Raw genomic sequence first — 144179 nt, 5'->3', positions numbered from 1 at the left:
AAGTCTTGTACCTACTTGGCTAGATTTATTCCCAAGTGTTTTATTCTCTTTGATTCTATACAATTGTTCTCTTCAATCCCTTATCAGATCGTTCATTTCTGGTGTATAGAAATACAAATGATTTTTGTATGTTGGTCTTGTATTTTGCGACATTGCTGAATTCATTTACTAGCTCTAGAAATTTTTTTTTGTGATTTAGAATTTTCTATGTATAAGATCATGCCATCTGTGAATAGAGATAGTTTTATTTTATCCTTTTTTAATTTTGATGCCTTTTATTTATTTTTCTTAACTAATTGCTCTGGTAAGATCTTTAGCACAGTGTTCAATAGAAGTAGTGAGAGTGCACATACTTGTGTTGTTCCCGATCCCCAGGGGGAAACCTGCCGATCTTTCACCATTGAGTATAATGTAAGTTGTGAGTCTTCCATACATGATCTTTATCAGGTTGAGGGATTTCCCTTCTATTTTTAGTTGAGTGTTTAAAACAACCTTACATTCATGCAATAAATCCCATTTGGTCATAGTATATAATTCTTTTTATATGTTGATGCATTCATATTGCTAGTACTTTTCTGAGTGTTTTGTTTTTATATTTATAGGGAATATTCATCTTTAGTTTTGTTTTGTTGCTGTTTTTGTTGTTGTTATGTCTTTGGGTTTAGTATCAAGGTTATACCTCATAACATGTGTTAGGAAGTTTTCCTTCCTTTCTGTTTTTTTTTTTTTTTCAGAGGAGTTTGTGAAGGATAGGTGTTCATTTTTCTTTAAACATTTGGTGGAATTCACCATTGGAGCCATCTGGTCCGGGGTTTTCCTTTGTGAGATATGTTCTATGTTCAATCTCTTGTGGGAAGTGTTCAATCTTTTTACTTGTTACAAGTCTATACAGATTTTCTATTTCTTCTTAAATCAGTTTCAGTAGCTTTTGTGTTTCTAGGAATTTGTCCATTTCACCCGGGTTGTCGAATTTGCCAGCATACAATTGTTCATAGTATTCCCTTGCAATATTTCTTATCTTTATACGGGTTGCTAGCAATGGACTTTCTTTCATTCCAATTGCAGTAATTTCAGCCTTTTCTTTTTTTTTTTAACTGGTCAGTCTAGCTAAAGGTTTGTCAACTTTGTTTATCTATTCAAAGACCAAATTTCAGTTTCATTGATTTTTCCCTACCAATTTCTATTTTCTGTGTTATTTATTTCTCTTTTAATCTTTAATATTGCCTTCCCTCTATTTGCCCTGGGTTTAGTTTGCTCTTTTGTTGTTGTTGTTTCTTAAGGTAGAAAGTAAGATTTTTTTTTTATTTGAGATCCTCTTTTTTATTGTATTTACAGCTATAAATTTCCCTCTGAGCACTGGGTTAGTTCCATCTCCTATGTTTTTGAATGTCGTGTTTTAATTTTCATTCATCTCAACAGATGTTCTTATTTGCTTTGTGATTCTATTTTGATCCAGTGGTTAAGAATATATTGTTTAATTTCCACATTTTTGTGAATTTTCCAGATTTCCTTTAGTTATTGATTGACTTCTAATTTCATTCCCTTATGATCTGAAAACATATTTTATATGATGTAAAAGCTCTTAAATTTATCAAGATTTGTTTTATGGCCTAACATATCTTCTTTCCTGAAGTATGTCTCATGTACAGCGGAGAATGTGTATTCTCCTGTTATTGGGTGGAATATTGTTTAGATATTTGTCATGTCTTTTTGGTTAATAGTGTTGTACGAGTCTATTTCCTTGCTGCTCTTTTGTATAATTGTTCTATCCCTTATCGATATGTTAAAGTATCCAACTATTACTGTTGAACTGTCTATTTTCCTCTTCAATTCTGCCTGTATTTGCTTCAAGTATTTTTTTTATTAATGATTTTTTATTATATTATGTTAGTCACCATACAGTACATCCCTGGTTTCCGATGTAAAGCTCGATGATACATTAGTTGCATATAACACCCAGTGCACCATGCAATACGTGCCCTCCTTACTACCCATCACTGGTCTATCCCATTCCCCCACCCCCCTCCCCTCTGAGGCCCTCAGTTTGTTTATCATAGTCCATAGTCTCTCATGCTTCATTCCCCTTTCTGATTACCCCCCCTTTCTTTATCCCTTTCTTCCCTTACTGATCTTCCTAGTTCTTATGTTCCATAGATGAGAGAAATCATATGATAGTTGTCTTTCTCTGCTTGACTTATTTCACTTAGCATTATCTCCTCCAGTGCCGTCCATGTTGCAGCAAATGTTGAGAATTCGTTCTTTCTGATAGCTGAGTAATATTCCATTGTATATATGGACCACAACTTCTTAATCCAGTCATCTGTTGAAGGGCATCTCGGCTCCTTCCACGATTTAGCTATTGTGGACATTGCTGCTATGAACATTGGGGTGCATATGGCCCTTCTCTTCACTACGTCTGTATCTTTGGGGTAAACACCCAGTAGTGCAATGGCTGGATCATAGGGTAGCTCAATTTTTAACTTTTTAAGGGACCTACACACTGTTTTCCAGAGTGGCTGTACCAACTTGCATTCCCACCAACAATGTAGGAGGGATCCCCTTTCTCCACATCCTCTCCAACAATTGTTTCTTGCCTTGTCTATTTTTGCCATTCTAACTGGCCTAAGGTGGTATCTCAGTGTGGTTTTGATTTGAATTTCCCTGATGGCTAATGATTTTGAACATTTTTTCATGTGTCTGTTAGCCATTTGTATGTCTTCATTGGAAAAGTGTCTGCTCATATCTTCTGCCCATTTTTTGATTTGTTTATTTGTTTCTCGTGTATTGAGTTTGAGAAGTTCTTTGTAGATCTTGGATACCAGTCCTTTATCTGTAGTGTCATTTGCAAATATATTCTCCCATTCCGTGGGCTTCCTCTTAGTTTTTTTGACTGTTTCCTTGGCTGTGCAGAAGCTTTTTATCTTGATGAAGTCCCATAAGTTCATTTTATCTTTTGTTTCTCTTGCCTTTGGGGATGTGTCATGAAAAAGGTTGCTTTGGCCAATGTCATAGAGGTTGCTGCCTATGTTCTCCTCTAGAATTTTGATGGATTCCTGTCTCACATCGAGGTCTTTCATCCGTTTGGAGTTTATTTTTGTGTATGGTGTGAGATAGTGGTCAAGTTTCATTCTTTTGCATGTAGCTGTCCAATTTTCCCAGCACCATTTATTGAAGAGACTGTCTTTTTCCCACCGGATGTTTTTTCCTGCTTTATCAAATATTAGTTGCCCAAAGAGCCGAGGGTCCATTTCTGGGCTCTCTATTCTGTTCCATTGGTCTATGTGTCTGTTTTTGTGCCAGTACCATGCTGTCTTTGTGATCACAGCTTTGTAGTACAGCTCGAAATCCGACATTGTGATGCCCCCAGCTTTGTTTTTCCTTTTCAACAGTTCCTTGGAGATTCGGGGCCTTTTCTGTTTCCATACAAATTTAAGGACTGTTTGTTCCAGTTCTTTGAAAAATGTCCTCGGTATTTTGATCGGGATAGCATTGAAAGTGTAGATTGCTCTGGGTAGCATGGACATTTTAACTATGTTAATTCTTCTGATCCATGAGCATGGAATATCTTTCCATCTTTTTATGTCTTCCTCAATGTCTTTTAAGAGTGATTTACAGTTCCTAGAATATAGGTCCTTTACGTCTCTGGTTAAGTTATTTCCAAGGTAACGTATGGTTTTTTGTGCTATTGTAAATGGGATGGATTCCCTAATTTCTCTTTCTTTGGTCTCATTATTCGTGTACAGAAATGCAACTGATTTCTGAGCATTGATTTTGTATCCCGCCACGTTACTGAATTGCTCTATAACTTCTAATAGTTTGGGAGTGGCTTCTTTTGGGTTTTCCATATAGAGTATCATGTCATCTGAGAAGAGAGACATTTTGACTTCTTCTCTGACGATTTGGATACCTTTGATCCCTTTTTGTTGTCTGATTGCTGTTGCAAGGACTTCTAGTACTATGTTGAATAATAGTGGCGAGAGTGGGCATCCTTGTTGTGTTCCTGATCTTAAGGGAAAGGCTTCCAGCTTTTCCCCATTGAGAATAATATTTGCTGTAGGCTTTTCATAGATGGCTTTTATGAGATTGAGAAATGTACCCTCTATTCCTACACTCTGAAGGGTTTTAATCAGGAAAGGATGCTGTATTTTGTCAAATGCTTTTTCTGCATCAATTGAGAAGATCATATGGTTCCTGAGTCTTTTCTTGTTGATATGATGTATCACACTGATCGATTTGTGAATGTTGAACCACGCTTGCATCCCAGGTATGAATCCCACTTGGTCATGATGGATAATCCTTTTAATGTACTGTTGGATTCTATTAGCAAGGATCTTGTTGAGGATTTTGGCGTCCATATTCATTAGGGAAATCAGTCTGTAATTCTCCTTTTTGATGGGGTCTTTGCATGGTTTGGGGATCAAGGTAATATTGGCCTCATAGAATGAGTTTGGTAGCTTTCCTTCTGTTTCTATTTTTGAAATAGCTTTAGGAGAATAGGTATTATTTCTTCTTTGAATGTTTGGTAGAATTCCCCAGGAAAACCGTCCGGGCCTGGAGTTTTGTTATTTGGAAGGTTGTTTATCACTGACTCAATCTCTTCATAATTAATTGGCCTGTTTAAGAAATCAATTTCTTCCTGTTTCAGTCTTGGTAGTTTATAGGTTTCCAGGAAGGCCTCCATCTCTTCCAGATTGCTCAGTTTTTTGGCATATAGCTGTTGATAATAGTTTCTAATAATCCTTCCAATTTCCTTGGTGTTGGTCATGACCTCTCCTATTTCATTCATAATTTTAATAATTTGGGTCCTTTCTCTTTTCTCTTGGATAAGTCTTGCCAGTGGTCTGTCAATTTTATTGATTCTATCAAAGAACCAGCTTCTAGTCCTGTTGATTTGCTCTACTGTGCTTCTGGTTTCTAATTCATTGATTTCTGCTCTCATCTTGGTCAACTGCTTCCTCGTGAGTGGATTAGGCCTGTCCCTCTGTTGCTGTTCCAGCTTCTTGAGGTGAGAATATAAAAACTGCATTTTAGATTTTTCTATTCTTTTGAGTGAGGCTTGGATGGCTATGTATTTTCCCCTTAGGACTGCCTTTGCAGTATCCCATAGGTTTTGGACCATTGTGTTTTCATTCTCATTGGTCTCCATAAATTGTTTAATTTGATTTTTGATTTCCTGGTTCATCGAGTCATTCCTGAGCACGATGGTTCTTAGTCTCCAAGTGTTTGAGTTTCTTCCAAAATTTTCCTTGTGGTTGAGTTCCAATTTCACAGCGTTGTGGTCTGAGAATATGCAGGGGATAATTTCAATCTTTTGGTATCGGTTGAGACCTGTTTTGTGTCCCAGAACATGGTCTATTCTTGAGAATGTTCCATGGGCATTAGAATAGAATGAGTATTCTTTGGTTCTGGGGTGTAGTGTTCTATATATATCTATGAGGTCCAACTTGTCGAGTATGGCATTCAAAGCCTTTGATTCTTTGCTTAGTCTTTGCCAGGGTGTTCTGTCTATTTCTGATAGTGGAATGTTGAGGTCCCCTACTATTAATGTATTTTTATCTGTATGTCTTTTTATTCTGGTTAAGAGTTGGCTTGTGTATCTTGCTTCTCCCCTGTTGGGGGCATATATATTTATAATTGTCATATCCACTTGTTGAATACTTCCCTTAAGAATAATATAGTGTCCTTCTGCATCTCTAACTATAGTCTCTAATTTAAAATCCAATCTATCTGATATGAGAATTGCTACCCCAGCTTTCTTTTGAGGTCCATTTGCGTGAAAGATGGCACTCCATCCCCTTACTCTCAGTCTGAATGCATCTTTGGGTTCGAAATGAGTCTCTTGTAGACAGCAAATGGATGGGTCATTTCTTTTTATCCAATCTGCAACCCTGTGGCGTATTACGGGAGCATTTAAGCCATTAACATTAAGACTGAGTACTGAGAGATAGGATTTTAATGATGCCATGTTGCCAGTAAAGTCTTTGTTTGTATTGGCTGTGACTTTCTGTTCTGTATCACTCTTGGGGCCTTTTTACCTTTATAGAACCCCCCTTAATATCTCCTGTAGGGCTGTTTTCATGGTTACGAAATTGGTTAATGACTGGCGATTCTGAAATGTCTTTATTTCTCCATCAATTCTGAATGACAGCCTTGCTGGATAAAGGATCCTTGGCTGCATGTTTTTCTCTGAAAGAGCTTTAAAAATGCCCCCCCCCCAATCCTTTCTCTCATTCCATGTCTGTGTAGACAGGTCTAACGTAATTCTGATGCCTTTGCCTTGGTACGTGAGAAATTTCTTTGCCCTGGCCGCTTTCAATACTGTATCCTTGGATCTAATATTTGCGAAATGCACTATGACGTGACGTGGCGTAGGTTTGTCGTGGTTGAGCTTGGGAGGGGTCCTCTCTGCCTCTTGGACATGAATGTTTGTTTCCCTCACTAGATTAGGGAAGTTTTCAGCTACAATTTGTTCAAATATCTCTTCTAGACCTCCGTTTTTCTCCACCCCCTCGGGGATGCCAATGATTCTGACATTGGATTGTTTCATTGAGTCAGTAATCTCCCGTAACCTACATTCGTGGGCGTGGATTTTTTTAAGACCAGCTTCTATTTTCGTTTTTTCCTCTATTAACCCATCCTCCAATTCACTAACCCGTTCCTCTGCTTTGGTGACCTTGGCCGTCAGGGCCTCTTGTTTTGCCTGCATTTGGCTCATAGAATTTTTAATTTCTGTCAGATTCGCTCTCATTTCTGTCCTTAGGGATTCTATATTCTCAGTAACCTTTTCGTTAATAGTTTTTTCAATTCTACTCATCATTTTGACCATCGTTACTCTGAATTCCATTTCTGATACTTTGGTTACATCCATATCCATTATTTCTGTGGCAGAGGCCACAGACTCACTGTCTTTTCTTTGCTGGGGGGGGCTTCTCCTTCTTGTCATTCTGATGAGGAGAGGTTGCGGGGTTGTCCAGAGCCCAAATTATTGACTGGGTCCCAGGCCGTGCCCCTTGTTTTATAGGGATCTTAGGGATGTGGGCTTCTTCTTTAAAGATTTTATTTATTTATTTATGTGGCAGCCAACCAATGAGAGAGGGAACAGAAGCAGGGGAGTGGGAGAGGAAGAAGCAGGCTCCCAGCGGAGGAGCCCGATGAGGGACTCCTTTCCGGAACGCTGGGATCACGCCCTAAGCCGAAGACAGGCGCTCAATGACTGCGCCACCCAGGCACCCGGGTTGTGGGCTTCTTGATTTTTCAGCCTGCCTTCTGTGTTCTGGGGGAGGGGCCTGCCACGCCGATACTCAGGCAACCCTGTTTGGGTAGAGTCTCCGTGTCCCCTGCGAGGGGGGATGGGGATGGGCACTCTCTGAGCCGGTATTTCCAGGCTTTTGTTCTCTCGCGGCTTTCCCTGGCGGTTTGCTGTGCCTCTTCTGAGAGTCAGAGAAGCAGCGGCTGAATTTCAGCCTCTGTCACGGAACAGAAGGATTACGGCCCGTTCTCTACTAATGTTCTGGTCACTTTAACTCTGTTACTGTTGGTGCTGCTCAACCCTGCAGCGTCCCGGGATGTGCGCCCCACACCCGGCGTCCCAGCCCTCACTTCCAGGGCCGGCGCGTCTCTGTCCTTTGTGTTTCTAACGACGCCAGCCGCCCCGCGTGCGCTCCGGAAGCTCCCGGTCTCAGTCTGGATCCAGTGAGCGCACCGGGATTCCGGTGTTCCGCGAGATGCCTGGTGGCGCGCGCACCCGGCTCACGGTCTCAGTCTGCTGTTTTGCGGGTGCCGTCCCGAGCCCCGCCCGCTCTCCCGGGCAGGTGGCTACCGCTTCCCGGCGCCCGAACGCGACGGCTCCCTCCCCCTTCCGTTTATCTTCCGATATCTGTGCACGGTTTCATGGCTCCCTGCTTCGTACCTCAATACTCAGCGCTGGAGATGTTCATTTGTAGAGATCCAGATGCATCTTCCTGTGTCTCAGGCTGGTTCCGTGGTTGTTTAGGCTGGTCTGGTACCTATCCAGCTTGACTCGGGGGACCGGCTGAAAAAGGTGTCTCCTACTCCTCCGCCATCTTAACTCCTTGCTTCAAGTATTTTGGATCTCTGTTGTTAGGCACATATATGTTTGTAATTGTTATATCTTCTTTCTGGATCAATCATTTAAATCTTTTTTTAACATTTTATTTTATTTTTTTATCATGATAAGTGTACTTTTTAATCCCTATTCCCCACTTCCCCCATCCCTGATGATCATTTGAGTCTTATAAAATGTTCTACTTTGTCTCTCTAAACATTTTTTTTCTTCATGTCTATTTGTATATCACTAGTCTAGACACTTTACCAATCCTTTGGTTACTGTTTGCATGATATATCTTTTTCCATACTTTCAACAGATTTATATCTTCGCATTCTAAAATGAGTCTCTTAAAAACACCATAGAGTTGGACTTTGATTTTTATCTATTCTGTCAATCTGTACCTCTTGATTGTGAGTTTAATCCATTTACATTTTTTAAAAGATTTTATTTATTTACTTGACAGGGAGAGAGCACAAGCAGGGAGAGCTGCAGGCAGAGGGAGAGGGAGAAGCAGGCTCCCCACTGAACAGGGAGTCCAATGCAGCTCTCCATCCGAGGTCCCTGAGATCATGACCGGAGCCAAAGGCAGGTGCTTAACCAACTGAGCCACCCAGACGACCCAATCCATTTACATTTAATGTAATAACTGGTAAGATAGGATTTATACCTTCCACTTAGCTATTTTTTCCATGTGCCATATGCCTTTTTGTTTTACTAATCCTCAATTACTGCATTGTTTCATATTAAATAGATATTTTCTAGGGTACCATTTTAATTTGTTGTCTTTTGTTTTTACTATATATTTTTGAGTATTTTCTTTGTGATTGCTCTAGGAAGTATAATTAACATCTTAATTTATAACAATTTAAATTGTTATAATATAATTATTGTTAATTTAATTTAGATTAAAACCAATGGACTTTTAATAGTATAAAAAACATTGCTCCTATATTGCTTTTTCTACCCCTCCTTTATCCATATAATTTTCACGAATTACATCTTTCTGTATTGTATCCATCAACATAGAGTTATAATTATTGCTTTATGAAGTTGTCTTTTAAATCAGATATTAGAAAATGGTGCTACATACAAAAATACATTTGCACTATTATATCTTCCTATGTAGTTACCTTTGCTAGTGCTTTTTATTTCTTCATGTTGATTCAAGTTAACATCTTATGTCCTTTTATTTCAGCCTGAAAAACTCCCTTTAGTATTCTTGGAGAATACCTCTGCTAGAGATTAACTCCATCAGTTCTTGTTTATCTGTGAGTGTCTTAGTTTCTCCTTCATTTTGAATGCAATTTTGCCAGATAGAGAATACTGGTTGACCTTTAAAAGTTTTTTTTTTCTTTTAGCACTTTAAATATGTTGCCCCTGTGCTTCCTGGCTGCCACAGTTTCTGAGGAGAAATCAGCTGCTAATCTTACTGAGGAGGACTTCTGCATGCTTAGCCACTTCTCTCTTGCTGCCTTCAAAATTTTTGTCTTTTGACTGTTTGATTATGTGTCCCAAGGTGGATCTCTTCGTTTGTCCTCCTTTGACTTTATTGAGCCTTTTATGTGTAATGTTTTTCATCAAATTTGGGACGTTTTTCAGTCATAGTTCTTCAAATATTCTTTCTGCTTCCTTTTATTTCTCTTTTCCTTCTGGGGTTGACTGTATATATATATATTCGTATAATTCATGATATCCCACAGGTTTCTGAGGTTCTGTTCACTTTTTTGTTATTATTTTTTCTTGCTGTTTCTCAGACTTGATAATTTCAATAGATCTATCATTATGTTCATAACTCTTCTGTTCAAATATGCTGTTGAGCCCCTCTAGTGAAATTGTCATTTCATTTTTGTACTCTTCAACTCCAGTATTTCTATCTGGTTCATTTATTTTAGAGACACAGAGAGAGAGCAAGCATGAGTGGGGGGCAGGGGGGAAAGGGAGAGGGAGAGAGAGAATCTCAAGCAGACTCCCCACTGAGCATGGAGCCCAATGCAGCGTTTGATCTCACAACCTTGAGATCATGCCCTGAACTGAAATCAGGAGTCAGAGGCTTAACTGATTCAGCCACACAGGCACCCTTCCTTTAGTTTTTTAGACATAGTTTCCTTTAGGTCTTTGAGCATATTTACAATAGATGATTAAAACTATGTCTAATAATTTTGATGTCTGAGCTTCCTTATGGATGGGTTCTATTGCTTGGTGTTTTTCCTGTGTTATGGCCATAGTTTTTTTCCCCCTTTTTTTCATTTCTCATAATTTTTCATGAAATAAAGGATATTTTATTTTATTTTAAAGATTTTATTTATTTATTTGACCGAGAGAGAGACAGCCAGTGAGAGAGGGAACACAAGCAGGAGGAGTGGGAGAGGAAGAAGCAGGCTCCCAGCAGAGGAGGGAGCCCAGAACTCTGGGATCATGCCCTGAGCTGAAGGCAGATGCTTAATGACTGAGCCACCCAGGTGCCCCCAAATAAAGGATATTTTAAATAATGTAATTTGACAATCCTGGAAATTATGTCATTCCTTCTCCCCAGGGTTTGTTGTTGTTGTTGCTGGTTTTTGTTGTTTGCTTGTTCTGTAAATTTTCTGAACTAATTCAGTAAATTCTGCCTTCTTTGTCATATGTAGCCAATAAAGTCTCTGCTCAGTTGAGAGGGAAGCTAATTATTAGCAATTTCTTTAAATGCCTAGAACTAATTATCTCCCAGTCTTTGCCAAGGGGCTCTGTAAGCATGTTGGGCATACCTTCAACTCCCGGACAGTTTACAACTATGCATTAACCTGCACTCCCTGCTTGCACAGAACCTCAAAGTCAGCCAGAGTTGAAAGCTTAGGTCTTTTCTGAGTGTGTGCACAGCCCTACACATGTGCCTGGTCTTGTAGATTACGAGGAATATATAGTAGCTTTTCAAAGTCTCTATGGACAACTCATTTTCAGTGTATTCCTTTTAAGCTTTTTAGGTAATCTATTGTTTACCCCAACTATTATCCATTACATCAGGCATCTGTGCCATTAAAACACAAGCTGAAGTCTTCACAAAATTAATATCTCAATACTTTGAAGCAACAAACCATTTTGTTTACATTATTTCCTATAAAATCAATGAAAGATAAATTTTAGCTCAGTTCTAGTCAAGCTATTTCAAAACAATACAATTTTCTAAGCACTTCAAATGTAACGGAGGATCAGGTTAGCAAGCCTTTCCAGAGTCTTATTGCTCAATCATTCTAGGCTTAAAAAAAGAAAGAATATTTAGAACAAGCAGTAAGTGGGAGAATGCTAGCACAGTTAATGAGAGAAAGTGACAATGATGCCTTGCCATAACAAGATTCAGAGGTAGAAGTAACTTTAAAGCTGTGGAATAGTAAAGGTACAGTGGTCATGATGGAAATAGAGTCACAATTCAGTCCTAGGTCTTCCTGACTGTAGATGCTATGCTCTTTAATTACCAGGTTATATATTGCCTTTCCTCTCTGTATCATGTCAATTATCTGATAAAAATCTGGATTTACTGGATCAAGACTAAACTCCTCTGCTGATTTTCAAGGTCCTCTCTAATTTTTACTCCACCTACCTCGCCAGATTTATTCTCTGCTAATCCCTAAAGCAATCATCCAATTTAGTCAGATTAGTTTCCATACTGAACTTCAAATTTGTCATATTCATTTCTTATTCTGGGCTTTCACTTACCTGGAGTATCCAAATCTCAACCATCCTCCAAAAGCCAGGTCAAGATCTGTCTCTTGTATGGTGCTTTCCCTGATCTCCTAGTCCTCTAAAAATCTACAGAATTTATCATCTGTAGCAAATAATTTTTTCATGATTTTTAAATTGACTTATAATTTACATACCATAAAATTCGCCCTTTTAAAGTGTACAATTCAGTGATTTTAGTGTATTCACAAAGATGTGCAGTCATATTTTGATTGCCTGCTCTACACCCCATTGGTGAGAGATGGAGTCCCACTTTAAGGTTATAGGGATGGCCAAGCACATAACACCTGACACTGAACAGATGAGATTGACAGCAGTTTGTTAATCACCTATACTCAAATCCTGGTGGTAGTACACAGCATGCCGCACAGGGTCACATAGGAATTACACTTGGGAGCAGAGTGAATAAGCAGGGGCTCTAGGAGGCAGGCTTTGTAGTGTCAGGAGGGTGGAGTAATCATTGGTTCCCACAAGAGGTTGTGATTGATTTGTTTGAATAATTGCACAAACTGGCAGGGAACTAAAATCTTTTACTTAAGGATAAGCAGGAATTTTGCCTGGTCCCCATTATAAAGAGAGTTGTTTGACTAGGGGACCTTACCCACAGGAGTAGATTTGGGAGGATGACTTACAGTTAGGCCACTAGAGCCACACCCTCCCCCTCATTTCAGATGTCAAAGCAGCACATAATATTGAACCATCATAATATTGAACCACAAACCGTCACTACTTTCTATTTCTAAAAGAGTTGTGTCACCACAAAAAGTGGGGACATGACCATTAGCCCATTCCTCCATATTTGCTTTTCCCCAGATGTAGGCTACTACAAATCTGCTTTCTATCTCTGTGTATTTGCCTATTCTAAAACATTCTTGGTTATGATACCTTTACAGTAAGTTTTAAAATTGGAAATTGTGAGTTCTCCAACTGTTCTTCAAGATTCTTTGGGCTATTCTGGGTCCCTAAATTTTAGAATCAGTTTGCCAATTTCTACAAATGAGCCACCTGGGATTTTAATAAGGCTTGCATTGAATCTAATAGATTAATTTGGGGAAATATTACCATCTTAACAATATTAAGTCTTTCAATCCACAGCCATGTGATGTCTTTCTACCTTTTAAGGTCTTCTTTAACTCCTTTCAACAATATTTTATAGTTTTCTTTGTACAAGTCTTACAATTCTTTTTATTATTGCTCTGTATTTTATTATTTTGGATGCTAATGGAATTGTTTTCTTTAATTCATTTTCAGAAATACAACTGATTTTTTTATGTTGATTTTGTTTCCTACAGCTTTGATAAACTCAATTTTAGCTCTCAGAGGTTTCTTTAATGGCTCTTTGGGTTTTTCTATATGCAGAAATCTGTAGATTTTTTTAAATATAAAAAATCTTGTTATCTGAGAATAGCGTTAGTCTTATTTCTTTCTAATCTGGATGATTTTTATTTCTTTTTTCTTACCTAATTTACCTGGCCAGAACCTCCAGTAAAATGTTGAATAGAGGTGGTAAGAGCAGACTTCCTTGTCTTATTCCTGATCTTAGGGGGAAAGCTTTCTGCCTTTCACCATTAAGTGTGTTAGTTTTAGATTTTTCATAGATGCCTTTATTAGAGGGAAGAAATTTCCTTCTATTACTAATTTGTTAAGTACTTTTGTCATGAAGGTATTTAATTTTGTTAAATTTTTTTCTGTATCTATTGAGATGATCATGTGGTTTTTGTCTTTTATTCTATTAATATGCAGTGTTACATTTATTGCTTTTCATATGTTGAACCCACTTTCAATTCCTGGGATAAATACTACTTAATCACAGTGCATAATTTTTTCTATATTGCTGGATTTAGTTTGCTACTATTTTGTTGAGGATTTTTACATTTATATTCATAAAGAATATTGGCCTTAGTCTTGTTTTTTTGTGATGTTTTTGTCTTATTTAGGTGTTGTAATGCTGGGCATGGAAGTTTGAAAGAATTCTGTATTAGAGTTCTCTGGTGAAACAGAACCAATAGGAAATATATCTCTTTATATATAATATATATTTATATATATAATACACTATACATAATTATATATATTTAGATATATTATATATAATATATTTAGATATAAAATTACAATATACCTATTTATTTATATATACAATATATAAAATATAGATATTGTAAGGAATTGGCTCATACAATTATGGAGCTGAGAAGTCCTGTGATCTGCCATCTGTAAGCTAGAGACCAGGAAAGCCAGTGGTATAATTTAGTATGAGTCTGAATGCTTGAAAACCAAGAGAGCCAAGATGTAGCTTCCAGTCTGGGTCTGAAGGCCAGAACCAAGAGCATCAGGGGCAAGAGGAGATCAATGTTCTGCCTCAAGCAATCAGGCAGGAAGGGCCAAATTCTTCCTTCATCTTCTTGTTCTATTTATGTTCTCAAGAGATTGGATGACGCCCACCCACAATGCGAAGGGCAAACTGCTTGACTGAGTTCACAGATTCAAATGGTAATTTCATCCAGAAACACTTTCACAGACACACCCAGAAATCATGTTTAACCAAATATCTGGACACTTTGTGACTGAGTCAAATTGACACATAAAATTAACATCACAAGCTCCAATCTCATTTTGCTCCCTCCAGTGGTTTCCAGGCTGCTTGATTTCATCATGATTGTGGCCCACTAGTTTTCAAAATGACTACAGAGCTGGGGAGAGGCTAGAGGTGGGAATAAGGTAAGTTAAAATGACACAAATCTTGCTCTTTTTATTCACATTCAGCCCTTATACTTGAATAAACACTCCCTGAATTCTTGCAAGCTTTTGGTTAATTTTCAGAGGTCTTAGAAAGTTAATTCTTAAGAGTTTTTGCTAGTTTTATCATTGCTTTTATGGAGAAGAGGGTTTCCGGTTGTTCTTACTCCACCATTTTTGTTAATATCCTGTGGTACACAATTTAACAATTATAAGCCATCTTATTTGTTTGCTTTTGTATTGTATGTTACTCATGTTTCCCAAACTATAGGTTTTTTTACTGTATATTTCTGTATACCACCTCCACAGTGTCTAGCAAAGAAGTTCATTAATCAACCTTATTAGAATTGAGATTAAACTCATTATTTATGTCTTTATGTTGAACAGGTTGTATTTGGGAAATAAAACCAGCTGTCACCCACAAAAAGATTCCCTGCTTAATGGAGTATATGCAGCAAAATATGAAACACACCACAAGTGAGCATGGTAAAAACTAAAGAGAGTTCCAGGCTGCAAAAAAAGAGTAGTGATGTTATGATCATAATCCTGTAGCTTTCTCCTCCAACTTTTTTTTAAGATTTATTTATTTGAGAGAGAGAGAGCATGGAGGAAGAGGGGCAGAAGGAGAAGGAGAATCTTAAGCAGACTCTGCACTGAGTGCAGAGCCTTATGTGGGGCTTGATCCTACAACCTTGAGATGATGACCTGAGCTGAAACTCAGAGTCAGTTGCCTAACCAACTGCACCACCCAGGTGCCACCCAGGTGCCCCACTTCTCCAACTTTTTAAAGCAAACTTTCAATTTTAAAATAAATTTTAGACTCACCAGAAGTGACAACATTTGCGTAGCATTCTCATAGCTCACCCAGCTTCCCCTAATGTTAATATCTTGCATAACCATGTCGGTGATCAAAACTGAGAAATCTACTAACCAAACTAGAGATTTTATTTGGATTCCTCAACTAACTTTTCAAGTCTGTAGTGCATTTTTCTGTAGGAAAAAATGGAGGATACAGAGAAAGACTGCCTGAAGTTGTGTAGGGCCAAAGGTATCTGAGCAAGAGGGAGCAAGTTGAGGCTAAAATTCAGCATAGGCACTGTTTAGTGCCTCTTCCTAGTTGGCCTCTGAGGGGTGTGCCTTTTTGTGTTGGTTTCTTTGTAGAAGGTGCCTTTTGGGGGCTTTTTTGTCAATGTGTGGTGGAGGAAATCTTTTTCTTACTTGCAGAAAGATTCATTGTTAACCTTGGGCTTGCCTTTCCCTGTACTCTTAGTTATCCACAAGGTAAAGTTTGGAAACAAAAAAATTACTTTTGCTCTTACAACCCATCTGTTTAATACTCCCCTCCTGAATGTGGGAATATTCAGACAGCATATTTAGATAAAAACATTGCTTAGGTTGAAAGATGATACCGTCTTTTTCTGCATGGAGTAAGAAGCAAACAAGCAAAAATAAAACAGATTGGCAGGATGAGGAAAACAGGTTGCTTTCCAGCTCATCTCTAGTTGGATGATCATAAGAGGGTTCTTAAATCTGCACTGGTATAAATTCAGTGTAAGACCTATTCATATATATATGAAACGTATTTTAAAGTCAAATAGAAACATTTACAAATTATCTTGTCAGAAGAGTTGACTAAAAGTGCATGGCACTCAAATTCTGTTACTTTATAATATATTACAAATCATCAACTGCTCTTCTAACAGTATAATTTATGGATGATTTCATGGTTAAAATTAAATGGAAGAAGTCAGAGTGTGACAGTGAATGTTTTAAATGTATTTTATAATGCTCAAGTCTAGTATTAGGAAGCTAAAAATTAATTGTTCTAAAATAAGCTCCAGATGGATACAGTTAAAAGTAGAAGATGAAGCCTTAAAACTACCAAAAATAAAAATAAGTGGATAATCTGTCTACAAACATACTACATAAAAATAAAAACTTCCTCTTAAAAATACTATAAACAAAATTAAAAGGTAAAGAACATCCTGGGGAAAATATTTGTAAAATATATTACAGATAACCAAATTTGATATTCTTAATATGTAAGTAGCTTTTACAAATCAATAAGAAAAAGTTAAATATTCTAATACAAAAATGATCAAAAGAAAAAAACAGTCCTCAAAACAAGAATATAAATGACTAATTAATATATAAGAAATTGTTCAACCTCAGTAGTATGTCTGTAGTGTAAGTACTGACAATTAGCTTTTTTGGTTGTTAGTGCCTAACATTAAACTTTTGATTGCTAAGACATCCATTTCAAAGATATCATCTCAAATAAACACATTACAAGCTACACAAGTAGACAAAGAGACAGGCCACTCCCACCTACAAAGTTCCCCTTTTATTTTATTGGGTTTTTTTAGAGAGGGAGGGGGGGAGGGGGAGAGGGAGAGAGAATCCCAAGCAGACTCCACATCCAACACAGAGCCCAACACGGGGCTCCATCTCACAACCCCGAGATCATAACCGGAGCTGAAATCAAGAGTCAGATGCTTAATTGACTGTAGCCACCCAGGTGCCCCAACGATGTTCCCCTTTCAGAAAACCCTGGGTGACCTAGGTAACTGACTGCTTTTCCCTTCCTGTGCTTTGATTCCCACTTTTATGTTGTAAATTTACCAATGAAGAGTGAACCAGGACACTCTAGGCACCTCACCCTCTACCCAATAAAAGTAGAACACAAACTTTACCTGTGACATCTCTGTGTGGCCCTGGCATGCTGTGCACCTTCCTGAATATGTAAGTAATCATCCTTGTTTTTCCAAAATTCCCCACTGCTTGTTGTGGAGAAATGTCTTACAATCATGGTAAGAACCATGAGGGCCAGTCCAGCCACACATTGGCTCTGGTTGGGAAAATGTGTGTGTGGCCCCAGGCATTCCTAGCTGTTAGTATTAGTATGGATAGGCTGAGACCAACACAAAACAAGGTCAAAGAAGGTAGTTTGTAAAAATGATATGATGCTATTTCTCTTTATGAAATTGGAAATGAAAAAGGATGATGATATTTGGGATTTCTTAGAGTGCAGAGAAATAAGTACTCACATAATTTTAGGGGAAGTATATACAAGTATAAGCTTTTTAATAGGCAAATTGGCTAAATCTATCAAAATATTTAAAAATGCATTTATCTAGCAATTTTACTTCTAGAAAGAGCACTCTCCCATACACTCTTGCCTTACTTGGAGACTGATTTCTGGGAAATTCAATCTATAATTATGTTAAAGAATATTTATTAACATGGGGAAATATTCAAAATATTTTGCTAAGTTAAGAAAGCAGACTGACCATTTCCAAAAATATGGCCAACTAAATTAACTGAAAAACCTTTTGATACAAACCTCTGTAAGTGCAAGATAAAATATACGAACATTCATTTAATTGTACAAATGAAATAAATTGCATAACTGAGCTCACAAGAAATAAAGGAAAACCCCTGGATTCCAGAAACGAAGAGGAAACTGAAAATCAAAGTTGTAATCTTGTGAGTGGAGGTTGTGGTTGCCCTGAGAAGGAAGTTTCAACTTTTAGGGGGAGAGTAGAGGGAGATGGTGGAGTAAGAGGACCCTGGCTCACTTCACCCCATGAATACAACTAGATAACTATCAACTCAACCTAAATACCCCAGAAATCGAACTGAAGACTGGCAGAACACTCTACAACTAAAAGTAGAGGACAGGTGACATTGAAGAAAGTAGGAAGTGCAGAGACATAGTTTGGGAGAGAAGTGGATTGTGGCCACTGTGGTGGCAAGGGAGCCATGGTTGCAGAGAAGGGTGAGAAACAGACTAGCACACAGAGGAGTGCATGGGGAGAACAAATCTCCATAGCAATTGCCTTGGAAAGCAAGAGGGGCTGAATTTTGTGAGTTCGTGCAGCCAGTGGGGCTAAAAGCTGGAGCTTTAAAGATCCGAGGGCTTAGCTCAGATAGAGCCCAGAGGGCATTGGAGCTACTCTTGGAGAGAAGACGGGGCAAACAGTCTGTGGAACATACAGTGTGGAAACAGTGATCTGAAGAGCGTCTGGGGCACACAGTGGGGTGGTTAGTTGCTCCTTTCATAGTGTGTTCCAGAGTGCAGGATTCATGGAGAGACCCCTCTGGGAACAAAGGAACTGGCAGGCACCATTTCCCTCCCTTGCCCCTTAGCATAAACATAGTGCCACCTGCAGGAACCAGCCCAGTGCTGACACTTGTTACCTAAATTGCTTACAGCAAGCCCTGCCCCCCTGCACTCCAGTGAAACCACCCTTCCCAGTCATGTTTGTCTCAGTCCCAGCACAGCGGGCCCCCTCTTCCAGAAGACTGGCCTAAACCTCTGCCAATACCATGTCTCCTAACCCAGGAGTTTTGCAGGGCCTTAGTTCTGATGGAGGTGGCAATAGGTCTCATTTCACAAGCAGACCAGAGCACACCTAGTTAAAATGAGTCACATTCAGACCAGGGGCCAAACACTGCCCACAACAGGCAAAGAGAGCCTCTGCAGATGACTGGCCTGAAGAATAAAGCAGCCAGCAGAAAACAGCACAGCACATGCAGCACATGTTGGAGACACTCCCAGCAGTGCCAGGCCCTGGGGAAGAAGGAACACTGTATGGCAGGGAACTATAGGTCCTCTTCTTCATAAGGCCATTACCTTCAAGAACAGGACACGTGGGGTGCCTGGGTGGATCTGTCGGTTAAGCGTCTGACTCTTGATTTCAGCTCAGGTCATGAACTCAGAGTCGTGGGATCGAGCTCTATATTGGGCTCTGTGCTTAGTGGGGAGTCAGCTTGGGGATTCTCTCCCTCTTCCTCTCCCCCTCCCCCACTGGTGTACTTTCTTTCCCTCTCAAATAAATAAATAAATCTTTTTGGAAAATTTCTGCTAAAAAACATCCTCTGATAGTCTTATGGGGTTTCCCTTGTATCTTACTGTCTTCTTTTGTCTCACTGCTTTTACAATTTTTTCTTCATCACTATATTTTGCCAATTTAGTTACAGTATGTCTTGGTGTGGATCTGCTTTTGTTGGTTTTGTTGGGGGTTCTCTGTGCCTCCTGGATTTGGATATCTGTTTCCTTCCCCAGATTAGGGAAGTATTGAGGTATTATTTCTTCAAGTGACTTTTCTGCTCTTTTTTTCTCTCTTCTTCTAGGACTCCTATAATATGAATTTTATTATATTTTCCAAGTCTGGAGGGAGGAGCATGATATATTCAAAGTGCTGAATGGGAAAAACCTACAGCAAAGAATACTCCATCCAGCAAGGCTATCATTTGGAATAGAAGGAGAGATAAAGAGTTTCACAGACAAAATCTAAAGGAGTTCATAACCACAAAGCCAGCCCAGCAAGAAATATTAAAGGGTACACTTTGCGTGGAAAGGAAAGACCCAAAGTGACAATATGAAGGTAAGAAACACAAAAGCAGTAAAAATGAATATTTCTGTAAAAAATCAGTCAAGGAACTCACAAAATAAAAGGATGTAAAACATGACAACATATACCTAAAACACAGGAAGGAAAGGAGAAACAGTGGATTCAAACTTAAATGATCATTAACTTAATATAGACTGCTATATGCAGAAGATGTTATATACAAGCGTAATCATAACCAAAAACCAAAACCCACTAATAAATATGTAAAGAATAAAGAGAAAGAAATCCAAATATATCACTAAAGAAAAGCAGCAAACCATGAAAGAAAGACAAGAAAGGATCAGATAAAACCTTCAGAAACAACCATGAAACAAGTAATAAAATGGCAATAAATACATAGCTATCAATAATTGTTTGAATGCAAATGGACTAAATGCTCCAACAAAAAGACATAGGGTGACAGAATGGATAAAAAACAAGACCTATCTAAATGCTGCCTACAAGGGACTCATTTTTAGACCTGGAGACACCTGCAGATTGAAAGTGAGGGGATGGAGAAACATCTATCATGCAAATGGATGTCAAAAGAAAGCTGAAGTAGCAATACTTATATCGGAAAAAATCGACTCTAAAACAAAGACTGTAACAAGAGACAAAGAAGAGTACTATATCATAATAAAGGGAACAATCCAACAAGAAGATATAACAATTGTAAATATTTATGCACCCAACATTGGAGCACCCAAATACATAAAACAGTTAATAACAAACATAAAGAAACTAATTGATAATAACACAATAATAAAGGGGACGTTAACACCCCACTTACATCAAAGGACAGATTGTGTAAACAGAAATTCAACAAGGAAACAATGGCTTTGAATGACACACAGGAACAGATGGATTTAACAGATATATGCAGAACATTCCATGCTAAAACAGCAGAATACAGATTCTTTTCAAGTGCATATGGAACGTTCTCCAGAACAGATCATGTATTAGGTCACAAAACAAATTAAAAAAAAAAAGAACTACCCTATGACCCAGCAATTACACTACTAGGTATTTACCCAAAGGTTACAAAAGTACAGATTCAAAGGGGGGCACATGCACCCTGATGTTTATAGCAGCATTATCAACAATAGCCAAACTATGGAAAGAGCCCAAATGTCCATCGACTGATGAATGGATAAAGATGTGGTATACACACACACACACACACACACACACACACACACACACACACACTGGAATATTCTTCAGCCATCAAAAAGAATGAAATCTTGCCATTTGCAACAATGTGGATGGAGCTAGAAAGTATTATGCTAAGCAAAAGAAGTCAGAGAAAGACAAATACCATACGATTTCACTCATATGTGGAATTTCAGAAATAAAACAAATGAGCAATGGAAAAAAGAGAGAGAGAGAGACAAACCAAGAAACAAACTCTTAACCATAGAGAACAAACTAATGGTCACCAGAGGGGAGGGGGATAGGGGGTGGTGGGTTAAACAGGTGATGGGTTTTAAGGAGTGTGCTTGTTGTGATGAGCACTGTGTGTTGTATGGAAGTGTTGAATCACTCTATTGTACACCTGAAACTAATATAACATTGTATGTTAACTAACTGGAATGAAAATTAAAAGTTAACCAAAAAGAACCACAGGGACAGGAGATGAGGTCTTGAGCCCAATGGTCCCATCATTAAGTTCCCCTGGAAGGGCTGTATTCTCCATAAAAGGTTGAACTAGAAAAAAATCTCCATCTTTAACAGAGGGAAACTACAAGGAAGTTTATCTGTCTGTGTCTAAGTCCGAGATGGAAGAAAAAACATCTATGAATTAAAGCACAGACCTGAAACTCATGTGGGTTTTAGATTTTTAATTTATACTATCTGTATTACCAGGAACATTTACCCTTATGCTTTTGACAGAAGCAAAAATAGAACTGCTTTGAATGGATGTTCCCACAACACAGACCACAAAAGTTTTCACAGAATTTTTTTTACAAACCCCATTAAAGGAGACATCGTAATAAAATACTACAAGAATAAATTATCTAACATGAGTGAGAACCAGTGGACACAAACACCGGCAAGCTTAGACTCCTGAGAACAACTGGGCTGGAAGGGGGCTTAGATTTGAGAAAATTACCCAGTATGAAGAGCAAATAGAGATGGAAAATATAACGGAGAGGCAAAATGACAAGGAAGAGAATGAAGGGTGAAACATTAATCTAAGATGCATTACAGAAGGGAAATAGAATCAGAGAAAGGCAACATTCAAGGGGATAATGGCTGAGCATTCTCCAGGATTGATAAAAGACTTAAGAAGTGCAAGTGCCAGATAAAATAAATAAAATTACATTGGGGTTAAGATGGCGGAGGAGTAGGAGACACCGTTTTCAGCCGGTCCCCCGAGTCGAGCTGGATAGGTACCAGACCAGCCTAAACAACCACGGAACCAGCCTGAGACGCAGGAAGATGCATCTGGATCTCTACAAATGAACATCTCCAGCGCTGAGTATTGAGGTACGAAGCGGGGAGCCATGAAACTGTGCACAGATATCGGAAGATAAATGGAAGGGGGAGGGAGCCGCCGCGTTTGGGCGCCGGGAAGCGGTAGCCACTTGCACCGGGGAAGGGGCGGGGCTCGGGACGGCACCCGCAAAACAGCAGACTGAGACCGTGAGCCGGGTGCGCGCGCCACCAGGCATCTCGCGGAACACCGGAATCCCGGTGCGCTCACTGGATCCAGACTGAGACCGGGAGCTCCCGGAGCGCGCGCGGGGCGGCTGGCGGCTGGCGGCGTTAGAAACACAAAGGACAGAGACGCGCCGGCCCTGGAAGTGAGGGCTGGGACGCCGGGTGTGGGGCGCACATCCCAGGATGCTGCAGGGTTGAGCAGCACCAACAGTAACAGAGTTAAAGTGGCCAGAACATCAGTGGAGAACGGGCCGTAATCCCTCTGTTCTGTGACAGAGGCTGAAATTCAGCCGCTGCTTCTCTGACTCTCAGAAGAGGCACAGCAAACCGCCAGGGAAAGCCGCCAGAGAACAAAAGCCTGGAAATACCGGCTCACGGCGTGCCCATCCCCATCCCCCCTCGCAGGGGACACGGAGACTCTACCCAAACAGGGTTGCCTGAGTATCGGCGCGGCAGGCCCCTCCCCCAGAACACAGAAGGCAGGCTGAAAAATCAAGAAGCCCACAACCCGGGCGCCGGGGTGGCGCAGTCATTGAGCGCCTGTCTTTGGCTTAGGGCGTGATCCCGGCGTTCCGGAAAGGAGTCCCTCATCGGGCTCCTCCGCTGGGAGCCTGCTTCTTCCTCTCCCACTCCCTTGCTTCTGTTTCCTCTCTTGCTGGTTGGCTGCCACATAAATAAATAAATAAATAAAATCTTTAAAGAAGAAGCCCACATCCCTAAGATCCCTATAAAACAAGAGGCACGGCCTGGGACCCAGTCAATAATTTGGGCTCTGGACAACCCCGCAACCTCTCCTCATCAGAATGACAAGAAGGAGAAGCCCCCCCCAGCAAAGAAAAGACAGTGAGTCTGTGGCCTCTGCCACAGAAATAATGGATATGGATGTAACCAAAGTATCAGAAATGGAATTCAGAGTAACGATGGTCAAAATGATGAGTAGAATTGAAAAAACTATTAACGAAAAGGTTACTGAGAATATAGAATCCCTAAGGACAGAAATGAGAGCGAATCTGACAGAAATTAAAAATTCTATGAGCCAAATGCAGGCAAAACTAGAGGCTCTGAAGGCCAGGGTCGCAGAAGCAGAAGGACGGGTTAGTGAATTGGAGGATGGGTTAATAGAGGAAAAAATGAAAATAGAAGATGGTCTTAAAAAAATCCACACCCACGAATGTAGGTTACGGGAGATTACTGACTCAATGAAACGATCCAATGTTAGAATCATCGGCATCCCCGAGGGGGTGGAGAAAAACGGAGGTCTAGAAGAGATATTTGAACAAATTGTAGCTGAAAACTTCCCTAATCTAGTGAGGGAAACAAACCTTCGTGTCCAAGAGGCAGAGAGGACCCCTCCCAAGCTCAACCACGACAAATCTACGCCACGTCACGTCATAGTGCAATTCGCAAATATTAGATGCAAAGATACAGTATTGAAAGCGGCCAGGGCAAAGAAATTTCTCACGTACCAAGGCAAAGGCATCAGAATTACGTCAGACCTGTCTACACAGACATGGAATGAGAGAAAGGATTGGGGGGGGGGGCATTTTTAAAGCTCTTTCAGAGAAAAACATGCAGCCAAGGATCCTTTATCCAGCAAGGCTGTCATTCAGAATTGATGGAGAAATAAAGACATTTCAGAATCGCCAGTCACTAACCAATTTTGTAACCATGAAACCAGCCCTACAGGAGATATTACAGGGGGTTCTATAGAAGTAAAAAGGCCCCAAGAGTGATACAGAACAGAAAGTCACAGCCAATACAAACAAAGACTTTACTGGCAACATGGCATTATTAAAATCATATCTCTCAGTAATCAGTCTTAATGTAAATGGTTTGAACCATCCCATAAACGCCACAGGGTTGCAGATTGGATAAAAAGAAATGACCCATCCATTTGCTGTCTACAAGAGACTCATTTCGAACCCAAAGATGCATTCAGACTGAGAGTAAGGGGATGGAGTGCCATCTTTCACGCAAATGGACCTCAAAAGAAAGCTGGGGTAGCAATTCTCATATCAGATAAATTGGATTTTAAACTACAGACTATAGTTAGAGATGCAGAAGGGCACTATATTATTCTTAAGGGAAGTATTCAACAAGTGGATATGACAATTATAAATATATATGCCCCCAACAGGGGAGCAGCAAGATACACAAGCCAACTCTTAACCAGAATAAAGAGACATATAGATAAAAATACATTAATAGTAGGGGACCTCAACACTCCACTATCAGAAATAGAACGCCCTGGCAAAAACTAAGCAAAGAATCAAAGGCTTTGAATGCCATACTCGATGAGTTGGACCTCTTAGATATATATAGAACACTACACCCCAGAACCAAAGAATACTCATTCTATTCTAATGCCCATGGAACATTCTCAAGAATAGACCATGTTCTGGGACACAAAACAGGTCTCAACCGATACCAAAAGATTGAAATTATCCCCTGCATATTCTCAGACCACAACGCTCTGAAATTGGATCTCAACCACAAGGAAAAATTTGGAAGAAACTCAAACACTTGGAGACTAAGAACCATCCTGCTCAGGAATGACTCGATAAACCAGGAAATCAAAAATCAAATTAAACAATTTATGGAGACCAATGAGAATGAAAATACAACACTCCAAAACCTATGGGATACTGCAAAGGCAGTCCTAAGGGGGAAATACATAGCCATCCAAGCCTCACTCAAAAGAATAGAAAAATCTAAAACGCAGTTTTTATATTCTCACCTCAAGAAGCTGGAACAGCAACAGAGGGACAGGCCTAATCCACGCACGAGGAAGCAGTTGACCAAAATTAGAGCTGAAATCAATCAAGAAGAAACCAGAAGTACAGTAGAGCAGATCAACAGGACTAGAAGCTGGTTCTTTGAGAGAATCAATAAAATTGACAGACCACTGGCAAGACTTATCCAAAAGAAAAGAGAAAGGACCCAGATTATTAAAATTATGAATGAAAAAGGAGAGGTCACGACGAACACCATTGAAATTGGAAGGATTATTAGAAATTTTTATCAACAGCTATATGCCAATAAACTAAGCAATCTGGAAGAGATGGAATCCCTCCTGGAAACCTATAAACTACCAAGATTGAAACAGGAAGAAATTGATTCCTTAAACAGGCCGATTAATTATGAAGAAATTGAGTCAGTGATAAACAACCTTCCAAATAACAAAACTCCAGGCCCGGACGGTTTTCCTGAGGAATTCTACCAAACATTCAAAGAAGAAATAATACCTATTCTCCTAAAGCTATTTCAAAAATAGAAACAGAAGGAAAGCTACCAAGCTCATTCTATGAGGCCAATATTACCTTGATCCCCAAACCAAGCAAAGACCCCCTCAAAAAGGAGAATTACAGACCGATTTCCCTAATGAATATGGATGCCAAAATCCTCAACAAGATACTTGCTAATAGAATCCAACAGTACATTAAAAGGATTATCCATCACGATCAAGTGGGATTCATACCTGGGATGCAAGCATGGTTCAATATTCGCAAATCGATCAGCGTGATACAGCATATCAACAAGAAAAGACTCAGGAACCATATGATCCTCTCAATCGATGCCGAAAAAGCATTTGACAAAATACAGCATCCTTTCCTGATTAAAACGCTTCAGAGTGTAGGAATAGAAGGTACATTTCTCAATCTCATAAAAGCCATCTATGAAAAGCCTACTGCAAATATTATTCTCAATGGGGAAAAGCTGGAAGCCTTTCCCTTAAGATCAGGAACACGACAAGGATGCCCACTCTCGCCACTATTATTCAACATAGTACTAGAAGTTCTTGCAACAGCAATCAGACGACAAAAAGGGATCAAAGGCATTCAAATCGGCAAAGAAGAAGTCAAAATGTCTCTCTTTGCAGATGACATGATACTCTATATGGAAAACCCAAAAGAAGCCACTCCCAAACTATTAGAAGTTATAGAGCAATTCAGTAATGTGGCGGGATACAAAATCAATGCTCAGAAATCAGTTGCATTTCTATACACGAATAACGAGACCGAAGAAAGAGAAATTAGGGAATCCATCCCATTTACAATAGCACCAAAAACCATACGTTACCTTGGAATTAACTTAACCAGAGACGTAAAGGACCTATATTCTAGAAACTATAAATCACTCTTGAAAGACATTGAAGAAGACATAAAAAGATGGAAAGATATTCCATGCTCATGGATCAGAAGAATTAACATAGTTAAAATGTCCATGCTACCCAGAGCAATCTACACTTTCAATGCTATCCCGATCAAAATACCGAGGACATTTTTCAAAGAACTGGAACAAACAGTCCTTAAATTTGTATGGAAACAGAAAAGGCCCCGAATCTCCAAGGAACTGTTGAAAAGGAAAAACAAAGCTGGGGGCATCACAATGCCGGATTTCGAGCTGTACTACAAAGCTGTGATCACAAAGACAGCATGGTACTGGCACAAAAACAGACACGTAGACCAATGGAACAGAATAGAGAGCCCAGAAATGGACCCTCGGCTCTTTGGGCAACTAATATTTGATAAAGCAGGAAAAAACATCCGGTGGGAAAAAGACAGTCTCTTCAATAAATGGTGCTGGGAAAATTGGACAGCTACATGCAAGAGAATGAAACTTGACCACTATCTCACACCATACACAAAAATAAACTCCAAATGGATGAAAGACCTCTATGTGAGACAGGAATCCATCAAAATTCTAGAGGAGAACATAGGCAACAACCTCTACGACATCGGCCAAAGCAACCTTTTTCATGACACATCCCCAAAGGCAAGAGAAACAAAAGATAAAATGAATTTATGGGACTTCATCAAGATTAAAAGTGTCTGCACAGCCAAGGAAACAGTCAGAAAAACTAAGAGGCAGCCCATGGAATGGGAGAATATATTTGCAAATGACACTACAGATAAAGGACTGGTATCCAAGATCTACAAAGAACTTCTCAACCTCAATACACGAGAAACAAATAAACAAATCAAAAAATGGGCAGAAGATATGAGCAGACACTTTTCCAATGAAGACATACAAATGGCTAACAGACACATGAAACAATGTTCAAAATCATTAGCCATCAAGGAAATTCAAATCAAAACCACACTGCGATACCACCTTAGGCCAGTTAGAATGGCAAAAATAGACAAGGCAAGAAACAATAATTGTTGGAGAGGATGTGGAGAAAGGGGATCCCTCCTACATTGTTGGTGGGAATGCAAGTTGGTACAGCCACTCTGGAAAACAGTGTGGAGGTCCCTTAAAAAGTTAAAAATTGAGCTACCCTATGATCCAGCCATTGCACTACTGGGTATTTACCCCAAAGATACAGACGTAGTGAAGAGAAGGGCCATATGCACCCCAATGTTCATAGCAGCAATGTCCACAATAGCTAAATCGTGGAAGGAGCCGAGATGCCCTTCAATAGATGACTGGATTAAGAAGTTGTGGTCCATATATACAATGGAATATTACTCAGCTATCAGAAAGAACGAGTTCTCAACATTTGCTACAACATGGACGGCACTGGAGGAGATAATGCTAAGTGAAATAAGTCAAGCAGAGAAAGACAACTATCATATGATTTCTCTCATCTATGGAACATAAGAACTAAGATGATCAGTAGGGGAAGAAAGGGATAAAGAAAGGGGGGGTAATCAGAAGGGGGAATGAAACATGAGAGACTATGGACTATGAGAAACAAACTGAGGACTTCAGAGGGGAGGGGGGTGGGGGAATGAGATAGGCTGGTGATGGGTAGTAAGGAGGGCACGTATTGCATGGTGCACTGGGTGTTATACACAACTAACGAATCATCGAGCCTTACATCGGAAACCGGGGATGTACTGTATGGTGACTAACATAATATAATAAAAAATCATTAAAAATAAATAAATAAATAAATAAATAAATAAATAAAATTAAATCTATATCCAGACATGTTAGAGTCAAACTGCAGAACACCAAAAACAAAGAGAAAATTCTTGAAAACTATGAGAGACAGCAGACTTCAAAATTACAAAATATAGGCCAGAACACAGGTAAACCACATCTTCAAAGTTCTGAGGGAGAATATCTGTCAACCTAGATTTTATTTTTTATTATATTTTGTTTTATTTATTTGACAGAGAGAGAGAGAGAGAGAGAGAGACAGCGAGAGAGGGAACACAAGCAGGGGGAGTGGGAGAGGAAGAAGCAGGCTCCCAGTGGAGCAGGGAGCCCAATGCGGTGCTGGATCCCAGAACACTGGGATCACGCCCTGAGCCGAAGGCAGATGCTTAACGACTGAGCACACAGGCGCCCCTCAACCTAGACTTTAAAACCCAGCTTAATTATTTTTTTAAAGGTTTTATTTTTAAGTCATCTCCACACCCAATATGGGGCTCGAACTCACAACCCCAAGATCAAGAGTCACATGCTCTACCAACTGAGCCAGCAAGGCAACCCCCCAGCTAAATTATTATTCAAGAGTGAGGGCAGTAAAAACATTTCCAGAAAAGAACTGAGAGGATCAAGAATTCATAAATCCTTGCTGAAGGTAATATTGAAGTGTTTGCTTCTGAAAGGAAGCACTAATGTGGGAAACGGAATTGTGAGCAAAAATATCGGTGAACATATAGGTAGATCTAAATAGGCGTTGGCTGTAACAAACAATAATGATGATGATGAATAATTTGGGGCTATAAGAACAAAGTTGGAGAGGGACGATTTGGTTAAAATTGTCAAGTCCTTGAATTGTTTTAAGGGAGGGCAGAACTATTGAGAAACTTTGGACATTTTAAGTAAAAGGAAAAGAAAAAACCAAAATGTATAACTTCCAAACAACTAGGAGGAAAAAAAAAAGCATTTTAAAAAATTGACTAATGGAAAAAAAGGCATGAAGGGAGGGGGAAAAAGTGTAGAAAAAAGCAGAATAGGAAAGAAATCCTATGAGGTGATATAAATAAATAAATCCAAATGTATCATTAATCACAATAAATGTGGCTGGACTAAAACTGAAACTTGTGAGTTTAAAGACAAAATCTTGCTTGCATTTAAAAATCCGAAATTTAGGGGCGCCTGGGTGTCTCAGTTGATTAAGTCTGCTTCTCCCTCTCCCTCTGCTCCCCCCCCCCCGGCACTTGTGCTTTCTCTCAAATAAATAAAATCTTTGAATTTTTTTTGAAATCCAAAATTTAGTTAAATTCTTTTCATAAAAGTCACCTAAAACATAAGGGCATAAGAAATGATGGAAAAAGATAGGCCAGACAAATACTTACCAAATTGATGTAGCTATGTTAAAGTTAAACATACAAAACATATGAAGCATATAAAACATAGAAAGTGACAAATACTATTAAGGTTAAAGAGTGTCATAGTATATTTATAAAAAAGAATTCACCAGGAAGATATAACAGTTCTAAATCTGTCTGCACCTAAATACATTGCCTCAAAATATGCAAGAGAAAACCTGAGGGAATTACAAGGAGATACCAACAAATCTAACATTGAAGGTACATTTTATACACCTCTCCATGTTGATTGAGAAAGCAGACCAAAAATTAACAAGAATGTAGAAGACTTGAACAGCCCAATTTAAGAAAAAAACAAAACATTTCAGTTGATGTATATGGAATTCTATACCAAATAATTACAAAAAACTCATTCTTTTAAAATACACATAGATCTTTTATCACATTGCAATAAAATTAGAATTCCAAGTAAGAAAAATGAAAAAAGAATTTACTTCGAAATTAAAAGAAAGTAGGTTATAAAAACAGTTTGTGCAATATTATCCCATCTGGAGAAAAAGAATATCTATGTTATGCATTGAGAAAAAGGTCAGAAAGAGGCACTAAAAATGGTTAAGAGTGGTTATTTATGGTTTGTTGGCTTACAGGTGATTTTTAGCTTTGCTTTATTTATTTTTTTAGCTTCTCTTTATTTTCAAAGAGCTTTTCTGTGTTGTTAAATTTTCCTGCTTGGAGCATGTAAGCATATATATATATATATGTATGTATATATATTTTTTTCTAATTAGAAAAAAATCAACAATGAATCATACTTAGGGTCACATGTAGAATAATTACTTGCCTGATTTTGGCCATAGCCTCATAACTGGTCTCCCCTTCTCCATGCTGGCCTAATCGAGTCTCTTTTCCAAAGCATTAAGGATAAAATCCAATTTCCTAACCTCGGCCTGCAAGGTTTTGCATGACATTGCTCCAGCCTACATTTCCGACCTTACCTGTGGGCATACACCCCAGGTTCTCTCTAATCCAACAACACGGTCTTTCATTTCCTTGAACTCTCTGGTCTTTCCATTTGCTACCCCTTGAACCTGGAAGCCCTGCTGTTCTCCTTCCTCCAACACTCTCTTCACTTGTCCAAGTCCTAAGTATCCTTCATGTCTCAGCTGAAGTGTTAAATCCTTAGGGAAACGGTTTCTTCTCTCACTCCCCACACCGTTTGGTTTCTCTGATCGATATTTTCAAAGCACCCATTCTTTTCCCTCATAGCAGTAAAAAGAAATTTGAAAATACGTGTTTATGTGTTTACTTGGTTATTGTTTGTGTCCCTTGATAAACCGTTTGCTCCGTAAGGATGGGGCCCACAGATGGTTTGCTCATTGCTGTATCCCCAGCACCTAATATAGCGCCAGGCATGTGGTAAGTGCTCAGTGGATATTAGTTGAAAGGATGCATAAACAAGGGAATGAATGTACGATTGCATCCTCATGAGTGCTCCTGGAGATTATGGAACCAAAAAATGAAGTCAAGAAGTTCATAAAGGAGAAGGCTAATGATAGCCACAATTGTGGTTTTAACTTCCAGTTCTCCTGGTTATGGCTAAGATTTGTTGAAAAATGCTGACAACATAAATTTCCTTTTGTATTCTCTTTTTCCATCTACTTTGCTGGTCTATTCCCCTTTAAAGGAAGAAAGTCCTATGAATTAGCTTTAAAACAAAACAACAACGACAACAAAGTTGTTACTTCTAAGGCCAAGGACAGCGAAGAATGATCATGTGCAGATGGGTATAAATGACTGAATCACATTTCATTGTCTTGCAGCTCTGTTTCATTATATAATTGATACAGTACCACATAACCAAAGCCCAATTCAAGTTGGCCTGGATATGCTCTATCTTCTCTTCCAGGGACAACTTGTACACAGTCAGCTTGAATAATAATGGTCTTTGTAATTAGGGCCAGTACGTAGGAAAAGGAGATACATTTTCCACTGACTCACTGTTGCTCTCGAGAAGAAAAAATTGGTTACTGCTTAGGTTTGCTCCCGAGTTTACACTTTAGTGTGTAATCTTAAATTCTTAAAATACAGCCTTTAAAAAAGATGCTGAGGAAGCAAAGTAGGACACTCGTTTGTTCCTGCAACATCGTGGACTTAAATTCACAGGCACTAACTCCTTTTAGTCAATCCCACCCTCAACTCTTGCCCCCACAGAGGAAAGTCATGGTGCTAATTTCAATGGCAAATTCTCTACAAGAGTTCAAGGTTTTAAAACAACTGGTTTGGACCAAATCTCAGTCTTTTCCTTCTATTAGATCTAGTCACAAACTAGATGCTTGGTAGTTATCTACAAAAGTAAGTCTAGAAAACATCTGCTTGAGTATTTAGTCCCCTAATAGTTCATATAGAAGTGATAAACATCTTTCAATTTTTCATCTCTTCTCAAAATTTCACTCCCATTTACCTTCCAGCTCTACAGTAAAGTGTGAGGCCTAGTTACATGAGTTTTAAAATGTGATTTATTCATAAATAATTCTGAAATAAACAGGCAATACAGTCCAGAAGAGGCAGGGGACATTGACATAATTCATAAAAATAGGTATGGCCAATTACAAATAAAAATAGGAAATGAGAAAGAATAGGTTTTGTAAGTGCACTACGCTTTTCTTTATATTCCTTTTAAATGTCAAGGATTTCAATACTAAATATACACACAGTACCCCGAAAGGCATTGTTAGTAATTATTGGTGCACAAAAGGAAGACTATTTTTAACCTAACTAGATCCAAACATCGAGAGCAGGACTGGGGAAGCTAAATAATGCTGTGTGCTCGGGAATATTTCTTTTTCAAGTAAAACATGTTGTTAGTATGGTGCACCAAACTATTTATAATCCTTTGTTATTTGTATCTTCCAGAATTGTGAGAGCCGAACCAGAGAACACTGTAAATCATTTGATCAAATCAATGAAAAGGCAACCAAATAAACTTGTCTGGTGATAATAATGACCAACTGCAATGCGACTGATTGTATCATAGTATACTTAATTGGCTTAAGTTCTTCAGACTCCTGAAATAAGTGGACCAACAATTTCATGGTCATACTTCAGTTTTAATTGACCATGCAGTAATCTAACTGGATAACCCGTCAGTTCTATCCAGCTATTGCTTTAAAAATGGAATAGCTTTTGAATATGAGAAAACAATATTTCCCACCAGAGTAATAGAAATGACTGTCAATGATCAGGATGTCACTAGAATTGAATTTAGACCCTTTCTGAAATATGTCAGAGTAATGAAGAAGATAGAAAACATTAACCAATTTTTTCCAAAGTTTTCTTTCATTTTTAATCAATCCAATGTACCCCTTTTCCTCCTTATTCATGAAGTTTTAGAAGAAATTGATGAAATCAAACTCTCTTTTCAAAGTTATGGTGACTTCAAGAGTCTCGGTCTCCAGGACATAGAAAGCTTTGGCACTGTTGCATTCCACAGGATGGGGAAGGGTTATCAACAGCTTCCTAAAAATCAAAACAAAACAAGATAAAAACCTAGAATCAGCTTCCTAAAGTGATATCAAGAAAATATCACAACTAATGAATCATTGAATATTATATCAAAACTAATGATGTACTATATTTTGGCTAATTGACTTTAAATAAAAAAAAGATATCACTTTTAATAAGGTAACGGAAAGCAATACATAGCATCAGAAGATTAGAAACCAAATATAGACAGTTTAAGTATTGGATCAAAAATATGCCTAAATAACACAAATAATATACCAGTTTTTTGGCCTTAAAAATCCAAGTGGGGGTTTTGATCCCCCACTCTTTTTTTTTCAAAATCGACCCCATTTTGCATTATAGACACATAGTCTCAGGCTTGGTTTATAGGCAGAGGAATAGAGCCATTGCAACTTCAAGTTGGTTGGATAGATCTGTTGCCAGCCATGCTCACCTGTAGAGGGAATGTGACTGACTGATACAAATCTGAATGTTGGAATGGTTCTATAATAATTCTGCTAGCACGACCTCAGGCTGAGTCTCTACTACAGGTATAGTTATTGAAATTCAGGCCTGGAATGATTTTAATACCAGATCAATGAAAGTGCTTCTCTGTGCTTGCTTCTGGTTCTTTCTACTATACATTGACAAAAAGCCCTGTGAGAAATTGCTGGGTTTATTTTGCAGTTGTGGCTCGGTTACTGGAGAGCTGTATGCTTTAGACACATTGCTGGGATGAGACATCCGTAATTCTGTCATAGTGGTATGAATCGGAATTATGCTTTGGGTCGGCACATGCTGCTATCTGAAGAAAATTAAATGCACGATACTCTTGTTACCTCATATTCTCCATAGAGAAGGTTTGAGTATCTCTATAAAAAGTGGACCAAAAAGCTCTTTAAGAAGATATAGGATCCAAACCAGTAAAGGAATCTGGTATTTTTTAGGGCTACTTATTGAACACCTGTAAAAATAGTATTTGAAAACAAACTCTTGAAAACCAATCGCCTCTTTACTCATTTGCAAAGACCTAAGTTCAGGAAACTGGGCTCATTAAAAGTATTTATCACACATCTCTGGAACCAAAAGGAGAAATTTTCTGTGACTCTTGTTCCATTCCAGATATTTGGGGTAGGAAAAACAGCTCTCGCCACCAGAAGTAATGATATCGTGATGTATTTTAATATAGCCTGTAATATTTGGCATTTCAAGAAAGCGGGTACAAAAAATGCTTAGAATCCATCTTTTTAAAATTGTTTATAATATAGGTTGAGCTGGACTTAGATTTGCTTTATCCCTTATTCTGTAAATGATAATATATTCGCTTTAAAAATAAAGCAAAGCTCAGTGGTGGTAGCTTCATTGAACTAAAAGACAACTATAAATCAACTGAAGAAGGATTTCCAATGATAATCTGCACCTCTCTGTCCAGAGAGAAATAAATTCAGAAGAGACAGGTAGTGGCCATAGGAATGATCCATCTATCCCTGCATTTCTGTCTAGTGCTTAGTAGTATGGCTTCACATGCTAAAATTTTGAACAGAAATTGTGCAACTTATTTAGGCTCTTAGGCGAAGGGAAGTATTTTTGTCCAGTCTGTTTTACTGCCTGATATCTGAATTAAGATTTATATTTAAATAAAATAAAATTCTACAAATACTTATCCATGTACAATTCATTGAAGGACGGGACTATATCTTATCTTCATGTCCCCCCACTGTCTAGCAGAAGACTTTATAAATGTTTGTTGAATGAATAAATAAATGAATGAAAAGCAAATAGGTCACTACAAAATAATATTTGAATACCTACTATAGATTAGTATGATCACGTATGAATAAATATTTAAACCCAATCCCTCGGCCTTTACATTGATAGTATACTTGCTTTTAAGAAGGTACAGTTTGGGCACTGATCAAATGTTTATCCAGTGTTAATTTTCATTAGCAATTATTTAAAAGTGAACTATAATATATGAAAGTAAGACAAAAAAACTATAAAGTGAACTCTAATTTAGAGACTTACATACTTACATTTATATTAGCAAAGTCAAGGTGATGTTCCTTGCAAGAGATTTAAATATAGGACAACCTTGTTCTGTGCATATTCACACAATGCAGTTTTTATTTTATGTAGTTAATAAATTATTTTATCTAAATATCTGGGTTAAAAATAAACATGACTTTTTAAAGGTTTTCTTTTTTTTATTATGTTCAGTTAGCCACTGTGTAGTACATCATTAGTTTTTGATGTAGTGTTCAATGATTCATTAGTTGTGTATAACACCCAGTGCTCATCATAACGGTTTTCTATTGGAGCCATAACTATTTTCAAAGAAAGTGCAAAAATAGCTACTGAGCTGAACTTCACCATTTCATTTTGAAAACATTTTTTTTTAGTTTGAACATCAGTCAATTCTCAATCAATCTGAATTAAAGGAGCACAGCAACGGTGAGAATAATCTAAATAACATTCAACCAAAAATTAACTCATACTTGTATTTATAATTTGTTCCTATTATCCCATTCAAGGAATTCATTTATGACATTCTTAGGATTCACTTCAAAAAATAATGAAACCTCATCTGAAGATAAAAGTCCTTGGGAAATTATCCAATTTCCCCTATCTTTCCTCTTTTCTATCTACTCCATGTTGGGAATCAACATGCCAAAACAACCAGTTTTTTTAAAAATGAAGAATTTAAGAAATTGCTTTATTTCTTTAGGTTGTATAATTCCAAAAATCTGGATTTTATTGATAATCCTAATGCGATTGACTATCATTTGACTGATATTACTAGTCCGTTCAGTTAAAATAGATTCACTTATTTTGCCTTATACATACACGAACAGGATATTTTCGCTTAACCTTTCTTGGGGAAGTAAACAGTGTAGAAGATGTCAAAATTAGAAACTAAAGAAAGTTAATGTGAATATCAATAAACTCAAAAACAAGACACATTTCCAATAACACAATTTCAGATAATAGCATGGCTCCAAAGAATGCTCCAGTGTTTAGGAAAAATGGTAAAAATGATAAAAGCCTGTCTTTAGTCTTCTACCATAATTCGTGATTTTTTTTTCTTAAGAGACAGCACCTCCAGGCGCAGAGCATTTAATATATAAGAACAGTATGATCCAAAAATTCTAGTGTAGCCCACATTCTGTGTGGACAGGTATCTCTGTGTGAGTCTTTCATTTAGTGAGCTCTGATAGATATCTGGAATGACAGCGTAGCCAGAGCAGCTGCCTAAAGATTGATGGAGAACTGCTAGGGGAACGGAAATTAACTCCATGGTGTGTAGATATGTATGTGCTTTTAACAAGCACACAAATATCATGGAAGATTAACTGTTCACGTAAGCAACTTTCCTTGCAGAGGCTGTGTGGAAGAGTCAAAGTATATATAATATGAATTTAAAAAGTAAAATACTCCTTAAAGTGAATGGTAGGAATAGTGGATGTAATTTTTATAACATGAGACAATTTCTTGTGAGAATATAGTTTTGAAATGATATAAGTGATGAGAAAATATTTGACATGTATTCATCTGTAGACCAGTTTGGGTTAAACGCATCTACTGTAGAAATCAAGATTAAGCTATGTATGTACACTGGGTTGTTTACACATAGGAGTCTTTTGTATGAAGGATCTACTTTTTATTTTTGTGACGTTCTAAGATCAACAGGGGAGAAGTATTGATACTGGTAATGGAAGAAAGAAAAGGTGCCAGAAGTTGACTGCTCGCCACACCCAGTTTGAAATGGTCGTGAGTTACAGAGAATGAACCACTGCTGTCAACTGAAGTATGCTCGCTGCTATACATTCAGATGGAAAGTGAACAAAGCAGTGAGATATTTAGATATTTTATCTAGCACGCACAAGGTTCCGTGGATTCTCTCTTTACGGAGTTGGCGTTGGGAGACAGGACTAATCGATTGGTCCAGGTTTCAGGATAAACATTTACATCAGACTCTTTATGTGTTGAGTTTGGGGAAGATAATTTGAACCTGTGTAATAAGAAGACTATTTTGAAAATATCAAAATGTTTAATTGAGTTATTCCACTACTACCTGTATTCTTTTTCAATGGGTTGAAGAGTTAGTGATAAATTGTCAGAATTTTTGTTTTAAGTGATTGATGACAAGAATTTTCTGTTAATTTTTAGATGAATATAATCAAATTTAACCTTAGAGCCCCACAATAACCAAAAAGTTTAAAGATACTGCTTCTTTTATGCCATCACTGTACAAAAAAACCACATGAAAGACTTAAAACTTAAGAGATTTTCACCTCTAGTTGTTTTTCCTCGCAGATAAGCAAAGTGTATCGGAATGTCAAGGACTGTGTTTGGTGGTATCAAACTACTCCAAATGTATGGGTGCAAAGCAGAAAAAAATCAGGTGTTTCCAAATATATTTATATTTATATTATGCAGATCAAACATCTGAATGACTTTTTCACTTTTCTTCAGACTTTAGGGGTGATGCAAAATAACTAGGCACACTCTAAGAATATTGACTAAAGTTTTGTTAATATTATAATACATTACTCTACTTCTAAGTTTTACTCACTTATTAGGAGTACGAAGGTCAAGGACCATTTCTTGGATGTCAATTTTAATTTCAGAAGGATTCGTATTTGGCAGTTTGATTTTAACCTGAAAGAGAAAACGAGAAGAAAAATACTGCTATCTTGAAGAACAGTTCATGTGAAGAGTGTAGGGAAATATGGGGAAATGAGAACTAATATTTATTAAGTTCCAGCTATGTGCAAGCCTAGGCCCTCTCCTCATAACAATTTTGAGAGGCAGGATTACCACCATTTTACAGATAATGAAACAGATACAGAGAAATTTAATGAGGACCTGAGGGCAACTGTGTGTAATTGAAGGTCTGTCTGACTGGAAACATGTTGGTTACTTGCTTGTAACTTTCATTGTCTGAAGGTGCATACTAGTAAATAGAGTTTTAGAGGTCCTACTATCCAAATATATCTTATGGCTAATATTTTCATTAAACAAAGAATTACCTCCTAATTTATATTTTGAAAATTCAGATTTATAATTACAGACGTTTCAAGTGAGAGAAATAGAGCATTTCTTAAAGAGGTAGTTATAAGTGCTCTACCTCAAAGTAAATGAGCATTCTATTGGACAAAGAAAGACCCATTTTTATTATAATAACTTGCAGATCTGATAGTTGAGATGTTCTTCAGTTGCAGGATGACTCATATCACCTGGACCAAGGCATATAAATATTTATTTCCTTAGTCTGAAATGTTTAGATCTTTCAAGGTAAAAGATTATTTCCCCAAGGTTGAAATGACATTTGAGGAAGGAAAAAAATTATAACTTATGTGAAATTTAGATACGACTTCTGGGTAGAATGTCAAAGTGTTTCTTAAAATCACTTGCAACTCCAGTGAAGGGTAATTTAGAAACAACTCACTAATTTTTCCTCTTGAGAAAATTAAAATTGTGTACTAAAATGTTTTCAGAGGAGGGACAGGAAGGAACAAATTAAGTGGAATCGTACACATTAATATCTCATAAGATAGAAGGTTCAATAGGAATCTTAACAGAAAAACTCCTGAAACATGAATCAGACTTCTTTAGAAATACTTTCAATGAATTCCCGGAAAATAGACATGGTTATTTATTGACTTCTAACTGATTGTACCCAAGATCTAACTAGTCCAACATTATAAGTACAGTACATCACTGACCAAGCAATGAAAGGAATTGATGCTCCTCTCTTTACATAGGATGCAAATTGATTTAGTTCAAAGAATTACTTACTTTAATAGGTAAACTAAGGAAAACTAAAAATTTCATTGGAAAACTTTCAACCTTTTGGGAGCTCAACCTTTGGAGTCAAACTTGGGTTTGAATTCTGTTTTTTGTCACTTATCAGTTATCTATTGCTTATAGTTATCTATTGTTTTATAACCAAAACCAATTACACCCCCCCCAATTTATGGCTCAAAACAACACACATTTTATTATCTCACACATTTTTTGTGGGTTAGGAATTTGGGAGTGGCTTAGCTAGGTTGTTCTGGCTTAGGGTCTAAAATGAAGTTGTAATCAAGATATTGACTAGGGCTGCATACATCTGAAGGCTTTATTTGGGCTAAAGGTTCTGCATCCAAGATGGCCCACTCACATGGCTGTTGGCAGGAGGCTTCAGTTCTTCACCACATGGACTTCTCCATAGGGCTTAGGGCTGCTTGATTGTCCTTATGACACAATAGCTGTCTTGTCCCCAGAGTGAATGATCCAAAAGAGCAACGCAAAAGCAATGCCTTCCCCCCCCCCCCACATAGCCTCAGAAATGGTACTTTTTTATTTCTGTGATATCCTAATGGTTACACAGGGCAGCCCTATTCCAGTGTGAGAGGGGACCACATGAAGGGAAGAATATCAGTAAGTGAAAATCATTAGGGGCCATCTTGTAGGCTGGCTACCACAGTACCCATCACTAAGTTCAGTTCAAACCTCTGTCTTCTGGCCTTCTGAATAAAAAGTAGCAGGAAAAGGTCCACTACTTTAAGGTTTGTGTGAGCCTGTCTTTCCACTTTCAGCTTGTCTTCAGGCAAGTAGGCAAAACTACTTGCTTAGTCTGTCTCTGGGAATTCACTTTGGAGCTTTCCTGGAGATAGGTAAAGGTTGGTCAAATGGCTTTCACGGTCCTCTATTCTCCTCTATGTGTTGTAACAGAGCTGGCTTAATATACCAAAGCGTTTGGGAGGGGAGGTCATTAATGTAGGATTATCATTTTGAGTTTTAAATCTCCTCTTTATTGTTTTGTTCTTACAACAGATTTATATGACAAGATGGTTCCTGAAGAGATAATATTCCTATAATCTGTAAATGATTAATACAGGATCCTCAGACAAGTGTTTGTGATCATATTATAAGATGCTGGAAAATTGAAATGAGAAGGCCAAATGGCAAATGTTCCATGGAGGTCATCCATTCTATGTTTCCTCTTGAGCTGTCACTTCCTGACAACCAGAACAGAAGAATAAATGAAATATATCTTATATATAACTTGGCCAGTTTCTGTATGCTATTTACTGAAATTCTATTGAAGCTCAAAATATACAGAAAGGTTTGGGCTGAAAATTCAAAAGATACTCCTATTTAATTTATGGATTCAGGATATTATAAAAATATTTTTGATTTGACAGAAATACAGGAACCACCTCCAATATATTTGATTCCTAGAGAAGAAGTTAAGACTATTTGAGTTTCAATTTGAAACTTAATGTTAGGAAATTTTGATTAACAGAAGAAGTTTGGATAGGTCTCATTCCTAATTGCTTTGGTAATTTAACTTCCTATTGTTTAATTATGGAAACCCATGTTTATCTATGGAGATATTCTTCCCATTGCAGCCATCTAAGTATTTTATACAAATTCTCATGAGTAATAATGATCTATAGGAAAATGAAAAAAATTAAATGTGATGGATCCCTACTTTGAAATAATATATTTACCTGTGAAGAATAAAAGTATAGATGTAAGTGTTCTCCAAAACCAGGACACAAAACCAATAGATATCTTTTTAAATTAATGGATAAATTTTCTATGATGTTACCACTTTGACTTTTTTTAACTTTATTTATTTATTTGAGAGAGAGAGAGAGCACAAGCAGGGGGAGGGGCAGAGGGAGAAGCAGGTTCCCCACTGAGCAGGGAGCCTGACGTGGGACTCAATCCCAGGACCCCCAGATCATGACCAGAGCCAAAGGCAGATGCAAAACCGACTGAGCCACCCAGGCACCCCTGAAGTTACCACTTTGAAACATCCCAGTACTATACTGTCATGCCTGTCTTAGGAGATCATGGAAGCATAGTACCTCTTCTTTCATAGGAATCAAGGTTAAGCTCAGCTCCTTCTGGAATAAGAAGTCTCATCTACAGGACCTCCATGTCTCTATTGGCCCCCACAATCACCTCCAAACACTCATAGTCTCACTACCACTAGCTGTCTTGAGACTACCAGAACAAAATCCATTATACTTTTATCTCTATTTGTCAAGAACACAAAAAGCCTCAGACTCCCAAGTCCTTGCTTATCACCTAGTAATTACCAACTGTATCTTCATGCCCTCTATTTTGTTTCCATTTCCTATCCCTCATCAACTCATGAAACCCTTCCATAGTTCCTCTGGAACACACAGTCCATGCCTTTTATCTCTTCAGCCTCTGAACATTCCTTTCAATTTCTTGAAATCTGGATCTCCCTTGATGACACTGCTTCCCTAGTCTTCTCAACTGGTGCCTGTTTTTGTTTTTCTCCCATTGCATTTATATCCCTGGGCCTGCCCCTTTCCTCTAGCTTTTAAAAATGAATCTCATGTCTTCACACTATACCACCAATTACCCTCCCTGTTGGAATCATCTACCAACTCCTTAAGAAGGAGGGAGTAATCAAAAGGGTAAAACACCGCTGGGTGGTCATCCTCATATCTTTAATAATAATAATAATAATTCTTTGTTCTCTATTGGTATTTCTAACATTAAATTTCTGTCTTCAGTGTTGACGATTTATATATTCATTTATATAACCTTTCCAACCTCTGAGCCTCACTTTCTCATGTCCTTCAAGTGTTTGCACAAATATTTCCTTCTCAGTGAGACCTTCCCTGACTATTCTATTTAAAATTGCAGCTGTGGGGCACCTGGCTGGCTCATTCAGTAGAACATGTGACTCTAGATCTTGGGGTCACGATTTCAAGCCCTACATTGGGCATGGAGCCTACTTAAAAAAAATTGCAGCTACTAAGGCCGGGGTGGCTAGAAGATAATGAATAAGGAAGAAAATGTGGTGTCAAATGAAACTGAAAAAGCAGGTAGTCGTCAGATCATATAAGGCCTCATAGGTCAAGATAAGGAGTTTTGATTTTGTTCTAAGTGCTGTAGGAAGCCACTGAAGGTTCTGAACAAAGAAGTGATGTGATTTGATTTACTTTAAAAAAGGATCTCTCTGGACACTGTGGAAAGGCTGCAAGGAAGCAATTGTTGAAGGAGGGAGAAGAGAGAGGAGGGACTCATAATGGTTCAGGTGAAAGATGATGGTGGTTTGGAACATGATGGTAGTCGTGGTGGTAATGAAAATTAGATGGATTTAGAATGTATTTTGAAAGTAGAGCCAATAAGACTTGCTGATGGTATAAAGGAAAGAGGAAGGAGGGATGATTTAGGTGTTTAGTTTGTGCAGTTGGGTGAATGTTCTTGCCATTTCCTGAGATGATGAAGATCAATGAAAAAGAGGTTTGGGGAGGACAACTAAGAGTTCTGTTTTGGGCGTGTTAGGTTTGGATTGCCTATTAAAGTGAGAGATGTTAAGTAAGCAGTTGGTTATGTGAATCCGAAGATTTTGGGAGAGGCCAAGACTAGAGAAACAATATTTAAAGCCATTGGACTGGATAGAAAGAGAATAGAGAAAAAAGAGACATGGGTTTTTTTCAGAGACCTAGAGAACTTGAGCCAGGAGAGGAAAAACCAGTGATTTGAGGTCAAAGGAGATGAGGGATGCCCAGTGATTCTGGAGGAAAACCAGGGGAGAGGAGAGTCATTAAAGTAAGGAGAAAAATATGTTTTAAGAAGGAGGAAGTAATCAAAAAGGTAGAAGACTGCTGGGTGGTCCATCCTCATATCTTCAACCGCTCTTTTTCTAATTTTGTGCAGGACAACTGTTTGTTTTTAGGATTGTCCCTCTTATTGCAGGCATCTCTGGCCCTTGAGTACTAAATGCCAATAACATACTATGACCAAAAATGCCTCCACCCATTTCTAAAAGTCCTCTGGGGCCCATACCATGACTACTTTCCTCCTATTTGTTCATTCACTCTAGTGACACACAGTAGGCACTCAATAAATATTACATAAGCAAAGGAAGGGATATTTGTCATCAACTGAAAAGCATTCTTAATTCTCTTTTATCCTAAAAAATACCCCTAAATCCTGCCTCCTCCTCAACAACCACCTCTTCTGTCTCCTCTCCTTCACTGCTAAACTTCCTCAGAGAATGATCTACATTTGCTGCCTTCTCTTCCTCGCTTCCTTTCACTTCTCGGCTTTCTTCAATCTGGCGTTGGCACCTACCACACCGCTGAAGCTACTGTCTTCTGAAGGTCACCAAAGGCTTCTTAACTGACAAATCTAAAACTTCCTTTTGCACCCTAATCCTGGTTTACCCCCTCTGTAGCATTAGATACTGTTATGGCTTTTCCCCATCTCTGAATATCTTTCTCAGTTCCTCTTCCCTTATCTACGCCTCAAGTATTGGCATTTTCCTAGGGTCAATCTGTTCCTGCTTGCATGAATACAGAAGTTTCTGCCTGTTCTTGTTCAAGGATTCTGGACCATGTGATTCAGATACTTTGATGAAACCTCCTCAAAACGGCATCATCAAAATGTAAAATTGCTGATTTTTTTTTTTTACCAAGTAATACGGATAAGACATCTTTCACTCTTATTTCAAACCTGACCCTAAGCCCATCTCAAACTCTCCCCCATCTCTCTCTCTCCCCGCCCACACGCATGCTGCATCTATCCCTAATTATGGCAGACTTGTATTTTCAACTCTGCTAATTTTGGTACTATTAAAAATTTTAAATACATCTAACTTTCATAATGACAAATATATTAAATCTATACAATTAGATTAGTGTTTAAGGAGGTATTCATGCCCCTACCATCATTATGAAAGAATGTTATGATATTAACTATAAATGTATGTATACTACTGAGAGAACTATTAGAAATTGAATTGAAGGTTTACTGTGCTGCCTGGAGCTGATAATAAGGAATTGTATTACAGCTCAAATATCTCTCTCCCTGACACACAGTCTGATATGTAACCAATCAAATAAGGTTAACATAATCAGAAAGTCTGCAAAAAAGGTGTCCATCCTCTAGAATTTATATGGAAAAGAGAATCTATTCTATTATCAAGTAGCCAAATCCATTGATTCATTAAAGGTAAATGAATATGGCTGATTTAACCTTAAGAGAGAAATCAGGACTTGAGAAGCAGACCATTCAAGAAACAAGTGAATTCTCAGAAGATAGGGAGACACTTTGCTCAGAATGATTGATAGCCCTTTCTGAGATGAGAATGTGTGATAAACATGTGACTCCTGGTTGTGTCTGCCAGATAGTGACTGACTCCTATCCCATCCCTGACTCTCATCCCACTCTCAGTGAGATTTAGAGATGGAGTAAGGCTCATATCCCAGTGAAGAGGTGATGATGAAAGAGAAACAGGCTTAATGCCTTGCTTTATAGGTCATATCAGAATGTCCCCTGATCAATACAGATGCATTAAAGCAGAAGAACCAAAATATTATGAATTCATTGCAGCTCAAAAAGAGTGTCAAGCTATGTACAGGCTGCTTTTCCCCACCTCTAGAACAAACGGTGGGTCATTTGGCAGAATATCAATAACCCTAGCCCCATTCGCTTTTGGATTTTAGAGATAATCTGCTGTTCAACATGCATGGGTGAAAATGGGAATCCACTGACCTACTTCCCAACTGCACCCACCCCCATTCCTGCCACAGATAGTCCTATGGGGAAGAAAGGCTATCTTCCTACATATCTTCGATACCTAAACTTCTTTTTTCCACGCCCCCCAGCTGGGACCCAAGAGGTCAGGTACTTTGGTCAGCACTATTTCTCAGGGGTAGGCAAGTTCCTATTTTTTTCCCACCTTGTTTCTTTTTGGCTTCCCCCATCATCATTGTTTTTTATCTCTAAAGCCATGACACAGTCTCAACCTCACTTCATTGATCCAATTCCTCTTGGTTTTCAATTCCTGACTAGGATCTGGAGTGAGAATTTCCAGTGCCTCTGTTTGAACTCTGCCTCTGAATACTGACCTCACCCCAAGGGCTCATGTATTCTACCCTCAGTCCCATTTCTGCAGGTTCCCTAGTGTCCCTCTCAACACCTCCCCCTCTCCAAACATACAGGTGCTACCTAAAATCAGTTCTACTTCATTCTAAGCCTGATGTAAAGCCAGCACTCAGTGGTAGTATATTCTAATCCCTCAGAGAGCAAACACCAATTCTGGAAATCAACATCTCCAGTCCCTGTCTTTGAGTTCAACATGGATTTATATTTCTAACAGCCTACTGGATACTTCCAACAAGATTTCTTGCAGGCAGTTCAAACTCAGTATAACCAAAACTCAATATTTTTCTCTTAAAACTTTGCCTTCTTTTGCTTTTCTAACTTGATATCCCCATACCACAAACAAAACCACCCTTGGTTTATTCTTATTCCAAAAGTAATAGATGGTAATTGTAAAAAAAAGAAAAGAAAGGAAAAGAATAGAAAATTCAGACGAGCAAAAAGAAATAGAAACCATTTCTAAGACTACCATCCAGAGACAAACCACTTTACATCCCCATATCTTGATTAATGTCATCACTAATTACCCAGTCACCCAAGCTAGAACCCTTGACTCCTGTTTCTCCCTTACATATCCCATTGGACAACTTTCTAAATCTTACCAGTATTACCTCTGAAATGTCTGCTTTGCTCTCTATCCCCACCGCCACACTCCAGGCTCCTACCTCTCTTCCCTGAATTAATGCAATTGTCTCTCAACTGGTTTTCCTACCACCAATCTCCCTAACTCACACTCATCTCCAACTGTCATCTCTGCCAAATTCTCCACCATAATTTGCCACTAGAGTTGTTCTGAAATACACACCTAATTGTTTAACTCACCTGCTTGAAGACAGTTTGTAACTCTAATGCCCACAAAAGTCCACAGCTCATGGTGTCTTAGTCAGCTGGTGCTGCCCTAACAAAATACTACAGACTGGAATTCAGAGCATGCCAAACATGCCAGCATGGTTGGTTTCTGGTGAGCACTTTCTTCTCGGCTTGCAGAAACCTGCCTTCTCACTGTGTGCTCACGTGGCCCAGAGAGAGCGCGAGCAGGGCAAGCTCTCTGGTATACTTGTATCAAGGCACTAAATCATCACGTGGCCCCTACCCTTGTGACCTCATCTAAACCTAATTACCTGTCAAAGCTTCCATCTCCAAATACCATTACAACGGGGGTTAGAGCTTCAACATAGGAATTTTGGGGGGACACAATTCAATCCATAGCACATGTTGTGACATTCAGGGGCTTTTACAACTAGCTCTAAGCTGCTTATTCTGTTTTATCTTTTATTGTTCCATGCCAGTGCATTCTGGAGCTCCAAGAACATCACAAATAGTTCTCAAAACACATATACTTCCATAGCACTAGGCCTTTGCTCATGCCGCTGTTTATTCTCCTCAGACAGGTTTTCCACCCTGACAAATTACCACGTACTTCAAATGTCCAGGCCAAATGCCACCTGTATCGTGAAGTCTGCTTGGACTACTTCTTTGCACAATATCACTTTATACACACTTCTATCAAATTCTTATTGTTTGGTTTCAAATCGTAGTTCTAACCAGATTCTAAGTGTGTGAACTTAATGCAATGCTTAACTTCTTTGTGCTTCAGCAACCACCTCTGTAAAGTGAAAATAATAGCACCTATTTCATAGGGTTGATGTGGGGATTAATGATTTACTATGTGCAAAGTTCTCAGAGAAATGCCTGGCACATACTAAGCATCCTCTACATTATTTGCTAGTATTATTATTATATCATTTTAAGCAAAAACACACAGGATAAAAACCTTTATTCATAGACTGTAAATGTAGGGAAATGGCTCTGCTATGGTACTCTGGTGACTCTGCACTATGCCCATTGGCCACATAGGCAAGGCTCAACTGCAGTCTGCCCCAAGTCTTGGCAGAACATCCTGTGATCCTCCCGGAACATGGGAAGATACAGTCTTGTGAGGAGTCGCCTCAAGGCTGTTTCTTATCTGTCTTTCTACCTTGTGGGAGGCTTCTTATCTTGTAGGAGGCTACCATGAGGCAGTTTCTCACCCTCCTCCCTGATTCCAATAAGGCATAAGGGCTTTCTACCTCCTTCCTCTTGGCTATAGATGCGGACTATAAAAGAGTCTAGCTACAGTCTAGAGTTGGCTCTTCAGCAACAGAGTGCCCCACTGCTCATGTCACCTGTCATCTGGTCCCTTTAGCTCGCTGTTGTCCTGTGGGGCAAAGGGATATGCGGAGCTGACACCATGCTGATCTTGCTTATCCTGCCTGTGTAAGTAATAAACTTTATCCATTTGGGTTCACTATTTCCTTATTGGATGGATCTATGAAAGTCTGTGCTGCTGCTTATAGAGTGCTTGATCTCATGATAGTAAGCTCCTTGCAGGAAAGAGAAACTTCTCTATTTTGTTCAACCCTGTATACCAAGTATCTTGCCTATAGGAAGTGTTCAGCAAGTATTTGTTGAATTAAAAAATATAGCAAACAGTGGCAAATATGTATTCAAGGATACATAGTCAAGGATATATATCAAACCTATTATAGTGGGATCCTTGTGGGGAGGGATGGAAAGTATAGAGAACAAAAGAGAAAATAAAAAATGATAAAATCAAATAAAGTAAAATAGAACAAGACAGGGGCATTATACTCATGAGGTTTAAAGAAAAATATACATGTTACCTAGGAGGAAAAAGCCCTCTAGCTCTCTTATTATTCTTTCATTAATTCATATGAGTATTTGATACCTTACAAGCTTGACCTTATTTTCTCAACCGTAATACAAGGAGAAAAGTCTAGATAAGCATCTTTTAAACCGTGTTTCAAAGAGCCCAGTTTTTCTCCTAGGAGCTGCCTCATGGGCGATAGTACCCTTAAGGCAGTGGTACTTGTATGTGTTCTATATGTTGGGCTTTCTCATAGAATGGTTTGAAGGAAATGGTTGGCAGCTAAAAACAAAACAAAACAAACCTGCAAACTACTGACCTAGCTGTAGCTCTAAAATGTACATCACGATGATTATAGTTATTAATACCATATTGAATATTGGGAATCTGCTAAGAGAGTAGATTTCAAGTGCTCTCAACACATACACAAACACACACACACACACACACAGAGGTAAGTATGTGAGGAGAGGATATGTTAATTAGATTGACTGCAGTAATCATTTCACTATGTATATGTGTATCAAGTCATCATGTTGTACACTTTAAATACATACAATTTTTACTTAAAACATAAAATGCCTAATTATAGATTAAGGCCAGGGAAGCTTGGTAGCTACAAACTCAGGAGGAGAGCAGCAGGCAGAATTTAGGTAATGAAGCACTTTGGCTTGAGGTTAGAAGGAAAGAACGGAAGTTTTGCTGAAGACATACATAATTATAACTGATAATTTTGTTTAGGACAATTGCTTTGATTTGAGACTCATGAATCCTGCTTTCTTATTTGGAGACTGGGGAGGGTAATAGAAAGGGTGGTCCTTGTGAATCTTTAAACTCCAAGTCACTCCTTGCACTTAAACAGATTGTTTGTGCTACTATCTTCCTCAGCTTAAACAGAGGTCTTCTTAAAGTCTCTGTGTTGGATTGTTACACATAGACCAGGTCCAGCCCCCAAATAACAAATTTAGCCAGTTCTAAGGTGTAATTCCCCCCACATTTTAGTGTTTCTGATACTGGGATGCATCACACAATCAATGCGTATATTCAATGGGAGTAGCACACTCATTATTCCTTTGTTATTAAATGAATGGCAATTTGATGATGTCTTAGATGTGAGGAAATGCCATATTATCAACAGGAATAGTAAGCTTATAAATTTGAGCAAGAAATACTTGATATGCTGTCAAAAACCTCTTTCGTCTGAGTCTTACGAGGGGGGTTAAGCAATCATGGTGGATATCATCATTAATATGCCTACAAGATAAAATTCAAGCTACAGAATTCAAGCTACAGATCAGGGATCATTCTTCTTTTTTGAGAGTTGGCTTACCAGTACACCACTGTCCACAACTATTCTTTATTCTTCTTATGCTCACAGCTTACTCAAATAGGCCAGGCTATTTCATGCCTGGATACCTCCCCATGTGCTTTACCTCTGCTGGGAATGCTCTTCTTGGAATGTTGCCCACTGGAAAAATCCTGTCTACCCAGTGTTGATTCCTTTCTGCTTTATGACACCATATATGTCACACATATATGCTTCTAAGTATGTATTTCCATACTGAATTGCAATGATTTGTTACATGTCCACCTCCTTTACTATAAATTCCTTGAGGGTGATGACTGTATCTTATTTATGTTTGTATCCCTAGTACTTAGAACAGTGCCTGGTATGTAATAGTATACACTAAGTTTTTAAAAATTGAATATATGCACTATTCCTTATGTTCCATATATGAGTGAAACCATATGATAGCTGTCTTTCTCTGACTGACTTATTTCACTTAACATAATACCCTCCAGTTCCATTCATGTCAATGTAAATGGTAGATATAGTGCAGAGGACAATAGGGTAAGGGAGGGGAAACTGAAGGGGAAGAAATCAGAGAGGGAGACAAACCATATGAGACTCTTGACTCCAGGAAACAAACTGAGGGTTGCAGAAAGGGATGTGGGTGGGGCGACGGGGTAACTCGGTGATGGTCAATAAGGAGGGCATGGAATGTGATGAGCACTGGGTGTTATATGCAACTAATGAATCATTGAACATGATATCAAAAACTAATGATGATACGTTGGCTAATTGAATTTTAAAACATTGAATATATGAAGAAAAAGCAAGAGAAAAAGAACAGCATACATGTGGTGAAGTGCCGTAATATCAACAAATATTTCACACAGCTTCCCTTCCGTGCTGTCCATGCCTTATCCAAACCCTCTAAACTCCTGGTAGACTGTCAACACTGAGTTTAACTGTCAATAAGAAGCTGATTTCATTTATGTGAATTCTGTCTCCCCAATCAATTAGAAGTCCATTAAAGGGAGGGATCAAGTCTTCTTCAGCACACACTTGTTGAGTTTTACATAAATTGTGTACTCCTACTCTGAGGGACAATTTGGTTTTCAAGAGTCTTCATTCAGGACACCTTCATTATTAATACTAGTAGCTCTTTACATGAGAGAGATGGGAAGGCTCACAACAGTTACTTGCTTAGGGCCCAGAATTTCTCCAGAGTCTATAGCAATCCGCAATACTAGACATCAAAAATGTTATTTTACAGTTATTTAAAAGAGAGGAATTGGGATGTTACTGGTAAAACCCTGGGAGCTAATTACTTCAAGATCACTTGAAACCTTAACTCATTAGAGTTTGAAAAATCTCCTGAGGTACTTAAACTCACTATTCCCATTATGTTACTTGATTCAATTGAATGTCTTAGATTTTGCTAATAAGAGAAAACCTGAAGTTCATGCAAAAGAGAGATTCCATTTATCATTTGCTTAAGGAAAAAAAGATTAAGGATCTCTAATACTCCATACTGTAGAGTGTTGTAAGAGAGGGAGGGGGAAAGGTAGGTGCACAGTGCCTCATCTCAGGAAAAGAATTCTCCACATCAGAATTACTAGCATATGCTGCCAAAACAGGTTATATCTCAACTTCTTGGTTAGGCCCAGACTTTTCAACAGGATCATTCGGAGTCTCAAATAAGCAGAAGTAAGGGGATCTCATTGATCTCATTGGTATTGCTATTGTTATTACATAGAAATTGTGTCATTCCAATAAGGGAGCCAAGATAACATTTTAGACGTCTTTTTAGAGTTTTAAATCAGAAGTTCGGATCCAAAAATTAAGAAAAAAATCCCTTTTCAAATGGCACAATGTAAGCTGAGTCCTTAAAAGAAATACAGATACAAGAGATAAGAGAGATTCAGGGAAGGGCAGTTTTCATAGGACTAGAAATAGTGTATTATGTCCTATGATTCTACTATGTTTATTTGTAAATCTTATCCACATGTGTAAATTTAGTTTACTTTGTACGTGTTAACTGATTTTAAACCGTCAATCCCATTATTCCCTTAGTACCTAAAACATAGCAACCACTATTTTTAAAGAGTTTACTGCCTTGCCTACGGTATTATGTATACAACAGTCATTGTAGTCATAATGGTAATAGGGAAGATGGAGAGGCTCACCACTAGATCTTCACAACATGCAGTTGAAGAGTCTTTTCTCGAAAATCCTAGGAATATATCCTCAGTTCCCACCTGCTGTTTGAATATTATCTCATACCTGAAAAAAAAAAAGTCAATGATACAAAGACTCAAAAGAAAGAGCAATTTTCTGTCCCAGAGCAAAACAAAAAACAAAACAACAAAAACCCCTAGAAACTTATGACAACATGCTATTACAAAAAATAAAAAGACTAAATAAAGTACTGACAGTTTCTTCTGGCACATAGCAGAACATAAAGGAACAGAAGTCTAGAAAATTCAGTCAAAAATACCTAACACTAAAATATATATATATATATTATTTTACAGTTATTTAAAAGAGAGGAATTGGGATGTTACTGGTAAAACCCTGGGAGCTAATTACTTCAAGATCACTTGAAACCTTAACTCATTAGAGTTTGAAAAATCTCCTGAGGTACTTAAACTCACTATTCCCATTATGTTACTTGATTCAATTGAATGTCTTAGATTTTGCTAATAAGAGAAAACCTGAAGTTCATGCATATATATATATATATATATATATATATATATATATATATAACACCGTAAAGCAATATTTATATTGTATCTACTTCTTTTCGAAAAATTAAACTTAATTGTTTTAGACCTATACAAATAAAATGGATTGAGGGAACTTCTAATGAGATTAAAAGTCGAAGGAAAAAAAAGGTCTTTTTTCCTGGAAAACGATGGCTCAGAAAAATAGTAGGGCCATAACCCAGAGTGTGATGGATAGATAGAAATCCTCATCTGCTAAATTTAAGCCACAGAGTAGAGTTAGAAAATCCAGGTTTAGTTCTGTTTCTGTCATTAATTGTGTGCCCTTGGTCAAATCACAAACTCGTGGGGTTCTCTGCTTCCAGATTTGTACAATTTATGGGGAGGCGTAGGTTTGAACTCAGTGATGTCTACAATATTTTTTTTTTCAGGTCTAGAAGTCTACAGTAGAAACACTGGCAAGGAAGTCAGCACAACTACATTGTAGTATATAGAATCTAGGCCTACAGAATTCTTACTACTATGAAAGATTTTCCTGGTATTTCACCTCACACATGACAATTCACGTCTTTCTTTGCCTCCAAATTTGGGTCCCTAGGGATAGAGTGGTTTACAGAAAGAAGCACCCAGCCATTATGTATCCTATCTTTTTAGATGGAATGAAGTGAGCAAACATTTACAAATGATCTTTCCCATTTAATTCTCCCCTAATGAAGAAATGGTAAATCTCTGGATAGAAAGTCTAAAGGACTACCTTAAACTTCTGACCGCTTGCAAACAGGAACGCCCAAGAATGAAAAAGGGATTTCTCTGAGTTTGAACAGGACTAATAATAAGTAGCTATTTGATATGGGGCACTTTTTTCTTAATAGACTATAACATTTACCTGATATTTACAAAGGTGAAGCCAGGTTAAAGCAAAACAGAAAGGTATCGATCCATATGCCCATGACTCCCAAATGGATTTGCTCTAGCTGTTGCTCTTCCCCATCTCCAGATGCAATTTTTCAACTGTCTACTATATACATTTGTCTGGATGTCCCACAGGCACCTCAGAGTCCACATACCCCAAACCAAACTCACTGCTTTCCCTCTACCTTCATTCCCAATCACAGTTAATGGCCTCACTATTCACCTGCTCACCCCAGTTCGTACCCTCAGCATCATTTCTGAGGCTTTCATCTCATTCATCATATCTAATCAAGTAACATATATTCCTTTAAGAATCTCTCACATAAAGGCTCTCATACTTCTTTCCAAGACCAGTGACTTAGCTCAGGTCCTTATTACTTTTTATTTGGTCACTTGTGATACTTTTTTTTGTGAGCTGCCTATCCCCTTTTCCCCCTCAATTTCCTCTTTACCCACTGGGACATTTTGAAATGTACTTGCATAAGATAGAAAATAAAGATTTAAAAAATCTTATAAGGTAAGTTTCTTCATATCCTGACTGGAATTCTCATTCATTTAAAACTTTCATGGATGTTCTTTCTCCAGAACATCAAGCATCAGGATGAGAAGTGAAAATTTACTCAAATTTGGAACTTGCCACATTTGGATGTTTGACATTCATTAGATAGTATGACAAATGAGTGGCTTACTTCTTACCTTTCATACGGATGTGTGGGCACTGTATAAACATAACCTGAGATTTACTCTCTTCATTTTTAAGGTACACACAGAAATGTTTTAAAATCCCCTTTGATCGTTTTTATGAGGTTTATGGGGTTTTTTGACATTGTTTATTTGAAAGCTGGATACATTTTTCCAGTTAATTATCTGCAGTCTCCCACTGCTTCTATTTTCAGAACCAACATAGAGGATAGAAACATAGGGTTGTTTAAAAAAAAACATTGGACACAATTTATGGTCAGAATCAGATAAGTTATCAGATCACTCACCATAGAAGTCTTAAAGAATTTATAAAGTACATTATAATTTAGTAAGTACTGCCTTGGTTTTTCAAGCTATTCTAAATATTCAATCAAGATTTTGTTTTAGAATACATATATTTAAAGCTTAGTGTATTTAACCATTAATTTCAATTATGAATGTGAACACACTTTCAGTTCCTTGAAACTGTGGGCGACTTATTTCATCAGAGTGAAGGGCTATTCATGATAATAATCCTAAATTTCATATTTACAATTCATATTCATAATTCCTATTGAAAAAGCTACAAAGTGAGGCTTCAAGCCTGCTTGCAAAATATATTAAACACAATCCTAAAATAACTAGTAAATAGGTCCAGGTAATAATAGATAATTGGGGAGAGAACACAGCCTTTTATCACAATTGTGGAGCATTGAGTAATTAAAAGCAGGTCTTTGACACATAAACATGGTATAATAATTTAGCTTGTATGAATGCTTGTAACTTAATGGGTTGTTTTCTTTCCCAGTGTTAGTTCCACATTAAACAACTAGCCAGCATTAAATATAAATTTGTGATGGAAATAACTGTATTTTTCAGGTTTTGTTTGATAATAACTGAAAGGAAGGTGTTATGTTTCATTATTTGTTCTGCTCCAGAAGGAAAAAAAATCAATTACACATGCCTTCTGCATGTCACTGTGGTTTTCTCTTTTATGTGGTAGAAGTTACTTTACGAATCTTGTCAAAAATAGAATGGTATCAGATGACACATCTACCTTAAGCCCCAAACACATTCTTGGCGTCATCTGACTTACTCTGGTATTTCTCTAACATCCCACATGTCCTCATGCTCTGCTCCCTCTGGAACCTCTTCTGGATTCCAGATATCCTCACTGCTTTCATCACTGCTTTGAGGGATGGCTGTGGAGAAAGGGAAGATAAAGCTGAGGCTGTTGTCTGTTCTTCATGCTCAGTTTGGGATCATCGAAGTAAAACATTTTCTATTTGTAATCACTAGCTTGTGTTTTGGTCCAAACAAGCTAAATTAGTAAAACCGTAGAAGTTTTTAATCAATCCACAAGCAGTACATTGTAAAATTGTAATAACAGTTGTAGAAAATTTGGAAACAACATATAAGCAAAAAGAAGAAAACAAAATCATCTGTAATCCAACTATCCAGAGATAATCAGTGATAGCATTCTGGTCTGTATCTTTCCAGCCTCTGTGTGTGTGTGTACATATATAACATATAATATTTACTCCATATATGAAAGAACCTTTTATATGAAACATATATGTAACATATATGTGCAAAGAAATATTACACATTTTTTCAGAAACATCAATAGGATCATATGTAAAACATTTATGTAAGAGAACCAATCAAACATACAATCACTCTGATTTGGGGAGCCAATGTCTTATCTTGCTTTGTGTATTACTATCTAAAAGCTCTTTGATAGGGGGGCCTGGGTGGCTCAATTGTTAGGTGTCTGCCTTCAGCTCGGGTCATGATCCCAGGTTCCTGGGATCAAGCCCCACATCAGGCTCCCTGCTCAGGGGGAAGCCTGCTTCTCTCTCTCCCACTCCCCTTGCTTGTGTTCCCTCTCTTGCTGTCTCTCTCTCTGTCAAAAAGATAAATAAAATCTTTAAAATAAATAAATAAAAGCTTTTTGATAACTTTGCCATGAAAACATGACATAATCCTTAAAAAATATCAGTTAAAGAAACTGAAAACAGTGGATACAATGATCATTTTTAAATTTTTTAAAAAGATTTTATTTATTTGACAGAGAGAGATTGAGAGACAGAGCACAAGCAGGGGGAGCAGCAGGCAGAGGCAGAGGGAGAAGCAGACTCCCCACTGAGCAAGGAGCCCAAAGCGGGGCTCTATCACAGGACCCTAAGATCATGATCTGAGGTGAAGGCAGATGCTTAACCCACTGATCCACCCAGGTGCCCCAATGATCATTTTTTTAATCCAGTATTCTCCTCATGTAGTTGTGAGCCTCAGAGAAATCTCTATCACTTGTCCTTTATGTAGGACTGAGCATGTGTCTGGCTGGGTTTCTACATGTCATTTTTAAATATTTAAAAGCAAATGAAGCATGCAAAAGCCCAGCTTACATTTGTTCCAACATTAGATGCAGAACATTATTGCTAGTTCTCCTTTTAAGCATCCCCAGAAATGCACCTGATTACCAGGTTTTCAATACTGCCAACTCTTTTGTAATTATCTGCTTCTGTCTAGCATGGGCTTTGTAAAGCCTAATTGCAGATTTATATAAAATAGTTTGCATATGACTCATTGTTCTCAGAATTTAGAGGATATTAGCCATACACTATCAGAAATTCAGGCAGCATAGAAACCCATCAAAATTGAACTAGCCTTCCAACATCTCTTGAATAAGGCAGAGAGACTCTTGAGTATGTAGAGTATAATAACTGAAATTTTAAAATCATCCCCTCAGACCTCATTTCAGCCATTGTTTTAAACATTTTTTTTTCCAGATAAAATCTTTTACAATTAGCTAAATTGATGAAAGAACTTCACTTCGTTTCCCTGTCTACCCTCTGGTAACTGTCATCATGACAGAATTAGAGTCTTCCCTATTTTTGAAGATGTGTCAAACGTTCAACTCTGTGAAAATGTATAGGCCAAAACGTTGGGAAAACATCCCCCCCCCAATATTTATTCTAGTTTCTTGGACCCGTGACTATATACATCACCGCATGGGCTTTAATTTATAAGCATTTTGATGTAAGATAAAATTGTGTAGTTATTTGTTTTATTGTGTTCTCCAAAAGACTATTAGTTCGATGGGGGCAGAGACCTTTCTGTTCTGATCTTCATCATAGCTCCAGAGATGCTTGTATTACCTGGTACATAACAGGCTCTCAATAAATATTTGTTGAATGAAGTAATGAATTCTGTGAAATTGCCAGAATATAGCAGGGTAGAAAGTGAAGAAACTAAGCATCTTGGTAACTAGACCTTAAATAATAAAAAAGTTATTTAACCACACATGAGTTTCTTGGTTTTACATCTCAGGAAATACACCAAAGAATGAATGTGAATAATTCCGGGCAAATTAATTTCCATTAATATAAAAATGACTTACCTATAACAGTAGGGTAAAAACAGCATCTTTATATGTAAATGGCTGCTCATCATTTCCACAATTATTTGAGTTCCTCTTTGACAAATCCTAATGTTAGTATTATTCTCCTTATAATTTTGCTCCCAAAGGAAAGATTATATTGATCTATAAGCCTTGTTAAATTACTTACCTTGGAGCTCTTCTGTTGGTGGTGGTCCAATATTCCCAGGACCCATGGCTCCAAGAACAGATGAACAATTTGGCTGGGAGAAAAGAAAAAAGTCCGCCATTCTGTAATTATTACTTGTGTAACTTATATGACCAGTAATACTTTAAATTTGATAGGCTTTCCATCTAAAATTTCATAGAGCTTCTCATTTAATTAATCATCATTGTTATACAACAGAGAGACAGATGCCAAGTATTATTTAGGATGTTTTTTCCTTTTCCTTTCAAAAGGTATTTAGTTTAATAGACCCTAAGGCAGAACTGATCTTTGATCAGACTAAATCCCCAGTTCCAGCCCAGTAAATTGTGTATCCCCGTGGATAGGGGAATGAACTGCATTCATCTCTTTCAAGGTCAGAACCAAATATTACTATAGGAGCATCGACACTTTTGGGTTTTGGCAGTGTCTCATCAGAGTTAGGTGGGGGATGGAAAAGGATGGGAAAGTTTTGTAGAAACAAAAACAAACCACTAAATAGGGTCTTAAGTATTTAGATATCAAAGGACTCATTCGAAACTCCTGATAAGCAATTTTACTTCTTTCCTCTGTGGGCCTAAAATACTTCCTTGTCATACCACCTCATGACACTGAATTAATGGATTTAAACAGCAACCCCAAATTAATAGTGTCAAATACATGCCGAACCACTTCAGTCATCATGCAAGCTCATTTTGCCATCCTCTGTGCAAGCAAACACACCCCCACAGGACTGCCCCTCTACCCACCAGTAGAGTTTTGGGTTTTTCCTTTTTTCAACTAAGTATAATACATATTACACCATCAGAATAGTGGCAGACACCTCATTGGTCCCTCTCAGGGGTCTTTTGATATCTCAAGAAAATCCCAATATTTTCCTAAACGTTCTTGCTGACACAAGACTCTGAAACTCCAATTTACTCCATTGCTGGCTGTCAAAACATTCTTCTCTCCCTGGATGCTGGCACACTAGCACATCTAACTCTCTTTTCTCAGGCCCCTGCCCGGATCTCTCAAGACTTCAGGCATGTACAAGAGTTACAATGTCCTGTTTGGGCAAGAGGAATAGTGTCTGTCCTTGAAAGCCGGTGGAAAAGCTCACCTGTGTCTTTATTATGATAAACTATTCCAACAGCTATAAATCAGGAATTAATCTGTAACATCTCAACGGTGTCTAAGACAGGAAACATTCCTTTCCAAAAGTTGCTTCAAAAGTGCTATGTCTGCAGTTAAGGTGTTACAGACATTTTTATGTGAAAATCCCAAGATGGTATTCTGTATTTTTTTTTCTTTTTAATCACTAAGGTCATATAAACCTGTAGTGCTTTTCTGAAGTTATTAATCACCAGAATACTAATAGTCAATCAGGGCAAAGCATTTCTTGGAACATGAGGGCCTCTTGTTTTGTTGAGTGACTCCTTCCACGGAAAATTAAAATCCAGGGAAAGAAAAGCTTGAACATTTCTGACAAAAATTGGTATGCTCTCCATGCACAGTGATGATTGGGTCAGCACATCACAATAGAAGGGCAGTCTCAGTTTATTAACTTAACGAAAAACAAAAATTTCAAGTGGAATGATGAACCAGGATGATAAAAAACATTAAAAACCATCTTGCAAATGTTTTCTATGAGAGTATCATTTCAGCCTTTACCATGGATCCACATCCAATTATCTGAGAAATTTATCATTGCAATTCATGCCACTTTGCAATAGGTAAGAGAGTTAGAACAACTTTGTTACAGTGTCTGTGGTGTGGCGAACCTTATTTCCCACAGGTCTTAAGATCCCCTTGTGAGTTTAAAAAAACACTCTCTTCCCAATCTCCCAGAATCTTAGCAATTCATGGTGGGGATGGTGTAAATAAGCCAACGTGTATGGAACAGTTCTAATGCTGTTTTCGGCGAGAGTATTTTCAAAAACACATCACTCTTGTAATCATTCCACAGTTCCCAAGATTAATACATGTTAAAAAAATGAAAAGCCGTTTCTCTCCTGGAAAATTTAAGAGTTCATTAGAAACATTAATTATTCTCCCACTGTTCTGATACTCCAATTCTATATCCTCTAATGATATCTGTACTGCAGTGTCTGAATGACCAATTACCTCAAAATTGCTTATAACCCAGATATACAGAATCATACATTATTACAGTAATTTTCCTCTATGAATTGTACAATTTGGTAAAATGATCCTCGTCTCTCTATTCTCATAATCACTCATCTTTCTCCTAGAATCATCTCTAGATGCAAATAAACATCTCCATACGTAACTGCCAAAGAGAACAGGCTTTGTAACCAGGGTAAATCTTTTATCTCTGAATCTGTCCCAGTTACAAGGTCCACTTTCCTTTCTTCAAGATTGCTGTTTCTCAAATATTTAATATGCTTTTTGTATAGGACATAACCCTACCCTTCCTGGGATGTATCCTTTTATTTCAGCTTAATGTAGCAAAAATGAACTTGCTTTCCCAATTTCACTGATACTTTGCTCCTAAATTGTTCTTCCAGTGTCCTGTGTGTTGTATATATTCAATGCTATTATTAATGTCCTGATTTTTGTTTGGCGTCTACTAACTTTTCCCTGACTAACACTTCTTGGATCCTGGCTCCAAGCTGATTCAGTTTCCATCTAAAAAATTTATTTCCATTGCATGTCTTCCTTGATTTTGTGCCTTCCACCTAAACTCTTCCTGGAGGGTGGAAGTTCCATCCAGTGTTGATCTGAGCCACTGAATTTGCTGCCTATTCAGATTACATTTGTTTTTCCTCACAATGGCAGAAAAGAATTTTGGGGGAGGAGAAAACTGATATGCATGCTCACTGGAGATGGTTTATTCACGGCAAATTGGTCATAATAACAACTTCACTGAGATAATGTAAAGCAAATTGACATCTTCTGCTATTGTGTGAGGTTTCTGCCCCAAAATTGTTTGCCTTCATGTAGGCAATCTGACAGCTGAGGTTTGCTGATACCCAAGGAGCAGGAGAATGGAGAGCAGGGGGTTACGTAGAAGTATTTTGATTATTCTGGGAATACCGGCCGTGACTGAAGGTCAGTTCAACGGAACTCTCCTACCCAAAATGAAACCCATCTTGCGGCTGCAAGCCTCCCTGGGGTTACCTGCCCTGATCCCAAATGGTGTCCAACAAATTAGATTCCACAGCTCTGCATGAGCATGTATCCGGAAGTCAATTTTAGTAAACTAAAGGTAGTTCGTCCCATTATGTGGCTCAAATTATTCTCTGTTCTGTTTTCATGTGTAGACAAATTTTTAAAAATTAAGGGAACTGGATGGTGGGGCCTAATTAACACTGTCTAGTGGAAATTATTTGTTTTGTAGAAATACAAAATCTAAGCTACCACTCTCTCCAATGGTTGTCAAGCATTCTTTGGCCATAAATATAAATGACAAACATTTTGAAATGTGGCTATTGCTACCACAGTTACAGAACTATTTTCCTATTCAGTGTTCAGGTAGTTCAGAAAAAAATATAATTATATTTGCTAGAAATGTACTAGAGGTGATACTCTCATGCGTAATGAGTCCTGCAACCTCCTATTGGATGACACAGCCCTGCTCCCACAGCAAGGTTGGAACGAGTTGTTCAAATACAGTTTAACAACTTAGCATGAATAGAACTAATTCATCTGTAAGTATACGACCACCTGTCCAGACTCAAAATCATCCTCTTCTTCAGGATAAAGTAGCTTAGAGAGGGCTTGCAGAGCTGAAACTGAAGAAATGGTTTCAATTTCCATATTTTCACATTCTAGGTTTTCAGTTTCCATATTTTCTGTTTCTGCATTTTCGGATTCCATATTTTCAGAATCCATGTTCTGAGGAAGAAGATAATCAGAAAGAGATGTTTTGGTTTTCTGTTTCATAGAAGACCGAAGATTAAATTTTTAATCAGCTCTTGATGATGCCTAGCATTATACCGCCATCTGAGAATTCTAGTGGGTTGGTTCATTGGCTTTAGTGAAAAGTTCACACAAAATAAATGAACTGTTTTTATGGTTATAATAGTGATACTATATGTGTCTATAATGGAAATTTAAGGAAATAACACATTAAAAACATAAATAAGAAAAGATCGCCACGACCTATAATCCTACCAACCTTAGAATAATCCTTCACAGTCACATTTAGGGTAGGAATTCAGGGTCTTTAAACATCTTGGAAGTGTCACGGACTTTAATAATAACCTGCATAAAGCCTATTGCTAATGATTTGGGCATAAATATAATAGGAATTTTTCTACACCTCTGCTAATATTTTTTAAACATGATTTTATAAAATTAATTTACAGGAAACACTTCTTTAGTGCTGTTATTAAATGATCCACTAAAATTTCTGCATTGTGCCTAGAACAGTAATACAAAGGGATTCTCAAATGTGTGTTCATATAAAATCACCTGTCAAAATCAATCTGCGTGTAGATGGTGTCTTACAAACCTTCTGTTTTATTATGTTTTACTATTATTTTGACTTTCTTTTTTAAATGGAAAACAGATCTTAATGCTTATTGGAGATGTCAAGGGTATGAAACAAATGTGAAATTGTCTTGTACATCTAGTGTAGAGGCAGTACGTCATAGTGGTTTAGAGTAAGGTCTCCGGAGTCACGCTGCCTAGATAGTATCCATCATTTACTTCCCAGAACTGTGACGTCGGGCACATCATTTAAACTCTATACACCCCGTCTTCCTTACCAGTAAAATAGGAATAATAATAGTGCTACCTCATAGGGTTCTTACAAAGATTAAGTAGCTTCATACACGTCAAAGAGCTTAGAACTGTACCTTGCACATAGTAAGCACTCAACATAGGTTAGCTATTATTGGTCCTTCAAAAATTTAATTTTGCTGGGCATGAATATCACTTTTAATAATGATGTCAAATAAGTTCATGATAAAACTCATTACATTGGAAACTCATTAAATTGGGAAAGGTGAAATAAGTGGTGATAAAACAATCTTCTCTCACAGTATGGTCTGGTAGTCTGCTACGGAAATAAATAATTGACACATATTAAATTAAACAAAGAGGCTCTTGTTTATATTTCAAAAGTTCTAGTTGATTATGTGTTCATTAAATATTTACTGAACTTTTTATTGACACATTTTCTACCTTTGACAATAAAAGGGGAAATGAATCCAGGTCTCAGATGCAGCGATATGAACAATATTTTGAGTTGAGATTGCACAAACAATGAGGCTTTTATAAAACAAATATAGCAGAAATTGTTTTATTATTCCAGCATCTCCCCCCTTGCAAAATTGTTGTGATGGCCTTATTATGCAATGTAGGTGAAAGAGTTTGCTAAAATATGAAAAGCTGTATAAAATTATCACTACTATTTGGCACATACATAGTGCCTGCACACACAGATCCTTGATGATGAAGGTTGTGAGAGCTTAATGTTAGGCTGGTGAGAGGGGAATAAACTGGAACCTGTAAAGCTAACCCAGCAGAAAGGTATTCAGAAGTCCCAAATACAGTGTCTGAGGTAGCAATCATATATTTTCATTTGCTTGGCAGGGACATGGCAGCAATTTTTGGGATATAAGCAGTGTTTCAGGGCAGAAAGATTGAATAATCCTGGTTACAGGGAGGTCTGTTTAGGTGGGGTAGAACCCTGGTCCATAGGTGGGGGTAGAGGAGGCAGGGTCTGACTCTTGAGATTACTGGGGAGGTGGCAGCTAGATGAAGGTTCAGAATAGGGCAGGGCTCAACATCACAGCTGGAAAAGAAAACTAGGTACCGAATCAAAGCCTTTCTCATGTTACTCTGGGCAGCTACGTTATGAAGCGAGGCTATCATTCAGTGGGTACAGTGGATTTAGGGAAAGTAGATTTATTCTAAATCCCTACCATTTGGGAAGTAGCTCTGGCCTGGTTCTCATCTGGTGCAAGGCAGGGCAGTGTGAGCAGTGGGAAGCCATCCTTGTAAGCTGAGAGTCTCAAAAACCCGAGCTGGCATATAGTCAGCAGTTTATGAATACTGAATGAAGCATGATTAAATTCACACGAATATTGTATTTCAAAGTAGTCACCTTGGAAGGTTATACGCTGATGTAAATTGTGCTATCAGTGTTCAAAATATTTTGGAATTGCCTTCATATGTATCACCAAGAAAATAGGTATCATTATGGTATCACTCAGTTTGATTATACAACAGATTTGTCTCCAAGTGATTTCTAGATGCATCTAGATATCACATCTACTTTCAAAATATGAAGATTTGCTACTTTGAGGAGATTCAAAAGAATGTGCTACAGGCCTTAAGGCAATTCTAAAAGAGTATTTTCAAAGGTAAATTGAGCAATAACAACAGCAAGTGCATAGACTCCCAAAGTGACTGCTTTAAAGGGGTTGCCCCTTCTTGTGTTTGAGTATATAACAAATCATTCACAATAGTTTATAGTAACACTCTATATATCTGAAGCACATCAGGAATTAGACTTCTTAAGTTCCAAATTAGGCTGGCATAAAATGGCATAGATTCATAGGTAGCTAAATGGGTGTAGAGATGTCATAATGAAATTGGCACTTGAGCAAAAATAGTTTTTACCATACCAACCGTAATAAGAACCTGCAAACACAAAATAGGAAATCAAGACATGCTTGTTGATATAATATTTTGAGCAATAAATGAATCACCAGTACTTTGTGCATAACTAATTAAAGAGTTCAAAGGATCAAGAGAAAAACAGTGATATGAATTTTTGGAAAAAATAAATTTAATGGAAATGCAGATTCTACCACCTTTTTTAGAAGTCTAACAAATTAAGAATAATTTATTAAGCTTTATTGAAAACATTTACTTGACAGAGACATTAATTGGACAAACTAAAGCAAGATGCCTTTTTAGAAACTGTGCCCTGTTATTTATTTGTAGGGCTATCTTTCACCTGTAAATTTGACATATATTAGGTTCATCTTAAGCCTGGCAACAAAGGTCCTTTAAGATATCACCCCAACCTAATTTTCTGCCACTTCCTATTTATTCTCCTACATGCAATCTGTGTTCTGTTAGAAACTGAACTGCTTATTAAACATACTCTATGGGGCGCCTGGGTGGCTCAGTTGGTTAAGGGTCCAGGTCTTGATTTTGGCTCAGGTCATGATCTCAGGGTTGTGAGACTGAGCCTCTGCATCTGGGCTCCCAGCTCAGCGGAGTCTGCTTTGGAATTCTTTCTCCCTCTTCCTCTGCCCCTCCCCCCTCTAAAAAGTAAAATCTTAAAAAAAGAAAAACCCCTATAATCTCCTGCCTTTGTACCTTAGAATGTGTTCTTCCTTTTGCCTACTCAGTGTAGTGTAGTGACAAAAAAAAAAAAAAAATTCTAGAGCGACACTGCCTGAATCTGGTATTGCCACTTAAATAGGCCAAGAATAAATTGAAATTAAAGAAAATTTAAGTAGTAATTTCATTAAAAGCAAAATGTATTGCTAAATTGATTTGAGATTTGGTTCTTAGAAAATAAATTTTCTAGGCCCTTTGTTTTTATTTCTCTCATTCTCCTTTGCTGGGTGAATTACAAAGGCAGCATTTTCTGGATAGAGCCTATGATTTGCCCACATTAACGTGAGCCCTTAGGGCCTTCATACATAAAGGTGTGATTGGGGGAATCTTTCACTACCAGTCACAAAGAGCTAAAGAGACAGACACTTCAGAAACAGCTCATTACAGAAACACAGAAACCAGTTAAGGACTAAACAAGCTCAACCAGGATGTCTCCAGACCCAGGGCACTGAAGCAGTATCAGTAACCAGAGATTAAGTCAGACTCTGGTTGTGAGGGCTGGGGTCATGCCTTCTATTTCATTTGCCTCCATCCACAGTGTCAGTAGGGATGTTTCTTTGACTTGAACTAATTGGAGAAAAATCTAGGTGAAATTAGTGAAAACCCTGAATTACAGACTATTCAAAAGGAAAATTTTAGTAATTCAAGTATATATAGTAAATAAAACCAGGGTGATAAGGAATCACAACATAGTATCCTTTGGGAAATTGTTTAATAGGTAAACACATACCCCCATGTAAAGCACTGTTTATAGCTGACTGATTTCAAAGTATTCAAAATCCATTTACTCTCTTAAATAAATTTGGCATTTCTTCTACAACTTTATTTACATAATTCTTATTTAGCAATTCCTGTATTAAAATTCCTCTGAAAACACAAAAGTAAACATCATCTCTGCCTATGTCTGAATTAAATTACAGTATACTGGCTAATTTTTTTTTTTTACATTTTTGACAGCTATACACACCAATGATTATTAAAAACAATTCATTTTTGACTTTGTCTTTATAATACCAAGAATGATTTCCTTTTTTAGGTTTCAGACTTTCACTGCTATAAAATGTACCAAATCATAAGTAACTATGAGGACTTAACAGGGTTTTCTTACAAATTTAAAATATATTTAATAGAAGATGATTTTTGGAAGTACCTGGAATATTTCATAAATGACCTTCGTTTGATTTAATATTCCCTCTATTATTCTTTATTTTGGACAAACTTAATAGACTTTGCAGTAATTTTTGTGTCTTTCATTCTCACACTCCACCGCTATCTAAAAAGATGCTGAGACAGCAAATTTTCCTTCAGTACTTTGAAATTTTCTCCCTAAGTCAACAGGCCTGTTTAATTTCTTTGGGAAATAGTCTCTGTTCTGAATCCTTGTCACAAACAGGAAGCTCTTAGGAGAAGTCACCCCTAACTCTCTGGTCAAATTCTGTTCTCTTCCCATACGCAGATTTTATTTTTTGACACTGTTTCTTACCTCTTGACAGGTATAGTCCCACGACATAGAATACTCACTTTCCGATCAACTCTCGGTGAGTAGCAGCCTCGGTAAGGTAAGTACGAGTAGTCTTTGCACACGGCGCTTTAGCCCACTCAAGTACGGTCTGACTGTTTCTCAGTCCTCAACGGATCTGACCAACGACCGTTGGAACCCTCAGGCCACGGTGTTCACGTTCTCGCACACAGAGCATTGTCCACGTAGAAAGTGGAGCGGGCCATTTTTTTCAGTTTGAACAGCGTTATACCCCTTAAAAAATATATCCCAACCAAAGTACTCTGGGTAAATCATGCCTGTACATGTAAAACATGAACTTGGAGCACCTAGATCTACCTGTAAGGACACAATTTTCACTCTCAAATTAGTGTTAAAACCGTGTGTGTGAGTTGACAAAAGCATTGGGAAGCCTTCATGTGTTCATTTTGGCCTTCAGATGGTCAAATAGCATCTATTCCCCTGTATGGCAAAACTGTCCCATTTTTCACTAACAGCCTGACTAGACTGAGTTTTGTTAAAGCTGCTTCCAGCTTCTAGTGTCTAGGGCAGGGGAACTTAGGGAAAAGATCTGTACTACTTGCGACTTGTGGCTTTTTTGGGTATCTTTCAGAGTCGTAAGTACTCTAGAGTTCTCCCTAGTTTTCCCGATAGCCAGGGCATTTGAGGACCCTTTCTTTCCCCTTCCTAAAGTTCAGGTTTCCTCACCTGGGTCAGTTTTCGGGTCGCTGGCTGGGCTCCGAAAATAGACAGCTGAGAGCTCTGCGTCTCGCTGTTGCCTAGGTAACAATTTTGTTGCCCCCTCCACCCACCACCTCCGGGTTCCCGCTTGACTTTCCTGGCCAATCACAGTAGAGTTTCCTTTGAAACAGCACCAGAACCAACCAATCCGAACGCGCGCCAGTCAGGGTCAATGGCCGCCCTCTCAAGTTAACTAGGTGGACCCCAGTTAAGCGTCTGCCTCAGTTAGCGTCACTCCAGCAGCAACCTGCCCCCTGTAGAGGCCGTTTTTTTTTTCCTGCTCAGATTAGGCCCAGGCCCGCCTCTCCGGCCGCAGGACAGTCTCGGAGGTCCTACCCATTTACTTTGGGTCCCTGGTGGCAAGCGGCGGCGGCAGGCACCAAGGTAAGTTTGCTGGGTTTTCGTTTGTTCCAGTCCTCAGCAGGCTCGCTCATCATTACGCTTTTCCCACACGTGAATTCCAAACCGTACAACTCCTCCGGTGAATCCGGGGCAGCCTGGGTGGAAGGATAGGCTCGGTGGCCCGGGGGTTGAGGTTTTGCTGCAGTTCTGCACGCGCTCCCCACGCCCCCTCCCCGCCCCGCGAAAGAGACACGTGTTGCGGTTCTGTCCCGGCTCAGCGTCTGGGTGTGTGTGTGTGTGTGTGTGTGTGTGTATGTGTATGTATGTATGTATACCCGTGCACGCAGGTAAGGCGGTGTCGCGCTTCTTTTCTCAGCCCAGCTTGTGTTTGTGAGGAGGGGGCGTGTAGGGTGGGATCGCGCTTTTCCTCAGCTCAGCGTGTGTGTGTGTGTGTGTGTGTGTGTGTGTGTTGGGTTTGTGCTGCTTTTCTCGATTCAATGTGTGTGTGTATGTGTGCGCGCGCGCGAGGGGCGTGTTTGTGTGTAGGTGGGATCGCGCTTCTTTTCCTCGACTCAGCGTTTGTGTGTGTGTAGGGTGGGTTCTCACTTCTTTTCGTCTGCTGTGTGCAAGACTTCTGTGCCTGAACCCCGGGGGGGAGCATCCCTGGGGCCGCCAGAGCTACAGTCCCACTCCCAGTAACATAGAGGACCCGGTGCCCTGCTTTTCCCGCCTTGGAGTGGAGAAACGCAGATGCTCCGCCCGCTTGCCACTGCTTGGCAATCTGAGTGTCTTCATTTCACGTAGAGGTACAGTTGTGGCACTGGTTTCCCCTGAATTACATGGTTTGGTTTTAAACAAAAGGGAAAAAAGGGGGATGGCTTAATAAACATTTGGAGTTTTCGGAACTGATTAGTTGTGTTGGATAGTGGAGCCCATAATTCATTATTTGAATGTTGTAAGCAAACAGAGATAGGGTGGCTTTAATGGATGGTTACTTTTGGTTATCCAGGGATTGGAATTCGATTAATGAGTTAACTAAATTGCTTTCCTTCTTTTGGCGATCATGTTTTTCTAGCTTTCACCTTATCTGGTGACGGGACGGTGAAGCTTGAATAATTTGTCCATTCTACTTGTTATTACCACAGCAAACAAAAGAAAGATTTAAGTTATTGGCTAAAAGTAAAGTTACTGGCTTTTAGGCCAAATTAATTATACCACAATGCCCCTTATGACTATAGATGATTAGAGTTTAAGTTTCTTAAATTTTGTTATTTCTCTAGAAATTTGTGGAACGTAAGTTCTATGTATATGCTCTTTCTTGATTGCTTTTTTGTTACTATTCTGCCTCATTGTGCATTATTCTAAGTCAGAAATGCCTAGCTAGTATTTTTCAGACCTTTCTGCTGTGACCACAGTAAAAAATAAATTTTACGTTGTGCCCAAGTATATCCATATACATATACAATATATAATTGACAGCCATTTCACAAAAACAGTACTTACTACATGTGGTTCACTGTGATAGTCTCCATTATATATATAATATATAAAATATATATTTTTATTATAATCATTTATTTATATATTAATATATACAATATATTACACATAAATATATATTTTATTATATTTGTATATATTTATATATTATAAATATATATTTATAAACATATTTATTGTATTATATAAAATAGATAATAATATAAAATATATACTATTATAAAATAAATATAATATGATATATATTTAATGTAGACCACAACTCACTGATGAATTCTCACTCGCAGTTTGAAAAACACTGGCCTTCCATCTTTGGTTTTCAAACTTGTATGTGTTTAGGAATCACACAGGATGTTTGTCACTTTGGTGGAGAAAGAAAATTTTTCTCTGTCCCTCAAGATTCTTCTATCTGGACTAAGACTTAAATTGACATGAGACAGATTAAGAGGAGAAAAATCAAATTTAATTTTGTACATAAGGGGAATCTACAGACATGAAATTCCAGACAGGCAAAATGAGGTATATAAGTCATCCTGAACTAAGGAGAAAAGGGGGTCTGGGATTTCAAAGGGAAGCAACACAACTCACAAAAAGATGAAAAAGAGTAAATGTTTGGTAAACAAAGGTTTGCTGGGCCATTTAGAAACTGTAGGACATAGAGAGGACTTTAATCAAACAGGCTTTGCTAGGTTCCTTCCTGTCTACTATACCTAGTTCATATTATAATGTTATCTGTGGTGCTAGCTCTCTTGCTGGAGCGGGTTCTTTATCTAAAATCTTTTAGGCAGCTTTGGGAGGGGGAGGTCAGTTTCTTCCTGAGTCTTTGGACTTTGTTTTCATCTCAGCATAATCTTTATGCCAAAGTGGCTCATCTTGGGGCAGCCTGCCCTTGGCCCCTAAATTGCAAATACAGATTTCCCTGGCTTCAGGAACTGGTTCTGTGTGTCTTTGGTGGGGAAGGTGGTTCGTATAATGTATTTGAAGTGCTTGGTACAGTGCCAAATGTACAAATATTCAATAAATAATAGTTTACCTCTTGGGAAACAAATGCTATTTATCTTTGGGGATTCAATTGCCTCTTCAGGGTTTGGCCTGCCCCTAGCAAGGTGAAATCCAGTGCCTAGCACTGTTTTCCCCAGGGTTTAGGAGGTAGGAAGGTAGGGGATGAGCCCTGGATCTGAGATGAATCTTAGAGTACTTGACTTCCATGGAGAATTTTGTAAATACAGAAACTTAGAGATAGAAGAACACAAACATTACAGCATTTCAGTGATTAGCCCAGGATCACATTGTCAGTAAATGGATCTCAGAAGTCACTTAATAAAGTCTAATATTCTTGATAGCAGGTCAGATCTAGAGGCAGAAGTTGAAACAGGAAGAGAGCTTCTCTGACTTGCAGAGGCTACAGAATTTATGGCTTTTGACTACTGACTTGGCTTTAATGAAATGAAACTTGAGAGATCTAAAGAGTAAAAAATACACCTTAAAGTTTTTGTGGGTTATAGCTATGAAAAAGGGATTTAGTTTACCTAATTCTTCTATAATATATAGAACAACTGTCTTAAAACACTAGTAATTTGTTAAGCCAGCATTAAAAGAAATTAAATAAAGATTTTATTTATTTATTTGAGAGAGAGAGTGAATGAATGAGAGAGCACGTGCAGGATGAGGGGTAGGGGGAGAAGGAGAAGCAGACTCCCTACTGAACAGGAAGCCTGCCTACTCAGACTTGAAACCAGGACTCCAGGATGATGACCTGAGCCAAAGGAGGGCAGATGCCTAACTGACTGAGCCACCCAGATGCCCCATATGTATCCATATTTTTAAATTATTGTAATTCTTGCTTATATAAGTTTTGTTCCTTTTATTTAATACTGTTTCGGGAATTTTTTCTATGTGGTTGATAGGTTTCAAATTTTTATTAGTAATAGCATCCTAATGTTCCATAGAGTGAGATGGCCATAATTTACTCAGCCTAACTAACCAATCCAACAACAGAAAATTTATTTCCAGTAATTCCGCATTATCAATAACACTGTAAAGTTTGAGTTATTTAAAATCATTTATATAACTTTTACCTTCCATGAAACTCAAGAGGAATCCTAATGGGAAGGCCAAGGATCTGGACCTGAGATGCTAGTTTTTGGCCCCAATTAGATGTATGAATTTACCCATCTAGGTTTCTGTTGCTAGAGCAGCAGTGATCAACCATGATATCTATTGTACATATGAATTGACTGAATGTATTTTTTGAGTAATAAGTATAGACATTTTCAAATGATTTACTTTAAAAGCTATATGAATCATAGCAGATTCAAGCAGATTCAAGTGCCATAATAACACTCATGCTGATTAGCTTTCTTTATGAATATCTTTTCCAAAGATTATATGAGTGTGTATTCATTTGTAATTAAAAAATTTTTTATAAAGGAGCCAATTAAGTTGACTGGGAGAATAAAAGCTATAATTGGCCTTTATTAGCACATCTCCCTTTTCAAGCGCACATATTTATTTTCTGTCATTCTAAAACATTAGTCCTTCTTTTTAAAATTATAAAGTATTTCAAACAAAAGTACAGAGACTGTTCTACACCATCATCCATGTACCTACCATAGATTTAACGGTTGTTAATATTTTGCCATATTTTCTATAGGTATTGTTTTTTAAAGAACTAAAGCATTACGTAGCTAATTCTTTGTACCCCTTCCCAGTCTCATTTTTTTCCCATCCCAGAGATAATTGTTCTTCTGAAGTTGTTTTGTATTTTTCCAATCTGTGTTAAGTGTGTTCAAATATAGATGACCATAAATGATTTGTAATCTATTCTTTTTTTAAAGAGATTTTATTTATTTATTTATTTATTTATTTATTTATTTATTTGAGAGAGAGAGAGAGAGCACCAGCAAGGGGAGAGGGAGCAGAAGTGGGAGGGAGAGGGAGAGAGAGAAGCAGGCTCCCTGCTGAGCAGAGACCCTCCAACATGGGACTCTATCCCAGGACCCTGGGATCATGACCTGAGCTGAAGGCAGATGCTTAACTCACTGAGCCACCCAGATGCCCCTGTTTTGTAATCTGTTCTTTTGAATGCTCTTTAACATTTCCATCAACAATGTTCCATACGTGTCTTTTCAACTTACTTACTCTTCTGCAACTTTTTTGGGTCACCATTGTTTTTGAGATTTATCCAAATTGCTAAATACAGATAAAGTTTGCTATCTTTTATTGCTGTATTCCATTATGTAACTATGTCACTTTTAAAAAATCTCCATTCCCCTATTGTTGTTGGACGTTTAGATTGTTTCGAGTATACAAATATTCATATAAGCCATACAAATACTGTATGGTTCTAATATGAAGTTCCTAGAATAGACAAGCTCATAGAGATAGAAAATAAAATAGAGGTTACCAGGGGCTGCAGGAGTGGGGAATGGGGAGTTATTTTTCAGTGCCAAACTCTGACATTGAGAAGGTTTTGTAAATGGATAGTGGTGATAGTTGAACAACATTGTGAACATACTTAATGCCACTGAACTGTATGCTTAAAATGGTTAAAATGGTAAATTTTACATTATGTGTATTTTACCACAATCAAAAATGACAAACCTAAGAATTATGCTTATTTTTCAAAGGAATATACTTGATTGCCTTGTTTCTTGTGGAGTGACGCACAGAGATAAGTGAGTTTTATTTTTAAAAACAAACTTTAATTAAGTTATATTAACCAGATCTGTGTTTCTTTGTAAAATGATAGTTTTTGAAATTTTTAAATGACTGCTCTTACTTGCACGTTTGTATAAGGTTTTTATGCATACTGTGCTTCGGAAGTCTCTGGGGTTTTTTTGTTTGTTTTTTGCTCCACTTCTCCAGTATTTTGGGGAGATGGGTATGCCTTTGAGGCTTTTTTTTTTTTTACATTTGAATGTCATTCCTTTGTTTCCTTGACTAGTTCTTTCAAGTGTTTTACTCTGTTCTCTTTCTCCTCCCTCCTACCCGTAACCCTGTTCTTCCCCCTTCCTCCAACCTCCCCACCCCACTCGGTGCTCTGCCCTCTTGGGTCCCTCTGCCCAGATGCCCAATTTCCCAATAGCCTTGCCTTCTCTTTGGGTCTCTGCCTTCCATGCCTGCCCTCTCATGAGTCCCCCTCCTGCATACACATACCCTGCTCACTCTTGAGTCCTTCTCAATGCTTCCAAGATTCTTCCTCTCTGGAGTCCTTCTGCCCACCCTCCCCTTTGGTACCACCCCTGGTGTCTTCCCTTTTCCAATTTCGTAACTGCTATAGGCATTCACTGAGAATTGAGACCTGTTTCATGGCAATTTACAGTCTTCCACCATGTCACACTTTATTTTTTTTAAAAAAGATTTTATTTATTTATTTGACAGAGACAGCCAGTGAGAGAGGGAACACAAGCAGGGGGAGTGGGAGAGGAAGAAGCAGGCTCCTAGCAGAGGAGCCTGATATGGGGCTCGATCCCAGAACACTGGGATCACGCCCTGAGCCGAAGGCAGAGGCTTAACGACTGTGCCACCCAGGCGCCCCCATGTCACACTTTAAATACATGGCAAGTTGGTCTTAATTTTGGGATTAAAAAAAAAAACAAAGCTTTTTCTAGCTCTTAAAATAAGATTCTGACCTTATAGCTTTGATATGTTATTGTATGAAGGGGGAGAAAAGCACTTAATGTGAAAGATAATTGGTAAGTTAAACTACTTATGATGTTTAATATGAACTCACAGCTAATATACCATTTTCAGTAGCCCTGTATTTTATTGTGGCATAAAATAAAACAATCATCGTTACAAGTTTGATCCCTTCCCGTTTCCCTAAAAATGGATTGGCTAATTTCACCTCTCCCTATCCATTTCTCTTCTGGGAACTCAAACATTTAGAATAAAACATTAGTAACTCAGTTTTTACTTCTAGAGTTGGCATCCATAGCTATCAGTGGCAAATAAGGACACTACTGTACTTTGAGGCTTACATTTTTCTACTTTCTGGGAGGCTTTCTTGATGGAACGAGGGGTTTCTTCAGTGAATTTGTACTTTTCCTTTGCTTTTCTGCCTCTTTCCTTAGTTTGATAATTAATTATACGTTAAAAATTGCATGTATTATCAGAAGTTGCTATTTATAGGGACGACTTTATAACATGACTAATCATGCCAGATTATTTAGTCATGATGTTCTTGAGAAGGTGAAGTGAATTAGTGGAACTCCATGGTTGTCAAGTAACCAGGCAGTTTAGGGGGAATGTGGCCTGCAAGGAAGAATAGTCTATTTGCTTCTGGGAAGGTAGGAAACATTTTTAACAAATTTCAGGGCTGAGCTTCTATGCTAGTCACTGCTTGACAGTCATTTCTTCGAGTAATATCAGGGAATAATGGCATGCACGATCCCCCCAAATCATTTATACTTTATAAGACAGAAGCCTTTAAACATTTGTGCTGAAATAGCTTATTACAGGTGCTCAAGTTTGAACTTATTTTGTTTCTGCCGTTTAAGATGCAGACTTATCTTTCTAATGATATGTTGCTTACGCTAATGTTAAAATGGAAGTATTGTGTCCATTTCCTTCACTGACTGGTTGCTTGGCCTCAGGGAAATGATTTAGTATTTCAGAGACTCAGTTTCCTCAGCTATAGAATGGAGATTGAAATACCTTTATGATTTGTTGTGGGTACTTAGAAGATAAGGAGTTTCAGATTCAATAAATATTTTTATCTTTTCCCCCTTCATATTACATAAGAGATTCAAGAACTTAAGTGGTAAAGGTTGTGTCCTGAAATGACCTACCATATTTTGTTGATCCCCATTCAGTTTTTCTACTACCCAGAACACTCCTAGGATCAATAGACGATGATAGGTAGTACATAGAGAAGATGATCTCCATGCCGATAAATTAGAGAGATGTATGGTAATTTTTTTGAATTCTAATTTGAAATCTGATTTATGTTCACTCTCTGGGCCAGCTACGAGAGTGCTGATATCTCTGATTTGCTGATCCTTCACTCACAGCGAGGAGAACCCCAGCATTATATATTGAAAAGCTTTCATATGGCACTTTACATTAAATTAAAGCAGACAAGGTAATATATGTGGAGGGCCCTTTATAAACTAATTGTTAAAAAAACATTTTGGTTACTCATTTAGTAGATCTGCCCAAATTGTCGAGGTGAGCAAACTGAGGCTCCAATGCATTTAAGTGACTCGTACAGTCTGATGGGCAGCAGTACTCATTGAATGGTTTTCTTCCCATCCAGTTGTTGCATTAATTCAGTAAGCCCCCTTGAGATTGGACTGTCAGGCAGGGAGCATCTGCCATTTCTAGGAACCTTTTCAGTGAGCTCTAATGATTTCTTCGGGCCTAGTGGGTTTTCGGCAGAAATCTTTCACCATCCGGTATTTCTTTCTTTGAACATGTGTGCTTGCGTTTAAGGCATCCAAGATAGAACTGTGAGCTGGGCTCAGCATAAAAAGCTGTAGTTTTGTCAACTTTAAGCTCCTATCAGGCAGTGTGGATGAAGAGAAATAGAGGTTGGCTGGAGGAACTCATCAGTGACAGAGACAGCTATCTCCACTCATAGCCACATATAGGGAGTACGGACTTGATTTCCATTTTTTTAATAAAGCAGTGATGTACATAGGGAAGCTGAAGTGTGCTAAGGTCCTGTTAAAAAGGATAGGGAATACGGATTGATTTCAGACTGTGTTAGAAAAACAGGAATTTCAGTCTGTATGTTAGAAGGAAGACTTCAAGGAAAAAAAAAACTCATACAAATTAATAGAATATTCAGTTTCCAAGCATGGGAAAAATAAAAGGAATAAAGAAAATGCCGTCAATCCAAATATGTAGACAAAGATAAAAGATGCATACCGTCGCAAATAAAAAACACAAAATAAGATGGAAGAGGTAAGTCTAAGTGTATGGGTCGTTACAATAAGTGTGAATAAACTCACTCATTAAGAGACTCTTAGATTGGATTTAAAATTTTGCAGCTTTGCTATTTAAAAAACTATACTTAAAATGACTCAGGTTGAAAACAAAGGGATGGAAAAAGATATACTAGGCAAATACCAACCAAAAGAAAAATTGTGAGGCAGCATTAATGTCAGACAAAATATGATTTAAGGTAATTTAGTAATAAACAGACATTTCACACTGATGAAAGGAAGAAAATCTTCCATGAGATTATCAACCACGAACCTATGCCCATAACAACATAGTCTTGAAATATATAAAACAAAAAGCAATGGGATTGTAAGGAGAAATTGACAGTCCCTAATAATAAAGGGAGACTTTTTAAATACATTGTCAGAAAATGGTTAAGGAAAATAGATTGAAAAATGAAAAAGTATAATGTGAAAGATTTAAGATCTAAATGAGACAGAAAGGAGAGAATCTGTGATGCCAAATCCTTAGTGACAAAAATGCATTTTTAGTCCCAATGTGACTCTCTCTCTCTCTCTCTCTCTTTTTTGTTTCTCAAATTTTTTAGGTAGGAAAGATTTAAAGGTACATGCTACATTTAACAGGAAGATTCTTAAATTACTTCCAAAAGAATATAAGGTCCACAAATGCAAGGGGACAGGAAGAAACATTCCATCTTTTGATGCCTACCAGAAAAAGACTCCTTTGGCCTGCAATGTGACATTGATGACAATACCTAAATCCGAAAGTGTCGATTTCTATTACAACCATGGTTTGACAGCAGGTTTTGTGTCAACATTTATAATATTATTGTATAATTATATATCATAAATATATAATACATATAACTATCATGTAACAGTAATATATTATTATAATATAGTTTATAAAAACATAATACTTAAAACCTCAGGAGAGTGGTAGCCTTGGGGAATGTAAGAGTGAGTACAGTAAAAACTCTTCCTTTGCTCAGGATGCCTTTCTTCCTGTGCCTTCTAGGACTGAGTTATTACACTTGAAATGACCATTTGGTGCTCACATCTGAAAAGTTTTAAGATGTATATGACTTAAAAATAAGCATGTTGCAACTAACCCATTCAGGTGAATATTGTCCTTCAGAATTTCCCTGGGGTAGATGTTCACTTACATCCATGCCACACATACTACGCAAGGTACCATATTTCATCCATTTTAAGAGGTACAGTTTTTCATATTTTAACATCTATGAAATTGAAAAGAGTCTGAATGGTTGATGGTGTTTTTACAATCCCTTTTGGGCAGGTGGCAGTTGCGACGTCATAGTTGTTCCTGTATGCATATGTAATATCAAAATGTCTGGGATCAAAACTTGCCTAATGGGTGGCTTGGGTGGAAACCCTGAGACAAACGGGGGGGGGGATCACCTTTAACTCCTAGAAACCAGCAGTTGTTGGGAGAGAATGGCGGAGATGGTTAACCAGATCTAGTTACTGATTATGCTGAAATGAGAGAAAAAAGGATGCTAGTCTACATATTTGCGAAGCTGACTTGAAAGCATAACTAAATGGCTTTTAGTTCTCTTAATGAGTTCTTTTGCTGTGTTTAATCTTAAATTCCCAAGGGTACCAATCTCCTGAGGTTTTTAGAGTTATGTTACTATAAATTGTTATAATAGCATATTATTATATATTTATATATTTATGATATAAAGTTATATGATAATATCATAAATTTTGACCAGAAAAACTCATTGTTGTCACCATGGTTTTTTTTAAAGATTTTATTTATTTATTTATTTGAGAGAGAGAGAGAGAGCGAGCAACAGAGGGAGAGGGAGCGGCAGAGGGAGAAGCAGGGTCTCAGGACCCTGGGATCATGACCTGAGCCGAAGGCAGATGTTTAACCGGCTGAGCCACCCAGGCACCCACCGTGGTTTTGTTTTGTTTTGTTTTTAAAGATTTTATTTATTTACTTGAAGAGAGAGAAAGAACAAGCAGAGGGAGCAGCAGGCAGAGGGAAAGGGAGAAGTAGGCTCCCAGGAAGCCTGATGTGGGGCTCAATCACAGGACCCTGAGATCATGACCCAAGCCAAAGGCAGATGCTTAACCGACTGAGCCACCCAGGTGCCCTGTCACCATGGTTTTGATACTGTGTCAGTAGTGCTCCTGGTGGCACAGAAGACATCAAAAAATTTGAGTTGAAATTGGATTCTGAATAGTTGTTTCTTAAGGTATGCATGTTTGATTAAAATCTGTCTACATTGAAAAGAGCTCTTTCAAGAAGTATAAAAAAATTTAAGTGATAAGGAATTGTGACAGGTTGGTTTTTTTTTTCTTACTGGTGCATAAAGTAATGGGGCTCTTAACTTTGATGAAATATTTTTTGAAACTGATTTCTTAGAATTACCTTTCAGAGCTGTTGTTTAAAAAACTGATCTTTAGACACGTCCCATTTTATAAATCTTGACTCGGATAGAATTATAAGTACACAATGATTTTCCCTTAACACTTTAAAGATACTCCATCATCTTCTAACATTTATTGTTGCTAATGAAGAGCCTTCTGTCAAACTGGTTGTTACTCCTTATTAGGTAAATCTGGCTTTTTCTCTCTGGCAATGTTCAGATTTTCTTCTCTGTATTTAATATTCTTCTCTATATTTAATATTCTAGTGTTTCAGTATATTGCATATAAAGGGTGTGCGTGTGTGTGTGTGTGTGTGTGTGTGTGTGTGTGTTGATGATGGTGGTGTGGAGGGGCTGCCTGCTTGCACTTGGTGGCCTTTTTAACCTGAGGACTCATTTTTCTTCAGTTCTAGCAAACTCCTTTATTTACTCTTTCAGTATTGTCTCTGCCATTCTATTTTTTTCCTTCTGATATTCTTCCTGGATATATATTGAAGCTTTTCTTTTGTTTTCTTATCTCTTAATTCTCTCATTTTTCAGGCCTATAGAGTACTTGCTTAGATGTTTTTATAATTCGTGTCTATGAGTTAATTCTCTGGGGGCTTTTTCTGACTTTGCGTGACCTAGGAAGTGGAGGAGGCACCTCTGTTGTACAATGTCCTGAGCAACCTACTTGAGCCCTGAAGGTTTCATCAGCTCCTAACCAGTTGTTCTGTTGGCATTTTAGCTTGCAGTTTCTAATCCATAAAGATAAATGGAATTTGAGCCATCTATGCATATCTTCTTTACCAGCTTGGGATTCCTGCATGTTTCCATGGCCTTTTCCATTCTCTTGTAGATCTTTCCCAGATTTAAGCTTCACTAGGCCTTTGCTGATTGAGGAGCTTTATCCTGTGGCCTCAAATTGTACCCATAACCCAGCATATTTCCAGCTGTTAAGGCACATACCTCATTCAGGTCTCTCCCTTGGGCTCAGCAGCCTCAGATTCTGCTTATAGATATGAATTCCTTCTCTGTCTGGCCCCGGAAAAATTGTCTTCAGTCTTCAAAAACTCTGCTTTGTCCTTTTAAAAATGTTCTTACGAAGTACTTTTTTTTTTTTTTTAAAGATTTTATTTATTTATTTGACAGAGATAGAGACAGCTAGCGAGAGAGGGAACACAAGCAGGGGGAGTGGGAGAGAAAGAAGCAGGCTCATAGCAGAGGAGCCTGATGTGGGGCTCGATCCCAGAACGCCGGGATCACGCCCTGAGCCGAAGGCAGGCGCTTAACCGCTGTGCCACCCAGGCGCCCCTTACGAAGTACTTTTTAACTGATAGTTCTAGGGGTTTGAGGTACAGGAGAGTGATTCCAGTGTGGCTTCTATCCACCATCTTGACAGGAAGGGCTCACTGAGATTTCTAAAGTTTGTTTTCGTCCATTCCTCTCTTACCCACATTTAGGGTCTGGAGTCATAAGTGGGTTTCATTTTGAAGGAACTGGTACCCCTCCCGGTGGGCCCACTTTTGGCTCTGCAAAGACCATAGCCACCACTTCAGCTACCAGCTTTGCATTCTCTACACCTGGTGCAGGTGAGTTTAAGTTTGGGACTCCACCCCAACCAGTTATAAATAAGTACCTCTTCTACTGGCCTGTCCTGGTTCAGTAACGCAGCTCCAGCTCCAAAGACTCAAGGATTCAGCTTTGGAATACCAGTTGTATCAACTTCTGCCCCAGAAGGAACTGGGTTTTCTATAGGGTAAGAGCAGTACCCTTTGATTCTTTTAGTGGTGACAAAGGTAATCATCTCTCAAAGACAAACTTTCCATTTAGAGTATGGAAAGGCTAAAGAGATGGTATGGCATTTCTAAGTCAACTATTTGGAATTGTGCCCCTCATTCCCAAGATAGTCTCACAAATTGAAGCCATCTGAGATTTAAGGCACAAGGCACATTGAATTCTCATCTGTGATTTCCCTTCATTTTATGGGAGCATTGGAGGGGTACTCACTGAGTTTTGGACATAGATCATCTTGAAATCAGGCTACATGCTTATTAAGTGTCTCTCTCTCTCTTGAGAGATCTTTATCTGTTGGTCATTGTAATGACCTTGAATATATATTCTTCCCTTCTGCATTTCAGAATTTTAAAGGGAGCACTCTTTTCATGCCTTTCTATGTAAATCCAGGTGGATCCAGCCATTTCTCTTGGTAGCACGTGGTGGTCCAATGAAAGCTGGAGTATTTTCTCTAGAATTCTCCCTGATTCTGTTAGTTATCCAATAACTTGTAATATTTGGTCATCTTTCCTTCTGTATTGAGATGAAAACCTATAGTACAAAATCTCATAAACTGCTCTATTTAAAACTTTATTTGGTGGGAGCTGCATTATCTAGCTGCCATTTAATGTATCAGAGAACTATTGATTTGTTTTTCTTTTTTCTATTTGGAATAAATGCACCAAAATTACACTTGGGCAACACTTGTTCTCACACAACCTGCAGTGATTACAAGGGCTTTGGGGCCGGGTACCAAGCAGAGTCCCATCACACTGGGTGACGCATTCAGCCTTTTGCTTTTGGCTCTGCTACTCAGTCTGCAACTGCCACACGTTTCTCCTTCATCAGTGGAAGTACACCTCAAACTGGGAGGGCCAGTTTCAGTGCTGTCTCTGCAGGATTACCCCTCACTCCTGCTACTCAGTGTCTCGTGACACAGTTGCTACACAACCAATTGTTCCTTTCAACTTTGGTGGACGGCTCACACTGGTAATGTTGGAACTCTGCTCTCCAGTGGAGAAGCACAGCATTCAAGACTGATTTTGAGATTCTTTTTTGGATTGCTTCAAATCCAAATATGACTCACTTCTCTTGCCGGAGTTTAATGTTATTGATGAATGTGGTGGAAATTAAGTCCAAACTGCTCCTTCTGCTGTTGCAGTTTTAGGTTTAGAACCAAAGAATGTTTGTTTTGGAAAAAGTTACAACCTTCTGAGAACCCAGCAGTCGAGACAAATCTGCATTTAGTAATGTGAGTTATACTGAAATGTTTTGATCAACTGTTTAATGCTTGTGTTTAGCACATATATTCTTATTCACAATCTGTTGATATGTTCTGTTTTCCATTTTGGAAATAAAACTTCTGAAATGAAATTTATCAGGAGGTACAATAGAACAGGAAAGTGTCTTTGGGGTGATGTAAAATTTTAGAGACTATTAATAATGCAGTAAGTCACTTACATGGCATGGCTGGGGAATGGTGAAATATTTTGGCTGGTAGAAACAGCTTATATGTGTGGGTTACCAGTTTCCAAATAATTAAGATTCAGTAAAATACATTTAACCTATATTGAACATTAATGAGAAGGCATTTAGGATCTTGCTAAACCAAAATGAAGTTAGTAAAGAGTTCTGGTTTATAAGCCATATAAACTTGGTTTTATTGTAGATGCCTCAGATGTTTTAGAACTTGGGAAATGCACTGAGTGAGATATTAATACAGTTTATTTTATAGTACATTTTATTAAATTAGATATTCATAGTAATAATTTCAGAGCCTTTGGAAGCAACCAAAATGGAAAAAATACTTTAAAATCATAGATAATATAGAACTAACTTATTTATAATTCGTAGTAGTGATAATACCAATTTTGATTGGTTGGTATAGCATCGTAGGACATAAAGAGATGAGGAACATTGAAATAATTATGATGCTAGAATATTTGGTCACTACCTTGGGGGGCATCATTTAATTGTATACAAATGAATTTTTGGGGTTAGAAGTAATGCATATCTATTATTTAAAAAATCTAGGAAATAAATGTTTGAGTCTCGGCTCTGTTCATTCCTAGTTGTGTGACCTTGGGCAAGTTATTTAACCTCTCGGTGATTGGTTTGCTCATCTATAAGTGCTCAGCACTTACCTCAGAGGGTTGTTGTGGGGATTCAGTAAGTTAATATAGGTGAAATGTCTAGAACCTTGTCTGACATGTGATAGGCACTCATAGGTAGCTATTATTGTTGTTTTTATGAGAATGTACATTTCCCTACAGTGTTACATATGTTGGATATTATCCTTTTTGTGTGTTTGTTTTTTAATTTGTTAGCTTAACAGTGGAAATAATATCAACATTATCTTGATTTACGTTTCTTTAATTACTAATAAGATGACTCCTTTTCAAATTATTTGTCGAATAATTGTATTTGTGTGTGTGTGTGTGAGAGAGAGAGAGAGAGAATTGAATAAATTCCTTGTTTGTATCTTTTGCTCAGTTTTCTAATATAGTATTTATCTTTTTCTTGTTGATAATGCAGTTACAGTATCTTAACCCTTTGATATTTGTACAAGAAGTATTTTTCCCAGTTTGTTTACATTTTATTTTTCTGAGAGCTTTATAGATATTAAAAGAGTCTAATTTTTTTAAATTAAGCTTTTTATTTTACTACAATTATATGTAGATTCTCATGCAGTTGTAAGAAGTAGAGATTCCATATACCCTTTGACCATTTTCTCCTAGTGGTAACATCTTGCATAACTGTCATACAGTATCATAGCCAGGATGTTGATATGGATAGGCAAAGTATAGACTAGTCCTATCACTACAGGGATCCTTCATTTTGCCTTTTCAGAGCAACTGTTCCTATAATTTTGTCATTTCAAAAATGTTATATAAACGGAATCATACAATATGAGATATTTTAGGAATGGCTATTTTTAACTCGGCATAATTTCCCATAGATTCATCCAGATTGTTGTGTGTATCAGTTGTTTGTTTTACTGATGCATAGTATTCCACGGTATAGATGTAGTGCAGTTTATGTAACTATTTGCCCATGGATGGATATTTGTGTTGTTTCTACTTTTTGACTATTATGAATAAAGCTGCTATGAACATTTATGTACAGGTTTTTTGTGAACATAAGTCTCCATTTCTCTTGCATAAATGCCCAGGAGTACAATTGCTGGATCGTATGGTAGTTGTATATTCAGTCTTATAAGAAACTGCCAAACCATCTTCCAGAATGGCTGTACCGTTTTACATACCCATCAGCAAGTATGTGTGATCCAGTTTCTCTGCTCTTCACTATCATTTGGTATTATCACTATTTTTCATTTTAGCCATTCTTGCAAATACTGATATCATATTGTGGTTTTTATTTATATTTCCCTAAGGGCTAATAATGTCGAACATCTTTTCCTGTGCTTATTTGTCATCTGTATATCCAATCTGTTCATGCAGTTTAGAGTCTGAAAAAAAAGCATTCAAAAATAGTAATGTATTATATGGGTCCTTTTTACATAGGGACTTGGGAAATGTCAGTGAATAATAGGGCTTTACAAAAGAAGTGCTGATCAACTGGGATTTTTTTTTTTCTTTTATTGTTAGATTTACACCTGAGTATTTCTCTTTTTAAAGTGGTTGTAAATGGTACTGTATTTTTAATTTCATATCCACTTGTTTATTGATAGTATGTAGAAATACAACTGATTTTATATATTTATCTTGTATCCTGTGACCTTGCTGAACTCATTTATTCTAGGAGGGTTTTTTTGGTTTTTGTTTTTTTTTTTTTGTAAATTTCTTAGGATTTTCTGCATAGACAGTCACGTCATCTGAAAATAGGGACAGTTTCATTTCTTCCTTTCCAATCTAGATTTTTTTTCTCCTTGCTTTAATGCAGTAGCTAACAGTTCTAGTACTATATTGGATAAGAGTGATGAGAGCAGGCATCCTTCCTTTTTCCCAATCTTAGGGAGAAGCATCTAGTTTCTCATTAAGTATGGTTTTAGCTGTAGTTTTTTTAATAGATGTCCTTCATCAAGTTGAAGATGTTTACATCTATTCCTAGTTTTTTGAGGCTTTTACCGTAACTTGGTGTTGAATTTTGTAAAAGCATTTTCTTCATTCGTTGATATGGTCATGTGGATCACATTGATTGAATTTTCAAATATTATACCAACCTTGTACCCCTAGAAAAATCCCACTCGGTCATAGTCTATAATCCTTTTATACATTGCTGAATTCTATTTGCTTATGTTTTGTTTGATTTTTTTATTCTTTCATTCATATTCATAAGAGATATTGGCCCGCAGTTTTTCTTTTTTATATTGTCTGTCTGGTTTTGATCAGGGTATGATACTGGTTTCATAAATTAAGTTGGGAAGTGTTTCTCCTGTTTTATTTTCTGAAAGAAATTCTTTAAACATTTGATAGAATTCTCCAGTGAAACCATCTGGACTGGGAGATTTGGACCAGGAGATTTGTTTTTTAGGAGTTTTAAAATTATGAATAAATTCCTTAAGTTACAGGGTTACTCAAATTATCTATTTTGTATTAGTGACTTGTGGTAATTTGTATGTTTTGAGTTGGACCATTTCTTTGAAATTATCAAATTTGTGGGTATAGTATTCTTTTGATGTCTACATGGTGTGTCATGATATCCTGTTTCATTACTGATATTAGTAATTGTATCTTCTCTGTTTCCTTTTTCAATCTTAGCAGAGGTTTGTTAATTTTATTGATGTTTCAAGAATCAACTCTGTATCATTGATTTTTTTCTATTATTTTCCATTTAATTGATTTTTGCTCTTTATTATTTTCTTCTGCTTGCTTTGGGTTTATTTTTCTCTTTTACTAGGTTTTCAGGTGGGAGCTTGGATGATTGATTAGACACTTTTCTTCTGTTTTTAATTAAATAATTGACCTTATATTAGTTTCAGGTATACAACATAATGATTCGATATCTGTATATATTATATAATGATCACCATGATATGTCTAGTTAACATCCATCACCACAGAGTTACAATTTTTTTCTTGTGATGAGAAATTTTAAGATTTATTTACTCTTAGCAACTTTCAAATATACAGTACAATATTAACTATAGTCACCATGCCGTACATCTTCTTTTCTAATGTGTACATTTACCGTTATAAATTTCCCTGCCAGCACTGCTTTAACTACATCCCACAAATTATGGTATGATGTATTTTCATTTTCATTCAATTCAGTGTATTTTTTTAAATTGTTGAGACTTCGTCTTTGACCCATGGGTTATTTCAGTGTGTGTTTAGTTTCCCAATGTTTGGAGATTTTCCTCTTTTCTGTTTTTGACTTCTGGTTCCATTCCATTATAGTTGGAGAATACACTGAATCGTTTTTAGTCTTTTAAATTAGTTGAAATTTGTTTTATGGCCCAGAATAAGGTCTATCTTGGTATATCTTCCAGGGGCACTTGAAAAGAATGTGTACTCTGCTTTGTTGGGTGAAGTGTTCTATAAAGGATGATCGTATTCTGATGGTTAATGGTTTTCATGAGTTCTATATCCTTGTTGATTGTCTGTCTAGTTGTTCTATCAATTGGTTAGAGAGGGGTGTTGGAGTCTCTGATTGGAATATTGGATTTGTCTATTTCTCCTTTTACTTTTATCAGTTTTTGATTCACATATTTTGAAGCTCTGTTGTTCAGTCCATATATGATTGCTAAGACTTATTAGGAGATTGGCCCTTTATGTAATATCATTATGTAATATGTAATTTTTTTTGTTCTGAAGTCTACTTTGTCTGATAATAATATATCCATTCCTACTTAGTGTTGTATAGTATTTCTTTTCCATCTTTTTATTCTCAACCTGCCTCTGTCATTATTTTTGAAGTGAGTTTCTTATAGACAACATACAGTTGGGTCATGGTTTTTTAATACCTTCTGTCACTCTCATTTTTAATTGGATTATTTAGATCATTAACATTTTCTGTAATTATTGCTATGTTAGGGCTTAAATCTGCCATTCTATTTTTTGTTTTTATATTTTTCATTCTTCTGTTTTCTATTTCCTGCCTTCCTATTGATTACTTGAACATGTTTTAGAATTCCATTTTGGTTTAACTGTAGTATTTTTGAGAGTACTCTTTGTATAGCTTTTTTAGTGGTTGCTGTAAGTATTATATATATATGTGTAATATAACATAGATAGTATACTATATATATATATATATATATATATATATATATATATATAATAGTCTACTTGTCATTTCACCTGTTTTTGTGAGGTATAGAAACCTTTCCCAGGGTGCCTTGGTGGCTCAGTTGGTTAAGCATCTGACTCTCTTGATCGAGGGGTTGTGAGTTCAAGCCCTGCATTGGGCTCCATGCAGGGCGTGGTGGAGCCTACTTTAAAAAAAAAAAAAGAAATAAAGAAAGAAAGAAACCTTTCTCCCTGTATGTCCCTTAACCCACCCTTATTTGTATGTAATTGTCTTAAAATATTCTGTCTACATACATTTAGAACCACATCAGGCCGGGTTATAATTTTTGCTTCTACCATCAAACAGAATTTTAAAAACTTAAGACAAACAGGAAAACCTATTGTATTTACCCAAATTTTTGCTCTTCTATTTGTTGTTTCTTCCTTCCTGAAGTTCCAAGATTCCTTCTTTTGTTATTCCCTTTCTGTTTAGAGAACTTCCTTTAGTTCCTCATTTAAGGTGGTCTGTTTGCAACAAATTTTGAATTTTCCTTTTCAATATCTTAATTTCCTCTTCATTCCTGAAGGATATTTTCGCTAGCTGTAGGATTCTGGGTTGGAAGTTCTTTTCCTTCAGCACCTGAAAAATATGGTGGTACTTCCTTCTTGCCTCCATGGTTTCTGATGAGAAATCTGTCATTTAAATAGTTTTTTTCCCTTATAAGTTAGATGCTATTTTATCTTTGTTTTTCAGAAGTTTAGTTATTAAATATGTCTTGGTATAGACTTCTATTGTTCTATCATCCATTTCACTGATTCTTGTCTATCTGCTCTATTCTGCTCTTGAATCCTTCCACTTAGCTTTGTGTTTTGGTTATTGTCTTTTTCAGTTCTCAAATTTCCATTTGGTTCTTTATATCTTCTATTTCTTTGCTGAGGTTTTATTTTTCTTTCTTTTCTTTTTCTTTCTTTTTTTTCTGGTAAGGCTATTTTTTCACGTGTTTCAAGTGTGTTTGTAATTTCTTATTGGTTCATTTTCATCATGGATGCTTTCAAATCTTTGTCAGTTAATTCTAATGTTTCTGTCATCTTGGTGTTGTCATTTTTCACTCAGTTTGAGACCTTTCTGGTTCTTGGTGGGATGAGTGTTTGATTGAAGCCTGGACATTTTCTTATTATAGTATGAGACTCTGGATCTGATTTAAGCCTTTTTTTTCTTTAGCTGATTTTATTTGACATTGCTCTAGCAGAGGAAGAAAGGGGTGCTGCTTTATTACCCTAAGGTGGGAGTAGAACTTCATTTTTCCCCTTGGTCTCCATCGCTACCCAAGACAAGGGTCTCCTAGTTACTGGTGGGCAAGGGTGGAAGTTCCTGCTCCCAATGTGGTTTCCAGTGTCACTGTAAGGAGAGGGTTCATAAACTGCTGGCAGGGATGAAAAACCTGGCTCCCTACTTGACCTTCTTGACCGTTTTGGTGGGGGTATTAGGATACCTCATTACAGTCTCACATGGGTAGAAGTTTAGGCTCCTTGCTTAGTGTTTAGAGCTTAGTAGGTAGAAAATGGGGCCACAGTTTTTTGTGTGGTGTTTGCTTATATTAGAGTGGTTATTGTCTAAAAGTTTTCTGTCCTATTAGTCTGCCCCTTTCCTTGTCTTTTGTTTATAGAGCAGGCTTTTGTTGGGGCCTTTATGGGAAGGGTCTATATCCATTGGTGTTTCTGGGTTGCTAGCCTATTCAACCCCAAGCCTGGGAAATACAAAGCAAAAAGAAAACCTGTGGACCAACCACCGTATCATTCCTTGGGTCTCAAGATCCCTATCTGGTTTGCCTTCTTCTCACCACTTTTTAGGGTCTTCTTCAGTTTATGTGTAATGTTTTAGTGGAATAGGGGTTTTATTTGAATAAGGAAAAGTACATGTATCCCATTTTCCTGGAAGTCCTTAATTTAATTTTTATATTATCACATCTCTTATTCTTCTGAGTTTATCTCTCTGGACAAATAGGCCTTTTCCAGCTCAAGATTCTTAATTCTTTTTGTACTTTTATTATGGTTTATATTTTTAAGATAATTTTTTTTCTAAATGATTAGTGAGTAAAACCATTATATTTCATTAAATAGCCATTCTTTTTCTATTGATTTGAGATGCTGCCTTCCACATACAACAAATTATTATATATGATTAGTTCTGCTTCTGGACTTCCTATTTTGTTTTACTGACCTGCCCTTTAATTGTTCTAATATCACCATTTTAGTTATTGTAGCATGGCCCACTATCTTGTAGTGTAGGGCCACCTTTCCCAATCCTATTAAAAAAATTCGTGACTATTTTCTAGGGCCAACAATTTATTAAAATGGTTGGTGGGGTGCCTGGGTGGCTCAGTCAGTTAAGTGTCTGACTTCGGCTCAGGTCATTATCTCAGAGTCCTGGGACTGAGCCCCACATCGGGCTCCCCACTCAGCAGGGAGTCTGCTTGTCCCTCTGCCCCTGCCCACCCTCTCACCCCTGCTCATGCTCTCTCAAATAAATAAATAAAATCTTTAAAATAGTTGGCATTTTCTTATGTTCTTAAACATCAAGGAATTAAGGCTGATTTGGGTATCCTTATAGCACTGGATGGAGAAAATGATACTGAACCCTTCCTCTAGTCCAGTGGTTCTCAACTGGAGATGATTTTGCCCCCTCTCCTAGAGGATATTTGGCAATGTCTGAAGACATTTGTAGTTGTTGAGACTGGGGAGGTACTACTGGCACCTCGTGGGTTGAGCCTGGAGATGCTGCTTTTGACCTTGAAAATAAAACAGTCGGTTATTTTGCTAGCAAAATGGGTTTGTTTGAATAGCAGAGAAATTGCAATTTGGGACAAGCAAGCTAAGGCAAAACCACAGGCAAGTCTGGAGAACAAAAGAGAAGAAAGCTCTTTTATAGAGGAAAGGGGGGAGTTGAGAGGGGCTGTTGTAAACAAAAAGTCCATTGGAGTAAATTGGGAGTTTGACGTGTAGTGGCTTTTCATTGGCTGAGTTGTGACAGTGTCTCATTGGCCGGGTTGTTGCTGAGCCAGGAGAAGATCTTACTGCTGGGGTAGTAAAATAGGTTTTTTTCCTGTTGGGCCTGCAAAAGGCTGCATGCAACAGGTGGTATGGTGTGAGAGCTCCCCCTTCTGGCCTCCCAACCCCATTTTAAATGAGGTCTCCTTCATTCAGTTTCACACTGCAAAATATCCTGTAGTGCACATAAAAGAAAACCTTGTGTCCCATGCACTCAGTACCTCTGACACCAAATATGGGGGCGGGGATTCTTCCTACACCAACCAGTTCTCTAACCCTGGACACCAGCTGGGTTTCCGTTTCCTACATTCAGTTATGATGCGCATTACCTGGAGTTACCACAGACCTCACATTTTAAGGGCTCAGTCCCACAAGACTGTCTACTGCTTCAGATACCAGGTGTGAGTCCCAGGTTGTCACTTGTACTTCTGACCAACTGCTTATAAGTTGAGGGTTCCCATGAACCCCTCCTTGGGTCAATTCATTAGAACAGCTTAGAGAACTCTGGAAAACACTTTACTTAACAATTACTGGTTTATTATAAATGATACAACTTAGGAACAACCAAATGGAAGAGATGCATAGGGCAAGGGATGGGGGAGGGTGGCCCAGATCTTCCACTTCTTCTCCAGGTGTGGTCACCCTTTTAGCACCTCGATGTGTCACCAAACCAGAAGTTCTCCAAACCCCTTCATTTAGGGTATTGTTGGAGGTTCTATTATGTAGGCATGATTGATTGAATCATTGGCCAATGGTGATTGAACTCAGTCTTCAGACCCTCCCGTTTCCAGAGGTCAGAGGGTGGGGTAAAAGTTCTAACCCTGTAATCACTTGGTTGGTCCCTCTGGTAACCAGTGCTCATTTTTAAGGGCTCTTTAAACTTCACCTTATTAACATAAATCAGGTGTGGTTGTTATGGGCTTGTTAAAAATAATCCGAGGCTCCTTTCACCATTATTGCTCCTGGATTTATTTCAGGAACTGGGGACAAAAACCAAATATAACAAAAGATGTCCCTAACACTTTTATCACTTAGCAAATTACAAGGTTTCAGGATTTGTCCAGGAAAGGGGACACAGACCAAATATGCATTTCTTATTATATCCCAGCATGGGCTAGTCCTCCACAAAGAATTACCTGGCCCCAAATGTTGAAAAACCCTGCTCTAGTTCTATGATTAGGAAAACAAGACTGCCTCTTAAATCCTTTCTTATTTAAGAGTAAGACTCCTTTAACTTAAAAGCAAATCATATTAAATGGCATTTGCTTCCTTAGTTGCCTCTGCATGTGATTTAAGGTCAGGCCCTGAAATTATGCCAGTACCCGAGACAAATGATCAGGATTTTAAAATATGGGCATAAATCAAGTGCAAATTCAATTAGCACTAGTGAAGAAGTTTCGATAATATGGCCAGTTATAAATACAAAAATCAATAGTGTTCCCATGTTTAAGCAATAGTAGTTGGTAAATACATATAATGGAAAAAGGTCCCATTAACAGCTTCAACCGAAAATTCAAAGTGCCTAGCGATAAACTTTTAAAATGTGCATGACCTATATGAAGATAACTCCAAAATTCTACTGAGGAATATAATTGAAGATATGAATAAATGAAGACACCTACTGAACGTGCAGACTCAGTACACAAGAATGTCATTTGTCTCCACAGTAACCCACACATTTAATGTAATTCTTATAAAACCACAATGGGAATTGTTAAAAAACAAAATTCAACCAAGTAAATTTGAAGATCTAACTGGCTTTTTAAGTGATTCGTGAATTGGGCAGCATCCAACCTAGCAAGTAGAGAGATGCTCTGAGGAATTGTACAAAATAGAAGGTTTTTATGGGAAGGAGGGTGGGGCAAGTAGTTATCAGCAAAAGAAAAGAAAGGGTTGTTTCTGGCCAGACATCTTTTGGGTAGAAGGGAACAGCAGGGTTTTTGTTTTTTTTTTTTTTAATCTTGCAGATTACCTCCCTAGTGCTGATCAGGAAATTTCAGATTGATTTTTGAAAGGTCACATTTCTGGAATAGATTGAAACTGTAATTAAGTTGTGGTTTCCTGTGGTGGGGGACAAATGACTCCCAAATTGGGCTTGTATTTTTTTTTAATGGAATTTTTTCTTGAGGAAGGAAAGGAAAAGAAGGACTTGACTGTAGTTGAGTCTAAAGTTCAAATGGGGGAATAAATGCATGAGACTAGTCAATTTTTTTTTTTTTTAAGCGAGAAAGAGTATGTGCAAGTGAGGTGGGGAGGGGCAGAGGGAGAGAGAGAAATCTTTTTTTTTTAATGTGTATTTTTTTAATGATTTTTTATTATATTATGTTAGTCACCATACAGTACATCCCCGGTTTCCGATGTAAGGCTCGATGACTCATTAGTTGTGTATAACACCCAGTGCACCATGCAATACGTGCCCTCCTTACTACCCATCACCAGCCTATCCCATTCCCCCACCCCCCTCCCCTCTGAGGCCCTCAGTTTGTTTCTCATAGTCCATAGTCTCTCATGTTTCATTCCCCCTTCTGATTACCCCCCTTTCTTTATCCCTTTCTTCCCCTACCGATCATCCTAGTTCTTATGTTCCATAGATGAGAGAAATCATATGATAGTTGTCTTGAGAGAGAGAAATCTTAAGCAGGCTCCACACCCCGCCCAGCCTAGAGACCAGTGTGGGGGCTTGATCTCATGACCCTGAGATCATGACCTGAGCCAAAATCAAGAGATGGTCGCTTAACCGACTGAGCCACCCAAGCACCCCTCAACTCTTTTGTTTTTTAAGGAAAGTAATGATGGAGTACTTGTGGGAAAATACATGAAAATGTATGTTAACTTTATTCTCTTCCTGTTAAGTTTAAAATATCGTGTAATACAAGAGCACATGAATTCTAGTGCTATAATAATTGAAACTTTCTAGTGGAACAGTGATAGAAAAATTTTAAAGTACAGAAACAAACCTGGGTCTGTGAAGATGGCATTTTAAATCCGTGGGGAGAGAGGGTGGGGTAGTGAGTAAATGAATTGCAGTAGCTGGCTAACCAGCTGATTTGGGGTAAAGGGGATGTATTTTTGCCTAAGAAGATCATTAAAAAGAAAACCATGGGTCCAAAATGGTGTCATTTAGATTAAGGCCCAAGTCAGTAAACCAGGGCTTAATACCTAATCTAACTGCAGTTTCAACCTCCCCCAGAAATATAAGTCTTTACTGGTCAGTCAGGAATTTCCTGATAAGCACCAATGAGGTAATCTGTTACATGGGGCCTCTCCATCCCCCAAAAGAAGATGAGGTCATCTGCTTAAGATTCTCTGCCCTTCCCCCAAGAGAAGGTGATCTTGCCTGAAACAATTCTTTCTTTTCTTTTGCTTATAACTTTCTTGCCCCACCTTCCTTCCTATAAAAACCTTCCATTTTGTACAATTCCTATGAGCTCCCCTCTGCTTGCCAGATGGGATACTTCCGGATTCATGAATTCTTTAATAAAGCCAGTTAGATCTTCAAATTTGCTCCACTGAGTTTTTTTTTTTTTTTAACAAGATCAACCAAAAAAATGCTGGGTGAATTAAAGGTAGAAAATGAAGCCATAAACATTTAAAAAGCACAGGTAAATATGAAAATATATAAATAATGTATCTTGGGTTGGTGAAGGACCTTTATGTATAATTTAAAAATATGTAATATATTCAGTCACATGGTTCAAAAATAAGACTATATGTAGTATATGTGGGTATACTGTCCCCCATCTACCCTGTATTACCCCTACCCCTTCTACCGCCTCCATTCAGCTGACTACTGTAATAGTTTGTGTCCTTTCAGAGTTTCTTCATGGATTTGCTAGCAAATAAAAAAAAAATTCTTAGCCCTCTACCTTTATTTTTTTTTACATAAATGATAGTGTACACAGTACTCTGTACCTTGCTTTTTAAACTCACAAACTTTATACACTTACTTTAAACATTTTGGAGATCTTTTCACATCAATCAGTATATAGACAGTTCTCTCTATTTTTTTGTAGCATCATAGAATTCCATGGTCTAGATGTGCTGTAATTTATTTATTCAGTCCCTTGCTGGTGGGCATTTAGGTTGTTTCCTCATTTGTTAGTACAAGGAGTGATGGCACAGCTCTCATTTTACATGTCATTTTACAGGTGTGCAAGTACATCTTTGTGGACAAATTTTGAGAAGAAATATTACTGGTTCAAAAGATAGGTTTAGGTTCATTTGGAATTTTTCAAACATTGGCCACTTGTTTTCCAGAGGGTCTATACCCAATTTACACTCCCTTTAGGACCCTCAGAGGCTGCTTGTTTGTTCACAGTGTTCTTAACGGAGACTGTTACTAGCTTTTTTTATTTCTTCCCATCTGTTTGGTGAAATTGTTCTCAATATAGTTATAATTTGTGGTTTTCTCTTAAAAATGAGGTTGTTATAATTTGTGGTTTTCTCTTAAAAATGAGGTTGAGCACATTTTGTACGTTTAAGAGGGGAAGCCTTTTGAAACATATTATGGAGACATAAACCATAAAGGAAAAAAATGATGGAAAAATTTGACTACATAAAAAATAAAACCAAAATAAACAAATGACAAACTGGGGCTGGGAAATTTTTGCAACTTTTTTTTAGAGAGGGGGAGGGGCAGAGGGGGATGGGAAGAGAGAATCTTAAGCAGGCTCCACACCTAGCGCGAGCCCAACAGGGCTCAGTTTCACAACCCTGAGATCATGACCTGAGCTGAAATCAAGAGCCAGTCGCTCAACCAACTGACCCACCCAGGCACCCCACAACATTTGACTAAATAGCTTTGATATACACTTCAATAAAGACAATACTCTAGTGAGAATATCAACAGATGACCTAAAAAGGAAATTTCAAATGAGGAAATAAAGTAGTCATTAAACCCATAGTAAAAATTTAGTCTCACCTGTCGGTAATGAATTATAAATATTAAAACACCTTTGCTGTAAAAGGTCTTTAAAAGTACATCTCTTTAAAAGTACACTACACGTGGTGCTTCCTCTAGATGAAACATAAGGATATTCCATGATACACATTTTAGACAGTTGAAGGCATATAGTAATGTTCCCAATTCCTTCCCAGCATCTCCCTATCCCCTTCACCCTCAGTGGCCCTAGATCTTTTGGAAAACAGTCTTACATTATATATTGCCAAGAGTTGTTCAGCAGTTGGATGTAGGCAGCAACAGATTTAAGTGCAGTTACTTATTAAGTACTTTTTCCTTTTGAAGAGGAACTAGAATGTCATTATGTATTGGAGTCTGGAAAAAGTGGGTTCAATTCAGCAGAAACTTTCATTGAGTACTTACTACCATGTGCCATGTACAATGATCTAGGATGAGGATGAAAAGATAAACTTTGTTTTCAGTTAACCAATGAATCTCGTTTGTGTCTTTATGTACTTCATTTCTCTAGCTTTATTTTTTTATACTTATTTGAAATTTTAAAGCAAGAGGCAGGTAATCTGCTTTCTGAAACTTTATCCCAGACCTCTATTTATTTTTTTTCACAGTTTTATTGTATAATTCACATACCGTATAATTTATCCGTTTAAAATGTACAATTAATTGGCTTTTAGTATATTCACCAAGTTATGCTGTCATTACTGCAGTCAATTTTAGAATATTTTCATCACCCTCAAAGGAAACTCCATACCCATTAGCAGTCACTGTCTGTTCCTCCCTGCCCCAGTCCCTGACAAGTATTAATCTGCTTTCTGGCTCTAGATTCCCCTATTCTGGACATGTCATATAAAAGGAGTCATAAAATGTACGCTCTTTTGTGATTAACTTCTCTCACTCCACATAATGTTTTTAAGGGCTCATCCATGTTTTAGCATGTATCAGTGCTGCTTTTCCTTTTTATGGCCAAATAAAATTCCATTGTATGGCTATACCACATTTTATTCATCCATTCATCAGTCAATGTTCGTTTGGGTTGTTTCTACCTTTTGCCTGTTATAAGTAATGCTGCTATGAACATTCATGCACATGTTTTTCTGTGGATGTATGTCTCCATTTCTCTTGTGTAGATACCTAGGAATAGAATTACTGGGTCATATGGTAACTCTATGTTTAACACATTGAGGAAGTGCCAGACAGTTTTCCAAAGTGGCTGTACCATCTTACATGCCCATCAGCATTGTATGAGGTTCCCGATTTCTCCACCTCCTCACCAACACTTAATATTATCTGGCTTTTTGATTATAGACATCTTAGTCAGTATAAAGTAGACTCTCATTGTGGTTTTGATTTTCAGTTCCCTAATGACTAATGACGTTGAGTTTGTTTTCATGTGTTAGATGGCCATTCTTTTCAGCAACTTGGCATCTTTCTGACCATTCTTTTGTAGTCACCTCTCCCTCTGGCCACAGCCTGGAAAGAATCTCTACTTTTAAGGATTTACGTCATTAGGTTTTGCTTACCTGGATAATCCAGGATAATCTCCCTATCTCAAAGTACTGAACCTTAATCACATCTGTAAAGGCCTTTTTGTCAAGTAAGGTAATATGTTTGCAGGCTCTGGGTATTAGGAGGCAGCTATCTTTGGGGACCATTTTTCTGTCTACCATACCACTTTAATAATACTAAATCTTCTGACACACAAACATGAGAACTTTCCATTTATTTAGGATGTTTTTAATTTCTTTTTTTTTAAGATTTTATTTATTTATTTAACAGAGATAGAGACAGCCAGCGAGAGAGGGAACACAAGCAGGGGGAGTGGGAGAGGAAGAAGCAGGCTCCCAGCGGAGGAGCCCGATGTGGGGCTCGATCCCATAACGCTGGGATCACGCCCTGAGCCGAAGGCAGACGCCTAACCGTTATGCCACCCAGGCGCCCCTAGGATGTTTTTAATTTCTTGCAGTAGTGTTTCGTATTTTCCGATTATAAGTCTTGCACTTCTTTTGTTAGATTTGCTCCTAAATATTTTTTGAGCAATTATTAGTGGAATGATGTTCTTAATTTCATTTGTGGGTTGTTCATTCCTAGCATATAGAATTGTAATTCATTTTTCTATGTTGATCTTGAATCCTACAAATTTGCTGAACTTGTTTAATGTTCTAATAGATTTTTTTTGTGTGGCTCCCTTAGAATTTTCTGTATTAATGATCAAGCCACCTGTGAATAGAAATAGGTTTATTTCTTCCTTTTTGACCTGGGTGCCATTTATTTTGTTTTCTTGTCTAATTCTGATTAGAACTTCTAATGTATTGTTGGGAAGAGCAGACATCTTTGGTTTGTTCTTGATGATAGTGGGAAAGTATGCAGTCTTTCACCATTAAATATGATGTTAGCTGTGGGTTTTTCATAAATGCCCTTTATCATGTTGAAGAAGTTCCCTTCTCTTCATAGTTTGTTGAGCATTTTCATCATGAAGCTGTGTTCGATTTTCTCGAATCCTTTTTCTACTTCTATTGAGATGATCCTGTTTTTTTTAATAATAGCATAATCGAGGTATAAATCATATATCTTAAAATTCACCCTTTTAAAGTGTGCAATTCATTGTTTTTAAAAAATATTCACAGAGTGTGCAACCATAACCACTATATAATTCCAGAATATTTTATCACCCCAAAAAGAAATCTGGTACCCATTAGTAGTCATTCCCTGTTACCCCCTCCTCCCAGCTCCTAGCATCTACTAATCTACTTTCTGTCTATGGATTTGCTTATTCTGGACATTTCATATAAATTACATCATACAATATGTAGCCTTTTGTGTCTGGCTTCTTTCATTTAGATTAATATTTTCAAGATTCATGCAGGGGGTAGCATGTATGAGTACTTGATTCTTCTGATCTCAAAAGGAGGAGTTTTCAACTTCCTCTTTCCCTAGTTACCCGTGACAAACTAGCTGGCTTACAGCCTAACCTGTTACTCTCATGGAGCTACTTGCTTCCTCCTAATTGCTTAGCACCAAAATCTCCACTTTTTTTTTTTTTTTGAGGGAGTCCTTTGGCTTGAATTTCCTCACACTCCTTTTCAAATAAAGTCAGTACTTTTGGGTATAGCTTGGGAGCTGTTTTTATGGGCCTCCTTCACCCCTGGGCAAAACTTTTGAAACAGTGCTGTGGGTGCTGTGTAGGGCCAGTTTCCTCTGACCCTCTTGCTAGGGGTGATGGGGCCCCTGTATTCTTAACCTGTTGGGACTGGTGTAGAGCCTCTGCCCCATGAATGAGGGCTGACTAAAGGAAGGGAGTCCCTCAATTCTTGGCTGTACTCACCAGGAATTTCAACCCATTAAATCTGTGTTGGAGGTGCTTTGCTGGCTGCTTGCCTTTCCCAATGAAATACCGTATCCCTTGGTTGGGAGCTGGGGCCAGTGTTATTGGTCACTCCAGCCTGGAGTGTGGCTTCCTTCAAGGTGAGCAGGGGGTTAGAGGGAATGAAGAGAGTGGGTTGTGGTTCATATGCTAGACTCTCACTGGTATAACTGAGTCTTAGCAGATTTTCTTGAATAAATGTTCTTTATTTGCTGTATATCTTTTGGACGATTTCCTGAGATTTCAAATTGTTTTATTATTATTTTTTATACCAGTTATGGTTGTTTCACTGGTGAATAGGTCCCCAGGACTTCTTATGCGGCAGTTCTTCAAGTGGATCCCCCTCTTTCATTTACTTTTTCAGTAAAGTAGAATTTCTTTGTTATGATGATGCTAGAAGGCTGGCTATACTAAGCAGTACTGATAGCTATTTTTTTTTAAATCAGGTGTTTATTATGTTTTATTTATTAGAGCTCAGAGTATCTGATTTTCCTTGCTTTGTTTCAATTTCTCCATATAAATGAACCTTGTTATAATGGTGTTTTATTTTTAAAAACTTGTTCTTTGGTGACATATTTTTCTGCTTGTTACTTTGATTTTTAGGTTTGGCTTCAGCATCGACTGCTGACGCCACTACTCATTCAAGCACCATGCTGTTTACTTCAATGTCAAATGCTTCTACTTCCACTGCTGCTACTGGGCTCTCTTGTAAGTTACTGGTTGCAAAGAAAATAACCATTATTTCACATCAGGCCACTTAACTCAATTTGCCAGTATAAGCTATGGATCTCTTGCATCTCATAAATTATCATTATGCTCGAACCCATCTGTAACTGCTGCTATCAATAGTAGCTTTGCTTAAGAACCTAATTGTCATGGCTTTAGCTGTGAATTTTATGTTAACATGATTATTCCAGCTTAAAGTGATAATTTTAAGCATATAATTCATTAACATTGTAATGTTTTGTAACAACTTCTTGAAGCTAATGGGAATAGGAGGAGTGGGAGTTTTGCCAAGTATGTCTGAAGGGAAGAAGTCTTATTATCCATGTGAATAAGATAAAATGGGAATTAAATGTTGGAGCCTTGCTATCATGTATTCTTCTAGATAGACCAGGTTTGTAGTCCTTACATTTTACCTGTCAGAAGTGATGGATGACAAAAGGACCAATTTGGGGTTTTAATTGACACCGTGTGTTGCCTTGTGGCTTCTCTCCTTGAAAAGGAACATCTGGATGCGCTGAGCTGAGAAGTGGGATATTAATTATCTTGTAACCCCAACTTCTTTGCTATATATCTTCCATTAGTACAATAACAGCAAATGTTGAACGATTCTTTCTTTCAGGTCCATATAAGCTGACTCTGTTTTTGAGATATCTTCAGGTTGCCATGACATTTATCTTTAGACTTTGTTATTATAACCTTACCTGTAATATGGTCCCCCCACAGGCCTATTATAGCAAGATTGTCACCATTCCTGGGAATAAAACTTGCCAGGAATTACTCATGCCTAGTTCAGGGTGAAAAATAGTGGTCTGTCATCCCTATCCTCTTGTGAAGTTGGAATAGGCAAACGTTAGTTAAAATTGCTGGTTACCACTTGAGTTGTATTTTCTACCAAATAGACTTCCAGTTTTGAGACACGACTGGGATTCTGGAAGCCTTTTGATATATGTAAGCAATATCCTTCTCCGCTACAACAGAGTTCATGAATATGACCATGTCTGAGGTTGAAAGTTATAACTATTGAATGCATTCCATTTTTAATCAAAGACTTGCCCTCTGACCTTTGACAGATTTGTTTTCATTCCTGTCTTTGATGTCCTTGCCTACTAAATGAAATCTCGACCATAGTATTTGTAAAATTAACTTTGATGAGGTAAAACTTACATATAAAATTAACTTATTTTAAGTGTACAATTCAGTGATTTTAATAAGATTACTGAATTGCATAACTACCACTAAAAGGGTAATCCAGTTTTAGAACATTTCTGTCATCCAAATAAGGTCTCTCAGCCCCAGACAACTACTAATCTATTTTCTGTCTCCATAGATTTGCCTTTTCTGGACACTTCTTATACATGTATTGACTGTAGGTTTTTGGAGTTTAGCCAAAAGTTTCTAAAGGACTCTTCAGATGAAAGAGACTCTATCTAAATTACTCACTGTTTTTAAATTAAAGTGTAATAGGTAATATTATGTTATTCTCTGCAGTTGGTGCGCCAACAACTTCGACTGGAACATTTGGTGGCATAACTTTGGGATTTGGATTAAAATTCCCTGGAGCAGGTGGAGCAGCTCATACTGCTTCTAGTAAGATTTGAGAATTATCGGGGTGTGTGATGTGTTTGGATGCTCAGTGGAAATGTGCTGTATAACAAGCAGTAAGTTGTATTCCATAGCTTTTAGGACTAAGTAAGTTGTGATCATTTCATCAGAGTATGCAAAAGTTACACCAATAGTGATGATTGCCAAAGTGTAGTGAGACATTTGATACTGATGCTACTACTTTGAGATGACAATAATCAATGCTGCTATCAAATTCTTGTCAATTTTTAAATTTAAGAATTTTTATTATTGATCATAGTGTTTACATTGACCCAACATATTGGGATTGATAGTTCTTTTCCCCTAAAACTTAAGTTTTGACCTGTAATAAAGTTGACCCTATCCTAAAGTAGATTACAGGAGTTTCCATCCTAAATTTGTTTCTGCCAGTTAAGAGCTGGTTAGATTGTTGGTTGAAGAGAACTTGGCTAGTCGTAGCCTTATAGCTTATGGTGAGCTGGGTGGTTAGGGGTCAGTTGGTACTTAAACGTACCATTTAAGTCAGACTCTATTCTAGGAAAGTCTTATTTGTTTTATTTTAAAAGTTTATGTAAGGCTGAATAAATCTTTCCTCAAACCTGGCACAAATTAAAAGCCACTCTATTTTAAATTTAAAGTAATTATTCCTAAACAGAAATGTCCACCATCTATTTATGTATTCTTTTGCATGACTGATGCTTAACGGAGTTTCTGCTGTGTACTAGGCAACTGGCCAACCTATGAGAGTTGTGAAGAGTGTGTCTTAAGGACTTTACAGGTTACCATATTTGCAAATACCATAACACATAATTTCCCCCGTAAAATGCTGAACAAAGAACTGATTCTTTCAGCCATGGGTTGAGTCACTGAAATATGAATTGGCAGGCTCTTTGGTGACTCTGCCATAACCCATCCCCTCCCCATCTAGGCCTCAGATTCCTTCCTGCAGACTGGTACCTTTGCTACTAACCCATCCCTCCTGGCTTTTCCATCCACCATTACCTTATATACCCATCCCCCCATCAAACGTATCTCAACTTGACACCCTTAACCAGAGTTGGTTTTTTTCCCCCTACTCACCTTTCCTTCTCCCCAAGCATATTTACTTGCTCAGACTCTTCACCTCACAAATCAGCCTTGTAGGGCAGCTTTCAAGTGTCTGTGTCTGCAAATTTATTGTCATTTGGGATTATTCTGTGCCCTAGGTAGAATCAGCAAGTTTAAAGAGAAGCTTGCTTGTTATCAGTCTTATATCTTTTGTATGGAAAATGTTTGTTTGGATAGGAAAATTGGATAGTAGGATGTTTTAAAGGATGTTTTCACTGTTTTATATAACGATCTTTAAGACCATCAGAATGAGATTTATTTAAATGCAAATGTGGTATGCAGTTATTTTGTATTATTTATAGAACTGTGCTTTTTACTACACAGATAATGTAGAGTTGACTGTATTTAGTTTAGACCAAAGTTATAACTTGCAAAATCAAACTGTGATGGAAACTTTTGTTCTCAAATCCATTGCTTTTTTGGTATTAATTGAAATACTATTGTTATTTGAGTATTATCTCCTATGGCAGAGCTAATTTACACCTTTTTAAAATACTGTGAAAAATAAAGAGCAAAGATAAATACTGTTTAAAAAGGTTAAAATAATCATACCATTTTTTTATGACTCAAGATTCTTTTATGTTTAGGCTGACAGGTATTAATTTCCTGAAGGTATTATTCATCATCTTTGTGGAGATGTTTTGGTAGTGATGGTAGTTGCTTTTTTTTATTATAAAAATCATACACACATGTATATATACATATATACATATATCACTGTCTCTAGAGTGAACAGTTTGGTGTTTATCTTTCCAGCCTTTTATTCCAAACACATACAGACATATGTCGAATTTATTTGTTTTACAAAAATGGGATCATTATAAGTATACACACATGTAATCCTAGAATCCTAGAATTTTCTTATATATCGTCTTCACACATCTGTCCATGCTAGGAAATACAGATTACTTAAAAAAAAACAACAAAACCTTTGGGTTAAGAAAAGCTTTATAAGGAGTCTTTCTTTTTCTTTTTTTTATTTATTTTATTTTTTTTAAAGATTTTATTTATTTGACAGAGGTAGAGACAGCCAGCGAGAGAGGGAACACAAGCAGGGGGAGTGGGAGAGGAAGAAGCAGGCTCATAGCGGAAGAGCCCGATGTGGGGCTCGATCCCATAACGCCGGGATCACACCCTGAGCCAAAGGCAGACGCTTAACCGCTGTGCCACCCAGGCGCCCCAAGTCTTTCTTTTTCTTAATTGTTTTTCTGTTTTCTGTCTTGAATGTAGTAGTTACACAGTGTTTGAATGAATTAATCAATAAAGGAGGGGTCTCCATAGTGTGATTAAGTATAAGTATTTCTGGAGGAAGGGTTGTAAAGAATGCCACGTGGGATCCAATTTGTAATCTTCCCAGTGTTTTGAGTGAAAAGTGACCCCAGGGATCCTTTGTGACTGGGTACGCTCTTTCCCTGTGGTGTTCATTCTGCTCTCACAAAGGCTAATAATCCGAAGAATCGGGGAACTCTTGTAAGGATTCTTGTGGCCAAAAGGGAAATGGAATCTTTTGAAAATGTAACACAGGTATTATCATGGCACTGAACTTTAAAGAAACGGAATTTAAGAGTTGTTCTAAAGGAAGCTTTAGGGACCTAAATCTATTGCATAAATGTAGTTCAGCTCTTTTCCCTTAGTCTTCTCTTTTCTTTTTTTTTTTTTTAAAGATTTTATTTATTTATTTGACAGAGACAGCCAGCGAGAGAGGGAACACAAGCAGGGGGAGTGGGAGAGGAAGAAGCAAGCTCCTAGTGGAGGAGCCTGATGTGGGGTTCAATCCCAGAACGCTGGGATCACGCCCTGAGCCGAAGGCAAACGCTTAACGACTGCGCCACCCAGGCGCCCCTAGTCTTCTCTTTTCTAACTTCCCATTGGTTTCTTTACCTCTTTTTCTACCTTACTATTTTAGCTTATTCTTTTTTTTAAAAGATTTTATTTATTTATTTGAGAAAGAGAGGGAGAGAGCGCAAGCTGGGGGAGGGGCAGAGGGAGAGACAGAAACAGACTTCCTGCTGAGCAGGGAGCCTGATGTGGCGCTTGATCCCAGGACCCTGAGATCCTGACCTGAGCTGAAGGCAGACGCTTAACTGTCTGAGCTACCCACATGCCCTTTAGCTTATTCTTAATTTTTACTTGCTCAGACTCCTTAATTCTACTTCATATCTGTCCTCTGTGGGTTCTTTCAACCCCCCTGCCCATAGTCTGATTCTTTCTACACTTTGGGAATATTTCCGAATTTCTGCTTACAGCCTGAATCTTTCCATAGTTCTGGGAATATTTCCATTTTTCTACCTATAGTCTCATTCTTTCCATGGTTCTGAATTTTTGAAAGTGAGATTCTGACCTATGTTATCCCTGCTTGGCTAGAGCTTTCTATGCCAGACCCTTGTATAGGCTGCCAGTAGTATATGAGATGGATACCGTACTTCGGATGCCCACCCTTGTCCAAATCAACTGTGAATCAGGAGCAAAGGACAGAATTATTGGGATAAAGAAAGAGTATCTGAGCTTGATCATTCAGCAGGAATGGAGTAGGCCAGTTTCCCTCTGTATAGGCTGTGCATGTTTTGTCAGGCAGCGTGATTTATGTATTTATCTGGTATGGCCATTAACCTGAAAATATTGCTAATTGGGAAAGCAAGGCTAATGTAAAACAAACAATTGTGTACATGTTATAGTGTATTTTTATAACAAATTTCTTGTTACAGAAGCAGCATCTATTGATTACCAAGAATATTTGAAAACACAGAGAACCAAAAAGAAGAAAATATTTGCAATCCCCACCAGCCACAGTTTTCTGTGAATTGTTCTTTAAGTGCTCAGTGTGTAGGAAAAACCAAAAGTGCTATAGAAGTTCAGAAAACCAAGGGATAATTGTGGAGTAGAAGAGAAGTGGGTGACAAATATGGGGGAAGGAAGAATGTGAGTTAGACCATGAAATATAGTGAGGATTTCGTCTAGAGAGGGCTAGGTATTCTGGTAGGGGTACGGTGGAAAAAGACACACAAGAGAGAGGTCTGGGCTGTAGATGAAACTTTGAGAGGCTTTCCCCTATTAGACTGGTGAAGATATATGCCTAGTAGGGGCTATATTGTAGAGAAACATTATGCACTATAACATAGAGAAACAGGGACTCTCCCCTACTGATAGAAATATAAATTGGCAAAATCTTTTTGGTTGGGCGGTTTGGCAAGATATATTAAAATTTATAGCGTGCTGACCCTTTGATCCAGAAATTTCTTTTCTAGGAATTAATTACACAGATATATTCATGTAAGTATGCAAAGATATAGATGTACAGAGAGTTTGTATAAGATTGCAATTATTCTTTCCTTGGAAGCTTAGTAGAATTTGTCAGTGAAGTCATCTAGGTCTGGAGGTTTTTTTATGGGGAGAATTTGGGGGATTGATTCAATTTCTTTAATGTTTATAGGTCTGGTTAAGTTGTAAATTTTCTTTTTCTACACACATATCCAGGATTTTTAATTTTTAGCAGAAAGGTTAATCCAGATGTCTGGCCTGCTATATATCACTTCATATTACAACAGTGATGCGTACAAATCCACACAACTTTGAGTTCAATTTCACATTTTAAAAAATGCTTCTATAGCTTTTATCCTGAATGATCAAGGACTAAATAAAATAAGCCTCTCATTTCCGACTAATGTGCATTTTATTTTCCAGCTACAACATCAACGACGACCACCACCACTGTCACCACCACCACCACCACTACCACAACCACCAGTGGCTTTACCTTGAACTTAAGGTCACTGACATCATCTGGGATTAATAACATTGTTCCAGTCGGTGTTAATTCCGTACCGTTTACTTCAACTGTTAAGTAAGCTTGTTTATTTGAAAATTTGTGTGAATTTCATCTTATTTATCATGTACAAGGTATAATTTGCTTGTGTAGCTTCAGAATAGTGTTTGAAAGTTAGGTAAATGACACATTCGAAGGAGCAGATAAAGGATTTCTGTAGCTTAGGAAGTGGACTGATTAATAACGCACCTTTGTTTTAATACCATTATAATACTATTATTACTATTACTAATAATAGCTAACATTTACTGTGCAATTACAATATGTTTAGCAATGTGACAGTGCTTTACAAACATCATATCATTTAATCCTCACAGTAACTCTATGAGGTAGGTGCTATTTTTGTTCCCATTTTATAGACGAGAAAACTGGAGCACATAGAAATTATACTCTGCCCCTGGTAATGGTTGAGCCAGGATTAAAATTCAGGCAGTTGATCTCCAGAGGCTGTATTCTTAGAATCTATGCCATGTTTTTCTCCAATTGTTTGTTTTTTTTAATTAAACTTTTTATTTTGAGACCGTTGTAAATTCACGTGCTTCTAAGAAACAATACAAAAAATTCTATGTGTCCCTTCCCTAGGATCCCCCAATAATAAAATCTTGAAATGCTATAGGTACAGTGATGCGATCAAGATATAGAACAGTTTCATCAGCACAAGGATCCTTCCTGTTGCCCTTTTATAGACACACTCACTACCATCCCCTCCTTTCCCTGACCCTCGGCAGCAACAAATCCGTTCTCCATTTCTATGATCTTGACATTTAAAAATGTTACACAAATTAGTCCTATATTATGTGATCTTTGGGGATTGTTTTTTTTTTCTGGTCATACTTCCTTGAGACAAGTTTGTCATGTGCATCAATAGTTTGTCCTTTTTTTATTTCTCAGCAGTAGTCCATGGTATTGTAGATGTACTATAGTTTATCTGTTCACTTGTTGATGGACTTGTAGGTTGTTTCCAGTTTCTGGCTGTTATGAATAAAGCTGCTAGGAACACTTTTGTACAGGGTTGGTTTTTTTTTTTTTTTTTGTGAATGTAAGTCTCATTTCTCTGGGATAAATGCCCAGAGTGCAGTTACTGGGTGGTATGGTTGTTGCATGTTTATTTTTTTTAAGGTAATGCCAAATTCTTTTCCAGAGAGGCTGTGCCATTTTACACACTTGACAGCAATGTATGAGGGGGTCCAGCTTGTCCACCTTCTCACCAGGATCTGGTGTTGTCACTATTTTTTATGTTAGCCCTTCTAATAGATGTGAAATGTTATCTCATTGTGGTTTTAATTTGCATTTCCCTGATGACTAATGATGTTGAGCATCTTTCCATGTGTTTATCTGCCACCAGCATATCCTCTTTGGTGACGTGTCTGTTCATGTCATGTCTTTTGTTGGTTTTCTACTTGAATTTCTTTTTTTAATTCCAAGTGTTGAGAGTTTTATATATTTTAGATTCAGTCTTTTGTCAGATATGTGGTTATAAATATTTTCTCTAAATCTGTAACTTGTCTTTTCGTCTTTTTAACAGGGTACTTTGCCAAACAAAAACTTTTAATTGCTGAGGTCTAGTTTATCAATTTTTCCCTTAATGGACCATGTTTTAATGTCAAGTTTAGGAGCTCTTTGCCTAACTCTAGATACCAAAGAGTCTCTACTTTTTCCTAAAAATTTTATAGTTTTACATTTTGCGTTTAAATCAGGAACCACTTTGAGTTAATTTTTGTATGAAGTGTGAGTTTTAGAGCAAGGTTCATTTTTTTTTTTGTCTTGGGTGTCCATTTTTTCCAGCATCATTTGTTGAAAGGCAGTCTTCAACTTCCTCCATTGAATTACTTTTACACCTTTGTCAAAAATCAATTGGACATATTTGTGTCAAATATTTCTTCTGCCTCAACCGATACAATATTTTAGGATTTTTCCTCTTTAGCTTAATGATATGGTGAATTACATTGATTGGTTTTCACATGTTGAGCCAGCCTTACATACATAGAATATATTCAACTTGGTCATGGTGTATTGTTTTTTTATACATTTTTGGATTAGTTTGCTGGTATTTTGCTCGAGGACTTTTATATTTAAGTTTATGAGAGATATTAGTCCATTGTTTTGGTTTTTTTCATTTTTTATTCTGTCTTTGGTTTTGATATGTGGATGATACTAGCCTCATAAAATGATCTGGGAAGTATCCTCTTCTGTTTTATAGAAGGAATTGTATAAATTGTATAAAAAATTGTGTTTGTTAAATGTATGGCAGAATTCTCCAGTGAAACCTCTGGGCCTGGATATTTCTTTTTTGGGAGATTTTAAATTACAAATCAATTTCTTTAATGGTTCTAGAACTAGTCAGGTTATCTGTTTCATCTTTGATGAGTTTTAGTAGTGTGTGGTATTCAAGAAATTGGTTTGGTTTTCTAAGTTGTCAAATTTATGACTATAAAGTTGTTTGTACTATTTGCTTTTTGCGCTTTTAATAGCTGTTTCATTTCTTATGTTGGTGGTCTGTACCTTTCTTTTATCAATTTTATTCATCTTTTCCCAAAGAAGTAGCTTTTGTTTCACTGATTATTCTCTATTGTTTTTGTTTTCAATTGCATTGATATCTACTATTTATTATTTCTCTCCCTCTGATTGTGTTGGGTTCATATTGCTTTTTCTAGTTCCTTGAGGTATGAACTTAGATTGTTGATTTGAGAGCTTTCCCTTTTCCTAATGTAAGCATTTAATGCTATAAATATCCTCACCATTGCATTAGCTGTGTACCACATACCTTTTTCAAAAAAGATTTTATTTATTTATTTGAGAGGGAGAGAGCGAGGGAGAGAGAGAGCGCACATGAGTGGGGGGAGGGGCAGAGGGAGCCGCACAAGCAGACTCCCCACTGAGCGGGGAGCCTGATGTGGGGTTTGATCCCAGGACCCTGAGATCATGACCTGAGCTGAAAGCAGATGCTTAACCCATTGAGCCACCCAAGTGCCCCTGTGTACCACATGTTCTATTATGTTTTATTTTCCTTTTCATTCAATTCTGTCCACTTCTCAAATTTCCTTTGTGAATTCCTCTATGACCCATAGATTATTTAGAAGTATGTTGTTTGATTTCCAAGTGCTTGGAGACTGTTTTCTTTCAATATCGATTTCTAGTTTGATTCTATTGTAGTTGGAGAACATGCTCTGTATGACTTGAGTCCTTTTGTATTTGTTCAGATTCGTTTTATGATGGAGATAGAGTCGTTCTTGGTGGCTGCTCCACGGGCATCTGAAAGTTGTATTTTCTGCTGTTGGGTGGAGTATTTTATATATGATGATGAGTTTCTATTTCATTGTATTTTCAGATCTGTATCCTTGCAGCTTTTCTCTGTATTGCTTCTTTCAGTTGTGGAGAGCGGCAGTTTGAAGTGCCCAACTAGAATTGTGGAATCCTCTGTTTCTCCCTTCAGCTCTATCAGTTTTCCTTTTTGTATTTTGAGGTTGTACTGTTTGGTTGCCTACATGTTTAGGATTGTTGGCCTTCCCTGGTGCTTTGATGCCTTTATCATTGTGCGATGTCCCTCTTTGGTAATTTTCTTTGCTCTAAAATTGACTTTATCTGCTATTAATATAGCCATCTCTTTTAAAAAATTAATCTTGCATGTATATCTTTTTCCATCGCTTTACTTTCAACCTATTTGTGTCTTTGTATTTAAAGTGAGTTTCTTGTAGATAGCATATGGATGGATCATAATTTTTATCCACTCTGCCAATTTCTGCTTTTTAGTTGGTATATTTAGCACATTTACATTTAAGCTAATTATTGGTATGTTAGGGCTCAAGTCTGCCATTTTATTATTTGTCTTTTGTTTTTTACTTTTGTTTTTGTTTTTCTTTTTTTTTTTTAATTTCCCTGTGGGATATTGATACATTTTTTAGGGTTCCATTTTGTTCTATTTTTATAGTGTTTCTCATTATATTGCTTTGTATAATTTTACTAGTTGCTCTAGGTATTACAGTATACATATGTAACTTCTAATGGTCTAGTCATGTTGACATTTTACCACTTTGGTAATTCTATTTAGCTCCCTTAACTCTTCTTATCTTTTAAGTTTAATTGTCTCAAGTATTTCCTCTGTGCCCCTTGAACACCACATTATGTGGTGTTCTAATTTTGCTTCAGCCATCAAATATGACTTTAAAAATTCATGAGAAGTAGGATAGTCTATTATATTTATCCTTTTTGTTCATTTTGACTTTCTTTCCTTTAAGAAGTTCCAAGCCTTCTGTTTTCATTTTTTTTTTCTGATTAGCCAATTTTCAAGGGTAGGTTTGCCAACAACAAAAAATTTTGCAAGGGAATATCTTTATTTTCTTTTCATTTCTGAAGGACATTTTCACCAGATAGAGAAGTTGTGGTCAACAGTTTTTTTTTTTTTCTTTCAGTACTTGAAAAATGTTGTGACACTTCCTTTTAGCCTCCATGGTTTAAGATGAGAAATCTGATGCCATTCGAATTGGTATTACCTTTTAAGTAATGTGTTGTTTCGCTCTGGCTACCTTCAAGATTTTTTTCTTTCTTTATCTTTAGTTTTCAGAAATTTAAGTATTATGTGTCGTAGTGCAGATTTCTTTGAGTTATTCTGTTTGGGGTTTGCTCAGCATCTTGAATTTGTAGATTTATGTCTTTTGCCAAATTTGAGAAGTTTTCACCTTGATTTTTCAGAATACTTTTTCAATCCCATTTTCTCTTTTCCTCTCTAATCAATCATCCTCCGATGGTAAGGATGTTACCTGTTTTATTATTGTCCTCTAGGTTCTTTAGATTTTTTTTCCTTTTTGTATTTTTTTTCTCTTTGCTGTTCTGTAAATTCTATTGATCTACTCTCAAGTTTCCTTGATTGTATCCTTTGTCATCTTCACTCTTGTATCAAACGCTTTTTTATTTTTTGTTTTTATTTCAGTTATTTTAGTTTCCAGTTCTGTAATTTCCATTTGATTGCTTTTCATAACTTCGGTTTCTTTGCTGAGATTTTCTAGTTTTCATTTGTTTCTAGAGAATTCATAATTGCTTATTGGAGCATTTTTTGATGGTTGCTTTAAAATTCTTTTCAGAGAATTCCAATATCTGATACCTCTCACTGTCAGTGCCTTTGGATTTTCTTTTCACTTCTGAGTTGTGATTTTCCTGGTTCTTGATAGGACAGATAATTTTCAGTTGTATCCTGTACATTATGTCTATTATGTTAGGGGACTCTGGGTCCTATTTTAATTTTTTCAAATGAAGTAATCCTTCTCTTGGGGTGTAGTGCATTTGTTGGGTGTGTTTATATCTTCAGCTTCCTACTAGACCTTGCCCATACCACCCCAGTACAAGTGAAGTACTGACTCATACTGCCTCAGTGCAGATGAGTGGTATGGAAGTTCAGCTACCCCTTCAGCCCTGCTGACTCATTCTGCATGAAAGTGGGGCAGTGGGTCACACCACTTCATTGCCGCAAGTGGGGATGTAAGCTCAGCCCTCAGCTGGGTCCCTGGGACCCCAGAAGAAGAGGAAGTGGGGGACTAACTCATACTGCTTAGTTGCTGCAGGGTGGAGGCAGAATTTCAGCTTCTCTTTGGGCCCCAGTGGCACAAAAGGAGTGAGGAAGCAGGATATCAACTATTCTGCCTCTTATCACTTCATTCAGCCTCTTGATGCTGGTTTGGTGTGGAAGCTTAGCTCCCTCCTGGGCCTCACTGACATAGGCTCTGGGGAGAAGGGGGTCAGAGTGCTGACTAGCCCTGCTTTGCCCTGCCTCATTCAGTCTTGATTTTTCCTGTAGGTATGGAGGTTAAGCTCCCCACTGAGCCTTGCTGACACCAGGGGTGGTGGGAAGTGGAGTCCTTACTAGCTCCAGCTTGCATTACTTTGTTCAGTCTCAGTGATGGCAGGTGGGTAGAGAGGTTAAGCTTCCTGTGGTCCCACTGACATTGAAGACAAGTGGTGAAGCCTAACGGTAACTAATCCTTTCTCGCTCTGCTTTATTAAGTCTTGTTGCCGCTGGGTGGGTATTTAGATTCAGCTTGTCATTGGCCTTCGGTGACAGAACCCTGGTAGAGGAAATAGAACACTACCTGCCTGTGCTGAGCAGAGAACTGATGATTACCTCTCTGCTCAGCCCTGCTGACACTGCCCCAGCAAAGGAATCAGAGCATTGCCTAGTTTTGCCAGTCACAGGCTGGAAAATCAGCTACCTGCTTAGCCTGTTTGATACCACCTGGCAGGGGAATCAGAGTTCTGCTTGGTTCTGCCCACTGGAGGATGGAAGATCAGCTGCCTACTCTGTTTTGTGGATACGACTTAGATTGGGAATGGATCATTTTGACTAAGAGCTATGGGGAGAGCGAGTCCTATCTCTGGCCACATGCATCCAGGATGGAACTTGCATCATGCTGAGCTGAGGGCGAAGGAAGGGAGCAGGTGTGGCACAGACTTTAGCGATTCTTACTGAAATTTAGTAGATTTCTTAATAGATCTTTTTTTTATTTGCTGTATTCCTTTAGGATAATTTCCAAAGATTTTGAAATGGTTGTTTTTAAAATAATCTTGACCACCTGTGCTGATTTTGTTAGGGAGCAGGTCTGAAAAACTCATGTGATATTTTCTTCTCTAAGCCCTATGTTATTCATTTAAAAAATACAGTTATACTTTTAAAAATGTGATCATATGATCTTACTGTATCCTTTTTTTAGTGCAATTGTAACTCCCGTGATGACATATGGTCAGCTGGAGGGTCTGATAAACAAATGGAACCTTGATTTAGAGGATCAAGAAAAGTACTTTCTTCACCAGGCCACTCAGGTCAATGCTTGGGACCGTACATTGATTGAGAATGGTGAGAAGGTAAGAAGATAGTCTCATTAATCTACCTGTATTGTACAAGTATTTTCAAAGTCTCATTAATCTACCTGCATTGTGCAAGAGCACAGACCTGTGTTTTGTGGTAATTTTCTATCCCAATATTGGTGATCAACTGAAAAATATTTTCCTTATGTAATGAGTGTCCTGAATTAGGAAATTGTTCATATTTGAAGTGTATATGAGAAAATTAATATTGCCTTAAAATTACAACATAAATTCAAATATTTACATTATCATATTCTTGTTTTCCTTTATAGATTACTACTTTACACGGAGAAGTGGAGAAAGTGAAACTGGATCAGCAGAGGTAGAACCTTAGACTCCCTAGGTTGAAAGATTAAAGATCGATTTCTTTGTCCATTCTTTTGTCCTTGTTGTAGTTTTTGACATTTATTTTGACACTCCAAATTCCTTTCATCGGCCCTTCCTGTGACTTGTTTTTTCAGGCTGGAACAAGAATTGGATTTTATCCTGTCACAGCAGAAGGAACTGGAAGATCTCTTGACCCCTTTAGAGGAGTTTGTGAAGGACCAGAGTGGGTCTGCTTATCTGCAGCATGCAGATGAGGAGCATGGGAAGACGTAAGTAACTGAATAAAGATCAAGGAATGGGGCAAAACTTAGCTACTTTTAAAAAAAGGCAAAAAGTAGAATTGAAGGGCAGGTAATAAAAATTGGTAGAAAAGGACAAGTTCTTGGAGTTGCCATTTATCAGCTTATTTGGCTGTTTTCCGTTTATCTTTTCAGGATGCTTGAAAATGAAGTAATCATTCTGGCAGTTTTGTTTTATAGCATTTTGTACACTTATTAATCTCAAGCTTATACATGACCACTGTAAAGTTTTTATATTTGTCAAGTTTGTTCTTAAATTAGAAATACAAGTTTTATGTGTGTGGTGTCATAGTATCATGGGATATTTATGGCCTCCTGTTTATATTGACTCTTTTAAATCTAATGTTCATGCAATTGCTTCAGTGATAAAGCACTGGCTATTTTAAAGGCAATTTGTTAATCTGGGGGCAGACTGCATAGCTTTCAAAAACTGAATGATTCTGTCAGTGTCTTGGCTGAATATATTTTTGTGTGTGTGTGATTCAGTCTTTTTGTTGATAATATTACCAAGTATCCCTACAGTAACTTTATCTCTCCGGAACTGAAATTTTGTAATCAGGCCAAATAATAAAGTGTTAGAAAAACTTGTCTGAATGTGCTACATAAACCAGACTGAGACCAAATCAGACTCCCTTTGGTAATGGATTACTAGTGAGTTAAGACTGAGCTTATTTTCTAAAGGCTTGCAAATTAACTTTTTTGTAGGTGCATTAAATAGTAAGTATTGCTAATCTGTATGGACCCTAGTTCTATTTCTGCTTTTGTATTTCAGCCTTTATGAATCTTTTTTTTCTCTGTATTGCTTTCTATGCATTCTATCATTTTTTTGAAACTTAGAGACTTATATTTTTGGCCATGAGTACCTAACTGTAATTTGAAGGAATAATTGAAATGTAGTTCTTTCCAGTTGTTTTTATGTAGTCCGATTTATATTGTGATGGAATCTTTAGTATGATCTTCAGCAAACAAGGTAACCAATTACCTTTAAATACTCTGGGACAGAAAGGCAATAGTTATCACTAAATCTCATTGAATCCTTTAATCTTTATAGACATTAAGGTTGAAAAACTCTGATCACTTTAATTCATAAACATATTATTGACTAGGTTAAGCGTGTATGTATGTGTGTAAATAGTTTGGGTGGAAATCTTGAGAATTTAGCCAACTAGTATTTGCTGTGAACTTAGCAGATTTATCTGCCTTTGATTATTGTTAATCTCATTTCTCAAAACATCTTTTGTTGGATGATGGAGTATATTTATATAAGGTTTTACTTTGAAAATTTACGCATTTAAAATCATTGAAGACATCACAGCACTTACTGGATACTCCTAAGCACCGAATAGCTTCTCATGTATCTAAATGTCTTATGAGTTCATTGTAAGAGCTAAAAAGAGTTTTGTTGCTTCAGAGCTCCCCAGAACATTATCCAGAGGGTAAATAGGTGACTATTAAAGTGCCGAGATGGTTAAAAGCCTTCACCTATGGAGTCTTTTTAGAGTATGGTAATAATAAGGTCATGAATGCCACCTACATAAAAATGTGCCATTTGTCATCACTGAGACCTAATTAGAAGGCAGGGGGAATTGGTGCAAATCCAGCTGGCAGTATCATCTTTGTATGTCAGTAGCAAGACATAGCAGAGAAAGCAGTTCTTGTTAATCTCTTTATTTTACCTGTGTTTTCAGTTACAAATTAGCAGAAAATATAGATGCTCAGCTGAAACGGATGGCCCAAGATCTCAAGGACATTATTGAGCACCTGAATACATTTGGAAATCCTGCTGACCCTACTGACCCGGTGTGTGAACTGCTTTATCTATTTAGACAACCAAGATTTAGTATGAAATTAGCATTCTGTGAGTTCCTTTAGCTAGTCACCTTCTCCTGTCCTCTTGTGCTCCTTACCTGCCTCTACAGATATGAACTTTGGGGTATGGTTAAGTGGGGCAAGAAATATTTAGGAGGAGAAAAGGTTGTGAGTTTTTTGTGATTATTCCCAGGAGGGTAAAAAAAAATGACTTTCCTCCCTAAATTTTCAGGGTTTTCTTCCTGTTCTTCACATAGCTAAATAGGTCCCTGTACTTATTTTTTCTCTTCTTTTACTCATTGGCTAATTCATTCTTCCTTTTACATATTTTTCTATGTATTCATATAATTGTGAGGATATATGCTTGGGTTTATTAGGTGTATCCAGGCAATCCTTAAATTATGACTGGGTTATGTCTTAAAAGTTTGATAAGTCAACTATTTGAGTCTTAAAATATATTTTTCCATAGAAACTTTGTTAGATGTGGTTATTAGGTTTCCACCTGCCTTGTAGAATCTACCTACCTCATAACTTAAGTGTATTTTATCATGGGGAAATAAAGTTGAGTCTCCAGTTAGAGAGTTGAGGTATTTTGAATTAATTTGGCCATAAGAAAGGATTGGTACTTTTCCCCTTTCTCTATACTCTAATTAAAGAGCTTATTTCCTCTACCTTTCCTAATTGTCTTAGCAACTAAATGGTAGTTCTTTTACCCTCTCCCACCATGTGGTAAGAGGACTCTCCCATTGTGGGAACTCCCATTGTACTTTCTGCCTGTTGAGTATAATTCGGAGTGGGGCCAGGATCTGGGTAGGTGAGGACAAAGGATATATATCATGATTATTCTCTAGTAAGCTCTTTGTCCAATCATACAGACAGTTCTTTATCTATGTACACATTACTAGCTTTTTTAATTATAAAGAGACAGCACGGTGTAGTTGAGAAAGCATTAGAATTTTATTTAAGTCACTTAATCTCTCTGGATCTTAGCTCCTTCTTTTGCAAAATGTCAAGGGTGGACTTAAATGATCTTGAAGTCCCCTCTAGCTATAAAAATTGTGCCATTCTCTACTTTGGGTGAATCTAAAATTGAACAAAGACAAATATAAATTAGTCTGGGATTATCCATGCTACCATCTCCTTGTGTTCACATAGATGATCAAGAGTTGACAGAATATAAGTTTTCTTTTTATGAAATATTAGCTCACCATTGTGATTATAAAGTCCACAATTATTTTATAAAAGAATTTTTATGCATAAGTAAATACATGCAGATTTAGACATGAGGCAGAGCTGATGTCTAGTCTCTCTGTGTTGAAATAAAATAAGAGGTTTCTGAACAGAGTAAGTAAAAAGGGACTGTAATCCTATCCTTATCCTTTTTCTCTACTTAGCCTTGCTTGGATTGTTTTATTTTATTTTGGTAGTGGGGAGTAAATGGTGTGAGTCTTTTGTTTTTGTTTTTCCTCACAAGGGTGATTGAGATATTTAAGATGAGTGAATTAAAGATAATTGCTGCTCGATAGCAGGACAAAAGAAGCCAGAGATCAGCAACAATTCATCTCTTTTCTCAGCATAAATCATTGGGCGAGAAGCAGAGAAAACATTTGCTGAACAATAATATTCTTGAAGATAATTTATTGTAACCAGATCAACAAAGCTTCCTTACTGTGGGCCATACACCAGGGTAGAAAAAATAGCCACAGTGTTTAACAGTATTCGCAATGATGGGATTTACCTGTTTACTTTTACCATTTGTATGCAGGGGGGCGGGTAGGGGATGGAGTAGAGGGTGGGGGGTGTGGGGGAGATGAGAGAGACCACCTAACACCTAAAATTTTTATTAAGCAGATCCATATTATAGGTCTGTGGTCTTCGGTTACATTTTCTTACAAAAACTCATTGTTCCTACTACAAGTTGTATTTCTATTTGTTATGTTAAAATACACTAGATTTCTGTTTTCATTACATACTGTTCTTTTCAGTGTGGTAACATTTTCATTTCCTCCTACTTTCATTATTATCCTGGACTTTACTAGAATAGTCATCAAAAGTATTCTAAAAAATTTTAAATGTCTAGAGTGTCTCATTACAAAGTTAATACATATACTTACTCAATGTATTATGTTTGGAAAATATGGAAATCTGTGAAGAAAATTAAATCACCTCTATTACCAGTACCCTGCTAATGTATTGGTATATTTCCAAGTCTTTTTGCTATGCTGGTAAAAATTCTTCTTTTGTTTTAAATAGCATTGGAAGCATACGTATATAGAGTTTTGTATTCTGTCTTGATTTCATATTCTTTCACAGTGTTTTCTCAAAATTTTAAGCATTCTTTGAAAACTTTGGAAATCTTTGAAAATATTAATGACTTTATAATATTTCATTAGAGGTGACTTTACCATAATATATTGAATTACTTTTTTAAATTGGTGGAGAGATTGTTTCTAATTTTTTGCCATTATACAATTGCTCTGTAATGACCAGTTATGTTTAGATTTGATTATTTCCTCTGGATAGGTTCCTAGAAGTAGGATATATTGAGTTAAAAGGTATGAATATTTTAAGACTGCTGATATATATTGCAAAAATTTACATTTTGAAGGGTTGGGTCAATTTTTATTACTATAGGCTGTATAGGAATGTACGTATTTTCTCCACACAGTTGACAACTGAGTATTATCATTTATTAAGAATTGCTGACTTGGAAATCTTGCTATTTGCAACAATATGGTTGGACCTTGAGGGCATTATGCTAAGTGAAATAAGTGAGACAGAGAAAGACAAATACCGTATGATCTCACTTATGTGTGGAATATAAAAACACCAACACCAAAAATACAAGCTCATAGATACAGAGAACAGATTGGTGGTTGCCAGGGGCATGGGTTGGGTGGTGGGTGAAATGGGTGAAGGTGGTCAAAAGGCACAGGTTTCCAGGTATAAAATAAGTTATGGGGAATTAATGTACAGCATGGCTACTATTGTTAATAATACCGTATTGCATATTTGAAAATTGGCAAGCGATTAGATCTTTAAATGTTTTCATCACAAGGAAAAAATGTTTTTAACTACATATGGTGATGGACGTTAACAAGACATATTGTGGTGATCATTTTGCAATATATACACATAGCAGACCATTACATTATATGCCTGAAACTAATAGAATGTTATTTGTCAATTAAACCTCAACAAAAAATTGCTGACTTTATTGAAAGAAGTAATATTTTAAATTTTATATAAGTTTCTTGTCTTGTGAAATGTCTCTTAATGTTATTTTACTTATTTTTGTACTGTAGTAGTCAGTGTCTTATTGAATCACAGGAATCAACTTCTTGACAGTTACAAAATAGTTAGATTGAAGTAATATAAGATGTAATGAACATTACAAATATGAAATAGCAAAAAAAGCCATTAATATTTTATATATCCTCAGTCCATTTCTTACCAAAAGAAATGAAAAGTCACTTCCTAATTTCAATTTTTTATGTTTGTTTTGTTTACCGTATCAGAATAATCATAATCTAAAAATTCTGTATGTGTTTTTAGCTCCGGCAGATCTGCAAGATCCTGAATGCTCATATGGACTCTCTCCAGTGGATTAATCAGAATTCAGGTGGGAGTTTATTTGTATGTGAAGCTGTCTGTTACTGCAACTAGAAAATGTGGTGCAAGTCAGGTTTTGTGCACCATGACCACACTCAAATGAGAACTTGGTTATAGGGGTGTTACTTAACTTACAGTATGTATACATTAATTCTGAAGAACTATAATTGCTTGTTTTTATAAAATGGAGCACAGTAAGAATAAACTAGAAACTAATGAAAATAGGGGCTGTATAGGAATGAGGTGGAGGAGATGGGGACAGAAGCGGGACTCCTCTAGGTATGCCTCTTAACATAGTTTTGATTTTTGGCCCACATAAAAGTTTAAATACTCAAAAAGTAGAATTAAGCCAAAAATACTGGGAAGAAAGACAAATGCTAAAATCAAATATATACAAGCTGAAACCAAACAAACCTACGTAACTATAACATAATCATTCAGCTCAGATAACTTTTGAACGTGGTGTTCTTGATAGTACATTCTTACGAAGATGTAATCTTAAGGACAAAAAGAACTGCAAAGAAATCTTAAACTTTCTTAATAGGTTATTGTTAGTTTCAGAATTATACTATATTATGTTTATATATATTCTAATATAACAATATTATTGCCATCCTGTATATTGTAGGAGAAAGCAAAGGCGTAAGGATAGTGATGATAATGGAAGGCAAGATAAAATGGAAGATATTATTCTGTTCCTTCTTTTATGTTTGTATTGTAAATTTGATGCAAATATTAGTATGACTTCCTGTTCCCTTGTTCTGTTTATAGAAAGGGCCAAGAAGCAATGACTAATCCCACTAGCAATGAACAGCACATCAAGCACCTAAATCTTGCTTTCTAAATACCATTCCCATTAAAATAACCAAGGCTTCTTGGGGAGATATCTAATCTCAGGTTTCAGGCAGGGAATGTACAGGGTGAGTTTGGAACTTTTTTATTTTTTATTTTTAGTTTTTTAGAGAGAGAAAGAGAGTGAGCATAAGGACAGGGGAGGGGGGCACAGGGAGAGGGAGAGAGAGAGAATTTTAAGCAGGCTTTATGCTCAGCACAAAGCCTGACCTGGGGCTTGATCTCATGACCCTAAGATCATGACCTGAGCGGAAATCAAGAGTCAGATGCTTAACCAACTGAGCCACCCAGGCACCCCGGGAACCTTTTATGCAAGAAAATAGATTGTTCAAAACTAATGGGGTTATATGAGGACACAAGATTGTGCTTCAGTGGGCTTCTATTGGCCAAATTAGGGTAGTTTGAACATCAAAAAGTATATCAGTAATGGATTATTATAACACATTGAGGGGGGGAATCCATGAGTCCTCAGTGATTGGGGGGAGGGAGAGAGAGAGAAAAATGGGAGCTACAGGGAAAAGCCTTTATAGAAGGATGCCAGCTAATAATTGTAGAAGGAATGATAGAATTAGAGAACTGCAATTAAAAAAATTTCAACAGAGCATTTTTATTAAGCTTACCCTGATCTTGAATACCTTGCCTCATTTATAAAATGTTTCAGCTGTCAGTCATTTCTTGGCAGAGAAAATATGCTGGAAGGAATGGGCCAAATACAGATTGCATGTTACTGAGTTAATTTAAAAAAGTAGTTTTACCGAAGTATAATTTATATACCATAAATTTCACCCATTTAATTGTACAGTTTAGTGAGAAAGTCACCATTTTGCCTCCCCAGCATCATGATGATTCAGGCAAGGGTCATCAGTGAATGCTAATACCACTGAGTTTAAGATTGTTGGGGAACAGGATATGTACCTGATCTCAAAAGTATCACTCCACATATTACTTAAAAATTATAAAGAAGAAAATGTGCCTTTACAACAGATCTGACAAGTACCACTTTAACCAAGTGATAAAATTTAATATCACTAATAGCGGGATAACTCAATGTGCCTCTTGATCTGACATGATAAGAAATATATAATATCATATAGGTAATATTCTTATCAAAACTGGTTCATCTGAATCTAATTATAAGAAAACAATGAGACATTCTACAGGTGAGACATTTCAAAAGATAATGTAGTGTTCTTATAAAAAATGTTTAACTGAATAAAATCACAAAAAGATAATCAGACACTCTGTGTAACACATTGTGAAACATAATTGGCTTGGGATTTTTTAAAAAGTCAGTCATAGGAAACAAAAAAATTCAAAACCAAGTTAAGGGGATTGTCTCAGATTAAAAGAAACATAATAATTAAGTTTACTATGTTAATTTTGGATACTGGATCAAAACCAAGGAGACTTTCTTCTCTTTTTTCTTTTCTTCCCTTCTTCCCTTTTTTCTTTTTCTTTCTCTTTCTTTTCTTTCTTTCTTTCTTTCTTTTTCTTTCTTTCTTTCTTTCTTTCTTTCTTTCTTTCTTTCTTTCTTTCTTTCTTCTTTCCTCCCTCCTTTCCTTTCCTTTCCTTTCCTTTTCTTCTTTCCTCTCTCCTTCCTCCCTTCCTTCCTTCCTTCCTTCCTTCCTTTCTTCCTTCTTTCCTTCCTTCTTTCCTTCCTTCCTTCCTTCCTTCTTTCCTTCCTTCTTTCCTTCCTTCCTTCCTTCCTTCCTTCCTTCCTTCCTTTCTTCCTTCTTTCCTTCCTTCTTTCCTTCCTTCCTTCCTTCCTTCCTTCCTTCCTTCCTTCCCTCCCCCCTCCGTCCCTGCCTCTTTTCTTTTCTTTTCTTTTCTTTTTTCTTTTCTTTTCTTTTCTTTTCTTTTCTTTTCTTTTCTTTTCTTTTCTTTCTTTTCTTTCTCCTGTTCTCTTTCTTTCCCCCTTTCTTTCCTTGCCTGCCTTCCTTTGTTTTTATTTTTTATTGAGGTATAATTGATCTATAACATTATATTGGTTTCAGGTGTACAACATAATGATTTGACATTTATACGCACTGTGAAATGATCACCACAATAAGTCTAGTTACCAAAAATCACCATATAGAATTACAAAAAAATTTTTTTCTTACTCTCTTGGCAACTTTCAAGTATGCACTACGGTATTGTTGACTATAGTCACCATGCTGTATATTACATCCCCATGACTTATTTTTTTTATATTTGAAGTTTGTACCTCTTGACCCCCTTCACCCATTTTGCCTTCTCCCTTCTAGCAAACACTGTGCCGTTCTCTGTATTTATGAGTTTTGTTTTGTTTGTTCATATGTTTTGTTTTTTAGATTCCACATATAAGTGAAATCATAAGGTATTTGTTTTTGTCTGACTTATTTCACATAGCATAATACTCTCTAGTTCCATCCTTGTTTTCACAAATGGCAAGATTTCATTTTTTTATGGGTGAGTAGTATCCCGTTGTGTGTGTATATGTGTGTGCGTGTGTATATACCAAATCTTTTTCTAAAAAGTTTTTAAATCCAGTATAATTAATGATGTATTAGTGTCAGGTGTACAATAGAGTGATTCAACAATTTCTATATATTACTCAGTGCTCATCATGATAAGTGTACTCTTAATCCCCTTCACCCACCTCCTCTCTGTGTTCCAAATCTTCTTTATCCATTCCATCCAGCAATGGACACTAAAGATTATGGCCATATGTTGGGTATTGTAAATAATGATGCAATTAACATAGGGCGTGTGTATCTTTTCAAATTAGTGTTCTCATTTTCTTCAGAGAAATACATGGTACTGGAATTGCTGGATCATTGGTAGTTCTATTTTTAATTTTTTGAGGACCTCCATACTGTTTTTCATAGTGACTGCACCAACTTATATCCCCACCAAAGTGCATGAGGGTCCTTGTTTTTCCACATCCCTGCCAATACTTGTTATTTCTTATCTTTTTGATAATAGGCATTCTGACAGGTAGAGGTGATATCTCATTGTGACTTTGATTTTCATTTCCCTGATGATGACTGACGCTAAGCATCTTTTCATATGTCTGTTGGCCATCTGTGTATCTTCTTTGAAAAAATAATCTATCCATGTCTTCTGTCCATTTTTAATTGGATTGGATTGCTTTTCTGGTATTGAGTTGTATAAGTTCTTCATATATTTTAGATATTAACCCCTTATTGGATATATCATTTGCAAATATCTTCTCCCATTCAGTGGGTTGCATTTTCATTCTGTTAATGGTTTCCTTCACTGTGCAGTTTTTCTAGTTTGATATAGTCCTTTTTTTTGGTCACCTTTGCTTTTGGAGTCAGATCCAAAAACTCATTGCCAAGACTGATGTCAAGGAGCTTATCACCTATGTTTTCTCAAGAAGATGTTATTTAGAACAATTGGGGAAACTGAAAAAGAACTATACATTAAATGATATTAATGAAGTTTTAATTTTTTTTACATGTGTTACTATGGTCCTGTAGGAAAACATTTTTATTCTTAGAACTTGTATGCTACATTATTTAGAAAAGTGTCATGTCTAGTTTTCTTTCAAGTGGTTCAACCAAAATCTTGTGAGGAGAAAGAGATTGAGCAATTTGAGGCAAAATAGTGGGTTAATCTACATAAAGGATACACAAGTTTGTGATTTTTACTATTCTCTCAACTTTCTATAGATTTAAAATAAAAATATGGGGGAAATAATTTTTATAGACTTTTGCCTAAAATATGGAATATTAGTGAGACCTCTGTAATTGAGATAAATGGGGGCTAGTTAGGCAATCAGTTTATAGTTTCTAGAATATAGGTCCTTTACGTCTCTGGTTAAGTTAATTCCAAGGTAACGTATGGTTTTTGGTGCTATTGTAAATGGGATGGATTCCCTAATTTCTCTTTCTTCGTTCTCGTTATTCGTGTACAGAAATGCAACTGATTTCTGAGCATTGACTTTGTATCCCGCCACGTTACTGAATTGCTCTATAACTTCTAATAGTTTGGGAGTGGATTCTTTTGGGTTTTCCATATAGAGTATCATGTCATCTGCGAAGAGAGACATTTTGACTTCTTCTTTGCCGATTTGAATACCTTTGATCCCTTTTTGTTGTCTGATTGCTGTTGCAAGGACTTCTAGTACTATGTTGAATAATAGTGGCGAGAGTGGGCATCCTTGTCGTGTTCCTGATCTTAAGGGAAAGGCTTCCAGCTTTTCCCCATTGAGAATAATATTTGCAGTAGGCTTTTCATAGATGGCTTTTATGAGATTGAGAAATGTACCTTCTATTCCTACACTCCGAAGCGTTTTAATCAGGAAAGGATGCTGTATTTTGTCAAATGCTTTTTCGGCATCGATTGAGAGGATCATATGGTTCCTGAGTCTTTTCTTGTTGATATGATGTATCACGCTGATTGATTTGCGAATATTGAACCACGCTTGCATCCCAGGTATGAATCCCACTTGATCGTGGTGGAATATCCTTTTAATGAACTGTTGGATTCTATTAGCAAGTATCTTGTTGAGGATTTTGGCGTCCATATTCATTAGGGAAATCGGTCTGTAATTCTCCTTTTTGAGGGGGTCTTTGCCTGGTTTGGGGATCAAGGTAATATTGGCCTCATAGAATGAGTTTGGTAGCTTTCCTTCTGTTTCTATTTTTTGAAATAGCTTTAGGAGAATAGGTATTATTTCTTCTTTGAATGTTTGGTAGAATTCCCCAGGAAAACCGTCCGGGCCTGGAGTTTTGTTATTTGGAAGGTTGTTTATCACTGACTCAATTTCTTCATAATTAATTGGCCTGTTTAAGAAATCAATTTCTTCCTGTTTCAATCTTGGTAGTTTATAGGTTTCCAGGAAGGATTCCATCTCTTCCAGATTGCTTAGTTTATTGGCATATAGCTGTTGATAAAAATTTCTAATAATCCTTCCAATTTCAATGGTGTTCGTCGTGACCTCTCCTTTTTCATTCATAATTTTAATAATCTGGGTCCTTTCTCTTTTCTTTTGGATAAGTCTTGCCAGTGGTCTGTCAATTTTATTGATTCTCTCCAAGAACCAGCTTCTAATCCTGTTGATCTGCTCTACTGTACTTCTGGTTTCTGCTTGATTGATTTCAGCTCTAATTTTGGTCAACTGCTTCCTCGTGCGTGGATTAGGCCTGTCCCTCTGTTGCTGTTCCAGCTTCTTGAGGTGAGAATATAAAAACTGCATTTTAGATTTTTCTATTCTTTTGAGTGAGGCTTGGATGGCTATGTATTTCCCCCTTAGGACTGCCTTTGCAGTATCCCATAGGTTTTGGACTGTTGTATTTTCATTCTCATTGGTCTCCATAAATTGTTTAATTTGATTTTTGATTTCCTGGTTTATCGAGTCATTCCTGAGCAGGATGGTTCTTAGTCTCCAAGTGTTTGAGTTTCTTCCAAATTTTTCCTTGTGGTTGAGTTCCAATTTCAGAGCGTTGTGGTCTGAGAATATGCAGGGGATAATTTCAATCTTTTGGTATCGGCTGAGACCTGTTTTGTGTCCCAGAACATGGTCTATTCTTGAGAATGTTCCATGGGCATTAGAATAGAATGAGTATTCTTTGGTTCTGGGGTGTAGTGTTCTATATATATCTAAGAGGTCCAACTCATCGAGTATGCAGTATACTTTAAATATGTTAAAAGATTGCACTGTCCAAACAACTGTTCAGTATTCATGAGTGAGTTAGAGAGAAGCAGGCCCCTTTTTTTCTCTAACCTCCATAGAACTCCCTGTGATGGGACTGAGCTGGAAAGTGGTCAAAGTACAAGAGCATTGAATCAGGGAATGTCTGAACATGTGCTGATATTGACCAGGTCTCAAATTTGATATTCATCCATTGTTTAACATTATCTCTGCCTCTTTTCCTCCTGATCGGTATAGATAATTGAGAGTTAATAGTAGTGATAGTCAAATACTGCTTTCCTCTCTTGTCTTTCTCTGTAAAAATTTACAGCCTTATTTCAAGGTTTGCTTGATGGCAATGCTGTAGTCACACATCTGTCTTCTGAGTTGGCAGTCACTGAAACTGCAGCAGCTCCAGCTCTTCTGGGACCACTTAGGACAGAGTTGACAATCAATCTGAGCTAATTTGCTATTCATTTTAAATATATGGAGCTGCTTCTCTTAGAGAGCGGGGGAGGTAGGGGCGAAGGACAGGCATTTTTTGTTTCTCCATATACCAAACCATTGTTGGGTCCATAACATTAATATTTATCACATGCCACAATAAAGGGATGGGCAGCGTAAAATCCTAAACTTACCATTATTTAGGAGTTCCTTGAGTATTTTCATGGCATTTTGCTTTTTTGGTGAGGTGCCCGAAAGCATCACGACTAAAATATATTTCATCCATGATCTTTGCAGTCTCTTATGGTTACAACCCCATAATTATTTTAACAGCTGCTCACAACATTTTGACTACTATTTAGGGAAAAATGAGAAGACTCCTTGGAGTCATTAAAAATGCCGTAAGGAATTTTGTGATGTTTCCAAAATACAGTCCCATTAGCACCGGTCTCTGATCACCTTATTTTTTTCTTTTTGATGTAAAACGTTCTTAGTTGTCTAGTGTGGTATGACTAACTCTTGTGTAAAATGCCTTCAGGATCATTTCAGAGAAGCAGCTTTTTGTGATATGTTACAATTGTAATTCATTTTACCCAATATTAATATTTATTGTTTGGGGGGGTTATTTTAAATTAGAGTTTTCAGGGTTGGGTATTTTTAAACTTTTTTTTTAGACAAAATTGAGATAGATTTGACATATAACATTATATTATTCTCAGGCACACGATGCCATGATTCAGTATTTGTATATATTATGAAATGATTGCCACAATAAGTTGGGTTAACTTCTGTCACCTTACATAGTTACAAAAAAAAATTATTTTTCTCATCACAAGAATCTTGTGATGACAGCTTTCAATATCTGCTTTCTTAGCCACTTTCAAATATGCAATATGGTATTATTAACTATAGTCACCATGCCATATTTTTTTAAAGAAGCTTGGTCCAGGTAAATGCTTTAAAAATATTTTTATTAGTTTACTTTCATCCCTCTTATATTTGAAGAGCATCAAATGCCGAGATGCCAAAAGATGCCTTTGAATTCCAAATAAAATGTCTTCTTTCTCTTTCATCCTCTAAAATAAAATCTGATTTACTGATTAAGGTGGTTTCTTTTATCTCCTCTTTTTCTTAAATTCTTTGGGAAATCTTGGTGACATTGGTTGATCAGCGAGGTCATCTATTGTGGTCTGGAGTGTAGTGTTCCACTTCAGATACTTGAGAAGCAAATGCTCTTGCTCTGCCAGAGATGTGGCAACTCACTCTAAGGGGCTCTTAAGCTCAACGGAGACAGGTACTCGCTTCTTCCCATTGCAGTTAACTGAAAGGTATTTTATGTCTTTCCATTGTTCAATGTGCTACCTCCTCATCTCCACTCCCCTTTACAGACAAGATAGATTTATCGTCACATTATTGTTCCTTGATTCTAAATAATCACTTGTAGGTGAGATTAGGGTATGAAGGTTAAAAATGATGAAGTCTTCGGCTCCTGTTAGAAAATAGTGCGTGATGGTTAACATTCTCAGAGCTCCACTTCTAAAATTCCTTTTCTATATGTAAATCCAGATTTGAAATACACTCAATGCATCTGCAAAATTAGATTTCTCACTAATCCTGCTTATGTACATTTTGTGCCCAAGTGAATTTCCTCAGCTGGAGAGCCTCCCCAGATGAATTATATGTACCATGATTTAAATCACTCCCAAATAGCAGGATTTATATTGTTTGTGAGATATACAGATTTTTCTCCAAAGTAATTTTCTTCCTGTTAGTGACTAAAAACTATAAATACGCTGGAGTCTTGCTATAATGCTGTTTTTGGGCCCATGCTCTATGGCTACCTCATAGATAAAATGGCCTGATAGTATTTTACTGACGAAATCTCCCTAGATGGGGTTCAGCTAGGCCTGCCTTATTTTGAGCACTTCGGTGTTTGAAAGGACAACAAATAGCGTTATGCTGTGGTGCCAATTATTAATAAGTTCAGCATAGTACTTTTTCTTTAAACTCTTCACAGCATTTGACAAACAGGCACACTGTAATAGAATGGGAGTCTGAAGATACGAACTCTGGTATCATTTTTCATTAGCTTTGGCCTTTGGGAAGCTACTGAACCTTACCTTCTTGAGTTTTTAATTCTCTCTATCCTGATGGATATTGTGGGATTCAAATAAGGTAATAGGTATAGCCATTTTGAAAACTGAAGTACTGTATAATGGGAATGTGTTCTCTCAGATACAAGTCAAAACCACATAGCTGTGACTCTTAAATACAAAACACCTACTATGGGCCAAGGTGCTGTTAATCGGTATAGCAGGTATAAACATCAATGTCACACTGCCTTGAACAGGTTCAAAGTGTGGGGGTTGGGGCAGCAAAGAAAGAGAAATCTAATCTTTAGCTGATTTCCTGGAAGAGGTAGAATTGAAATGAGACTTGAATAGTAAGTGATATTTCAATAGGATGACTGTCCGAGGACCACTTAGGATGTAATGTAATAATAATTCTACTACCTTGTTTCCGCCATGTCACCTCCAAGAATTTAGAATACCTTCACCATTTTTCTTTTTATGCTTTTCCTTGAAATGTATATTTTATTAATTTTGTGTGAAGGGTTGTGCTATACACAAGCAGAGAATCTTCACATCACCAGCTTAATGTGTCAGTAGCAAGACTGGGATGAGAATTTCCATGGCAGAGACGAGAGCTTTGTCCATTCTCTAGAAACACTCTTTTTCCCATCAGACCATAGTTAGTACTGAGAATTCAAGCATATTTATTCTGAGTGTTACTTCAATTTTAATAAACTGGGAATCTTCTTAAAAGTAGCTAAGACAAATAGGAAGACAGTGTCCTCTCTCTCTCTCTTCTTTCCTTGCCCCTTCCTTCCTATCTCTTTCTTCCTCTTTCTGAATGAGAAATAAACCTTAATTAAATTCAGCTCCTGAGATTTCAAGGTTGCTTTTAAAGAGCATCCTAACCGAATATAAAACCTTAAAATACGGCTTTAGCTTAACAGGCATGCAACAATGAGGAAACCTAGATCGTAAAGCTAAAAAGGTGGCCAACCATATTAAGTAGTGAGAACAGATTTGTTAAAACTATCACATCATATAAACGGGGGGTCGTATGATATGCCCATTGAGCAGGCACTTCTGGGAAAAGAGGTTGGGAATCCAAACCTTATGTGTGTGTGTTAGTCTTCATCATTGAAATTTTTACAAATTTTACAATTTAATTGTACATTCACATGTACTAGTAAGAAATAATACAGAGGTGCTGAAGAAATAATACAGAGCTCCTATTTATTCATTACCTAGTTTTCCCCAGTGCTAACGTCTTGTAAAACTGTAGTACAGTAACACTACCAGGATATTGACATTGGCTTAATCTGTCTTATTCAAGATTTTCGTGGTTTTACTTGTATTGTGTTTGTGTGTGTTTCGTTATACCCAATTTGATCACGTGTGTAGGCTTGTATGTCCATTACCATAGTCAAAATACAGAACAGTTCCATTACCATAAGGATTCTTCATATTCCCCTTTTATTGCCGTACCCACCTTCCTCCCACATCTCTAACCTGGTTCCTAATTCCTAGAAACCACCAATCTCTTCACCCATTTCTAAAATTTTATCATTTCAAGATACTATACAAATGGAATCATACAACATATAACCATTTGGGGTTGGCTTTTTTTTTTTCTCAGTGTAATTCCCCCGAGGTCCATCTAAATTATGTGTATCAATGGTTCGATCCTTTTAGTTGCTGATTAATACTCCATAGCATATATGCATCAGAGGTCATTTTACAAATTTACTGGTTGTAGGACATCTGGGATGTTTCCAGTTTTTGGCTACTCATGAGTACAGCTTCTGTGAGCATATATGTACAGATATATGAACAGAAGTTTTCATTTCTCTGGGATAAATGTCTAAGAGTGCAATTCCTGCTCATACGGTAGTTGCATGTTTAGTTTTATGAGGAGCTTCTGCACTTTTTCCCAGAGTGGATATACCATTTTACATGTCCACTAGTAACGTATGATACATCTTATTTGTCTAGGTCCTCAACAGCATTTGGTATTTTCATGATTTTTTTTCCTTTTAGCCATAGTGATAGATATGTAGCAATATCATTGCAGTTTTAATTTGCATTTCCCGGATGGCTAATGATGTTGAACATCTTTTTATATGCTTATTTGCCATCAGCATATCATCTTTGGTGAAATGTGTGTTCTTGTCTTTTGTCCATTTGCTAATTGGCTTGTTTTTTTTTAAAGATTTTATTTATTTATTTGAGAGAGAGAGAATGAGCAGGGGAAAGGACAGAGGGAGAAGCGGACTCCCCACTGAGTGGGGAGCCCAACACAGGGCTTGATCCCAGGACCATGAGATCATGACCTGAGCCGAAGGCAGACGCTTAACCGACTGAGCCACCCAGGCTCCCCTTGTTTGTGTGTTTTAATATTTTGAGACCTTATTATATATTCTAGGGTATATACTAGTCCTTTTTTGGCTATGTGGTTTGCAGATATTTTCTCCTACTCTGTCATTTGTCTATTCCTCTTAACAACGCTGTTCACAGGGCAAAAGTTTTTAATTTTGAGTGTCTCCCCATTTTTTTTATGGATTATGCTTTTGGTGTCAAATCTGAGAACTTTTTGCTTAGTACTATATCCCAAAGATTTTCTCCTATTTTTTCTACAAGTTTTATTGTTTCACCTTTTACATTTAAGGCTGTGATCCATTTTTGAGTTAATTTTTCTGTAAGATGTGAGGTTTAGTCAAGGTTCTTCCCCCCCCCTTTTTTTTGCCTATGGATACCCAACTGTTTCAGCACCAGTTGTTGAAAAGACTATCCATCCTCAATTGAATTGCTTTTGCACCTTTGTCAAATATTAGTTTGTCATATGGATCTTTTCCTGGGCTCTCTATCCCATAGATCTATATGTGTTTCCCTCCACTACTACCACACTGTCTTCTTTACTGTAGCTGTATAGTAAGCCTTAATATCTGGTAGAGGAATTCCTCTCATGTTATTTTTTTCCATCAAGATTGTTTTGGCCATTTAAATTCCTTTGCCCTCTCATAAAAATTTGCTGGGTTTTGTTAGAAATTACACCTACAGATCAGTTTGGGGGGAGAATTGACATTTTTACTGTGTCGAATCTTCCCATCCATGAATGTGGCGTGACCCACCATTTATTTAGGTTTTCTTTTATTTCTTTAATCAGCATTTTGTAATTTTCAGCACCCACATTATATATGTTTTGGCTTTATTAGATTTATACTTAACTATTTCATTTTATTTGTAGTGATTATAAATGGTATTATGTTTTAAATTTTGGTTTCCATAAGTTCATTACTAGCACATAAAAATGCAGTTCATTTTTATTTATTTTTATTTAAATTCAATAGCCAACATATAGTACATCATTAATTTTTGATGTAGTGTTCAATGAAACATTAGTTGCGTATAACGCCTAGTGCTCATCACATCACGTGCCCTTGTTAATGCCCATCACCCAGTTACCCCATTCCCCCACCCACCTCCCTTTCCATAACCCTCAGTTTGTTTCCTGGAGTCAAGAGTCTCTCATGGTTTTTCTCCCTTTCTGATTTCTTCCCATTCAGTTTTCCCTCCCTTCCCCTGTGATCCTCTGTGCTATTTCTTATATTCCACATGTGAGTGAAACTGTATGATAATTGTCTTTCTCTGATTGACTTATTTCACTTAGCATAATACCCTCCAGTTCCATCCATGTCGATGTAAATGGTAGGTATTCATCCTTTTTGATTGCTGAGTAATATTCCATTGTATATATGAACCATATCTTCTTTATCCATTCGTCTGTTGAAGGACATCTTGGCTCTTTCCACAGTTTGGCTACTGTGGACATTGCTGCTATGAACATTGGGGTGCAGGTGCCCCTTCTTTTCACTACATCTGTATCTTTGGGGTAAATACCCAGTAGTGCAATTGCTGGGTCATAGGGTAGCTCTATTTTTAATTTCTTGAGGAACCTCCATACTGTTTTCCAGAGTGGCTGTACCAGCTTGCATTCCTACCAACAGTGTAAGAGGGTTCCCCTTTCTCCACATCCTCTCTAACATTTGTTGTTTCCTGTCTTGTTAATTTTAGCCTTTCTTGTATGTATGCTTGCTGAACTTACTTCTTAGATCTAGGAATTTTTGTTTTGTTTTATTTTTTTTATTCCTTGGGATTTTCTACATAGGTAGTTATATCATCTGCAAACAGGTAAAGCTTTATTTCTTCCTTTCCAGTCTGTATGCCATTTATTTCTTCTCCTCATATTGCACTGGCTAGAACTTCCTGTACTATGTTGAGTAAGAGCTATGAGAGCAGACATCTTTGTTGTGTTCCTATGTTTCCATGGAAAGCCTTCAGTCTTTCACTTTAAGTATGATGTTAGCTGTAGACTTTGTTGTAGATGCTCTTTATCAAGTTTGGGTAATTCCATGCTGTTCCTGAATTGCTGAGAATTTTTATCATGAATGGGTAGTGTATTTTGTTGAATGCTTTTTCTGCATCGATTGATATAATTGTGTTTTTTTTTCTTCTTTAACTTGTTGATATGGTGGATTGCATTGAAACACGTTTTTAATTTAAATTTTGTTAGTTATCATATAGTGCAATATTGCTTTCTGGAGTAGAATTCAGTGATTCATCACTTACATACAATACCAGTGATCATCACAACAAGTGTCCTCTTTAATACCCATCCCCATCTAGCCCATCCCTCACCCACCTCCCTCCATCAAACCTCAGTTTGTTCTCTGTCATTAAGAGGCACTTATGGCTTGTTTCCCTCTCTCTTTTTTCCCCCCTTCCCATGTGTTCATCTGTTTTCTTTCCTAAATTCCACATATGAGTGAGATCATATGGTATTTGTCTTTCTCTGACTGACTTATTTCACTTAGCATAATACACTCTAGCTCCATCCATGTCATTGCAAATGGTAAGTTTACATTCTTTTCGATGGCTGAATAATATTCCATTGTGTATATATACCACATCTTTTTTTTTAAGATTTTATTTATTTATGTGACAGAGAGACAGCCAGCGAGAGAGGGAACACAGCAGGGGGAGTGGGAGAGGAAGAAGCAGGCTCCCAGCGGAGGAGCCCGATGTGGGACTCGATCCCGGAACGCCAGGATCACGCCCTGAGCCGAAGGCAGATGCTTTAACAACTGCGCTACCCAGGCGCCCCCTATACCACATCTTCTTTATCCATTCATCAGTTGATGGACATTTGGGCTCTCTCTATAGTTTGGCTATTCCTGATAATGTGACTATAAACACTGGGGTGCATGTACCCCTTCGAATCTGTATTTTTGTAGCCTTTGGGTAAATACCTAGTAAGAAATGGGCAGAAGAGATGAATAGACACTTTTCCAAAGAAGACATCCAAATGGCTAACACACACGAAAAGATGTTCAACATCACTCGTCATCAGGGAAATACAAATCAAAACCACAATGAGATACCACCTCACACCTAGCAGAATGGGTAAAATGAACAATGCAACAGGTGTTGGCGAGAATGTGGAGAAAGGGGAACCCTCTTGCACTGTTGGTGGGAAATCAAACTTGTGCAGCCACTCTGGAGAACAGTTTGGAGGTTCCTCAAAAAGTTAAAAATAGAACTACCCTAAGATTGATTAAGCAATTACACTACTAGGTATTTACCAAAAGGATACGTTGATACATTTTCAATTGTTGAGTCACCCTTAAATTTGTGGAATAACTTCTTCTTGGTCATGGTTTATAGTTTCTTTTGTACACTGTTGGATTTGGTTTGCTAGAATTTTCTGGAGGATTTTTAAGTGAGAGATTTTTAAATGTTCATGAGAGATTTTGATCTGTAGTTTCCCTTTTTGTGTACTATCATTTCTTGATTTGTTATTAGGGTAATACTGGCCTCTTTTTTAGAAGAGTCTGAAGAATTGATCCTTCTTTAAGTATTTGGTAGAATTCTCCAGTGAAACCATATGGCTCTGGATATTTCTTTTTTGGGAGCTTTTTAATTATAAACTCAATTTCTATAATGCTTCTAGGACTATTCAGATTATCTTGGTTGAATTTTCATAATTTGTGGTTTTCTAGGAGTTGGTACAATTCTAAGTTGTTGAATTTATAAGCATAAAGTTGTTCTTAGAATTTCCTTTTGATACTTTTAATGACCACAGGATCTGTGGTGATCTGCCCTGTTTCATTCCTTATATTGGTGATTTGTATTTTCTCTGTTTTTATTTTTTTCTGTCTTGGTAGAGGTTAATCAATTTTTTTATTGATTTTTTTTTCTCCAAAGAATCAGCTTTTTGTTTCATTGATTTTTCTCTATAGTGTTCCTGTTTTCAATTTCATTGATAACCAGTCTTTATTATTTCCTTCCTTCTGCTTGCTTCAGGTTCATTTTGTTTGTCTTCTATTTTCTTAAGGTAGGAACTTAGATTATTGATTTGAGACCTCTCCTTATCTCTAATAGTGTTCTCTTTTAAGGCCTTTCTGAAAATCAGCAGTTTTTAAACCTCAGTTGTCATCTCTAACCATCAGTTTTACTAATGGTTCTTTTACTTTCCATTATAAAGCTCCATGTTAACAAACATCTGCACATAGATACCCCAAAGGTACCTCAAATTAAACTTGTGTAAAACTGAACTCATTATCTTCACTCTCTCCTGGGCCTCCCAGATCAGTAACTCTTCAACTTTTCTTTTTCTCAGCTAACAGTTGCTATTATTTACTCCGGGACTTAAGGTAGACTATTTCTATTTCTTCAGTAAGTGATGATGATTATACTTCTTAATAGCTCCCGAATCTTTTCTTTTCAGTAGATTCCTATCACTGCCTTATTTCAGGTCTTCATCATCTACCACCTTGAAAGTAGAATATAAAGATTTTTTAATAAGGTTTATGAAAAATATCAGTTCCCCTGTTCATACCCCATTTCCCACCCCTAGAAACAATGACTTTCAATTATTTCAGCCGGTTATTTTAAAGAATATTTCTATATCTCTAAATACCATTACTCTTACTTTTTAGTTTTTCCATTTTAGGCCTTCTGTACTGGCTCCCTCAAATGGGAGGTAAGGATTTAACTCTTTTATACGACCCTCATTTTCTGTGTGTGTGTGTGTGTGTGTGTGTGTGTGTACAATACAATATACCACCATACTGCCCCCGCCAGTATATATACATATTACATATAGAGAAGTATATAAATATATGCACATAAAAATATATACCACCATACTGCCCCCGCCAGTATATATACATATTACATATAGAGAAGTATATAAATATATGCACGTAAAAAAGTATATAAAAATATATGGCCATATCATAAATTATACATAGAACAATATTTATTGTTTGAGTTATGAATCCGTAAATGTTATTCACAGCCCAGCCATGTAGCATATTATGTTGTCTTTCTTTTTAAAGATTTATTTATTTATTTGAGAGAGAGAGAGACAGAGAGAGAGAGAAAGCAGGGGGAAGGGCAGAGAGAGAATCTCCAGCAGACTCCCCACTGAGCATGGAGCCCAATGAGGGGCTCAATCCCAGGACCCTGAGATCATGACCTGAGCTGAAATCAAGAGTCAGACGCTTAACCGACTGAGCCACCCAGGCATCCTGTCTTATTTCTTTTACAAGTTTTTGTTTTCCTTTGAAGTTTATTTCATCATTTGCTGAATTTTCTAGACTTACCAGTAAGTAGTTCATTCTCTAATTCTGTGCTTTTTCTTTAAATCCATCAATTTCACCTTATTGGATTCCTTTCTCCCAGAGCCCTCTAATCTCTAACCTATTATCTGGTATTGTTGTTCTCTTGGTTTACTGCTCAGCTAGGTTCTTCCCTCTACGGCAATCTTGTATTCCATCTATTTCTTTCTTTGTTTCATGGCTCTTATACTTCCTGTTTTGTGGTTTATTCCCTTGTTTTAGTATAACATGTATTCCATCAGCTTCCTGAGAGAGTGTGTGGGAAGTAAATTTTTTGAAATATTGCATGTCTAAAAAGGTCTTTTTTAAAAAAATTCACGTATAATTAACATACTGTGTTGTATTCGTTCCAGGTGTACAATATAATGATTCCACAATTCTATAAATTTCTAAGTGCTCATCAAGATAAGTATACTCTTGGGGCATCAGTTAATTAAACGACTGCCTTCAGCTCAGGTCATGATCCTGGGGTCCTGGGATCGAGCCCCACACTGGGCTCCCTGCTCAGTGGAGAGTGTGCTTCTCCTTCTCCCTCTGCTCTTCCCCCTGCTCATACTCTCTCTCTCAGATAAATAAATAAATAAAATCCTTAAAAAAATAAGTATATTCTTAATCCCCTTTATCCATTTCACCCATCCCCCCAGTCGACATTCCTTCTGGCAACCACCTGTTTGTTCTCTGTAGTTGAGTCTTGTTTTTTGTTTGTCTCTTCTTAATTGTTTGTTTTGTTTCTTAAATTCCACATATGAGTGAAATCATATGGTATTTGTCTTCTGTGACTGATTACACTTAGCATAATACCCTCTAGGACCATCCATGTTGTTGGAGATGGCAAGATTTCATTTTTTTATTGCGGAGTAATATTCCATAGTATATATACGCCACATTTTCTTTATCCACTCATTTATCGATGGACACTGGGGTTGCTTCCACATCCTGGCTATTGTAAATAATGCTACAATAAATATAAGCGTGCATATGTCTTTTCAAATTACTGTTTTTTTTTTTCTTTGGGGAAAGGTCTTTATTCTACCCTCACAATTGATACTATTGGCTATCAAAATCTAGCTTGGAAATAATTTTCTCTTAAACATTTGAAAATGTTTTTCATTGTCTTCTAGATTTGAGGTCCATTCTGACTTATGAAACTTTATGTGATCCCTTCATTTTCATGGTTCTCTTTTTCCTATGGACATTTTCAGGATCTTCCCGACAATACTGAAATTTCAGATGATGTGCCTCTGTGTAGGTTTAATTCATCCATTGAGGTGGTATTCAGTGAGCTTTTCCAATCAAGAGACTAATTTCTATCAGTTTGGGGGAATTTTCTGGAATTAGGTTTCTGCTGTATTTTTCTTAAATTTTCTCAGATAAGTACTCAGCTTTCTATTCCAGTCTTTCTATTGATCTTTGCTTCCTGTCATAATTTTTAGTTTACAAGAGCTTGTTATATTGTTTTATGATTGTGTGTGTGTGTGTGTGTGTGTGTGTGTGTTTTAAATTGCATCCAGTTCTTATTTCATGGATTCAATATCCTCTCTCTGACTATATTAATGATTTTTAAAAATGTTTTGTTGTTCCTGGGGCACCTGGGTGGCTCAGTTGGTGAAGTGTCTGCCTTCACCTTGGTTCATGGTCTCAGGGTCCTGGGATCGAGCCCCATATTGGGCTCCCTGCTCAGTGGGGAGTCAGCTTATCCCTCTCTCTCTGCCCCTCTCCCTGCTCATTCTCTTTCTCTGTATCAAATAAATAAATAAAATCTTAAAGAAATGTTTTAGTTTTCCTGGATTGTTTCTTCCAGCTTTCTTTATCTTTCTATTTTGTTTTGGTCTTTTTATTTATTATTTGAGAGGGGGCAAGAGAGAGAGCGAGAGGGAGGGAGGGAGGGAGGGAGGGAGGGAGTGAGAGAGCAAGGAGAGGGAGAGAAAGGGAGAAAATCCCAAGCAGACTACATGCTGAGCACAGAGCCCAACATGGGGCTCAGTCCCACAACCCTGAGATCATGACCTGAGCTGAAACCAAGAGTCAGATGCTTAACCTACTGAGCCACCAGGGTGCCCCTGGTCTTTCTTATATTAGAGATATTCCTCAACTATCTGGTTATTCTTAGTTGTCCATTTAAATTTAAGAATGAGACAACAAACTGTAGATGGGTCTTGCTAACTTACTATAGGATAATTTGGCAAGACCTTTTTATTGGAGGATCTCCAACTTTAGGATTTTTCTCTTCAGTTGGTCATATTCTCCAAAGAAGAATCTTCCCACTCTTGGCTAGAGATTAATAAACCTAGTGGTAAGCCAGTGTTCTTGGGGCTATTAGAGAAGGGATTGGGGCTCAGTGTTCAGCTCGTTGACTTTTACTTCTTCCCTTGCAAATTTTCACTTAATCCCTATTTTTGGTACAGATTCTTTCTCCTCACCTCTCCCTGGTGTCCCTGAGCCACAGCCCATCTGGTTTACCCTCTCTAAGGAAAAGTCCTCTGCTGGGCTTGGGTAGACAGAATCACCCAGATGTAGGATGTGGAGGAATAGAGGGGTCTGCTTCTTACTCATTCATATTTCTGCTTACATCCCCACTTTGAGCACCACTTTGAATTACCTGATTCTGCTCATTCCAAATCCTTTTAGCATCTACCAGCACTATCATCATTCCTTGCTAAAATTTATAGGTGAAAATATTTCCCTTGTTTAATTTGCATTCCTCTGGTTACCAGTGAGGATGAGTATTTTTAAAATATTTATAAACAATTTGTATTTCATTTTCTAAGTTGCTTATTTGTGTCTTTCGACCATTTTTTTCAGGATATTTTTTTTTTCCAACTGCCCCAATTGTTTTCCTAAAAGGAAAGAAAGAGGTGTACTATAGCAGTATTTATGAAAGTACATTGTTTCCTTTGAATATGAATTTAATATTATCTATTAATATTTGTATGTATAACTTCAAATAAAAATAATTATAGTAGAAAGCTTTGTTAGGGTTTAATGATCAACTCGCTTATTTTCATAACTTTATATGAAAGTCTTTTAATGTTTACCTAAAATATTTGCAAGTAGGCTTAGGTGAAGAAAACCTCTGTCCCATACACAGAATAGGACTGGCTGGAAGCAGTTTTACCACAATCTTCTGGAGGGGATGTGATTTTTAAGAAATATTTTAAACACACAAATCTATCATTTTAACCAATGGCTGTTTAAAGCTCAGATTTGGGCAAACATCAGACAATCCATTTGAAAACATTTCTGCTACCCTAAAAAATTCCCTCTTGCATGTTAGTAGTTGATCCCTGTTTCTTCCACTACTTTTTCTGTGTTTAGAGATTTGTATTTTCTGGAGAATTTATATTAAATGGAATCATATTATATGTGGCCTTTGTTGTCTGGCTAAGTAACATCAAGGTTCATCTATGTTGTAACATGTATCAGGACTTCATTCCATTTTATGGCTGTGTATCATTCCAGTGTGTGGACATCCACATTTTGCTTATCTATTCATCAATTGATTGACATTTGTGTTTTATTTTCCAAATATAGTTTTGCTCTTATATTTAGGTCCATAATGCACCTTGAGTTGATTCTTGTGCGTAGTTAAGAGATAGGGATTCAACTTCATTTTCTTGTAGGTATCCAGTTGTCCCTGTACCATTTGTTGCAAAAGACTGTTTTCCCCCACTGAATTGCCTTAACACCTTCATCAAAAATGAATTGATCATAAATATAAGGTTTTATTTCTGTTCCATTGATCTCTATGGCTATCCTATGGCAATATTACACCATCTTGATTAATGTAGCTTTGTAGTAAGTTTTAAAATTATGTAGTGTAATTCTTGCAATTCATTCTTCTTTTGCAAGATTGGTTTGCTATTCTGGGTCCTTTCCATCTATATTTTAAAGCTTTTCTATTTCTACAAAAATAGCCTGAAATTTTCATAGGGATCACAGCGAATTTGTAGATCAACCCGCGATTGCCATCTTACCACTATGGAGTCTTTCAATCCATGAACATGGGATATGTCTTCATTTCTTTAGATCTTCTTAATTTCTTTTAGCAGTGTTTTGTATTTTTTGGTGTACAGGTCTTATACTTGGTAGGTTTATTTCTAAGTTTCTAATTCTTTTTGATGCTGTTGTGAATGGAATTGTTTTCTTAATTTCATTTTCATATTGTTCAGTACAGTTCATTTTAATCTCAAAATGTGTATGGTGTATTTCCCCCAAATTTGGACTATTACTGGCATTTATCTTCTAGTATGGTATATAATTTCATAGGCCTACAGAAATCAATCACTGATGCATATCATGGGACCTGAACTCTGGGCAGTTAAGTGTGTAGGTGCAGTTTTTGCCCTCAAATAATGCAACTGCTAAAAAATTTAAAGTATGTTAATATAGAAATAGTCCTAAGAATTCAATTTGAAGACATGACAAAATGTTTATAGTAAAACTCCCTTAGTAATGCTGGCCTGTGTTGCTCGACATTTCATTGATTTTTAAAATTTTTATAAATGTACTCCTCTGCACTTAATACATTATCAATCAGCAAATTAAGTAGATTTTGCTTATGTTGACACTTCTGGCCTCAAGTTAATGGTTTGCTATAGTGCTCATTGTGCTTCTAGCACATTGAAAAATGTTATTTAATGGTAAAAAAAAATTGCACCCTGCAGTTATTAGAACAAAAAGGAGATGTATTTTGCCAGGCTCAACGTACACTGTTTTTCTAGCCTTTCAGTAGACAACCATCATTTAAAATACTTGTTCTTAAGGTGTGATCTTGCAAAATGCCTGTACATCATGAGATAGGATGATGTATTCTTATACTTTATTATTTTTTTAATGTTTTTTTATTACATTATGTTGGTCACCATACAGTACATCCCTGGTTTCTGATGCAAGATTCGATGATTCATTAGTTGCGTATAACACCCAGTGCACCATGCAATATGTGCCCTCCTTATTACCCATCACCAGTCTTATACTTTAAAACTGAGTAACACTGGGGCTTCTCCAATTGGCTGAAGAAAACTAAAGTGTATTGTTTCAAATTTTTAGTTTTTCTCTTGTAAAGTTTTTTTTTTGTAAATCTTTGGCACCAGCTATTGCTTATTGACTAGTAAGCATTAATGAACACTAAAACAAATGACCAACAGCATGTTAATAGAAAAATCTAAATTATCATGCTTACTTTGACAGCTTACTTTTATTACAGAATGTTGCTGTTTTATATGGTAAAATTAATGGTATTTTGTGTTGCTTTGCCCCTGAGCAAATTGAGGACCACCAAGTTAAATAAATCATTAGAAAGGGACAGAAATGTGAATATACTATGTGTACTAATTTGCTTATAGACAGCAAAGACCTCTACCAAAATCTCTACCCTCAATTTAAAGACCACCTTGTGTAGCACTTTTAAGCTGTAATGAGTAAAAAGCAGTTCTCACTTCTCTTCAATAAAACATAAATGTCAAGTAGACGGTTATTTACCAGAAAAGTAGAGCAAATCAAGAATAGTCTTGTCTACTGCTTTTATGATTTCTAAACAGATAGATGATTTTTTCCTGTATGTTCTAATACTTAAAACTATTAAATAAAATTGATGTTTTATAAATCACGTTGAAGTGAGAATGTAAGCTGTTCTGTTCCTGGGACATTTTGACCTGGGATTAATGATGCATGACTTTTCCTCCTGTAGGCATGCTGCAAAGGAAGGTAGAAGAGGTAACACAGGTTTTTGAGGATCATCGTCGCACGGAGCAAGAACACAGTATCAGAATTGCTTTTGATTGAATGACCGTATCTTCAGCATGTTGTTTTGGGATTATACATTATCTACAAATTGTGATGATGTGAAATAGAGTAGTGTTCACAATTAACTACTTAATCTTTGGTTGCAATGAAGTTTCCATGTGGTTGGTTTGGTTTTTTTTTTTTCATTTAAATATTGTGCTGTTGAGAATTACACTGTAGTTTGGCTTTTAATATTAGCAGATCATAACTATATTAGCCCTCTTGGCTCTAGGCAGCAACCTATTAGATGTTGACTCCGTGTGTGTAATTTGTATCTTAAACTCTCCTAAATTCCACATTCTACCAGTAGCACGCATTGTCCTTCTTCCTCTAACTGGATCATCAAGAAATGTTTGCCAAGAAATAGATGCCAGCCCTTCTTTACTGGGTGCCTGTTAACTTTCAACAATATAGTGTTAGATACTGTAGTCTTTTTCCTCAAAGGAACTTACTGTCTAGTTTGAGATAGAATTAATGCCTGTCTGTATGAAAACAGTATAGATAATACAAAGAAGTGTGTTATAAATTACAGAAAGTGTGCTATAGAAATTCAGAGAAGAAACATTAGGGTGGATTTAGGTCTTGAATTAGATTATTTTTAAAAGGGTAAGGTTCAGGCAATTCATTTATTTTTGATGTACAGATAACTTGGTATTTTATTTGGTTTTAGCATATGATTTATAGTTGCTGGCTTTTGTCTATTCATTTGTTTTTCAGGAAAAAGCCTTGTTAGCTTGGGAACAGTCTGGTCTCTTGTGTTGCATGTTTTACCTAAGTCATAAATAAAGGTGATATTCTAAAAAATAAACGTATAACGTGAAAGCAAACTTACTTAAAAGTTCTCGAGTGACTAGAGCTTAGTTGCCTATAATTACTGAGCGAAATTTCTGTAATACTGACTGCACATGACCATCCTGAGGGGTATATATTACAGGAAGAAAATATCTTTGAAATGAGTATTAGTGATTTTTGCCACCTTATAAGTAAACTAAATATCAGGTTACATGGCCTTTTCATTCCTACCGAAACTTCTCAAAGTAGCAGCTTATCAGGTAAGTTTTTGTTACCACTCAAAACTTTAGAATATGAAAATAATCCAGAGACCATTTAATTTTGTGGATGATTTCTGTAGGTAAAGAGCTTTTGACTATAATTTTGAGTACTCTCCAATTTTTGAGCCTAGTGTTATTTCTGTTATACCCTAGATAACGACATTTTCCTTATTGTTTTTGGAGATTTAACTCTTAAAAAGTAGTTGATGTATGAATTAAGTTCTACATTCAGTAAAAGGTACATAGTATATTAGAGGAAACACTGGATTTAGTCTTGTCTCTACTTAATTAACTGGACACATAATTTCATTTTGGGCATTGTCTTTCATCTATCCCATGAAAGCATTTAACGATATTAATAAGGTCTTTCCAAGTAAAATATACTAGTTTTCATTTCTCTGAAGTTTTCTGATTTCTTTATGTCGTTTCACAAATGATACATGCTTACTCTACTGTTCCTCAGTAAAATAAGAGAGGCTAAAGTACTCCTACTGAATTTGCACTGGGAGTTCTAGGGTTTTTCTCCAGGACATAGAAGAGCAGTGGGTGGAGAGTGGCTTCCAGATCGATACAGTTAACAATGCAAGATTTACTGGTATATCTCAGTGTACTGTCTGGAATTTGGGGCCTTGGACTATTTCATCTCTAAGGTTCCTTCTGACTCTGGTTCTAACACGTGTCTAGAAGACATGACATTGTTGAACAAATATTAAAAGATCACAAATAACCCATTTTAAGGCAACATTTTTGTTAGGTACTGGAGTCTTGAGCCTCTCCTAACCATTATTAAAGACCAGCTAGGATATTAGCAGAAGGAAGAGTTCTTAAATTTGTCGTATTAAATTTGACACTTTTAGACTTTTCTTTGTCCTTTGAAAAAGATGCTATATTTATTTTCTCTGTAACAGCATTTATGCTATCTCATTTGGGGAATTTGAAAGACATGCACAGTTGATTACTCTTAATATTGGATGAGTGATGCTATCCTACTCTTCTAGAGAAGATTTTTGGTTTTAGCATCTTCTTCCATATCTGGAAATTATAATTGCTTCATAATGTATTCATCAGAAGTGTGCTGCGAACAAAACATCTAAAAAGGACAAACACTGAAAATATGTCTATGTTAAGGAAGAACTTCTGGCTTAATTAAACGAACCTTATTAAATTGTCAGAAAGACAAATGAGGCGTATTTTTCAGTTTGTCATAAATTCTTCTGGGGTGAAATTGTGAAATTACCTCATGGTAAGATCTCTGTGCCCATGAATAACATCTAGAACTCTCAAAGCTTTTTATAAACTGTCTCAAAGCTTTTATACCCTGTCTCCCTTTTAAAGCAGGGAAAGGCATGCTGTGGGAAATGGAATACCTATTATTCCACAGTTAATAAGTTTGGCAGAGCTAGAAATAGCCTGTTTTTTCTCCTAGTGCAATTTTCTGAATGTTTGTTCCTTGGTACCAACCTCTGGGACTGGCTACAGTTATACACAGGTACAGAGAGTACTTCCTCGTGACCTTGCTTTCGAGTTGCAATTCCACCCTACATGTCTTTTTAGCCATTTATTCTCCACTCATCCCACCTAGTGGATTCCTAATGTAGTGTGTATCACTTCTGTACCAACAGGATGTATGTATTATTAGAAGTTGTATACACGTCTGGTGTGATGGTCAGTGTAGTATTTGTTACACCCTTTGCCACTTTCCCAGGGGGGAAACACACCAGCAGCTTCGGCAAATTTCCCCATCTACTTATTGATTGATGCGTCAATTGGACAGTTTGGTTGAGCAGCAGAATTCGGCCTCACCACCATATAGGATTTACCTGGTACAGGCTTTGGTATGATCCGCACTTTGTGCATGCTTACATGCTGTCTATGCTCTGTGTCAAAGCCACAAAATAGTACATGTTATATCAGCATTCATTCACCTGTGTACTTCAAGAACACAGTCATTTGCATATAACAGGTTTTGGATAACTCAAATACTTTCCTCTGACCTTTTCAATCTCTAAGAAGTTCTTAGGATAGGAAGTACGATGTCTTCCAGTAGCTGCTTTTTGGTCTTATCCTCTAACTTGAGCATAGACGTACAGAAAGTTTGAATAAGTTCCACCAGATAACAGAATATTTGCTCATAGATGACCACCTATCAAGTGACTTTAAAACCATACTTTTATATAACACTTTACACTCACCCTATTCATAGGTACTGTCCCAATTTTACAGATGAGGAAACTGGCCTAGACCAGTTAAAGAAACTTACTGAAACTCACATAGTCTTGTAACTTACCAAAGCAAAAGTTCAAGTCCAGACTGCCTGCTATGTTGTCTCTAACTGTGGGAACTTAGAAATCCAAACAGTGTGTCCCTGAAACACATGATCTTTTTCTTTTTTTGATTCTTTGTTGTATAAAAAGGGTTCCCTTTAATAAAAAATATTATTGACTACGTAATAAATATAATCAGGTGATTAAAAAATCAAAGGGTACAAAAAGTGAAGAGTTTTCCCCACCCTTTTCGCTAACCATCCAGCTCCCCTACCTGAAAGCATTCACTTATCACTGGTCTATATGTTTTCCCAGAGGTATTTGATGAATACATAAGCAAATACATATGTATAACCCCCCCTTTATAACTCAAGTGGAAGCATACTGTAGATACTATTATGCACCTGGCTATTGCAGTAAATATAGTTTATATTGTTCAGTAGCAGTCCATAGAGAACTTTATCATCTTTGGGACTGCTGCATAGTTTTCCATTGAATGGATTTTTTACACTTGTGGTTATTTAAGTTGTTTGCAACATTTTGTTGTTATAAACAATGTTTCAGTGAATAATTTCATATATATAAAATATATACATATATATCTGTATATGTGTATGAAACATACACGTAAAATACATATGCACATATATATATACATATATATAATCACACACACATACTTGAGGATATATAGTATTGAGGATACTATTCAGAGAGGTTGAATTTCTGTTCTAAAGGGAATGGGGATTTATGGCTTCAATTGTATCCTCACATTACCTTCCATAGAGGTTGTACCAATTTATGTTCCTACCAGCAGTGTAATGAAAGTGCTTATTTTCCCACAATCTCAACAAAAGTAATGTGCCTTCAAACTTCTGGATCTTTACTAATCTTGTAGGTGAAAATGTTATTTTAGTGTACTTTTTAAAAATAAACTATTTTTTAGAACAGTTTTAGACATACAGAAAAGTTGTATTATACAGTTCTGTATACCTCCACTCAGTTAACCTTTAGTATTAACATCTTATATAACTCTGGTATATTTGTCACATCAAACGAATCTTATTAACTAAAGTGCATAGTTTATTCATATTTTTTTAGTTTTTACCTAGGGCCCTTTTTCTGTTCCAGGGTCCCATGCAGGATACCACATTACATTTAGTCATTAAGTCTCCTTTGGTTCCTTTGGCTGACAGATTCTCAGACTTTCCACGTTTTTGATGA

At 37.2% G+C, this 144179-nt stretch overlaps 2 protein-coding genes across 2 annotated transcripts; one reads left to right on the top strand and one right to left on the bottom strand.

Annotated features, from left to right (window-relative positions):
• Window positions 1-33175: 33175 nt before the first annotated feature.
• DNAAF6 (dynein axonemal assembly factor 6) lies at window positions 33176-60902 on the bottom strand. Its single transcript, XM_026478765.3, has 6 exons — window positions 60750-60902; window positions 57066-57138; window positions 54590-54695; window positions 51361-51457; window positions 37885-37970; window positions 33176-33326 (listed from the first exon to the last, which is right to left on the bottom strand). The coding sequence occupies exons 1-6, from the start codon at window positions 60900-60902 to the stop codon at window positions 33197-33199; spliced, it is 645 nt and encodes a 214-aa protein (XP_026334550.2). The 3' UTR covers window positions 33176-33196.
• A 5911-nt stretch (window positions 60903-66813) lies between these two features.
• NUP62CL (nucleoporin 62 C-terminal like) lies at window positions 66814-140456 on the top strand. The gene is made up of 10 exons (XM_057315384.1): window positions 66814-67011; window positions 97656-97760; window positions 99267-99365; window positions 104148-104307; window positions 110988-111138; window positions 111414-111463; window positions 111603-111737; window positions 113456-113567; window positions 117132-117198; window positions 139545-140456. The coding sequence occupies exons 2-10, from the start codon at window positions 97703-97705 to the stop codon at window positions 139637-139639; spliced, it is 927 nt and encodes a 308-aa protein (XP_057171367.1). The 5' UTR covers window positions 66814-67011; window positions 97656-97702; the 3' UTR covers window positions 139640-140456.
• The last annotated feature ends 3723 nt before the right edge of the window (window positions 140457-144179 follow it).

This window comes from Ursus arctos, chromosome X, assembly GCF_023065955.2.
Source record: "Ursus arctos isolate Adak ecotype North America chromosome X, UrsArc2.0, whole genome shotgun sequence".
Taxonomy (NCBI): domain Eukaryota; kingdom Metazoa; phylum Chordata; class Mammalia; order Carnivora; family Ursidae; genus Ursus; species Ursus arctos.
The sequence above is the reverse complement of the archived record's forward strand: the minus strand, read 5'-3'. Positions and strand labels throughout refer to the sequence as shown.

Excerpts from the sequence above, each read along its gene's own strand:
- DNAAF6 (XM_026478765.3), bottom strand. The coding sequence starts at position 60,902 with ATGGAATCCGAAAATGCAGAAACAGAAAATATGGAAACTGAAAACCTA. Across the intron at positions 57,139-60,749 it reads ATGATTTTGAGTCTGGACAG|CCAAATTGTTCATCTGTTCT; the intron begins GTGGTCGTATAC and ends CTTTTCTCCCAG. Across the intron at positions 33,327-37,884 it reads GACCTTCGTACTCCTAATAA|GAAGCTGTTGATAACCCTTC; the intron begins GTGAGTAAAACT and ends TTTGATTTTTAG.
- NUP62CL (XM_057315384.1), top strand. The coding sequence starts at position 97,703 with ATGCTGTTTACTTCAATGTCAAATGCTTCTACTTCCACTGCTGCTACT. Across the intron at positions 111,139-111,413 it reads TGATTGAGAATGGTGAGAAG|ATTACTACTTTACACGGAGA; the intron begins GTAAGAAGATAG and ends TTTCCTTTATAG. Across the intron at positions 117,199-139,544 it reads GTGGATTAATCAGAATTCAG|GCATGCTGCAAAGGAAGGTA; the intron begins GTGGGAGTTTAT and ends TTCCTCCTGTAG.